Here is a 144,179-nt window from a genome sequence, read left to right on the forward strand (position 1 = left end):
CGTGGAATATTATGATGGCAGGTGTCATGGAGCATTGTTACGACAGAGGTAACGGAGCATTGTGATGAGAAAGGCATTGAGCATTGATCTGAAATGTTTCATGGATTACTGTGATGAGAGTGGGCATGGCGGTTTGTCATGACAAGGGCACGGTACACTGTGATACATGGGTCATGGAGGATTGTAACGACAAGGTCATGGAGCATTGTGATGAGAATGGCATCGAGCATTGTGATGACAAGTGTCATGGAGCTTTGTGATGACAAGGACATGGAGCAATGTGATGAGAGGGTTCATGGAGCATTGTGATGACAATAACATGGAGCATTGTGATGCCAAGGGTCATGGAGCTTTGTGATGACAAAGGTCATGGAGCATTTTGATGACAAGTGTGTGGTGCATTGTGATGAGAAGGGCAGGGAGCATTTTGATGACAGGGTCATGCAGCAATTTGATGAAAAGTGTAATGGAACATTTTGATGCCAGGGGTTATAGAACATTGTGATGCCAGGGGTCATGGAGCTTTGGGATGACAAGTGTCATGGAGCTTTGTGATGACAAGGACATGGAGCAATGTGATGAGAGGGTTCATGGAGCATTGTGATGACAATAACATGGAGCATTGTGATGCCAAGGGTCATGGAGCTTTGTGATGACAAAGGTCATGGAGCATTTTGATGACATGTGTGTGGTGCATTGTGATGAGAAGGGCAGGGAGCATTTTGATGACAGGGTCATGCAGCAATTTGATGAAAAGTGTAATGGAACATTTTGATGCCAGGGGTTATAGAACATTGTGATGCCAGGGGTCATGGAGCTTTGGGATGACAAGGGTCATGGAGCATTTTGATGACAGGGGTTATGGAACATTGTGATGTCAGGGGTCATGGAACATTGTGCTGATAAGGGGATGGAGCATTGTGATGACAGGGGTAATGGAACATTGTGATAACAGGGGTGAGGGAGGATTGTGATGACTAGTGATGGAACATTGTGATATCTCATGTGAGAGAGTATTTGGATGAGAAGTGCATGGAGCATTGTGATTACAAGGTTTATGGAGCATAGCGATGACAAGGTTGTGGATCATTGTGGTGAAAAGCGCATGGCACAATTTGATGACAAGGGTCATGGAGCATTGTTCTGACAAAGGCATGGAGCATTGTGATGACAGGGGTCACGGAGCATTGTGATGAAAAGTTCATGGAGCATTGTGGTTACAAAGGTCACAGAGCCTTGTGATGACGTGGGCATGGATTGTTGTGATGACAAACGTTATGAAGCATTGTGATGACTGTAGTCACGGAGCATTGTGAAGACAGGGGTCATGGAGCATTGTGATGACAATGGCATGGAGCATTGTGATGCCAAGTGTCATGGAGGATTCTGATGACAAAGGTAATGGAGCATTGTGGTGACAATGGTTTGGAGCATTGTGATGACAAGGATCAGGGAGCATTGTGCTGACAAGTGCATGGAGCATTGTGATGACAAGGGCATGGATCATTGTGATGACAAGGGTCATGGAGCATTGGGCTAAAAATGTGCATGGAGTATTGTGATGACAGGGGTCATGGAGCATTGTGATGACAAGGGAATGGGGCATGTTGATGACAAGGTCTTGGAGCATTGTGATGAGATGACCATGGAGACTTGTGATGACAAGTCTAATGGAGCATTCTTATGAAAAGGGGCATGGAGCATTGTGATTACGGGGGTCTTGAAGCATTGTGATGACAAGGGCATGGAGCATTGTGAGGCGAAGGCCATGGAACATTGTGATGACATGCGTCATGGAGCTTTGTGATGACAAGGGCATGGAGCATTGTGATTACATGGGTCTTGGAGCATTGTGCTGACAAGGGTCCTGGAGCCTTGTGATGACAAGGCCGTGGAACATTGTGATGGCAGGGGTCATGGAGCTTGTTATGACAGAGGTAATGGAGCATTGTGATGAGAAGTGCATTGAGCATTGGTCTGAAATATTTCATGGATTATTGTGATGAGGGTGGGCATGGCGCATTGTGATGACAAGGGCACGGTACACTGTGATACATGGGTCATGGAGGATTGTAATGACAAGGGCATGGAGCATTGTGATGAGAAGGGCATCGAGCATTGTGATGACAAGTGCCATGGAGCTTTGTGATGACAAGGGCATGGAGCAATGTGATGAGAGGTTTCATGGAGCATTGTGATGACAATGACATGGAGCATTGTGATGCCAAGGGTCATGGAGCTTTGTGATGACAAAGGTCATGCAGTATTGTGAAGATAGGTGTCAGGGAGCATTGTGATGACATATGTAATGGCCCATTGTGATGACAATGTCATGGAGCATTGTGATGCCAAGTGTCATGGAGGATTCTGATGACAAAGGTAATGGAGCATTGTGAATGACAATGGCTTGGAGCATTGTGATGACAAGGGTCAGGGAGCGTTGTTCTGACAAGTGCATGGAGCACTGTGATGACAAGGGTCATGGAGCTTTCTGATGACAAGCTTGTGGAATATTTTGATGACAATGGCATGGAGCATTGGGATGAAAACGGCATGGGGATTTGTGATGAAAAAGGCGTGTAGCCTTTTGGTGACAGGTTTCAAGGAGCATGCTGACGACAAGTGTCAGGGAGCATTGTGATGACAAGTGTATTGAGAATTGTGATGACAAAGGTCATGGAACATTGTGATGAAAAGGGCATGGAGTATTATGATGACAGGCATCATGGAGCGTTGTGAGGACAAGTGTTATGGAACATTGTGATCACAAGGGTTTTGAGCATTGTGATGACAGAGGTCATGGATCATTTTGATTTCAAGGAGCATGGAGCATTGTGATGACAAGGGCATGAAGCAATGTGATCCCAAGGTTCATGGGAAATTGTGATGACAACAGTAATGGAGTATTGTGATGACAAGCCCCTAGCACATTGTAATGACAAGGCCATTTAGCATTTTGCTGACAAAGGAATGGAGCATTGTGATGACAGGTGTCATGGAGCACTGTGGTGACAAGCGTCACAGAGCCTTGTGAAAACAAGTGTCATGGAACATTGGGATGACAAGGGCATGGATCATTTTGATGACAATGGTCATGGAGCATTGGGCTGAAAATGTTCATGGAGTATTGTGATGACAGGGGTCATGGAGCATTGTGATTACAGGGGTCTTGGAGCATTGTGATGACAAGAGTCCCGGATCATTGTGTTGTCAGGTGTCATGGAGTGTTGTGATGACATTGGTCATGGAGCATTGTGATGATATTGGTCATGGAGCATTGTGATGAGAAGGTCATAGAGTATTGGGCTGAAAATGTTCATGGAGTATTGTGATGACAGGGGTCATGGAGCATTGTGATGACAAGGGAATGGAGCATGGTGATGACAAGGTCTTGGAGCATTGTGAGGAGATGACCATGGAGACTTGTGATGACAAATCTAATGGAGCATTCTGATGAAAAAGGGAATGGAACATTGTGATTACTGGAGTCTTCGAGCATTGTGATGACAAGGGCATGGAGCATTGTGAGGAGAAGACCATGGAACATTCTGATGACATGCGTCATGGAGCTTTGTGATGACAAGGGCATGGAGCATTGTGATTACATGGATCTTGGAGCATTGTGATGACAAGGGTCATGGAGCCTTGTGATGACAAGGCCGTGGAATATTATGATGGCAGGTGTCATGGAGCATTGTTACGACAGAGGTAACGGAGCATTGTGATGAGAAGGGCATTGAGCATTGATCTGAAATGTTTCATGGATTACTGTGATGAGAGTGGGCATGGCGGTTTGTCATGACAAGGGCACGGTACACTGTGATACATGGGTCATGGAGGATTGTAATGACAAGGTCATGGAGCATTGTGATGAGAATGGCATCGAGCATTGTGATGACAAGTGTCATGGAGCTTTGTGATGACAAGGACATGGAGCAATGTGATGAGAGGGTTCATGGAGCATTGTGATGACAATGACATGGAGCATTGTGATGCCAAGGGTCATGGAGCTTTGTGATGACAAAGGTCATGGAGCATTTTGATGACAAGTGTGTGGTGCATTGTGATGAGAAGGGCAGGGAGCATTTTGATGACAGGGTCATGCAGCAATTTGATGAAAAGTGTAATGGAACATTTTGATGCCAGGGGTTATAGAACATTGTGATGCCAGGGGTCATGGAGCTTTGGGATGAAAAGGGTCATGGAGCATTTTGATGACAGGGGTTATGGAACATTGTGATGTCAGGGGTCATGGAACATTGTGCTGATAAGGGGATGTAGCATTGTGATGACAGGGGTCATGGAACATTGTGATAACAGGGGTGAGGGAGGATTGTGATGACTAGTGATGGAACATTGTGATATCTCATGTGAGAGAGTATTTGGATGAGAAGTGCATGGAGCATTGTGATTACAGGGTTTATGGAGCATAGCGATGACATGGTTGTGGATCATTGTGGTGAAAAGCGCATGGCACAATTTGATGACAAGGGTCATGGAGCATTGTTCTGACAAAGGCATGGAGCATTGTGATGACAATGGTCACGGAGCATTGTGATGAAAAGTTCATGGAGCATTGTGGTTACAAAGGTCACAGAGCCTTGTGATGACGCGGGCATGGATTGTTGTGATGACAAACGTTATGAAGCATTGTGATGACTGTAGTCACGGAGCATTGTGATGACAGGGGTCATGGAGCATAGTGATGACAATGGCATGGAGCATTGTGATGCCAAGTGTCATGGAGGATTCTGATGACAAAGGTAATGGAGCATTGTGGTGACAATGGTTTGGAGCATTGTGATGACAAGGATCAGGGAGCATTGTGCTGACAAGTGCATGGAGCATTGTGATGACAAGGGCATGGATCATTGTGATGACAAGGGTCATGGAGCATTGGGCTGAAAATGTGCATGGAGTATTGTGATGACAGGGTTCATGGAGCATTGTGATGACAAGGGAATGGAGCATGTTGATGACAAGGTCTTGGAGCATTGTGATGAGATGACCATGGAGACTTGTGATGACAAGTCTAATGGAGCATTCTTATGAAAAGGGGCATGGAGCATTGTGATTATGGGGGTCTTGAAGCATTGTGATGACAAGGGCATGGAGCCTTGTGAGGCGAAAGCCATGGAACATTCTGATGACATGCGTCATGGAGCTTTGTGATGACAAGGGCATGGAGCATTGTGATTACATGGGTCTTGGAGCATTGTGCTGACAAGGGTCCTGGAGCCTTGTGATGACAAGGCCGTGGAACATTGTGATGGCAGGGGTCATGGAGCTTGTTATGACAGAGGTAATGGAGCATTGTGATGAGAAGTGCATTGAGCATTGGTCTGAAATATTTCATGGATTATTTTGATGAGAGTGGGCATGGCGCATTGTGATGACAAGGGCACGGTACACTGTGATACATGGGTCATGGAGGATTGTAATGACAAGGGCATGGAGCATTGTGATGAGAAGGGCATCGAGCATTGTGATGACAAGTGCCATGGAGCTTTGTGATGACAAGGGCCTGGAGCAATGTGATGAGAGGGTTCATGGAGCATTGTGATGACAATGACATGGAGCATTGTGATGCCAAGGGTCATGGAGCTTTGTGATGACAAAGGTCATGCATTATTTTGAAGATAGGTGTCAGGGAGCATTGTGATGACATATGTAATGGCCCATTGTGATGACAATGTCATGGAGCATTGTGATGCCAAGTGTCATGGAGGATTCTGATGACAAAGGTAATGGAGCATTGTGAATGACAATGGCTTGGAGCATTGTGATGACAAGGGTCAGGGAGCATTGTTCTGACAAGTGCATGGAGCATTGTGATGACAAGTGTCATGGAGCTTTCTGATGACAAGCTTGTGGAATATTTTGATGACAATGGCATGGAGCATTGGGATGAAAACGGCATGGGGCTTTGTGATGAAAAAGTCGTGTAGCCTTTTGGTGACAGGTTTCAAGGAGCATGCTGACGACAAGTGTCAGGGAGTATTGTGATGACAAGTGTATTGAGAATTGTGATGACAAAGGTCATGGAACATTGTGATGAAAAGGGCATGGAGTATTGTGATGACAGGCATCATGGAGCGTTGTGAGGACAAGTGTTATGGAACATTGTGATCACAAGGGTTTGGAGCATTGTGATGACAGAGGTCATGGATCATTTTGATTTCAAGGAGCATGGAGCATTGTGATGACAAGGGCATGAAGCAATGTGATCCCAAAGTTCATGGAGGATTGTGATGACAATGGAAATGGAGTATTGTGATGACAAGTGCATAGAGCATTGTAATGACAATGTCATGTAGCATTTTGCTGACAAAGGAATGGAGCATTGTGATGACAGGTGTCATGGAGCACTGTGATGACAAGCGTCATGGAGCATTGTGAATACATGGGTCATGGAACATTGGAATAACATGGGCATGGATCATTGTGATGACAAGGGTCATGGAGCATTGGGCTGAAAATGTTCATGGAATATTGTGATGACAGGGGTCATGGAGCATTGAGATTACAGGGGTCTTGGAGCATTGTGATGACAAGAGTCCCAGATCATTGTGTTGTCAGGTTTCATGGAGTGTTGTGATGACAGTGGTCATGGAGAATTGTGATGATATTGGTCATGGAGCATTGTGATGAGAAGGTCATAGAGTATTGGGCTGAAAATGTTCATGGAGTATTGTGATGACAGGGATCATGGAGCATTGTGATGACAAGGGAATGGAGCATGGTGATGACAAGGTCTTGGAGCATTGTGAGGAGATGACCATGGAGACTTGTGATGACAAATCTAATGGAGCATTCTGATGAAAAAGGGAATGGAACATTGTGATTACTGGAGTCTTCGAGCATTGTGATGACAAGGGCATGGAGCATTGTGAGGAGAAGACCATGGAACATTCTGATGCCATGCGTCATGGAGCTTTGTGATGACAAGGGCATGGAGCATTGTGATTACATGGATCTTGGAGCATTGTGATGACAAGGGTCATGGAGCCTTGTGATGACAAGGCCGTGGAATATTATGATGGCAGGTGTCATGGAGCATTGTTACGACAGAGGTAACGGAGCATTGTGATGAGAAAGGCATTGAGCATTGATCTGAAATATTTCATAGATTACTGTGATGAGAGTGGGCATGGCGGTTTGTCATGACAAGGGCACGGTACACTGTGATACATGGGTCATGGAGGATTGTAATGACAAGGTCATGGAGCATTGTGATGAGAATGGCATCGAGCATTGTGATGACAAGTGTCATGGAGCTTTGTGATGACAAGGACATGGAGCAATGTGATGAGAGGGTTCATGGAGCATTGTGATGACAATAACATGGAGCATTGTGATGCCAAGGGTCATGGAGCTTTGTGATGACAAAGGTCATGGAGCATTTTGATGACAAGTGTGTGGTGCATTGTGATGAGAAGGGCAGGGAGCATTTTGATGACAGGGTCATGCAGCAATTTGATGAAAAGTGTAATGGAACATTTTGATGCCAGGGGTTATAGAACATTGTGATGCCAGGGGTCATGGAGCTTTGGGATGAAAAGGGTCATGGAGCATTTTGATGACAGGGGTTATGGAACATTGTGATGTCAGGGGTCATGGAACATTGTGCTGATAAGGGGATGTAGCATTGTGATGACAGGGGTCATGGAACATTGTGATAACAGGGGTGAGGGAGGATTGTGATGACTAGTGATGGAACATTGTGATATCTCATGTGAGAGAGTATTTGGATGAGAAGTGCATGGAGCATTGTGATTACAAGGTTTATGGAGCATAGCATGACAAGGTTGTGGATCATTGTGGTGAAAAGCGCATGGCACAATTTGATGACAAGGGTCATGGAGCATTGTTCTGACAAAGGCATGGAGCATTGTGATGACAGGGGTCACGGAGCATTGTGATGAAAAGTTCATGGAGCATTGTGGTTACAAAGGTCACAGAGCCTTGTGATGACGTGGGCATGGATTGTTGTGATGACAAACGTTATGAAGCATTGTGATGACTGTAGTCACGGAGCATTGTGATGACAGGGGTCATGGAGCATTGTGATGACAATGGCATGGAGCATTGTGATGCCAAGTGTCATGGAGGATTCTGATGACAAAGGTAATGGAGCATTGTGGTGACAATGGTTTGGAGCATTGTGATGACAAAGATCAGGGAGCATTGTGCTGACAAGTGCATGGAGCATTGTGATGACAAGGGCATGGATCATTGTGATGACAAGGGTCATGGAGCATTGGGCTAAAAATGTGCATGGAGTATTGTGATGACAGCGGTAATGGGGCATTGTGATGACAAGGGAATGGAGCATGTTGATGACAAGGTCTTGGAGCATTGTGATGAGATGACCATGGAGACTTGTGATGACAAGTCTAATGGAGCATTCTTATGAAAAGGGGCATGGAGCATTGTGATTACGGGGGTCTTGAAGCATTGTGATGACAAGGGCATGGAGCATTGTGAGGCGAAGGCCATGGAACATTGTGATGACATGCGTCATGGAGCTTTGTGATGACAAGGGCATGGAGCATTGTGATTACATGGGTCTTGGAGCATTGTGCTCACAAGGGTCCTGGAGCCTTGTGATGACAAGGCCGTGGAACATTGTGATGGCATGGGTCATGGAGCTTGTTATGACAGAGGTAATGGAGCATTGTGATGAGAAGTGCATTGAGCATTGGTCTGAAATATTTCATGGATTATTTTGATGAGAGTGGGCATGGCGCATTGTGATGACAAGGGCACGGTACACTGTGATACATGGGTCATGGAGGATTGTAATGACAAGGGCATGGAGCATTGTGATGAGAAGGGCATCGAGCATTGTGATGACAAGTGCCATGGAGCTTTGTGATGACAAGGGCCTGGAGCAATGTGATGAGAGGGTTCATGGAGCATTGTGATGACAATGACATGGAGCATTGTGATGCCAAGGGTCATGGAGCTTTGTGATGACAAAGGTCATGGAGCATTTTGATGACAAGTGTGTGGTGCATTGTGATGAGAAGGGCAGGGAGCATTTTGATGACAGGGTCATGCAGCAATTTGATGAAAAGTGTAATGGAACATTTTGATGCCAGGGGTTATAGAACATTGTGATGCCAGGGGTCATGGAGCTTTGGGATGAAAAGGGTCATGGAGCATTTTGATGACAGGGTTTATGGAACATTGTGATGTCAGGGGTCATGGAACATTGTGCTGATAAGGGGATGTAGCATTGTGATGACAGGGGTCATGGAACATTGTGATAACAGGGGTGAGGGAGGATTGTGATGACTAGTGATGGAACATTGTGATATCTCATGTGAGAGAGTATTTGGATGAGAAGTGCATGGAGCATTGTGATTACAGGGTTTATGGAGCATAGCGATGACAAGGTTGTGGATCATTGTGGTGAAAAGCGCATGGCACAATTTGATGACAAGGGTCATGGAGCATTGTTCTGACAAAGGCATGGAGCATTGTGATGACAAGGGTCACGGAGCATTGTGATGAAAAGTTCATGGAGCATTGTGGTTACAAAGGTCACAGAACCTTGTGATGATGCGGGCATGGATTGTTGTGATGACAAACGTTATGAAGCATTGTGATGACTGTAGTCACGGAGCATTGTGATGACAGGGGTCATGGAGCATAGTGATGACAATGGCATGGAGCATTGTGATGCCAAGTGTCATGGAGGATTCTGATGACAAAGGTAATGGAGCATTGTGGTGACAATGGTTTGGAGCATTGTGATGACAAGGATCAGGGAGCATTGTGCTGACAAGTGCATGGAGCATTGTGATGACAAGGGCATGGATCATTGTGATGACAAGGGTCATGGAGCATTGGGCTGAAAATGTGCATGGAGTATTGTGATGACAGGGTTCATGGAGCATTGTGAGGACAAGGGAATGGAGCATGTTGATGACAATGTCTTGGAGCATTGTGATGAGATGACCATGGAGACTTGTGATGACAAGTCTAATGGAGCATTCTTATGAAAAGGGGCATGGAGCATTGTGATTATGGGGGTCTTGAAGCATTGTGATGACAAGGGCATGGAGCCTTCTGAGGCGAAAGCCATGGAACATTCTGATGACATGCGTCATGGAGCTTTGTGATGACAAGGGCATGGAGCATTGTGATTACATGGGTCTTGGAGCATTGTGCTGACAAGGGTCCTGGAGCCTTGTGATGACAAGGCCGTGGAACATTGTGATGGCAGGGGTCATGGAGCTTGTTATGACAGAGGTAATGGAGCATTGTGATGAGAAGTGCATTGAGCATTGGTCTGAAATATTTCATGGATTATTTTGATGAGAGTGGGCATGGCGCATTGTGATGACAAGGGCACGGTACACTGTGATACATGGGTCATGGAGGATTGTAATGACAAGGGCATGGAGCATTGTGATGAGAAGGGCATCGAGCATTGTGATGACAAGTGCCATGGAGCTTTGTGATGACAAGGGCCTGGAGCAATGTGATGAGAGGGTTCATGGAGCATTGTGATGACAATGACATGGAGCATTGTGATGCCAAGGGTCATGGAGCTTTGTGATGACAAAGGTCATGCATTATTTTGAAGATAGGTGTCAGGGAGCATTGTGATGACATATGTAATGGCCCATTGTGATGACAATGTCATGGAGCATTGTGATGCCAAGTGTCATGGAGGATTCTGATGAAAAAGGTAATGGAGCATTGTGAATGACAATGGCTTGGAGCATTGTGATGACAAGGGTCAGGGAGCATTGTTCTGACAAGTGCATGGAGCATTGTGATGACAAGTGTCATGGAGCTTTCTGATGACAAGCTTGTGGAATATTTTGATGACAATGGCATGGAGCATTGGGATGAAAACGGCATGGGGCTTTGTGATGAAAAAGTCGTGTAGCCTTTTGGTGACAGGTTTCAAGGAGCATGCTGACGACAAGTGTCAGGGAGTATTGTGATGACAAGTGTATTGAGAATTGTGATGACAAAGGTCATAGAACATTGTGATGAAAAGGGCATGGAGTATTGTGATGACAGGCATCATGGAGCGTTGTGAGGACAAGTGTTATGGAACATTGTGATCACAAGGGTTTGGAGCATTGTGATGACAGAGGTCATGGATCATTTTGATTTCAAGGAGCATGGAGCATTGTGATGACAAGGGCATGAAGCAATGTGATCCCAAAGTTCATGGAGGATTGTGATGACAATGGAAATGGAGTATTGTGATGACAAGTGCATAGAGCATTGTAATGACAATGTCATGTAGCATTTTGCTGACAAAGGAATGGAGCATTGTGATGACAGGTGTCATGGAGCACTGTGATGACAAGCGTCATGGAGCATTGTGAATACATGGGTCATGGAACATTGGAATAACATGGGCATGGATCATTGTGATGACAAGGGTCATGGAGCATTGGGCTGAAAATGTTCATGGAGTATTGTGATGACAGGGGTCATGGAGCATTGAGATTACAGGGGTCTTGGAGCATTGTGATGACAAGAGTCCCAGATCATTGTGTTGTCAGGTGTCATGGAGTGTTGTGATGACAGTGGTCATGGAGAATTGTGATGATATTGGTCATGGAGCATTGTGATGAGAAGGTCATAGAGTATTGGGCTGAAAATGTTCATGGAGTATTGTGATGACAGGGATCATGGAGCATTGTGATGACAAGGGAATGGAGCATGGTGATGACAAGGTCTTGGAGCATTGTGAGGAGATGACCATGGAGACATGTGATGACAAATCTAATGGAGCATTCTGATGAAAAAGGGAATGGAACATTGTGATTACTGGAGTCTTCGAGCATTGTGATGACAAGGGCATGGAGCATTGTGAGGAGAAGACCATGGAACATTCTGATGACATGCGTCATGGAGCTTTGTGATGACAAGGGCATGGAGCATTGTGATTACATGGATCTTGCAGCATTGTGATGACAAGGGTCAAGGAGCCTTGTGATGACAAGGCCGTGGAATATTATGATGGCAGGTGTCATGGAGCATTGTTACGACAGAGGTAACGGAGCATTGTGATGAGAAAGGCATTGAGCATTGATCTGAAATGTTTCATAGATTACTGTGATGAGAGTGGGCATGGCGGTTTGTCATGACAAGGGCACGGTACACTGTGATACATGGGTCATGGAGGATTGTAATGACAAGGTCATGGAGCATTGTGATGAGAATGGCATCGAGCATTGTGATGACAAGTGTCATGGAGCTTTGTGATGACAAGGACATGGAGCAATGTGATGAGAGGGTTCTTGGAGCATTGTGATGACAATAACATGGAGCATTGTGATGCCAAGGGTCATGGAGCTTTGTGATGACAAAGGTCATGGAGCATTTTGATGACAAGTGTTTGGTGCATTGTGATGAGAAGGGCAGGGAGCATTTTGATGACAGGGTCATGCAGCAATTTGATGAAAAGTGTAATGGAACATTTTGATGCCAGGGGTTATAGAACATTGTGATGCCAGGGGTCATGGAGCTTTGGGATGAAAAGGGTCATGGAGCATTTTGATGACAGGGGTTATGGAACATTGTGATGTCAGGGGTCATGGAACATTGTGCTGATAAGGGGATGTAGCATTGTGATGACAGGGGTCATGGAACATTGTGATAACAGGGGTGAGGGAGGATTGTGATGACTAGTGATGGAACATTGTGATATCTCATGTGAGAGAGTATTTGGATGAGAAGTGCATGGAGCATTGTGATTACAAGGTTTATGGAGCATAGCATGACAAGGTTGTGGATCATTGTGGTGAAAAGCGCATGGCACAATTTGATGACAAGGGTCATGGAGCATTGTTCTGACAAAGGCATGGAGCATTGTGATGACAGGGGTCACGGAGCATTGTGATGAAAAGTTCATGGAGCATTGTGGTTACAAAGGTCACAGAGCCTTGTGATGACGTGGGCATGGATTGTTGTGATGACAAACGTTATGAAGCATTGTGATGACTGTAGTCACGGAGCATTGTGATGACAGGGGTCATGGAGCATTGTGATGACAATGGCATGGAGCATTGTGATGCCAAGTGTCATGGAGGATTCTGATGACAAAGGTAATGGAGCATTGTGGTGACAATGGTTTGGAGCATTGTGATGACAAAGATCAGGGAGCATTGTGCTGACAAGTGCATGGAGCATTGTGATGACAAGGGCATGGATCATTGTGATGACAAGGGTCATGGAGCATTGGGCTAAAAATGTGCATGGAGTATTGTGATGACAGCGGTAATGGGGCATTGTGATGACAAGGGAATGGAGCATGTTGATGACAAGGTCTTGGAGCATTGTGATGAGATGACCATGGAGACTTGTGATGACAAGTCTAATGGAGCATTCTTATGAAAAGGGGCATGGAGCATTGTGATTACGGGGGTCTTGAAGCATTGTGATGACAAGGGCATGGAGCATTGTGAGGCGAAGTCCATGGAACATTGTGATGACATGCGTCATGGAGCTTTGTGATGACAAGGGCATGGAGCATTGTGATTACATGGGTCTTGGAGCATTGTGCTGACAAGGGTCCTGGAGCCTTGTGATGACAAGGCCGTGGAACATTGTGATGGCATGGGTCATGGAGCTTGTTATGACAGAGGTAATGGAGCACTGTGATGAGAAGTGCATTGAGCATTGGTCTGAAATATTTCATGGATTATTTTGATGAGAGTGGGCATGGCGCATTGTGATGACAAGGGCACGGTACACTGTGATACATGGGTCATGGAGGATTGTAATGACAAGGGCATGGAGCATTGTGATGAGAAGGGCATCGAGCATTGTGATGACAAGTGCCATGGAGCTTTGTGATGACAAGGGCCTGGAGCAATGTGATGAGAGGGTTCATGGAGCATTGTGATGACAATGACATGGAGCATTGTGATGCCAAGGGTCATGGAGCTTTGTGATGACAAAGGTCATGCAGTATTGTGAAGATAGGTGTCAGGGAGCATTGTGATGACATATGTAATGGCCCATTGTGATGACAATGTCATGGAGCATTGTGATGCCAAGTGTCATGGAGGATTCTGATGACAAAGGTAATGGAGCATTGTGAATGACAATGGCTTGGAGCATTGTGATGACAAGGGTCAGGGAGCATTGTTCTGACAAGTGCATGGAGCATTGTGATGACAAGGGTCATGGAGCTTTCTGATGACAAGCTTGTGGAATATTTTGATGACAATGGCATGGAGCATTGGGATGAAAACGGCATGGGGCTTTGTGATGAAAAAGTCGTGTAGCCTTTTGGTGACAGGTTTCAAGGAGCATGCTGACGACAAGTGTCAGGGAGTATTGTGATGACAAGTGTATTGAGAATTGTGATGACAAAGGTCATGGAACTTTGTGATGAAAAGGGCATGGAGTATTGTGATGACAGGCATCATGGAGCGTTGTGAGGACAAGTGTTATGGAACATTGTGATCACAAGGGTTTGGAGCATTGTGATGACAGAGGTCATGGATCATTTTGATTTCAAGGAGCATGGAGCATTGTGATGACAAGGGCATGAAGCAATGTGATCCCAAAGTTCATGGAGGATTGTGATGACAATGGAAATGGAGTATTGTGATGACAAGTGCATAGAGCATTGTAATGACAATGTCATGTAGCATTTTGCTGACAAAGGCATGGAGCATTGTGATGACAGGTGTCATGGAGCACTGTGATGACAAGCGTCATGGAGCATTGTGAATACATGGGTCATGGAACATTGGGATAACATGGGCATGGATCATTGTGATGACAAGGGTCATGGAGCATTGGGCTGAAAATGTTCATGGAGTATTGTGATGACAGGGGTCATGGAGCATTGTGATTACAGTGGTCTTGGAGCATTTTGATGACAAGAGTCCCAGATCATTGTGTTGTCAGGTGTCATGGAGTGTTGTGATGACAGTGGTCATGGAGCATTGTGATGATATTGGTCATGGAGCATTGTGATGAGAAGGTCATAGAGTATTGGGCTGAAAATGTTCATGGAGTATTGTGATGACAGGGATCATGGAGCATTGTGATGACAAGGGAATGGAGCATGGTGATGACAAGGTCTTGGAGCATTGTGAGGAGATGACCATGGAGACATGTGATGACAAATCTAATGGAGCATTCTGATGAAAAAGGGAATGGAACATTGTGATTACTGGAGTCTTCGAGCATTGTGATGACAAGGGCATGGAGCATTGTGAGGAGAAGACCATGGAACATTCTGATGACATGCGTCATGGAGCTTTGTGATGACAAGGGCATGGAGCATTGTGATTACATGGATCTTGCAGCATTGTGATGACAAGGGTCATGGAGCCTTGTGATGACAAGGCCGTGGAATATTATGATGGCAGGTGTCATGGAGCATTGTTACGACAGAGGTAACGGAGCATTGTGATGAGAAAGGCATTGAGCATTGATCTGAAATGTTTCATAGATTACTGTGATGAGAGTGGGCATGGCGGTTTGTCATGACAAGGGCACGGTACACTGTGATACATGGGTCATGGAGGATTGTAATGACAAGGTCATGGAGCATTGTGATGAGAATGGCATCGAGCATTGTGATGACAAGTGTCATGGAGCTTTGTGATGACAAGGACATGGAGCAATGTGATGAGAGGGTTCTTGGAGCATTGTGATGACAATAACATGGAGCATTGTGATGCCAAGGGTCATGGAGCTTTGTGATGACAAAGGTCATGGAGCATTTTGATGACAAGTGTTTGGTGCATTGTGATGAGAAGGGCAGGGAGCATTTTGATGACAGGGTCATGCAGCAATTTGATGAAAAGTGTAATGGAACATTTTGATGCCAGGGGTTATAGAACATTGTGATGCCAGGGGTCATGGAGCTTTGGGATGAAAAGGGTCATGGAGCATTTTGATGACAGGGGTTATGGAACATTGTGATGTCAGGGGTCATGGAACATTGTGCTGATAAGGGGATGTAGCATTGTGATGACAGGGGTCATGGAACATTGTGATAACAGGGGTGAGGGAGGATTGTGATGACTAGTGATGGAACATTGTGATATCTCATGTGAGAGAGTATTTGGATGAGAAGTGCATGGAGCATTGTGATTACAAGGTTTATGGAGCATAGCATGACAAGGTTGTGGATCATTGTGGTGAAAAGCGCATGGCACAATTTGATGACAAGGGTCATGGAGCATTGTTCTGTCAAAGGCATGGAGCATTGTGATGACAGGGGTCACGGAGCATTGTGATGAAAAGTTCATGGAGCATTGTGGTTACAAAGGTCACAGAGCCTTGTGATGACGTGGGCATGGATTGTTGTGATGACAAACGTTATGAAGCATTGTGATGACTGTAGTCACGGAGCATTGTGATGACAGGGGTCATGGAGCATTGTGATGACAATGGCATGGAGCATTGTGATGCCAAGTGTCATGGAGGATTCTGATGACAAAGGTAATGGAGCATTGTGGTGACAATGGTTTGGAGCATTGTGATGACAAAGATCAGGGAGCATTGTGCTGACAAGTGCATGGAGCATTGTGATGACAAGGGCATGGATCATTGTGATGACAAGGGTCATGGAGCATTGGGCTAAAAATGTGCATGGAGTATTGTGATGACAGCGGTAATGGGGCATTGTGATGACAAGGGAATGGAGCATGTTGATGACAAGGTCTTGGAGCATTGTGATGAGATGACCATGGAGACTTGTGATGACAAGTCTAATGGAGCATTCTTATGAAAAGGGGCATGGAGCATTGTGATTACGGGGGTCTTGAAGCATTGTGATGACAAGGGCATGGAGCATTGTGAGGCAAAGTCCATGGAACATTGTGATGACATGCGTCATGGAGCTTTGTGATGACAAGGGCATGGAGCATTGTGATTACATGGGTCTTGGAGCATTGTGCTGACAAGGGTCCTGGAGCCTTGTGATGACAAGGCCGTGGAACATTGTGATGGCATGGGTCATGGAGCTTGTTATGACAGAGGTAATGGAGCACTGTGATGAGAAGTGCATTGAGCATTGGTCTGAAATATTTCATGGATTATTTTGATGAGAGTGGGCATGGCGCATTGTGATGACAAGGGCACGGTACACTGTGATACATGGGTCATGGAGGATTGTAATGACAAGGGCATGGAGCATTGTGATGAGAAGGGCATCGAGCATTGTGATGACAAGTGCCATGGAGCTTTGTGATGACAAGGGCCTGGAGCAATGTGATGAGAGGGTTCATGGAGCATTGTGATGACAATGACATGGAGCATTGTGATGCCAAGGGTCATGGAGCTTTGTGATGACAAAGGTCATGCAGTATTGTGAAGATAGGTGTCAGGGAGCATTGTGATGACATATGTAATGGCCCATTGTGATGACAATGTCATGGAGCATTGTGATGCCAAGTGTCATGGAGGATTCTGATGACAAAGGTAATGGAGCATTGTGAATGACAATGGCTTGGAGCATTGTGATGACAAGGGTCAGGGAGCATTGTTCTGACAAGTGCATGGAGCATTGTGATGACAAGGGTCATGGAGCTTTCTGATGACAAGCTTGTGGAATATTTTGATGACAATGGCATGGAGCATTGGGATGAAAACGGCATGGGGCTTTGTGATGAAAAAATCGTGTAGCCTTTTGGTGACAGGTTTCAAGGAGCATGCTGACGACAAGTGTCAGGGAGTATTGTGATGACAAGTGTATTGAGAATTGTGATGACAAAGGTCATGGAACATTGTGATGAAAAGGGCATGGAGTATTGTGATGACAGGCATCATGGAGCGTTGTGAGGACAAGTGTTATGGAACATTGTGATCACAAGGGTTTGGAGCATTGTGATGACAGAGGTCATGGATCATTTTGATTTCAAGGAGCATGGAGCATTGTGATGACAAGGGCATGAAGCAATGTGATCCCAAAGTTCATGGAGGATTGTGATGACAATGGAAATGGAGTATTGTGATGACAAGTGCATAGAGCATTGTAATGACAATGTCATGTAGCATTTTGCTGACAAAGGAATGGAGCATTGTGATGACAGGTGTCATGGAGCACTGTGATGACAAGCGTCATGGAGCATTGTGAATACATGGGTCATGGAACATTGGGATAACATGGGCATGGATCATTGTGATGACAAGGGTCATGGAGCATTGGGCTGAAAATGTTCATGGAGTATTGTGATGACAGGGGTCATGGAGCATTGTGATTACAGGGGTCTTGGAGCATTGTGATGACAAGAGTCCCAGATCATTGTGTTGTCAGGTGTCATGGAGTGTTGTGATGACAGTGGTCATGGAGCATTGTGATGATATTGGTCATGGAGCATTGTGATGAGAAGGTCATAGAGTATTGGGCTGAAAATGTTCATGGAGTATTGTGATGACAGGGGTCATGGAGCATTGTGATGACAAGGGAATGGAGCATGGTGATGACAAGGTCTTGGAGCATTGTGAGGAGATGACCATGGAGACTTGTGATGACAAATCTAATGGAGCATTCTGATGAAAAAGGGAATGGAACATTGTGATTACTGGAGTCTTCGAGCATTGTGATGACAAGGGCATGGAGCATTGTGAGGAGAAGACCATGGAACATTCTGATGACATGCGTCATGGAGCTTTGTGATGACAAGGGCATGGAGCATTGTGATTACATGGATCTTGGAGCATTGTGATGACAAGGGTCATGGAGCCTTGTGATGACAAGGCCGTGGAATATTATGATGGCAGGTGTCATGGAGCATTGTTACGACAGAGGTAACGGAGCATTGTGATGAGAAAGGCATTGAGCATTGATCTGAAATGTTTCATGGATTACTGTGATGAGAGTGGGCATGGCGGTTTGTCATGACAAGGGCACGGTACACTGTGATACATGGGTCATGGAGGATTGTAATGACAAGGTCATGGAGCATTGTGATGAGAATGGCATCGAGCATTGTGATGACAAGTGTCATGGAGCTTTGTGATGACAAGGACATGGAGCAATGTGATGAGAGGGTTCATGGAGCATTGTGATGACAATAACATGGAGCATTGTGATGCCAAGGGTCATGGAGCTTTGTGATGACAAAGGTCATGGAGCATTTTGATGACAAGTGTGTGGTGCATTGTGATGAGAAGGGCAGGGAGCATTTTGATGACAGGGTCATGCAGCAATTTGATGAAAAGTGTAATGGAACATTTTGATGCCAGGGGTTATAGAACATTGTGATGCCAGGGGTCATGGAGCTTTGGGATGACAAGGGTCATGGAGCATTTTGATGACAGGGGTTATGGAACATTGTGATGTCAGGGGTCATGGAACATTGTGCTGATAAGGGGATGGAGCATTGTGATGACAGGGGTAATGGAACATTGTGATAACAGGGGTGAGGGAGGATTGTGATGACTAGTGATGGAACATTGTGATATCTCATGTGAGAGAGTATTTGGATGAGAAGTGCATGGAGCATTGTGATTACAAGGTTTATGGAGCATAGCGATGACAAGGTTGTGGATCATTGTGGTGAAAAGCACATGGCACAATTTGATGACAAGGGTCATGGAGCATTGTTCTGACAAAGGCATGGAGCATTGTGATGACAGGGGTCACGGAGCATTGTGATGAAAAGTTCATGGAGCATTGTGGTTACAAAGGTCACAGAGCCTTGTGATGACGTGGGCATGGATTGTTGTGATGACAAACGTTATGAAGCATTGTGATGACTGTAGTCACGGAGCATTGTGATGACAGGGGTCATGGAGCATTGTGATGACAATGGCATGGAGCATTGTGATGCCAAGTGTCATGGAGGATTCTGATGACAAAGGTAATGGAGCATTGTGGTGACAATGGTTTGGAGCATTGTGATGACAAGGATCAGGGAGCATTGTGCTGACAAGTGCATGGAGCATTGTGATGACAAGGGCATGGATCATTGTGATGACAAGGGTCATGGAGCATTGGGCTAAAAATGTGCATGGAGTATTGTGATGACAGCGGTAATGGGGCATTGTGATGACAAGGGAATGGAGCATGTTGATGACAAGGTCTTGGAGCATTGTGATGAGATGACCATGGAGACTTGTGATGACAAGTCTAATGGAGCATTCTTATGAAAAGGGGCATGGAGCATTGTGATTACGGGGGTCTTGAAGCATTGTGATGACAAGGGCATGGAGCATTGTGAGGCGAAGGCCATGGAACATTGTGATGACATGCGTCATGGAGCTTTGTGATGACAAGGGCATGGAGCATTGTGATTACATGGGTCTTGGAGCATTGTGCTGACAAGGGTCCTGGAGCCTTGTGATGACAAGGCCGTGGAACATTGTGATGGCATGGGTCATGGAGCTTGTTATGACAGAGGTAATGGAGCATTGTGATGAGAAGTGCATTGAGCATTGGTCTGAAATATTTCATGGATTATTTTGATGAGAGTGGGCATGGCGCATTGTGATGACAAGGGCACGGTACACTGTGATACATGGGTCATGGAGGATTGTAATGACAAGGGCATGGAGCATTGTGATGAGAAGGGCATCGAGCATTGTGATGACAAGTGCCATGGAGCTTTGTGATGACAAGGGCCTGGAGCAATGTGATGAGAGGGTTCATGGAGCATTGTGATGACAATGACATGGAGCATTGTGATGCCAAGGGTCATGGAGCTTTGTGATGACAAAGGTCATGCAGTATTGTGAAGATAGGTGTCAGGGAGCATTGTGATGACATATGTAATGGCCCATTGTGATGACAATGTCATGGAGCATTGTGATGCCAAGTGTCATGGAGGATTCTGATGACAAAGGTAATGGAGCATTGTGAATGACAATGGCTTGGAGCATTGTGATGACAAGGGTCAGGGAGCATTGTTCTGACAAGTGCATGGAGCATTGTGATGACAAGGGTCATGGAGCTTTCTGATGACAAGCTTGTGGAATATTTTGATGACAATGGCATGGAGCATTGGGATGAAAACGGCATGGGGCTTTGTGATGAAAAAGTCGTGTAGCCTTTTGGTGACAGGTTTCAAGGAGCATGCTGACGACAAGTGTCAGGGAGTATTGTGATGACAAGTGTATTGAGAATTGTGATGACAAAGGTCATGGAACATTGTGATGAAAAGGGCATGGAGTATTGTGATGACAGGCATCATGGAGCGTTGTGAGGACAAGTGTTATGGAACATTGTGATCACAAGGGTTTGGAGCATTGTGATGACAGAGGTCATGGATCATTTTGATTTCAAGGAGCATGGAGCATTGTGATGACAAGGGCATGAAGCAATGTGATCCCAAAGTTCATGGAGGATTGTGATGACAATGGAAATGGAGTATTGTGATGACAAGTGCATAGAGCATTGTAATGACAATGTCATGTAGCATTTTGCTGACAAAGGCATGGAGCATTGTGATGACAGGTGTCATGGAGCACTGTGATGACAAGCGTCATGGAGCATTGTGAATACATGGGTCATGGAACATTGGGATAACATGGGCATGGATCATTGTGATGACAAGGGTCATGGAGCATTGGGCTGAAAATGTTCATGGAGTATTGTGATGACAGGGGTCATGGAGCATTGTGATTACAGTGGTCTTGGAGCATTTTGATGACAAGAGTCCCAGATCATTGTGTTGTCAGGTGTCATGGAGTGTTGTGATGACAGTGGTCATGGAGCATTGTGATGATATTGGTCATGGAGCATTGTGATGAGAAGGTCATAGAGTATTGGGCTGAAAATGTTCATGGAGTATTGTGATGACAGGGGTCATGGAGCATTGTGATGACAAGGGAATGGAGCATGGTGATGACAAGGTCTTGGAGCATTGTGAGGAGATGACCATGGAGACTTGTGATGACAAATCTAATGGAGCATTCTGATGATAAAGGGAATGGAACATTGTGATTACTGGAGTCTTCGAGCATTGTGATGACAAGGGCATGGAGCATTGTGAGGAGAAGACCATGGAACATTCTGATGACATGCGTCATGGAGCTTTGTGATGACAAGGGCATGGAGCATTGTGATTACATGGATCTTGGAGCATTGTGATGACAAGGGTCATGGAGCCTTGTGATGACAAGGCCGTGGAATATTATGATGGCAGGTGTCATGGAGCATTGTTACGACAGAGGTAACGGAGCATTGTGATGAGAAAGGCATTGAGCATTGATCTGAAATGTTTCATGGATTACTGTGATGAGAGTGGGCATGGCGGTTTGTCATGACAAGGGCACGGTACACTGTGATACATGGGTCATGGAGGATTGTAATGACAAGGTCATGGAGCATTGTGATGAGAATGGCATCGAGCATTGTGATGACAAGTGTCATGGAGCTTTGTGATGACAAGGACATGGAGCAATGTGATGAGAGGGTTCATGGAGCATTGTGATGACAATAACATGGAGCATTGTGATGCCAAGGGTCATGGAGCTTTGTGATGACAAAGGTCATGGAGCATTTTGATGACAAGTGTGTGGTGCATTGTGATGAGAAGGGCAGGGAGCATTTTGATGACAGGGTCATGCAGCAATTTGATGAAAAGTGTAATGGAACATTTTGATGCCAGGGGTTATAGAACATTGTGATGCCAGGGGTCATGGAGCTTTGGGATGACAAGGGTCATGGAGCATTTTGATGACAGGGGTTATGGAACATTGTGATGTCAGGGGTCATGGAACATTGTGCTGATAAGGGGATGGAGCATTGTGATGACAGGGGTAATGGAACATTGTGATAACAGGGGTGAGGGAGGATTGTGATGACTAGTGATGGAACATTGTGATATCTCATGTGAGAGAGTATTTGGATGAGAAGTGCATGGAGCATTGTGATTACAAGGTTTATGGAGCATAGCGATGACAAGGTTGTGGATCATTGTGGTGAAAAGCGCATGGCACAATTTGATGACAAGGGTCATGGAGCATTGTTCTGACAAAGGCATGGAGCATTGTGATGACAGGGGTCACGGAGCATTGTGATGAAAAGTTCATGGAGCATTGTGGTTACAAAGGTCACAGAGCCTTGTGATGACGTGGGCATGGATTGTTGTGATGACAAACGTTATGAAGCATTGTGATGACTGTAGTCACGGAGCATTGTGATGACAGGGGTCATGGAGCATTGTGATGACAATGGCATGGAGCATTGTGATGCCAAGTGTCATGGAGGATTCTGATGACAAAGGTAATGGAGCATTGTGGTGACAATGGTTTGGAGCATTGTGATGACAAGGATCAGGGAGAATTGTGCTGACAAGTGCATGGAGCATTGTGATGACAAGGGCATGGATCATTGTGATGACAAGGGTCATGGAGCATTGGGCTAAAAATGTGCATGGAGTATTGTGATGACAGGGGTCATGGAGCATTGTGATGACAAGGGAATGGAGCACGTTGATGACAAGGTCTTGGAGCATTGTGATGAGATGACCATGGAGACTTGTGATGTCAAGTCTAATGGAGCATTCTTATGAAAAGGGGCATGGAGCATTGTGATTACGGGGGTCTTGAAGCATTGTGATGACAAGGGCATGGAGCATTTTGAGGCGAAGGCCATGGAACATTGTGATGACATGCGTCATGGAGCTTTGTGATGACAAGGGCATGGAGCATTGTGATTACATGGGTCTTGGAGCATTGTGCTGACAAGGGTCCTGGAGCCTTGTGATGACAAGGCCGTGGAACATTGTGATGGCATGGGTCATGGAGCTTGTTATGACAGAGGTAATGGAGCATTGTGATGAGAAGTGCATTGAGCATTGGTCTGAAATATTTCATGGATTATTTTGATGAGAGTGGGCATGGCGCATTGTGATGACAAGGGCACGGTACACTGTGATACATGGGTCATGGAGGATTGTAATGACAAGGGCATGGAGCATTGTGATGAGAAGGGCATCGAGCATTGTGATGACAAGTGCCATGGAGCTTTGTGATGACAAGGGCATGGAGCAATGTGATGAGAGGGTTCATGGAGCATTGTGATGACAATGACATGGAGCATTGTGATGCCAAGGGTCATGGAGCTTTGTGATGACAAAGGTCATGCAGTATTGTGAAGATAGGTGTCAGGGAGCATTGTGATGACATATGTAATGGCCCATTGTGATGACAATGTCATGGAGCATTGTGATGCCAAGTGTCATGGAGGATTCTGATGACAAAGGTAATGGAGCATTGTGAATGACAATGGCTTGGAGCATTGTGATGACAAGGGTCAGGGAGCATTGTTCTGACAAGTGCATGGAGCATTGTGATGACAAGGGTCATGGAGCTTTCTGATGACAAGCTTGTGGAATATTTTGATGACAATGGCATGGAGCATTGGGATGAAAACGGCATGGGGCTTTGTGATGAAAAAGTCGTGTAGCCTTTTGGTGACAGGTTTCAAGGAGCATGCTGACGACAAGTGTCAGGGAGCATTGTGATGACAAGTGTATTGAGAATTGTGATGACAAAGGTCATGGAACATTGTGATGATAAGGGCATGGAGTATTGTGATGACAGGCATCATGGAGCGTTGTGAGGACAAGTGTTATGGAACATTGTGATCACAAGGGTTTGGAGCATTGTGATGACAGAGGTCATGGATCATTTTGATTTCAAGGAGCATGGAGCATTGTGATGACAAGGGCATGAAGCAATGTGATCCCAAAGTTCATGGAGGATTGTGATGACAAGTGCATAGAGCATTGTAATGACAAGGTCATGTAGCATTTTGCTGACAAAGGCATGGAGCATTGTGATGACAGGTGTCATGGAGCACTGTGATGACAAGCGTCATGGAGCATTGTGAATACATGGGTCATGGAACATTGGGATAACATGGGCATGGATCATTGTGATGACAAGGGTCATGGAGCATTGGGCTGAAAATGTTCATGGAGTATTGTGATGACAGGGGTCATGGAGCATTGTGATTACAGGGGTCTTGGAGCATTGTGATGACAAGAGTCCCAGATCATTGTGTTGTCAGGTGTCATGGAGTGTTGTGATGACAGTGGTCATGGAGCATTGTGATGATATTGGTCATGGAGCATTGTGATGAGAAGGTCATAGAGTATTGGGCTGAAAATGTTCATGGAGTATTGTGATGACAGGGGTCATGGAGCATTGTGATGACAAGGGAATGGAGCATGGTGATGACAAGGTCTTGGAGCATTGTGAGGAGATGACCATGGAGACTTGTGATGACAAATCTAATGGAGCATTCTGATGAAAAAGGGAATGGAACATTGTGATTACTGGAGTCTTCGAGCATTGTGATGACAAGGGCATGGAGCATTGTGAGGAGAAGACCATGGAACATTCTGATGACATGCGTCATGGAGCTTTGTGATGACAAGGGCATGGAGCATTGTGATTACATGGATCTTGGAGCATTGTGATGACAAGGGTCATGGAGCCTTGTGATGACAAGGCCGTGGAATATTATGATGGCAGGTGTCATGGAGCATTGTTACGACAGAGGTAACGGAGCATTGTGATGAGAAAGGCATTGAGCATTGATCTGAAATGTTTCATGGATTACTGTGATGAGAGTGGGCATGGCGGTTTGTCATGACAAGGGCACGGTACACTGTGATACATGGGTCATGGAGGATTGTAATGACAATGTCATGGAGCATTGTGACGAGAATGGCATCGAGCATTGTGATGACAAGTGTCATGGAGCTTTGTGATGACAAGGACATGGAGCAATGTGATGAGAGGGTTCATGGAGCATTGTGATGACAATGACATGGAGCATTGTGATGCCAAGGGTCATGGAGCTTTGTGATGACAAAGGTCATGGAGCATTTTGATGACAAGTGTGTGGTGCATTGTGATGAGAAGGGCAGGGAGCATTTTGATGACAGGGTCATGCAGCAATTTGATGAAAAGTGTAATGGAACATTTTGATGCCAGGGGTTATAGAACATTGTGATGCCAGGGGTCATGGAGCTTTGGGATGAAAAGGGTCATGGAGCATTTTGATGACAGGGGTTATGGAACATTGTGATGTCAGGGGTCATGGAACATTGTGCTGATAAGGGGATGTAGCATTGTGATGACAGGGGTCATGGAACATTGTGATAACAGGGGTGAGGGAGGATTGTGATGACTAGTGATGGAACATTGTGATATCTCATGTGAGAGAGTATTTGGATGAGAAGTGCATGGAGCATTGTGATTACAAGGTTTATGGAGCATAGCGATGACAAGGTTGTGGATCATTGTGGTGAAAAGCGCATGGCACAATTTGATGACAAGGGTCATGGAGCATTGTTCTGACAAAGGCATGGAGCATTGTGATGACAGGGGTCACGGAGCATTGTGATGAAAAGTTCATGGAGCATTGTGGTTACAAAGGTCACAGAGCCTTGTGATGACGTGGGCATGGATTGTTGTGATGACAAACGTTATGAAGCATTGTGATGACTGTAGTCACGGAGCATTGTGATGACAGGGGTCATGGAGCATAGTGATGACAATGGCATGGAGCATTGTGATGCCAAGTGTCATGGAGGATTCTGATGACAAAGGTAATGGAGCATTGTGGTGACAATGGTTTGGAGCATTGTGATGACAAGGATCAGGGAGCATTGTGCTGACAAGTGCATGGAGCATTGTGATGACAAGGGCATGGATCATTGTGATGACAAGGGTCATGGAGCATTGGGCTAAAAATGTGCATGGAGTATTGTGATGACAGGGTTCATGGAGCATTGTGATGACAAGGGAATGGAGCATGTTGATGACAAGGTCTTGGAGCATTGTGATGAGATGACCATGGAGACTTGTGATGACAAGTCTAATGGAGCATTCTTATGAAAAGGGGCATGGAGCATTGTGATTATGGGGGTCTTGAAGCATTGTGATGACAAGGGCATGGAGCCTTGTGAGGCGAAAGCCATGGAACATTCTGATGACATGCGTCATGGAGCTTTGTGATGACAAGGGCATGGAGCATTGTGATTACATGGGTCTTGGAGCATTGTGCTGACAAGGGTCCTGGAGCCTTTTGATGACAAGGCCGTGGAACATTGTGATGGCAGGGGTCATGGAGCTTGTTATGACAGAGGTAATGGAGCATTGTGATGAGAAGTGCATTGAGCATTGGTCTGAAATATTTCATGGATTATTTTGATGAGAGTGGGCATGGCGCATTGTGATGACAAGGGCACGGTACACTGTGATACATGGGTCATGGAGGATTGTAATGACAAGGGCATGGAGCATTGTGATGAGAAGGGCATCGAGCATTGTGATGACAAGTGCCATGGAGCTTTGTGATGACAAGGGCCTGGAGCAATGTGATGAGAGGGTTCATGGAGCATTGTGATGACAATGACATGGAGCATTGTGATGCCAAGGGTCATGGAGCTTTGTGATGACAAAGGTCATGCAGTATTGTGAAGATAGGTGTCAGGGAGCATTGTGATGACATATGTAATGGCCCATTGTGATGACAATGTCATGGAGCATTGTGATGCCAAGTGTCATGGAGGATTCTGATGACAAAGGTAATGGAGCATTGTGAATGACAATGGCTTGGAGCATTGTGATGACAAGGGTCAGGGAGCATTGTTCTGACAAGTGCATGGAGCATTGTGATGACAAGGGTCATGGAGCATTCTGATGACAAGCTTGTGGCATATTTTGATGACAATGGCATGGAGCATTGGGATGAAAACGGCATGGGGCTTTGTGATGAAAAAGTCGTGTAGCCTTTTGGTGACAGGTTTCAAGGAGCATGCTGACGACAAGTGTCAGGGAGTATTGTGATGACAAGTGTATTGAGAATTGTGATGACAAAGGTCATGGAACATTGTGATGAAAAGGGCATGGAGTATTGTGATGACAGGCATCATGGAGCGTTGTGAGGACAAGTGTTATGGAACATTGTGATCACAAGGGTTTGGAGCATTGTGATGACAGAGGTCATGGATCATTTTGATTTCAAGGAGCATGGAGCATTGTGATGACAAGGGCATGAAGCAATGTGATCCCAAAGTTCATGGAGGATTGTGATGACAATGGAAATGGAGTATTGTGATGACAAGTGCATAGAGCATTGTAATGACAATGTCATGTAGCATTTTGCTGACAAAGGAATGGAGCATTGTGATGACAGGTGTCATGGAGCACTGTGATGACAAGCGTCATGGAGCATTGTGAATACATGGTCATGGAACATTGGAATAACATGGGCATGGATCATTGTGATGACAAGGGTCATGGAGCATTGGGCTGAAAATGTTCATGGAGTATTGTGATGACAGGGGTCATGGAGCATTGAGATTACAGGGGTCTTGGAGCATTGTGATGACAAGAGTCCCAGATCATTGTGTTGTCAGGTGTCATGGAGTGTTGTGATGACAGTGGTCATGGAGAATTGTGATGATATTGGTCATGGAGCATTGTGATGAGAAGGTCATAGAGTATTGGGCTGAAAATGTTCATGGAGTATTGTGATGACAGGGATCATGGAGCATTGTGATGACAAGGGAATGGAGCATGGTGATGACAAGGTCTTGGAGCTTTGTGAGGAGATGACCATGGAGACTTGTGATGACAAATCTAATGGAGCATTCTGATGAAAAAGGGAATGGAACATTGTGATTACTGGAGTCTTCGAGCATTGTGATGACAAGGGCATGGAGCATTGTGAGGAGAAGACCATGGAACATTCTGATGACATGCGTCATGGAGCTTTGTGATGACAAGGGCATGGAGCATTGTGATTACATGGATCTTGGAGCATTGTGATGACAAGGGTCATGGAGCCTTGTGATGACAAGGCCGTGGAATATTATGATGCCAGGTGTCATGGAGCATTGTTACGACAGAGGTAACGGAGCATTGTGATGAGAAAGGCATTGAGCATTGATCTGAAATGTTTCATGGATTACTGTGATGAGAGTGGGCATGGCGGTTTGTCATGACAAGGGCACGGTACACTGTGATACATGGGTCATGGAGGATTGTAATGACAAGGTCATGGAGCATTGTGATGAGAATGGCATCGAGCATTGTGATGACAAGTGTCATGGAGCTTTGTGATGACAAGGACATGGAGCAATGTGATGAGAGGGTTCATGGAGCATTGTGATGAGAATAACATGGAGCATTGTGATGCCAAGGGTCATGGAGCTTTGTGATGACAAAGGTCATGGAGCATTTTGATGACAAGTGTGTGGTGCATTGTGATGAGAAGGGCAGGGAGCATTTTGATGACAGGGTCATGCAGCAATTTGATGAAAAGTGTAATGGAACATTTTGATGCCAGGGGTTATAGAACATTGTGATGCCAGGGGTCATGGAGCTTTGGGATGAAAAGGGTCATGGAGCATTTTGATGACAGGGGTTATGGAACATTGTGATGTCAGGGGTCATGGAACATTGTGCTGATAAGGGGATGTAGCATTGTGATGACAGGGGTCATGGAACATTGTGATAACAGGGGTGAGGGAGGATTGTGATGACTAGTGATGGAACATTGTGATATCTCATGTGAGAGAGTATTTGGATGAGAAGTGCATGGAGCATTGTGATTACAAGGTTTATGGAGCATAGCATGACAAGGTTGTGGATCATTGTGGTGAAAAGCGCATGGCACAATTTGATGACAAGGGTCATGGAGCATTGTTCTGACAAAGGCATGGAGCATTGTGATGACAGGGGTCACGGAGCATTGTGATGAAAAGTTCATGGAGCATTGTGGTTACAAAGGTCACAGAGCCTTGTGATGACGTGGGCATGGATTGTTGTGATGACAAACGTTATGAAGCATTGTGATGACTGTAGTCACGGAGCATTGTGATGACAGGGGTCATGGAGCATTGTGATGACAATGGCATGGAGCATTGTGATGCCAAGTGTCATGGAGGATTCTGATGACAAAGGTAATGGAGCATTGTGGTGACAATGGTTTGGAGCATTGTGATGACAAAGATCAGGGAGCATTGTGCTGACAAGTGCATGGAGCATTGTGATGACAAGGGCATGGATCATTGTGATGACAAGGGTCATGGAGCATTGGGCTAAAAATGTGCATGGAGTATTGTGATGACAGCGGTAATGGGGCATTGTGATGACAAGGGAATGGAGCATGTTGATGACAAGGTCTTGGAGCATTGTGATGAGATGACCATGGAGACTTGTGATGACAAGTCTAATGGAGCATTCTTATGAAAAGGGGCATGGAGCATTGTGATTACGGGGGTCTTGAAGCATTGTGATGACAAGGGCATGGAGCATTGTGAGGCGAAGGCCATGGAACATTGTGATGACATGCGTCATGGAGCTTTGTGATGACAAGGGCATGGAGCATTGTGATTACATGGGTCTTGGAGCATTGTGCTGACAAGGGTCCTGGAGCCTTGTGATGACAAGGCCGTGGAACATTGTGATGGCATGGGTCATGGAGCTTGTTATGACAGAGGTAATGGAGCATTGTGATGAGAAGTGCATTGAGCATTGGTCTGAAATATTTCATGGATTATTTTGATGAGAGTGGGCATGGCGCATTGTGATGACAAGGGCACGGTACACTGTGATACATGGGTCATGGATGATTGTAATGACAAGGGCATGGAGCATTGTGATGAGAAGGGCATCGAGCATTGTGATGACAAGTGCCATGGAGCTTTGTGATGACAAGGGCCTGGAGCAATGTGATGAGAGGGTTCATGGAGCATTGTGATGACAATGACATGGAGCATTGTGATGCCAAGGGTCATGGAGCTTTGTGATGACAAAGGTCATGCAGTATTGTGAAGATAGGTGTCAGGGAGCATTGTGATGACATATGTAATGGCCCATTGTGATGACAATGTCATGGAGCATTGTGATGCCAAGTGTCATGGAGGATTCTGATGACAAAGGTAATGGAGCATTGTGAATGACAATGGCTTGGAGCATTGTGATGACAAGGGTCAGGGAGCATTGTTCTGACAAGTGCATGGAGCATTGTGATGACAAGGGTCATGGAGCTTTCTGATGACAAGCTTGTGGAATATTTTGATGACAATGGCATGGAGCATTGGGATGAAAACGGCATGGGGCTTTGTGATGAAAATGTCGTGTAGCCTTTTGGTGACAGGTTTCAAGGAGCATGCTGACGACAAGTGTCAGGGAGTATTGTGATGACAAGTGTATTGAGAATTGTGATGACAAAGGTCATGGAACATTGTGATGAAAAGGGCATGGAGTATTGTGATGACAGGCATCATGGAGCGTTGTGAGGACAAGTGTTATGGAACATTGTGATCACAAGGGTTTGGAGCATTGTGATGACAGAGGTCATGGATCATTTTGATTTCAAGGAGCATGGAGCATTGTGATGACAAGGGCATGAAGCAATGTGATCCCAAAGTTCATGGAGGATTGTGATGACAATGGAAATGGAGTATTGTGATGACAAGTGCATAGAGCATTGTAATGACAATGTCATGTAGCATTTTGCTGACAAAGGAATGGATCATTGTGATGACAGGTGTCATGGAGCACTGTGATGACAAGCGTCATGGAGCATTGTGAATACATGGGTCATGGAACATTGGGATAACATGGGCATGGATCATTGTGATGACAAGGGTCATGGAGCATTGGGCTGAAAATGTTCATGGAGTATTGTGATGACAGGGGTCATGGAGCATTGTGATTACAGGGGTCTTGGAGCATTGTGATGACAAGAGTCCCAGATCATTGTGTTGTCAGGTGTCATGGAGTGTTGTGATGACAGTGGTCATGGAGCATTGTGATGATATTGGTCATGGAGCATTGTGATGAGAAGGTCATAGAGTATTGGGCTGAAAATGTTCATGGAGTATTGTGATGACAGGGGTCATGGAGCATTGTGATGACAAGGGAATGGAGCATCGTGATGACAAGGTCTTGGAGCATTGTGAGGAGATGACCATGGAGACTTGTGATGACAAATCTAATGGAGCATTCTGATGAAAAAGGGAATGGAACATTGTGATTACTGGAGTCTTCGAGCATTGTGATGACAAGGGCATGGAGCATTGTGAGGAGAAGACCATGGAACATTCTGATGACATGCGTCATGGAGCTTTGTGATGACAAGGGCATGGAGCATTGTGATTACATGGATCTTGGAGCATTGTGATGACAAGGGTCATGGAGCCTTGTGATGACAAGGCCGTGGAATATTATGATGGCAGGTGTCATGGAGCATTGTTACGACAGAGGTAACGGAGCATTGTGATGAGAAAGGCATTGAGCATTGATCTGAAATGTTTCATGGATTACTGTGATGAGAGTGGGCATGGCGGTTTGTCATGACAAGGGCACGGTACACTGTGATACATGGGTCATGGAGGATTGTAATGACAAGGTCATGGAGCATTGTGATGAGAATGGCATCGAGCATTGTGTTGACAAGTGTCATGGAGCTTTGTGATGACAAGGACATGGAGCAATGTGATGAGAGGGTTCATGGAGCATTGTGATGACAATAAAATGGAGCATTGTGATGCCAAGGGTCATGGAGCTTTGTGATGACAAAGGTCATGGAGCATTTTGATGACAAGTGTGTGGTGCATTGTGATGAGAAGGGCAGGGAGCATTTTGATGACAGGGTCATGCAGCAATTTGATGAAAAGTGTAATGGAACATTTTGATGCCAGGGGTTATAGAACATTGTGATGCCAGGGGTCATGGAGCTTTGGGATGACAAGGGTCATGGAGCATTTTGATGACAGGGGTTATGGAACATTGTGATGTCAGGGGTCATGGAACATTGTGCTGATAAGGGGATGGAGCATTGTGATGACAGGCGTAATGGAACATTGTGATAACAGGGGTGAGGGAGGATTGTGATGACTAGTGATGGAACATTGTGATATCTCATGTGAGAGAGTATTTGGATGAGAAGTGCATGGAGCATTGTGATTACAAGGTTTATGGAGCATAGCGATGACAAGGTTGTGGATCATTGTGGTGAAAAGCGCATGGCACAATTTGATGACAAGGGTCATGTAGCATTGTTCTGACAAAGGCATGGAGCATTGTGATGACAGGGGTCACGGAGCATTGTGATGAAAAGTTCATGGAGCATTGTGGTTACAAAGGTCACAGAGCCTTGTGATGACGTGGGCATGGATTGTTGTGATGACAAACGTTATGAAGCATTGTGATGACTGTAGTCACGGAGCATTGTGATGACAGGGGTCATGGAGCATTGTGATGACAATGGCATGGAGCATTGTGATGCCAAGTGTCATGGAGGATTCTGATGACAAAGGTAATGGAGCATTGTGGTGACAATGGTTTGGAGCATTGTGATGACAAGGATCAGGGAGCATTGTGCTGACAAGTGCATGGAGCATTGTGATGACAAGGGCATGGATCATTGTGATGACAAGGGTCATGGAGCATTGGGCTAAAAATGTGCATGGAGTATTGTGATGACAGCGGTAATGGGGCATTGTGATGACAAGGGAATGGAGCATGTTGATGACAAGGTCTTGGAGCATTGTGATGAGATGACCATGGAGACTTGTGATGACAAGTCTAATGGAGCATTCTTATGAAAAGGGGCATGGAGCATTGTGATTACGGGGGTCTTGAAGCATTGTGATGACAAGGGCATGGAGCATTGTGAGGCGAAGGCCATGGAACATTGTGATGACATGCGTCATGGAGCTTTGTGATGACAAGGGCATGGAGCATTGTGATTACATGGGTCTTGGAGCATTGTGCTGACAAGGGTCCTGGAGCCTTGTGATGAGAAGGCCGTGGAACATTGTGATGGCATGGGTCATGGAGCTTGTTATGACAGAGGTAATGGAGCATTGTGATCAGAAGTGCATTGAGCATTGGTCTGAAATATTTCATGGATTATTTTGATGAGAGTGGGCATGGCGCATTGTGATGACAAGGGCACGGTACACTGTGATACATGGGTCATGGAGGATTGTAATGACAAGGGCATGGAGCATTGTGATGAGAAGGGCATCGAGCATTGTGATGACAAGTGCCATGGAGCTTTGTGATGACAAGGGCCTGGAGCAATGTGATGAGAGGGTTCATGGAGCATTGTGATGACAATGACATGGAGCATTGTGATGCCAAGGGTCATGGAGCTTTGTGATGACAAAGGTCATGCAGTATTGTGAAGATAGGTGTCAGGGAGCATTGTGATGACATATGTAATGGCCCATTGTGATGACAATGTCATGGAGCATTGTGATGCCAAGTGTCATGGAGGATTCTGATGACAAAGGTAATGGAGCATTGTGAATGACAATGGCTTGGAGCATTGTGATGACAAGGGTCAGGGAGCATTGTTCTGACAAGTGCATGGAGCATTGTGATGACAAGGGTCATGGAGCTTTCTGATGACAAGCTTGTGGAATATTTTGATGACAATGGCATGGAGCATTGGGATGAAAACGGCATGGGGCTTTGTGATGAAAATGTCGTGTAGCCTTTTGGTGACAGGTTTCAAGGAGCATGCTGACGACAAGTGTCAGGGAGTATTGTGATGACAAGTGTATTGAGAATTGTGATGACAAAGGTCATGGAACATTGTGATGAAAAGGGCATGGAGTATTGTGATGACAGGCATCATGGAGCGTTGTGAGGACAAGTGTTATGGAACATTGTGATCACAAGGGTTTGGAGCATTGTGATGACAGAGGTCATGGATCATTTTGATTTCAAGGAGCATGGAGCATTGTGATGACAAGGGCATGAAGCAATGTGATCCCAAAGTTCATGGAGGATTGTGATGACAATGGAAATGGAGTATTGTGATGACAAGTGCATAGAGCATTGTAATGACAATGTCATGTAGCATTTTGCTGACAAAGGCATGGAGCATTGTGATGACAGGTGTCATGGAGCACTGTGATGACAAGCGTCATGGAGCATTGTGAATACATGGGTCATGGAACATTGGGATAACATGGGCATGGATCATTGTGATGACAAGGGTCATGGAGCATTGGGTTGAAAATGTTCATGGAGTATTGTGATGACAGGGGTCATGGAGCATTGTGATTACAGTGGTCTTGGAGCATTGTGATGACAAGAGTCCCAGATCATTGTGTTGTCAGGTGTCATGGAGTGTTGTGATGACAGTGGTCATGGAGCATTGTGATGATATTGGTCATGGAGCATTGTGATGAGAAGGTCATAGAGTATTGGGCTGAAAATGTTCATGGAGTATTGTGATGACAGGGGTCATGGAGCATTGTGATGACAAGGGAATGGAGCATGGTGATGACAAGGTCTTGGAGCATTGTGAGGAGATGACCATGGAGACTTGTGATGACAAATCTAATGGAGCATTCTGATGAAAAAGGGAATGGAACATTGTGATTACTGGAGTCTTCGAGCATTGTGATGACAAGGGCATGGAGCATTGTGAGGAGAAGACCATGGAACATTCTGATGACATGCGTCATGGAGCTTTGTGATGACAAGGGCATGGAGCATTGTGATTACATGGATCTTGGAGCATTGTGATGACAAGGGTCATGGAGCCTTGTGATGACAAGGCCGTGGAATATTATGATGGCAGGTGTCATGGAGCATTGTTACGACAGAGGTAACGGAGCATTGTGATGAGAAAGGCATTGAGCATTGATCTGAAATGTTTCATGGATTACTGTGATGAGAGTGGGCATGGCGGTTTGTCATGACAAGGGCACGGTACACTGTGATACATGGGTCATGGAGGATTGTAATGACAAGGTCATGGAGCATTGTGATGAGAATGGCATTGAGCATTGTGATGACAAGTGTCATGGAGCTTTGTGATGACAAGGACATGGAGCAATGTGATGAGAGGGTTCATGGAGCATTGTGATGAGAATAAAATGGAGCATTGTGATGCCAAGGGTCATGGAGCTTTGTGATGACAAAGGTCATGGAGCATTTTGATGACAAGTGTGTGGTGCATTGTGATGAGAAGGGCAGGGAGCATTTTGATGACAGGGTCATGCAGCAATTTGATGAAAAGTGTAATGGAACATTTTGATGCCAGGGGTTATAGAACATTGTGATGCCAGGGGTCATGGAGCTTTGGGATGACAAGGGTCATGGAGCATTTTGATGACAGGGGTTATGGAACATTGTGATGTCAGGGGTCATGGAACATTGTGCTGATAAGGGGATGGAGCATTGTGATGACAGGGGTAATGGAACATTGTGATAACAGGGGTGAGGGAGGATTGTGATGACTAGTGATGGAACATTGTGATATCTCATGTGAGAGAGTATTTGGATGAGAAGTGCATGGAGCATTGTGATTACAAGGTTTATGGAGCATAGCGATGACAAGGTTGTGGATCATTGTGGTGAAAAGCGCATGGCACAATTTGATGACAAGGGTCATGGAGCATTGTTCTGACAAAGGCATGGAGCATTGTGATGACAGGGGTCACGGAGCATTGTGATGAAAAGTTCATGGAGCATTGTGGTTACAAAGGTCACAGAGCCTTGTGATGACGTGGGCATGGATTGTTGTGATGACAAACGTTATGAAGCATTGTGATGACTGTAGTCACGGAGCATTGTGATGACAGGGGTCATGGAGCATTGTGATGACAATGGCATGGAGCATTGTGATGCCAAGTGTCATGGAGGATTCTGATGACAAAGGTAATGGAGCATTGTGGTGACAATGGTTTGGAGCATTGTGATGACAAGGATCAGGGAGCATTGTGCTGACAAGTGCATGGAGCATTGTGATGACAAGGGCATGGATCATTGTGATGACAAGGGTCATGGAGCATTGGGCTAAAAATGTGCATGGAGTATTGTGATGACAGGGGTAATGGGGCATTGTGATGACAAGGGAATGGAGCATGTTGATGACAAGGTCTTGGAGCATTGTGATGAGATGACCATGGAGACTTGTGATGACAAGTCTAATGGAGCATTCTTATGAAAAGGGGCATGGAGCATTGTGATTACGGGGGTCTTGAAGCATTGTGATGACAAGGGCATGGAGCATTGTGAGGCGAAGGCCATGGAACATTGTGATGACATGCGTCATGGAGCTTTGTGATGACAAGGGCATGGAGCATTGTGATTACATGGGTCTTGGAGCATTGTGCTGACAAGGGTCCTGGAGCCTTGTGATGACAAGGCCGTGGAACATTGTGATGGCATGGGTCATGGAGCTTGTTATGACAGAGGTAATGGAGCATTGTGATGAGAAGTGCATTGAGCATTGGTCTGAAATATTTCATGGATTATTGTGATGAGAGTGGGCATGGCGCATTGTGATGACAAGGGCACGGTACACTGTGATACATGGGTCATGGAGGATTGTAATGACAAGGGCATGGAGCATTGTGATGAGAAGGGCGTCGAGCATTGTGATGACAAGTGCCATGGAGCTTTGTGATGACAAGGGCATGGAGCAATGTGATGAGAGGGTTCATGGAGCATTGTGATGACAATGACATGGAGCATTGTGATGCCAAGGGTCATGGAGCTTTGTGATGAAAAAGGTCATGGAGCATTTTGATGACAAGGGTGTGGTGCATTGTGATGAGAATGGCAGGGAGCATTGTGATGACCAGGTAATGCAGTATTGTAAAGAGAGGTGTCAGGGAACATTGTGATGACATATGTAATGGCCCATTGTGATGACAATGGCATGGAGCATTGTGATGCAAACTTCCATTGAGGATTCTGATCACAAAGGTAATGGAGCATTGTGATGACAATGGCTTGGAGCATTGTGATGACAAGTGTCAGGGAGCATTGTGCTGACAAGTGCATGGAGAATTGTGATGACAAGGGTCATGGAGCATTCTGATGACAAGCTTGTGGAGTATTTTGATGACAATGGCATGGAGCATTGGGATGAAAAGGGCATGGGGCTTTGTGATGAAAAAGGCATGGAGCCTTTTCGTGACAGGGTTCAAGGAGCATTCTGACGACAAGTGTCAGGGAGCATTGTGATGACAAGTGTATTGAGAATTGTTATGACAAAGGTCCTGGAGCATTGTGATGAAAAGGGCATGGATTATTGTGATGACAGGCATCATGGAGCGTTGTGAGGACAAGTGTTATGGAACATTGTGATCACAAGTTTTTGGAGCATTGTGATGACAGAGGTCATGGATCATTTTGATTTCAAGGAGCATGGAGCATTGTGATGACAAGGGCATGAAGCAATGTGATCCCAAAGTTCCTGGAGGATTGTGATGACAATGGAAATGGAGTATTGTGATGACAAGTGCATAGAGCATTGTAATGACAAGGTCATGTAGCATTTTGCCGACAAAGGCATGGAGCATTGTGATGACAGGTGTCATGGAGCACTGTGATGACAAGCGTCATGGAGCATTGTGAATACATGGGTCATGGAACATTGGGATAACATGGGCATGGATCATTGTGATGACAAGGGTCATGGAGCATTGGGCTGAAAATGTTCATGGAGTATTGTGATGACAGGGGTCATGGAGCATTGTGATTACAGGGGTCTTGGAGCATTGTGATGACAAGAGTCCCGGATCATTGTGTTGTCAGGTGTCATGGAGTGTTGTGATTACAGTGGTCATGGAGCATTGTGATGATATTGGTCATGGAGCATTGTGATGAGAAGGTCATAGAGAATTGGGCTGAAAATGTTCATGGAGTATTGTGATGACAGGGGTCATGGAGCATTGTGATGACAAGGGAATGGAGCATGGTGATGACAAGGTCTTGGAGCATTGTGAGGAGATGACCATGGAGACTTGTGATGACAAATCTAATGGAGCATTCTGATGAAAAAGGGAATGGAACATTGTGATTACTGGAGTCTTCGAGCATTGTGATGACAAGGGCAAGGAGCATTGTGAGGAGAAGACCATGGAACATTCTGATGGCATGCGTCATGGAGCTTTGTGATGACAAGGGCATGGAGCATTGTGATTACATGGATCTTGGAGCATTGTGATGACAAGGGTCATGGAGCCTTGTGATGACAAGGCCATGGAATATTATGATGGCAGGTGTCATGGAGCATTGTTACGACAGAGGTAACGGAGCATTGTGATGAGAAGGGCATTGAGCATTGATCTGAAATGTTTCATGGATTACTGTGATGAGAGTGGGCATGGCGGTTTGTGATGACAAGGGCACGGTACACTGTGATACATGGGTCATGGAGGATTGTAATGACAAGGTCATGGAGCATTGTGATGAGAATGGCATCGAGCATTGTGATGACAAGTGTCATGGAGCTTTATGATTACAAGGACATGGAGCAGTGTGATGAGAGGGTTCATGGAGCATTGTGATGACAATGACATGGAGCATTGTGATGCCAAGGGTCATGGAGCTTTGTGATGACAAAGGTCATGGAGCATTTTGATGACAAGTGTGTGGTGCATTGTGATGAGAAGGGCAGGGAACATTCTGATGACAGGGTCATGCAGCAATTTGATGAAAAGTGTAATGGAACATTTTGATGCCAGGGGTTATAGAACATTGTGATGCCACGGGTCATGGAGCTTTGGGATGAAAAGGGTCATGGAGCATTTTGATGACAGGGGTTATGGAACATTGTGATGTCAGGGGTCATGGAACATTGTGCTGATAAGGGGATGTAGCATTGTGATGACAGGGGTCATGGAACATTGTGATAACAGGGGTCAGGGAGGATTGTTATGACTAGTGATGGAACATTGTGATATCTCATGTGAGAGAGTATTTGGATGAGAAGTGCATGGAGCATTGTGATTACAAGGTTTATGGAGCATAGCGATGACTAGGTTGTGGATCATTGTGGTGAAAAGCGCATGGCACAATTTGATGACAAGGGACATGGAGCATTGTTCTGACAAAGGCATGGAGCATTGTGATGACAAGTGTCACGGAGCATTGTGATGAAAAGTTCATGGAGCATTGTGGTTACAAAGGTCACAGAGCCTTGTGATGACGCGGGCATGGATTGTTGTGATGACAAACGTTATGAAGCATTGTGATGAATGTAGTCACTGAGCATTGTGATGACAGGGGTCATGGAGCATTGTGATGACAATGGCATGGAGCATTGTGATGCCAAGTGTCATGGAGGATTCTGATGACAAAGGTAATGGAGCATTGTGGTGACAATGGTTTGGAGCATTGTGATGACAAGGATCAGGGAGCATTGTGCTGACAAGTGCATGGAGCATTGTGATGACAAGGGCATGGATCATTGTGATGACAAGGGTCATGGAGCATTGGGCTAAAAATGTGCATGGATTATTGTGATGACAGGGGTCATGGAGCATTTTGATGACAAGGGAATGGAGCATGTTGATGACAAGGTCTTGGAGCATTGTGATGAGATGAACATGGAGACTTGTGATGACAAGTCTAATGGAGCATTCTTATGAAAAGGGGCATGGAGCATTGTGATTACGTGGGTCTTGAAGCATTGTGATGACAAGGGCATGGAGCATTGTGAGGCGAAGGCCATGGAACATTGTGATGACATGCGTCATGGAGCTTTGTGATGACAAGGTCATGGAGCATTGTGAGGAGAAGACCATGGAACATTCTGATGACATGCGTCATGGAGCTTTGTGATGACAAGGGCATGGAGCATTGTGATTACATGGATCTTGGAGCATTGTGATGACAAGGGTCATGGAGCCTTGTGATGACAAGGCCGTGGAATATTATGATGGCAGGTGTCATGGAGCATTGTTACGACAGTGGTAACGGAGCATTGTGATGAGAAGGGCATTGAGCATTGATCTGAAATGTTTCATGGATTACTGTGATGAGAGTGGGCATGGCGGTGTGTGATGACAAGGGCACGGTACACTGTGATACATGGGTCATGGAGGATTGTAATGACAAGGGCATGGAGCATTGTGATGAGAAGGGCATCGAGCATTGTGATGACAAGTGCCATGGAGCTTTGTGATGACAAGGGCATGGAGCAATGTGATGAGAGGGTTCATGGAGCATTGTGATGACAATGACATGGAGCATTGTGATGCCAAGGGTCATGGAGCTTTGTGATGAAAAAGGTCATGGAGCATTTTGATGACAAGTGTGTGGTGCATTGTGATGAGAACGGCAGGGAGCATTGTGATGACCAGGTAATGCAGTATTGTAAAGAGAGGTGTCAGGGAGCATTGTGATGACATATGTAATGGCCCATTGTGATGACAATGGCATGGAGCATTGTGATGCAAACTTCCATTGAGGATTCTGATCACAAAGGTAATGGAGCATTGTGTTGACAATGGCTTGGAGCATTGTGATGACAAGTGTCAGGGAGCATTGTGATGACAAGTGTATTGAGAATTGTGATGACAAAGGTCATGGAGCATTGTGATGAAAAGGGCATGGATTATTGTGATGACAGGCATCATGGAGTGTTGTGAGGACAAGTGTTATGGAACATTGTGATCACAAGGGTTTGGAGCATTGTGATGACAGAGGTCATGGATCATTTTGATTTCAAGGAGCATGGAGCATTGTGATGACAAGGGCATGAAGCAATGTGATCCCAAAGTTCATGGAGGATTGTGATGACAATGGAAATGGAGTATTGTGATGACAAGTGCATAGAGCATTGTAATGACAATGTCATGTAGCATTTTGCTGACAAAGGCATGGAGCATTGTGATGACAGGTGTCATGGAGCACTGTGATGACAAGCGTCATGGAGCATTGTGAATACATGGGTCATGGAACATTGGGATAACATGGGCATGGATCATTGTGATGACAAGGGTCATGGAGCATTGGGCTGAAAATATTCATGGAGTATTGTGATGACATGGGTCATGGAGCATTGTGATTACAGGGGTCTTGGAGCATTGTGATGACAAGAGTCCCGGATCATTGTGTTGTCAGGTGTCATGGAGTGTTGTGATGACAGTGGTCATGGAGCATTGTGATGATATTGGTCATGGAGCATTGTGATGAGAAGGTCATAGAGAATTGGGCTGAAAATGTTCATGGAGTATTGTGATGACAGGGGTCATGGAGCATTGTGATGACAAGGGAATGGAGCATGGTGATGACAAGGTCTTGGAGCATTGTGAGGAGATGACCATGGAGACTTGTGATGACAAATCTAATGGAGCATTCTGATGAAAAAGGGAATGGAACATTGTTATTACTGGAGTCTTCGAGCATTGTGATGACAAGGGCATGGAGCATTGTGAGGAGAAGACCATGGAACATTCTGATGACATGCGTCATGGAGCTTTGTGATGACAAGGGCATGCAGCATTGTGATTACATGGATCTTGGAGCATTGTGATGACAAGGGTCATGGAGCCTTATGATGACAAGGCCGTGGAATATTATGATGGCAGGTGTCATGGAGCATTGTTACGACAGAGGTAACGGAGCATTGTGATGAGAAGGGCATTGAGCATTGATCTGAAATGTTTCATGGATTACTGTTATGAGAGTGGGCATGGCGGTTTGTCATGACAAGGGCACGGTACACTGTGATACATGGGTCATGGAGGATTGTAATGACAAGGTCATGGAGCATTGTGATGAGAATGGCATCGAGCATTGTGATGACAAGTGTCATGGAGCTTTGTGATGACAAGGACATGGAGCAATGTGATGAGAGGGTTCATGGAGCATTGTGATGACAATGACATGGAGCATTGTGATGCCAAGGGTCATGGAGCTTTGTGATGAAAAAGGTCATGGAGCATTTTGATGACAAGTGTGTGGTGCATTGTGATGAGAAGGGCAGGGAGCATTTTGATGACAGGGTCATGCAGCAATTTGATGAAAAGTGTAATGGAACATTTTGATGCCAGGGGTTATAGAACATTGTGATGCCAGGGGTCATGGAGCTATGGGATGAAAAGGGTCATGGAGCATTTTGATGACAGGTGTTATGGAACATTGTGATGTCAGGGGTCATGGAACATTGTGCTGATAAGGGGATGTAGCATTGTGATGACAGGGGTCATGGAACATTGTGATAACAGGGGTGAGGGAGGATTGTGATGACTAGTGATGGAACATTGTGATATCTCATGTGAGAGAGTATTTGGATGAGAAGGGCATGGAGCATTGTGATTACAAGGTTTATGGAGCATAGCGATGACAAGGTTGTGGATCATTGTGGTGAAAAGCGCATGGCACAATTTGATGACAAGGGTCATGGAGCTGTTCTGATAAAGGCATGGAGCATTGTGATGACAAGGGTCACGGAGCATTGTGATGAAAAGTTCATGGAGCATTGTGGTTACAAAGGTCACAGAGCCTTGTGATGACGTGGGCATGGATTGTTGTGATGACAAATGTTATGAAGCATTGTGATGACTGTAGTCACGGAGCATTGTGATGACAGGGGTCATGGAGCATTGTGATGACAATGGCATGGAGCATTGTGATGCCAAGTGTCATGGAGGATTCTGATGACAAAGGAAATGGAGCATTGTGGTGACAATGGTTTGGAGCATTGTGATGACAAGGATCAGGGAGCATTGTGGTGACAAGTGCATGGAGCTTTGTGATGACAATGGCATGGATCATTTTGATGACAAGGGTCATGGAGCATTGGGCTGAAAATGTGCATGGAGTATTGTGATGACAGGGGTCATGGAGCATTGTGATGACAAGGGAATGGAGCATGGTGATGACAAGGTCTTGGAGCATTGTGATGAGATGACCATGGAGACTTGTGATGACAAGTCTAATGGAGCATTCTTATGAAAAGGGGCATGGAGCATTGTGATTACGGGGGTCTTGAAGCATTGTGATGACAAGGGCATGGAGCATTGTGAGGCGAAGGCCATGGAATATTGTGATGACATGCGTCATGGAAGTTTGTGATGAAAAGGGCATGGAGCATTGTGAGGCGAAGGCCATGGAACATTGTGATGACATGCGTCATGGAGCTTTGTGATGACAAAGGCATGGAGCATTGTGATTACATGGGTCTTGGAGCATTGTGCTGACAAGGGTCCTGGAGCCTTGTGATGACAAGGCCGTGGAACATTGTGATGGCAGGGGTCATGGAGCTTGTTATGACAGAGGTAATGGAGCATTGTGATGAGAAGTGCATTGAGCATTGGTCTGAAATATTTCATGGATTATTGTGATGAGAGTGGGCGTGGCGCATTGTGATGACAAGGGCACGGTACACTGTGATACATGGGTCATGGAGGATTGTAATGACAAGGGCATGGAGCATTGTGATGAGAAGGGCATCGAGCATTGTGATGACAAGTGCCATGGAGCTTTGTGATGACAAGGGCATGGAGCAATGTGATGAGGGGGTTCATGGGGCATTGTGATGACAATGACATGGAGCATTGTGATGCCAAGGGTCATGGAATTTTGTGATGACAAAGGTCATGGAGCATTTTGATGACAAGTGTGTGGTGCATTGTGATGAGAATAGCAGGGAGCATTGTGATGACCAGGTAATGCAGTATTGTAAAGAGAGGTGTCAGGGAGCATTGTGATGACATATGTAATGGCCCATTGTGATGACAATGGCATGGAGCATTGTGATGCAAACTTCCATTGAGGATTCTGATCACAAAGGTAATGGAGCATTGTTCTGATAAAGGCATGGAGCATTGTGATGACAAGGGTCACGGAGCATTGTGATGAAAAGTTCATGGAGCATTGTGGTTACAAAGGTCACAGAGCCTTGTGATGACGTGGGCATGGATTGTTGTGATGACAAACTTTATGAAGCATTGTGATGACTGTAGTCATGGAGCATTGTGATGACAGGGGTCATGGAGCATTGTGATGACAATGGCATGGAGCATTGTTATGCCAAGTGTCATGGATGATTCTGATGACATAGGTAATGGAGCATTGTGGTGACAATGGTTTGGAGCATTGTGATGACAAGGATCAGGGAGCATTGTGCTGACATGTGCATGGAGCTTTGTGATGACAAGGGTCATGGAGCATTGGGCTGAAAATGTCCATGGAGTATTGTGATGACAGGGGTCATGGAGCATTGTGATGACAAGGGAATGGAGCATGTTGATGACAAGGTCTTGGAGCATTTTGATGAGATGACCATGGAGACTTGTGATGACAAGTCTAATGGAGCATTCTTATGAAAAGGGGCATGGAGCATTGTGATTACGGGGGTCTTGAAGCATTGTGATCACAAGGGCATGGAGCATTGTGAGGCGAAGGCCAAGGAACATTCTGATGACATGCGTCATGGAGCTTTGTGATGACAAGGGCGTGGAGCATTGTGATTACATGGGTCTTGGAACATTGTGCTGACAAGGGTGCTGGAGCCTTGTGATGACAAGGCCGTGGAACATTGTGATGGCAGGGGTCATGTAGCTTGTTATGACAGAGGTAATGGAGCATTGTGATGAGAAGTGCATTGAACATTGGTCTGAAATATTTCATGGATAATTGTGATGAGAGTGGGCATGGTGCATCGTGATGACAAGGGCACGGTACACTGTGATACATGGGTCATGGAGGATTGTAATGACAAGGGCATGGAGCATTGTGATGAGAAGGGCATCGAGCATTGTGATGACAAGTGTCATGGAGCTTTGTGATGACAAGGGCATGGAGCAATGTAATGAGAGGGTTCATGGAGCATTGTGATGACAATGACATGAAGCATTGTGATGCCAAGGGTCATGGAGCTTTGTGATGACGAAGGTCATGGAGCATTTTGATGACAAGTGTGTGGTGCATTGTGATGAGAACGGCAGGGAGCATTGTGATGACCAGGTAATGCAGTATTGTAAAGAGAGGTGTCAGGGAGCATTGTGATGACATATGTAATGGCCCATTGTGATGATAATGGCATGGAGCATTGTGATGCAAACTTCCATTGAGGATTCTGATCACAATGGTAATGGAGCATTGTGATGACAATGGCTTGGAGCTTTGTGATGACAAGGGTCAAGGAGCATTGTGCTGACAAGTGTCATGGAGCATTCTGATGACAAGCTTGTGGAGTATTTAATGACAATGTCATGGTGCATTGGGATGAAAAGGGCATGGGGCTTTGTGATGAAAAAGGCATGGAGCCTTTTCGTGACAGGGTTCAAGGAGCATTCTGACGACAAGTGTCAGGGAGCATTGTGATGACAAGTGTATTGAGAATTGTGATGACAAAGTTCATGGAGCATTGTGATGAAAAGGGCATGGATTATTGTGATGACAGGCATCATGGAGCGTTGTGAGGACAAGTGTTATGGAACATTGTGATCACAAGGGTTTGGAGCATTGTGATGACAGAGGTCATGGATCATTTTGATTTCAAGGAGCATGGAGCATTGTGATGACAAGGGCATGAAGCAATGTGATCCCAAATTTCATGGAGGATTGTGATGACAATGGAAATGGAGTATTGTGATGACAAGTGCATAGAGCATTGTAATGACAAGGTCATGTAGCATTTTGCTGACAAAGGAATGGAGCATTGTGATGACAGGTGTCATGGAGCACTGTGATGACAAGCGTCATGGAGCATTGTGAATACATGGGTCATGGAACATTGGGATAACATGGGCATGGATCATTGTGATGACAAGGGTCATGGGGCATTGGTCTGAAAATGTTCATGGAGTATTGTGATGACAGGGGTCATGGAGCATTGTGATTACAGGGGTCTTGGAGCATTGTGATGACAAGAGTCCCGGATCATTGTGTTGTCAGGTGTCATGGAGTGTTGTGATGACAGTGGTCATGGAGCATTGTGATGATATTGGTCATGGAGCATTGTGATGAGAAGGTCATAGAGAATTGGGCTGAAAATGTTCATGGAGTATTATGATGACAGGGGTCATGGAGCATTGTGATGACAAGGGAATGGAGCATGGTGATGACAAGGTCTTGGAGCATTGTGAGGAGATGACCATGGAGACTTGTGATGACAAATCTAATGGAGCATTCTGATGAAAAAGGGAATGGAACATTGTGATTACTGGAGTCTTCGAGCATTGTGATGACAAGGGCAAGGAGCATTGTGAGGAGATGACCATGGAACATTCTGATGGCATGCGTCATGGAGCTTTGTGATGACAAGGGCATGGAGCATTGTGATTACATGGATCTTGGAGCATTGTGATGACAAGGGTCATGGAGCCTTGTGATGACAAGGCCGTGGAATATTATGATGGCAGGTGTCATGGAGCATTGTTATGACAGAGGTAACGGAGCATCGTGATGAGAAGGGCATTGAGCATTGATCTGAAATGTTTCATGGATTACTGTGATGAGAGTGGGCATGGTGGTTTGTCATGACAAGGGCACGGTACACTGTGATACATGGGTCATGGAGGATTGTAATGACAAGGTCATGGAGCATTGTGATGAGAATGGCATCGAGCATTGTGATGACAAGTGTCATGGAGCTTTGTGATGACAAGGACATGGAGCAATGTGATGAGAGGGTTCATGGAGCATTGTGATGACAATGACATGGAGCATTGTGAGGAGAAGACCATGTAACATTCTGATGACATGCGTCATTTAGCATTGTGATGACAAGGGCATGGAGCATTGTGATTACATGGATCTTGGAGCATTGTGATGACAAGGGTCACGGAGCATTGTGATGAAAAGTTCATGGAGCATTGTGGTTACAAACGTCACAGAGCCTTCTGATGAGGCTGGAATGGACCGTTGTGATGACAAATGTTATGAAGCATTTTGATGACTGGAGTCAAGGAGCATTGTGATGTAAGGGTTCATGGAGCATTGTGATGAAAAGGGCATTGAGCATTGTGAAGACAGGGGCATGGAGCACTGGTCTGACAAGTTTCATAGATTATTGTGATGAGAGTGGGCATGGTGCATTGTGATGACAAGGGCATGGAGAATTGTGATGACAAGGGCATGGAGTATTGTGAAGAGAGGTGTCAGGGAGCATTGTGATGACATATGTCCTGTTCCATTGTGATGACAATGGCAGGGAGCATTGTGATGCCAAATGTAATGGAGGATTGTGATGACAAATATAATGGAGCATTGTGATGACTAGGGCTTGGAGCATTATGATGACAATGGCCATTGAGAATTTTCATGACAATGTCGTGAAGCATTGTGATGACAAGGTCCTGGAGCATTGTGATGAGAAAACCATGGAGCCTTGTGATGACAAGTCTCATGGAGCATACTGATGAAAAGGAGCATGGAGCATTCTGATTACAGTGGTCTTGGAACATTGTGATAACAAGGGCATGGAGCATTGTGATGACAAGCGCATGGAGCATTGGTCTAATAAGTTTCATGGATTATTGTGATGACAGTTGGAATGGCGCATTGTGATGACAAGGGCATGCAGCATTTTGATGACCAGGTCATGCAGTATTGTGAAGAGAGGTGTCAGGAAGCATTGTGATGACATATGTAATGGCCCATTGTGATGACAATGGCATGGAGCATTGTGATTCCAAGTGTCATGGAGGATTCTGATGACAAAGGTAATGGAGCATTGTGATGACAATGGCTTGGAGCATTGTGATGACAAAGGTCAGGGAGCATTGTGCTGACAAGTGCATGGAGAATTGTGATGACAAGGGTCAGGGAGCATTCTGATGACAAACTTGTGGAGTATTTTGATGACAATGGCATGGAGCATTGGGATGAAAACGGCATTAGATTTTGTGATGAAAAAGGCATGGAGACTTTTTGTGACAGGGTTCAAGGAGCATTCTGACGACAAGTGTCAGGGAGCATTGTGATAACAAGTGTATTGAGAATTGTGATGACAAAGGTCATGGAGCATTGTGATGAAAAGGGCATGGAGTATTGTGATGACAGGCATCATGGAGCGTTGTGAGGACAAGTGTTATGGAACATTGTGATCACAAGGGTTTGGAGCATTGTGATGACAGAGGTCATGGATCATTTTGATTTCAAGGAGCATGGAACATTGTGATGACAAGGACATGAAGCAATGTGATCCCAAGGTTAATGGAGGATTATGATGACAATGGTAATGGAGTATTGTGATGATAAGCACATAGAGCATTGTAATGACAAGGTCATGTAGCATTTTGCTGACAAAGGAATGGAGCATTGTGATGACAGGTGACATGGAGCACTGTGATGACAAGCGTCACGGAGCATTGTGAATACATGGGTCATGGAACATTGGGATGACAAGGGCATGGATCATTGTGATGACAAGGGTCATGGAGCATTGGGCTGAAAATGTTCATGGATTATTGTGATGACATGAGTCATGGAGCATTGTGATGACAAGGGAATGGAGCATGGTGATGACAAGTCTTGGAGCATTGTGATGAGATGACCATGGAGACTTGTGATGACAAGTCTAATGGAGCATTGTTATGAAAAGGGGCATGGAGCATTGTGATTACGGGGGTCTTGAAGCATTGTGATGACAAGGGCATGGAGCATTGTGAGGCGAAGGCCATGGAATATTCTGATGACATGCATTATGGAGTTTTGTGATGACAAGGGCATGGAGCATTGTGATTAAATGGGTCTTGGATCATTGTGATGACAAGGGTCCTGGAGCCTTGTCATGACAAGGCCGTGGAACATTGTGATGGCAGTGGTCATGGACCTTATTATGACAGAGGTAATGGAGCATTGTGATGAGAAGTGCACTGAGCATTGGTCTGAAATGTTTCATGGATTATTGTGATGAGAGTGGGCATGGCGCATTGTGATGACAAAGGCAAGGTACAGTGTGTTACATGGGTCATGGAGGATTGTAATGACAAGGGCATGGAGCATTGTGATGAGAAGGGCATCGAGCATTGTGATGACAAGTGCCACGGAGCTTTGTGATGACAAGGGCATGGAGCAATGTGATGAGAGGGTTCATGGAGCATTGTGATGACAATGACATGGAGCATTGTGATGCCAAGGGTCACGGAGCTTTGTGATGACAAAGGTCATGGAGCATTTTGTTGACAAGGGTGTGGTGCATTGTGATGAGAACGGCAGGGAGCATTTTGATGACAGGGTCATGCAGCAATTTGATGAAAAGTGTAATGGAACATTTTGATGCCAGGGGTTATAGAACATTGTGATGCCAGGGGTCATGGAGCTTTGGGATGAAAAGGGTCATGGAGCATTTTGATGACAGGGGTTATGGAACATTGTGATGTCAGGGGTCATGGAACATTGTGCTGATAAGGGGATGTAGCATTGTGATGACAGGGGTCATTGAACATTGTGATAACAGGGGTGAGGGAGGATTGTGATGACTAGTGATGGAACATTGTGATATCTCATGTGAGAGAGCATTTGGATGAGAAGTGCATGGAGCATTGGGATTACAAGGTTTATGGAGCACAGTGATGACAAGGTTGTGGATCATTGTGATGAAAAGCGCATGGCATATTGTGATGACAAGGGTCATGGAGCATTGTTCTGACAAAGGCATGGAGCATTGTGATGACAAGGGTCACGGAGCATTGTGATGAAAAGTTCATGGAGCATTGTGGTTACAATGGTCACAGAGCCTTGTGATGACACGGACATGGACCGCTGTGATGACAAACGTTATGAAGCATTGTGATGACTGGAGTCACGGAGCATTGTAATGACAGCGGTCATGGAGCTTTGTGATGACAAGGGCATGGAGCATTGTGATGACAGTGGCATGGAGCATTGGTCTGACCAGTTTCATAGATTATTGTGATGACAGTGGGCATGGAGCATTTTGATTGCATGGGTATTGGAGCATTGTGATGACAAGTGTCCCGGATCATTGTATTGTCAGGTGTCAAGGAGTGTTGTGATGACAGTGGTCATGGAGCATTTTGATGATATTGGTCATGGAGCATTGTGATGACAAGGGTATGGAGCATGGGGATGAATAGGTCTTGGAGCATTGTGATGACAGGTGTCATGGAGCACTGTGAAGACAAGCATCACGGAGCATTGTGAATACATGGGTCATGGAACATTGGGATAACATGGGCATGGATCATTGTGATGACAAGGGTCATGGAACATAGGGCTGAAAATGTTCATGGAGTATTGTAATGACAGGGGTCATGGAGCACTGTGATTACAGGGGTCTTGGAGCTTTGTGATGACAAGAGTCTCAGATCATTGTGTTGTCAGGTTTCATGGAGTGTTGTGATGACAGTGGTCATGGAGAATTGTGATGATATTGGTCATAGAGCATTGTGATGAGAAGGTCATGGAGCATTGGGCTGAAAATATTCATGGAGCATTGTGTAGACTTGGGTCATGGAGCATTGTGATGACAAGGGAATGGAGCATGGTGATGACAAGGTCCTGGAGCATTGTGATGAGATGACCATGGATACTTGTGATGACAAGTCTTATGGAGCATTCTGATGAAAACGGTCATGGAGCACCGTGATTACAGGGGTCTTGGAGCATTGTGATGACTAGGGGATGGAGCATTTTGATCAGAAGGCCATGGAGCATTCTGATGACATGCGTCATGGAGTTTTGTGATGACAAGGGCATGGATCATTGTGATTACCAGGATCTTGGAGCATTGTGAGGAAAAGGGCATGGATCATTGTGATGAAAAAGGCTTGGAGCCTTGTCATGACAGGGTTCAAGAAGCATACTGACGACAAGTGTCAGGGAGCATTGTGATGACAAGTGTATTGAGCATTGTGATGACAAAGATCATGGAGCATTGTGATGAGAAGACCATGGATAATTGTGATGATGAGCGTCATGGGGTGTTGTGATGATACGTGTTATGCAACATTGTGATCACAAGAGTTTGGAGCATTATGATGACAGAGGGCATGGAGAATATTGATTTCATTGTGATGATAATAGCCTGAAGTATTACCATGATGGTCATGGTGCATTGTGATGACAGGGTTCATGGAGCATTGTGATGAAAAGGGACATGGAGCATTGTGATGACAAGGGTCTTGGAGCATTGTGCTGACAAGGGCATGGAGCATTGTGATGAGAAAGCCATGGAACATTCTGATGACATGCGTCATGGAGCTCTGTGATGACAAGTGCATGGAGCATTGTGATTTCAGGTGTTTTGAGCATTGTGATGAGAAGTGTCATAGAACCTTGTGACGAGTAGGCCGTGGAACATTGTGATGGCAGGGTTCATTGTGCATTGTTATGACAGAAGTAATGGAGCATTTTAATGAGAAAGGCATGGAACATTGGTCGGAAATGTTTAATGGACTTTTGTGATGAGAGTGGGCATGGAGCATTGTGAGGACAAGGGCACGGAACACTGTGATACATGGGTCATTCAGGATTGTATTGACAAGGGCATGGTGCATTGTGATGAGAAGTGTATCGAGCATTGTGTTGACAAGTGTCATGGAGGTTGGTGATGACAAGGGCATGGAGCAATGTAACGAGAGTGTTCATGGAGCACTGTGATGACAATGACATGGAGCATTGTGATGGCAAAGGTCATGGAGCTATGTGATGACAAGTCATGGAGCATTTTGATGACAAGGGCATGGTGCATTGTGATGAGAAGGGCAGGGAACATTTTGATGACCGGGTCATGCAGCAATTTGATAAAAAGTGTAATGGAACATTTTGATGGCAGGGGTTATAGAACATTGTGATGTCAGTTGTCTTGGAGCATTGGGATGAAATGGGTCATGGAGCATTTTGATGACAAGGGTTATGGAACATTGTGATGTCAAGGGTCATGGAACATTGTGCTGATAAGGGGATGTAGCATTGTGATGACAGGGTCATGGAACATTGTGATTACCGGGGTGAGGGAGTATTGAAATGACTAGTGATGGAACATTGTGATATCTCTGGTGAGAGAGCATTTTGATGAGAAGTGCATGTACCATTGTGATTACAAGGTTTATGGAGCATTGCAATGACAAGGTTGTGGACCGTTGTGATGAAATATACGTGGCACATTGTGATGACAATGGTCATGGAGCATTGTTCTGACAAAGACATGGAGGATTGTGATGACAATGGTCACAGAGAATTGTGTTGAAAGTTCATGGAGCATTGTGGTTACAAAGGTCAAAGAACCTTTTGAGGATGCGGGCATGGACCGTTGTGATGACAAACGTTATGAAGCATTGAGATAACTGGAGTCACAGAACATTGTGATGACAGGGTTCATGGAGCATTGTGATGACAAGGGAATGGAGCATTTTGATGACAGGGGCATGGAGCATTGGTCTGACAATTTTCATAGATTATTGTGATGACAGTGGGCATGGTGAATTGGGATGACAAGGGCATGGAGCACTGTGATGAGAAGGTCATGGGGTATTGTGAAGACAGGTGTCAGGGAGCACTGTGATGACATATGTCATGGTCCATTGCGATGACAATGGCATGGAATATTGTGATGCCAAATGTAATGGAGGATTGTGATGACAAATATAATGGAGCATTGTGATGATTAGGGCTTGGAGCATTATGATGACAAGGGCTATTGAAAAGTTTCATGACAAGGTCGTGAAGCATTGTGATGACATGGTCCTGGAGCATTGTGATGACAAAACCATGGAGCCTTGTGATGACAAGTCTCATGGAGCATACTGATGAAAAGAGGAATGGAGCATTGTGATTACAGGGGTCTTGGAACATTGTGATGACAAGGGCATGGAGTATTGTGAGGAGAAGACCAAGGAGCATTCTGATGGCATTCGTCATTGAGCTTTGTGATGACAAGGGCATGGAGAATTGTCATTACAGGGGTCTTGGAGCATTGTGATGAAAAGGGCATGGATCATTGTGATGAAAAAGGCATGGAGCCTTCTCATGAGAGTGTTCAAGGAGCATACTGACGACAAGTGTCAGGGAGCATTGTGATGTCAAGTGTATTGAGCATTGTGATGACAATGATCATGGAGTATTGTGATGAGAAGACCATGGATAATGTGATGATGAGCGTCATAGTGTGTTGTGATGATAAGTGGTATGGAACATTGTGATCACAAGGATTTGGAGCATTATGATGACAGAGATCATGGAGAATACTGATTTCATTGTGATGACAATAGCCTGAAGCATTATGATGATGGGCATGGTGAATTGTGATGACTGGGTTCATGGAGCATTGAGATGAAAAGAGTCATGGAGCATTGTGTTTACAGGGGTCTTAGAGCATTGCGATGACAAGGGCATGGAGCACTGTGATGAGAAGGCCATGGAACATTCTGATGACATGCGTCATCGATCTTTGTGATGACAAGGGCATGAAGCATTGTGATGAGAAGACCATGGATAATTGTGATGATGAGCGTCATGAGGTGTTGTGATGAGAAGAGTTGTGGAACATTGTGATCACAAGGGTTTGGAGCATTATGATGACAGAGGTCATGGAGAATATTGATTTCATTGTGATGACAATAGGCTGAAACATTATGTTGATGTGCATGGTGCATTGTGATGACAGAGTTCAAGGAGCATTGAGATGAAAAGGGTCATGGAGCATTGTGTTTACAGTGGTCTTGGAGCATTTTGATGACAAGCGCATGGAGCATTGTGATGAGAAGGCCATGGAACATTCTGATGACATGCGTCATCGATCTTTGTGATGACAAGGGCATGGAGCATTGTGATGAGAAGGCCATAGATATTTCTGATGACATGCGTCATGGAGTTTTTTGATGACAAGGGCATGGAGCATTGGGATTACAGAGGTCTTGGAGCATTGTGATGACAAGAGTACCGGATCATTGTGTTGTCAGGTCTCATGGAGTGTTGTGATGACAGTGGTCATGGAGCATTGTGATGATATTTCTCATGGAGCATTGTGATGAGAAGGTCATGGAGCATTGGGCTGAAAATATTCATGGAGTATTGTGACGACAGTGGTCATTGAGCATTGTGATGACAAGCGAAAGGAGAATGGTGATGACAAGGTCCTGGAGCATTGTGATGAGATGACCATGGAGACTTGTGATGACAAGTTTAATGGAGCATTCTGATGAAAAGGGGCATGGAGCATTGTGATTACGAGGGTCTTGGAGCATGGTGATGACAAGGGCATGGAGCATTGTGAGGAGAAGGCCAGGGAATATTCTGATGACATGCGTCTTGGAGCTTTGTGATGACAAGCGCATGGAGCATTGTGATTACATGGGTCTGGGAGCATTGTGATGACAAGTGTCATGGAGCCTTGTGATGACAAGGCCGTGGAATATTGTGATGGCAATGGTCATGGAAGATGGATATGACAGAGGTAATGGAGCATTGTGATGAGAAGGGCATTGAGCACTGGTCTGAAATGTTTCATGGATTATTGTGATGAGAGTGGGCATGGAGCATTGTGATGACAAGGGAACGGTACACTGTGATACATGGGTCATGGAGGATTGTAATGACAAGGGCATGGAGCATTGTGATGAGAAGGGCATCGAGCATTGTGATGACAAGTGTGATGGAGCATTGAAATGACAAGGGCATGGAGCAATATGATGAGAGGGTTCATGGAGCATTGTGATGACAATGACATGGAGCATTGTGATGCCAATGGTCATGGAGCTTAGTGATGACAATGGTTATGGAGCATTTTGATGACAAGGGTGTGGTGCACTGTGATGAGAAGGGCAGGGAGCATTTTGATGACAGGGTCATGCTGCAATTGGATGAAAAGTGTAATGGAACATTTTGATGCCAGGGTTTATAGAACATTGTGATGCCAGGGGTCATGGAGCTTTGGGATGAAATGGGTCATGGAGCATTTTGCTGACAGGGCTTATGGAATATTGTGATGTCTGGGGTCATGGAACATTGTGCTCATAAGGGGATGTAGCATTGTGATGACAGGGGTCATGGAACATTTTGATAACAGGGGTGAGGGAGGATTGTGATGACTAGTAATGGAACATTGTGATTTCTCATGTGAGAGTGCATTTGGATGAGAAGTGCATGGAGCATTGTGATTACAATGTTTATGGAGCATAGCGATGACAAGTTTGTGGATCATTGTGATGAAAAATGCATGGCACATTGTGATGACAAGGGACATGGAGCATTGTTCTGACAAAGGCATGGAGCATTGTGATGACAAGGGTCACGGAGCATTGTGATGAAAAGTTCATGGAGCATTGTGGTTACAAATGTCACAGAGCCTTGTGATGATGTGGGCATGGACCGTTGTAATGAGAAACGTTATGAAGCATTGTGATGACTGGAGTCACGGAGCATTCTGATGACAGGGGTAATGGAGCATTGTGATGACAAGTGCATGGAGCATTGTGATGACAGGGGCATGGAGCATTGATCTGACAAGTTTCATAGATTATTGTGATGACAGTGGACATGGTACATTGTGATGACAAGGGCATGCAGCATTGTGATGACAAGGGCATGGAGTATTGTGAAGACAGATGTCAGGGGGCATTGTGATGACATATGTCATGGTCCATTGCGATGACAAGGGCATGCAGCATTGTGATGCCAAATGTAAGGGAGTATTGTGATGACAAATATCATGGAGCATTGTGATGACTAGGGCTTGTATCATTATGATGACAAGGGACATTGAGAATTTTCATGCCATGTCGTGAAGCATTGTGATGAAAAGGTCCTGGAACATTGTGATGAGAAAATCATGGAGCCTTGTGATGACAAGTCTCATGGAGCATACTGATGAAAAGGGGCATGGTGCATTCTGATTACAGGGGTTTGGAACATTGTGATAACTAGGGCATGGAGCATTGTGATGACAAGTGCATGGAGAATTGGTGTAATAATTTTCATGGATTATTGTGATGACAGTTGGAATGGCGCATTGTGATGACAAGTGCATGGAGCATTGTGATGCCAAGTGTCATGGAGGATTCTGATGACAAAGGTAATGGAGCATTGTGATGAAAATGGCTTGGAGCATTGTGATGACAAGGGTCAGGCAGCATTGTGCTGACAAGTGTATTGAGAATTGTGATGACAAAGGTCATGGAGCATTGTGATGAAAAGGGCATGGAGTATTGTGATGGCAGGCGTCATGGAGCGTTGTGAGGAAAAGTGTTATGGAACATTGTGATCACAAGTGTTTGGAGCATTGTGATGACAGAGGTAATGGATCATTTTGATATCAAGGAACATGGAGCATTTTGATGACAAGGGCATGAAGCAATGTGATCCTAAGGTTCATGGAGGATTGTGATGACAATGGTAATGGAGTATTTTGATGACAAGGGCACAGAGCATTGTAATGACAAGGTCATGTAGCATTTTGCTGAAAATGGCATGGAGCATTGTGATGACAGGTGTCATGGAGCACTGTGATGACAAGCATCACGGAGCATTGTGAATACAGGGGTCATGGAATATTGGGATGACAAGGGCATGGATCATTGTGATGACAAGGGTCATGGAGCATTGGGATGAAAATGTTCATGGAGTATTGTGATGACGGGGGTCATGGAGCATGGTGATTACAGGGGTCTTGGAGCATTGTGATGACAAGAGTCCCGGATCATTGTGTTGTCAGGTGTCATGGATTGTTGTGATGACAGTGGTCATGGAGCATTGTGATGATATTTGCCATGGAGCATTGTGATGAAAAGGTCGTGGTGCATTGGGCTGAAATGTTCATGGATTATTGTGATGACAGGGGTCATGGAGCATTGTGATGATAAGGGGATGTAGCATTGTGATGACAGTGTCATGGAACATTGTGTTTACATGGATGAGGATGTACTGGGAGGACTAGTGATGGAACATTGTGATATCTCTGGTGAGAGAGCATTTTGATGAGAAGTGCATGGACCATTGTGATTACAAGGTTTATGGAGCATTGCAATGACAAGGTTTGGAACGTTGTTATGAAATGCGCGTGGCACATTGTGATGACAATGGTCCGGGAGCATTGTTCTGACAAAGACATGGAGCATTGTGATGACAAGGTTCTCAGAGAATTGTGATGAAATGTTCATGGAGCACTGTGGTTACAAAGGTCACAGAGACTTGTGATGACGCGGGCATGGACCATCGTGATGACAAACGTTATGAATCATTGTGATGACTGGAGTCACGGAGCACTGTGATGACAGGGGTCATGGAGCATTGTGATGTCAAGGGCATAGAGCATTATGATTACAGTGTTCTTGGAGCACTGTGATGAGAAGGGTCATGGAGCCTTGTGATGACAAGGCCATGGAACATCGTGATGGCAGGGGTCATGTCATGGAGCATTGTTATGAGAGGGGTAATGGAGCATTGTGATGACAGGGGTAATGGAGCATTGTGGTGGCAAGGGCTTGGAGCATTGTGATGAGAAGGCCATGGAGCATTCTGATGAGAGTGGCATGGAGCATTGGTCTGACAAGTTTCATAGATTATTGTGATGAGAGTGGAAATGGTGCATTGTGATGACAAGGGCATGGAGCATTGTGATGATAAGGTTATGGAGTATTGTGAAGACAGGTGTCAGGGAGCATTGTGATGACATATGTCATGGTCCATGGCGATGACAATGGCATGGAGCTTTGTGATACCAAATGTAATTGAGGATTGTGATGACAAATATAATGGAGCATTGCGATGATTAGGGTTTGGAGCATTATGATGACAAGGGCCATTGAAAATTTTGATGACAAGGTCGTGAAGCATTGTGATGACAAGGTCCTGGAGCATTGTGATGACAAAAACATGGAGCCTTGTGATGACAAGTCTCATGGAGCATACTGATTAAAAGGGGAAAGGAGCATTGTGATTACAGGGGTCTTGGAACACTGTGAAGACAAGGGCATGGAGCATTGTGAGGAGAAGATCAAGGAGCATTCTGATGGCATGCGTCATTGAGCTTTGTGATGACAATGGCATGGACCATTGTGATTACATGGGACTTGGAGCATTGTGATGAAAAGGGCGTGGATCATTGTAATGAAAAAGGCATGGAGCCTTCTCATGACAGGGCTCAAGGAGCATACAGACAACAAGTGTCAGGGAGCATGTTGATGACAAGTGTATTGAGCATTGTAATGACGAAGGTCATGGAGCATTGTGATGAGAAGACCATGGATAATTGTGATGACGAGCATCCTGGGGCATTGTGATGACAAGTGTTATGGAATATTCTGATCACAAGGGTTTGGAGCATTTTTATGACAGAGGTCATGGAACATTTTGATTTCGTTGTGATGACAATAGCATGAAGCATTATGATGATGAGCATGGTGCATTGTGATGACAGGGTTCATGGATCATTGAGATGAAAAGGGGCATAGAGCATTGTGATTACAGTGTTCTTGGAACATTGTGATGAGAAGGGTCATGGAGCCTTGTGATGACAAGGCCATGGAACATCGTGATGGCAGGGGTCATGGAACAATGTTATGACAGGTGTAATGGAGCTTTGTGATGGCAAGGGCTAGGAGCATTGTGATGAGAAGGCCATGGAGCATTCTGATGACACGTGTCATGGAGCTATGTGAAGACAAGGGCATGGAGCAATGTGATGACAGCGTTCATGGAGCATTGTGATGACAATGACATGGAGCATTGTGATGCCAAGTGTCATGGATCTTTGTGATGACAAATTCATGGAGCATTTTTATGGCAAGGGCGTTGTGCATTGTGATGAGAAGGGCAGGGAGCATTCTGATGACAGGGTCATGGAGCAATTTGATGAAAAGTGTCATGGAACATTGTGATGACAGGGGTGAGGGAGTATTGTGACAAATAGTGATGTAGCATTGTGATATCAGTGGTGAGAGAGCATTTTGATGAGAAGTGCATGGAGCATTGTGATGACAAATTTTATGGAGCATTGTGATGACAATGTTGTGGAGCACTGTGATGACAAGCGCATGGTGCATTGTGATGACATGTGTCATGGAGCATTGTGCTGACAAGCGCATGGAGCATTGTGATGACAAGGGTCATGGAGCATTGTGCTGAGAAAGGCATAGAGCATTGTGATGACAAGTGTCAAAGAGCATTGTGATGAAAAGTTCATGGAGCACTGGGGTTAAAAAGGTCACAGAGACTGTTGATGACGAGGGCATGGACCATTGTGATGACAAAGGTCATGAAGCACTGTGATGACTGGAGTCACGGAGCATTGTGATGACAGGGGTCATGGAGCATTGTGATAACAAGGGCATGGAGCATTGTGATGACAAGGGCATGGAACATTGGTCTAATAACTTTCATGGAGTATTGCGATGAGAGTTGGAATGGCACACTGTGATGACAAGGGCATGGAGCATTTTGATGACCAGGTCATGCCGTATTGTGAAGACAGGTGTCATGGAGCATTATGATCACATATGTAATGGCCCATTGTGATGAGGATGGCATGGAGCATTGTGATGCCAAGTGTCAGGGAGGATTCTGATGACAAAGATAATGGAGCATTGTGATGACAATGGCTTGGAGCATTGTGATGACAAGGGTCAGGGAACATTTTGCTGACAAGTGCATGGAGAATTTTGATGGCAAGGGTCATGGAGCATTCTGATGACAAGCTTGTGGAGTATTTTGATGACAATGTCATGGAGCATTGTGATGAAAATGGCATGGGGCATTGTGATGAAAAAGGCATGGAGCCTTTTCGTGACAGGGTTCAAGAGCAATCTGATGACAAGTGTCAGGGAGCATTGTGATGACAAGTGTATTGAGAATTGTGGTGACAAGGTCATGGAGCATTGTGATGAAAAGGGCATGGAGTATTGTGATGACAGGCATCATGGAGCGTTGTGATGACAAGTGTTATGGAACATTGTGATCACAAGGGTTTGGAGCATTGTGATGACAGAGGTCATGGATCATTTTGATTTCAAGGAGCATGGAGCATTGTGATGACAAGGGCATGAAGCAATGTGATCCCAAAGTTCATGGAGGATTGTGATGACAATGGAAATGGAGTATTGTGATGACAAGTGCATAGAGCATTGTAATGACAGGGTCATGTAGCATTTTGCTGACAAAGGCATGGAGCATTGTGATGACATGTGTCATGGAGCACTGTGATGACAAGCGTCAAGGAGCATTGTGAATACAGGGGTCATGGAGCATTGGGATGACAAGGGCATGGATCATTGTGATGACAAGGGTCATGGAGCACTGGGCTGAAAATGTTCATGGAGAGTGTGATGACAGGTGTCATGTAGCATTGTGACGACAAGGGAATGCAGCATTGTGCTGACAAGAGTCCTGGATCATTGTGTTGTCAGGTGTCATGGAGTGTTGTGATGACAGTGGTCATGGAGCATTGTGATGATATTGGAAATGGAGGTTTGTGATGAGAAGGACGTGGAGCATTGGGCTGAAAATGCTCATGGATTATTGTGATGACAGGCGTCATGGAGCATTGTGATGACAAGGGGATGGATCATGGTGATGTCAAGGTCCTGGAACATTGTGATGAGAAGACCATGGAGACTTGTGATGGCAAGTCTCATGGAGCATTCTGATGAAAAGGGGCATGGAGCATTGTGATTACAGGGGTCTTGGAGCATTGTTATGACTAGGGCATAGAGCATTGTGATGAGAAGGCCATGGAGCATTCTGATGACATGCGTCATGGAGTTTTGTGATGACAAGGGCATGGAGCATTGTGATTACAGGGAACTTGGAGCATTGTGATGAAATGGTCATGGATCATTGTGATGAAAAATGCATGGAAACTTGTCATGACAGGGTTCAAGGAGCATACTAACGACAAGTGTCAGGGAGCATTGTGATGACAAGTGTATTGAGCATTGTGATGACAAAGATCATGGAGCATTGTGATGAGAAGACCATGGATAATTGTGATGATGAGCGTCATGGGGTGTTGTGATGATACGTGTTATGCAACATTGTGATCACAAGGGTTTGGAGCATTATGATGACAGAGGTCATGCAGAATATTGATTTCTTTGTGATGACAATAGCCTGAAGCATTATGATGATGGGCATGGTGCATTTGGATGACAGGGTTCATGGAGAATTGAGATGAAAAGGGGCATGGAGCATTGTGATTACAAGGGTCTTGGAGCATTGTGATGACAGATTTCATGGAGCATTGAGATGAAATGGGGCATGGAGCATTGTGATGACAAGGTTCTTGGAGCATTGTGATGACAAGGGCATGGAGCATTGTGATGAGAAGGCCATGGAACATTCTGATGACATGCGTCATGGAACTTTGTGATGACAAGGGCATGGAGCATTGTGATATCAGGGGTCTTGAGCATTGTGATGAGAATTATCATGGAACCTTGTGATGACTGGGCCGTGCATCATTGTGATGGCAGGTGTCATGGTACATTGTTATGACAGGGGTAATGGAGCATTGTGATGAGAAGGGTATGGAACTTTGGTCTGAAATGTTTCATGGATTATTGTGATGAGAGTGGGCATGGAGCATTGTGATGACAAGGGCACGGAACACTGTAATACGTGGGTCATGCAGAACTGTAATGACAAGGGCATGGAGCATTGTGATGAGAAGGGCATCGAGCATTGTGATGACAAGTGTCATGGAGCTGTGTGATGACAAGGGCATGGAGCAATGTGATGAGAGGGTTCATGGAGCATTGTGATGACAATGACATGGAGCATTGTGATGCCAAGGGTCTTGGAGCTTTGTGATGACAAGTCATGGAGCATTTTGATGAGAAGGCAGGGAGCATATTGATGACCAGGTCATGCAGCAATTTGATAAAAAGTGTAATGGAACATTTTGATGGCAGGGGTTATAGAACATTGTGATGTCAGGGGTCTTGGAGCTTTGGGATGGAAAGGGTCATGGAGCATTTTGATGACAGGGCTTATGGAACATTGTGATGGCAGGGGTCATGGAACATTGTGATGATAAGGGGATGTAGCATTGTGATGACAGTGTCATGGAACATTGTGATTACAAGGATGAGGGTGTATTGTGATGACTAGTGATGGAACATTGTGATATCTCTGGTGAGAGAGCATTTTGATGAGAAGTGCATGGACCATTGTGATTACAAAGTTTTTGGAGCATTGCAATGACAAGGTTTGGAACGTTTTGATGAAATGCGTGTGGCACATTGTGATGACAATGGTCATGGAGCATTGTTCTGACAAAGACATGGAGCATTGTGATGACAAGTTTCTCAGAGAATTGTGATAATAAGTTCATGGAGCATTGTGGTTACAAAGGTCACAGAGCCTTGTGATGACGCGGGCATGGACCATTGTGATGACAAATGTTATGAAGCATTGTGATGACTGGAGTCACGGAGCATTGTGATGACAGGGGTCATGGAGCATTGTGATGACAAGGGCATGGAGCATTGTGATGACAGAGGCATGGAGCATTGGTCTGACAAGTTTCATTGATTATTGTGATGAGAGTGGGCATGGTGCATTGTGATGATAAGGTCATGGAGTATTGTGAAGACAGGTGTCAGGGAGCATTGTGATGACATATGTCATGGTCCATGGCGATGACAATGGCATGAAGCTTTGTGATACCAAATATAATGGAGCATTGTGATGATTAGGGTTTGGAGCATTATGATGACAAGGGCCATTGAAAATTTTGATGACAAGGTCGTGAAGCATTGTGATGACAAGGTCCTGGAGCATTGTGATGAAAAAACCATGGAGCCTTGTGATGACAAGTCTCATGGAGCATACTGATTAAAAGGGGAATGGAGCATTGTGATTACAGGGGTCTTGGAACATTTTGAAGACAAGGGCAGGGAGCATTGTGAGGAGAAGACCAAGGAGCATTCTGATGGCATGCGTCATTGATATTTGTGATGACAATGGCATGGACCATTGTGATTACATGGGACTTGGAGCATTGTGATGAAAAGGCCATGGATCATTGTGATGAAAAAGGCATGGAGCCTTGTCATGACAGGGTTCATGGAGCATACAGACAACAAGTGTCAGGGAGCATGTTGATGACAAGTGTATTGAGCATTGTGATGACGAAGGTCATGGAGCATTGTGATGAGAAGACCATGGATAATTGTGATGACGATCATCTTGGGGCATTGTGATGACAAGTGTTATGGAATATTGTGATCACAAGGGTTTGGAGCATTGTTATGACAGAGGTCATGGAACATTTTGATTTCGTTGTTATGACAATAGCGTGAAGAATTATGATGATGGGCATGGTGCATTGTGATGACAGGGTTCATGGATCATTGAGATGAAAAGGGGCATAGAGCATTGTGATTAAAGTGTTACTGGAGCATTGTGATGAGAAGGGTCATAGAACCTTGTGATGACAAGGCCATGGAACATCGTGATGGCAGGGTTCATGGAGCATTGTTATGACAGGATTAATGGAGCATTGTGATGGCAAGGGCATGGAACATTGTAATGAGAAAGCCATGGAGCATTCTGATGACATGTGTCATGGAGCTATGTGAAGACAAAGGCATGGAGCAATGTGATGAGAGCGTTCATGGAGCATTGTGATGACAATGACATGGAGCATTGTGATGCCAAGGGTCATGGATCTTTGTGATGACAAAGGTCTTGGAGCATTTTGATGGCAAGGGCGTTGTGCATTGTGATGAGAAGGGCAGGGAGCATTCTGATGACAGGGTCATGGAGCAATTTGATGAAAAGTGTCATGGAACATTTTGATGACAGGTGTTATGGAACATTGTGATGTCAGGTGTCATCGAACATTGTGATGATAAGTGCATTTAGCATTGTGATGACAGGAGTCATGGAACATTGTGATGACAGGGGTGAGGGAGTATTGTGACAAATAGTGATGTAGCATTGTGATATCAGTGGTGATAGAGCATTTTGATGAGAAGTGCATGGAGCATTGTGATGACAAATTTTATGGAGCATTGTGATGACAATGTTGTGGAGCACTGTGATGACAGGCGCATGGTGCATTGTGATGACATGTGTCATGAAGTATTGTGCTGAAAAGCGCATGGAGCATTGTGATGACAAGGGTTAAGGAGCATTGTGCTGAGAAAGGCATAGAGCATTGTGATGACATTGGTCAAAGAGCATTGTGATGAAAAGTTCATGGAGCATTGTGGTTAAAAATGTCACAGAGACTGTTGATGACGAGGGCATGGACCATTGTGATGACAAAGGTCATGAAGCATTGTGATGACTGGAGTCACGGAGCATTGTGATGACAGGGGTCATGGAGCATTGTGATAACAAGAGCATGGAGCATTGTGATGACAAGGGCATGGAACATTGGTCTAATAACTTTCATGGAGTATTGCGATGAGAGTTGGAATGGCACACTGTGATGACAAGGGCATGGAGCATTGTGATGACCAGGTCATGTCGTATTGTGAAGAGAGGTGTCAGGGAGCATTGTGATCACATATGTAATGGCCCATTGTGATGAGGATGGCATGGAGAATTGTGATGCCAATGTCAGGAAGGATTCTGATGACAAAGGTAATGGAGCATTGTGATGACAATGGCTTGGAGCATTGTGATGACAAGGGTCAGGGAGCATTGTGCTGACAAGTGCATGGAGAATTGTGATGACAAGGGTCATGGAGCATTCTGATGACAATCTTGTGGAGTATTTTGATGACAATGGCATGGAGCATTGTGATGAAAATGGCATGGGGCATTGTGATGAAAAAGGCATGGACTCTTTTCATGACAGGGTTCAAGGAGCATCCTGATGACAAGTGTCAGGGAGCATTGTGATGACAAGTGTATTGAGAATTGTGGTGACAAAGGTCATGGAGCATTGTGATGAAAAGGGCATGGAGTATTGTGATGACAGGCATCATGGAGCGTTGTGATGACAAGTGTTATGGAACATTGTGATCACAAGGGTTTGGAGCATTGTGATGACAGAGGTCATGGATCATTTTGATTTCAAGGAGCATGGAGCATTGTGATGACAAGGGCATGAAGCAATATGATCCCAAAGTTCATGGAGGATTGTGATGACAATGGAAATGGAGTATTGTGATGACAAGTGCATAGAGCATTGTAATGACAAGGTCATGTAGCATTTTGCTGACAAAGGCATGGAGCATTGTGATGACATGTGTCATGGAGCACTGTGATGACAAGCGTCAAGGAGCATTGTGAATACAGGGGTCATGGAGCATTGGGATGACAAGGGCATGGATCATTGTGATGACAAGGGTCATGGAGCACTGGGCTGAAAATGTTAATGGAGAGTTGTGATGACAGGTGTCATGTTGCTTTGTGACGACAAGTTAATGGAGCATTGTGATGACAAGAGTCCTGCATCATTGTGTTGTCAGGTGTCATGGAGTGTTGTGATGACAGTGGTCATGGAGCATTGTGATGATATTGGCAATGGAGCATTGTGATGAGAAGGTCGTGGAGCATTGGGCTGAAAATGTTCATGGATTATTGTGATGACAGTGGTCATTGAGCATTGTGATGACAAGGGAATGGATCATGGTGATGTCAAGGTCCTGGAACATTGTGATGAGCAGACCATGGAGACTTGTGATGGCAAGTCTCATGGAGCATTCTGATGAAAAGGGGCATGGAGCATTGTGATTACAGGGGTCTTGGAGCATTGTTATGACTAGGGCATAGAGAATTGTGATGAGAAGGCCATGGAGCATTCTGATGACATGCATCATGGAGTTTTGTGATGACAAGGGCATGAAGCATTGTGATTACAGGGACCTTGGAGCATTGTGATGAAATGGTCATGGATCATTGTGATGAAAAATGCATGGAAACTTGTCATGACAGGGTTCAAGGAGCATACTGACGACAAGGGTCAGGGAGCATTGTGATGACAAGTGTATTGAGCATTGTGATGACAAAGATCATGGAGCATTGTGATGAGAAGACCATGGACAATTGTGATGATGAGCGTCATGGGGTGTTGTGATGATACGTGTTATGCAACATTGTGATCACAAGGGTTTGGAGCATTATGATGACAGAGGTCATGCAGAATATTGATTTCATTGTGATGACAATAGCCTGAAGCATTATGATGATGGGCATGGTGCATTGTGATGACAGGGTTCATGGCCTCTGAGATGAAAAGGGGCATGGAGCATTGTGATTACAAGGGTCTTGGAGCATTGTGATGACAGATTTCATGGAGCATTGAGATGAAATGGGGCATGGAGTATTGTGATGACAAGGGTCTTGGAGCATTTTGATGACAAGGGCATGGAGCATTGTGATGATAAGGCCATGGAACATTCTGATGACATGCGTCATGGAGCTTTGTGATGACAAGGGCATGGAGCATTGTGATATCAGGGGTCTTGAGCATTGTGATGAGAATTATCATGGAACCTTGTGATGACTAGGCCGTGGATCATTGTGATGGCAGGTGTCATGGTGCATTGTTATGACAGGGGTAATGGAGCATTGTGAAGAGAAGCGTATGGAACTTTGGTCTGAAATGTTTCATGGATTATTGTGATGAGAGTGGGCATGGAGCATTGTGAAGACAAGGGCACGGAACACTGTGATACATGGGTCATGCAGGAATGTAATGACAAGGGCATGGAGCATTGTGATACAACTGTCATGGAGCTTTGTGATGACAAGTGCATGGAGCAATGTGATGAGAGGGTTCATGGAGCATTGTGATGACAATGACACGGAGCATTGTGATGCCAAGGGTCTTGGAGCTTTGTGATGACAAGTCATGGAGCATTTTGATGAGAAGGGCATTGAGCATTTTGATGACCTGGTCATGTAGCAATTTGATAAAAAGTGTAATGGAACATTTTGATGGCAGAGGTTATAGAACATTGTGATGTCAGGGGTCTTGGAGCTTTGGGATGGAAAGGGTCATGGAGCATTTTGATGACAGGGCTTATGGAACATTGTGATGGCAAGGGTCATGGAACATTGTGATGATAAGTGGATGTAGCATTGTGATGACAGTGTCATGGAACAATGTGATTACAAGGATGAGGGTGTATTGTGATGACTAGTGATGGAACATTGTGATATCTCTGGTGAGAAAGCATTTTGATGAGAAGTGCATGGACCACTGTGATTACAAGGTTTATGGAGCATTGCAATGACAAGGTTTGGAACGTTGTGATGAAATGCACGTGGCACATTGTGATGACAATGGTCATGGAGCATTGTTCTGACAAAGACATGGAGCATTGTGATGACAATTTTCTCAGAGAATTGTGATGAAAAGTTCATGGAGCATTGTGGTTACAAAGGTCACAGAGCCTTGTGATGACGCGGGCATGGACCATTGTGATGACAAACGTTATGAAGCACTGTGATAAATGGAGTCACGGAGCATTGTGATGACAGGGGTCATGGAGCATTGTGATGACAAGGGCATGGAGCATTGTGATGACAGAGGCATGGAGCATTGGTCTGACAAGTTTCATAGATTATTGTGATGAGAGTGGGCATGGTGCATTGTGATGACAAGGGCATGGAGCATTGTGATGATAAGGTCATGGAGTATTGTGAAGACAGGTGTCAGGGAGCATTGTGATGACATATGTCATGGTCCATGGCGATGACAATGGCATGGAGATTTGTGATATCAAATGCAATGGAGGATTGTGATGACAAATATAATGGAGCATTGTGATGATTAGGATTTGGAGCATTATGATGACAAGGGCCATTGAAAATTTTGATGACAAGGTCGTGAAGCATTTTGATGACAAGGTCCTGGAGAATTGTGCTGACAAAACCATGGCCCTTGTGATGACAAGTCTCATGACGCATACTGATTTAAAGAGGAATGGAGCATTGTGATAACAGGGTTCTTCGAACATTGTGAAGACAAGGGCAGGGAGCATTGTGAGGAGAAGACAAAGGAGCATTCGGATGGCATGCATCATTGAGCTTTGTGATGACAATGGCATGGACCATTGTGATTACTTGGCACTTGGAGCATTGTGATGAAAAGGGCATGGATCATTGTGATGAAAAAGGCATGGAGCCTTGTCATGACAGGGTTCAAGGAGCATACAGACAACAAGTGTCAGGAATTATGTTGATGACAAGTGTATTGAGCATTGTGATGACGAAGGTCATGGAGCATTGTGATGAGAAGACCATGGATAATTGTGATGACGAGCATCCTGGGGCATTGTGATGACAAGTGTTATGGAATATTGTGATCACAAGGGTTTGGAGCATTGTTATGACAGAGGTCATGGAACATTTTGATTTCGTTGTTATGACAATAGCATGAAGCATTATGATGATGGGCATAGTGCATTGTGATGACAGGGTTCATGGATCATTGAGATGAAAAGGGGCATAGAGCATTGTGATTACAGTGTTCTTGGAGCATTGTGATGAGAAGGGTCATGGAGCCTTGTGATGACAAGGCCATGGAACATCGTGATGGCAGGGGTCATGGAGCATTGTTATGACAGTGGTAATGAAGCATTGTGATGGCAAGGGCTTGGAGCATTGTGATGAGAAGGCCATGGAGCATTCTGATGACATGTGTCATGGAGCTATGTGAAGACAAGGGCATGGAGCAATGTGATGAGAGCGTTCATGGAGCACTGTGATGACAATGACATGGAGCATTGTGATGCCAAGCGTCATGGATCTTTGTAATGACAAAGGTCATGGAGCATTTTGATGGCAAGGGCGTTGTGCATTGTGATGAGAAGGGCAGGGAGCATTCTGATGACAGGGTCATGGAGCAATTTGATGAAAAGTGTCATGGAACATTTTGATGACAGGTGTTATGGAACATTGTGATTTCAGGGATCATCGAACATTGTGATGATAAGTGCATGTAACAATGTGATGACAGGAGTCATGGAACATTGTGATGACAGGGGTGAGGGAGTATTGTGACAAATAGTGATGTAGCATTGTGATATCAGTGGTGATAGAGCATTTTGATGAGAAGTGCATGGAGCATTGTGATGACAAATTTTATGGAGCATTGTGATGACAATGTTGTGGAGCACTGTGATGACAAGCGCATGGTGCATTGTGATGACATGTGTCATGGAGTATTGTGCTGACAAGCGAATGGAGCATTGTGATGACAAGTGTCATGGAGCATTGTGCTGAGAAAGGCATAGAGCATTGTGATGACAATGGTCAAAGAGCATTGTGATGAAAAGTTCATGGAGCATTGTGGTTAAAAATGTCACAGAGACTGTTGATGACGAGGGCATGGACCATTGTGATGACAAAGGTCATGAAGCATTGTGATGACTGGAGTCACGGAGCATTGTGATGACAGGGGTCATGGAGCATTGTGATAACAAGAGCATGGAGCATTGTGATGACAAGGGCATGGAATATTGGTCTAATAACTTTCATGGAGTATTGCGATGAGAGTTGGAATGGCACACTGTGATGACAAGGGCATGGAGCATTGTGATGACCAGGTCATGCCGTATTGTGAAGAGAGGTGTCAGGGAGCATTGTGATCACATATGTAATGGCCCATTGTGATGAGGATGGCATGGAGCATTGTGATGCCAAGTGTCAGGAAGGATTCTGATGACAAAGGTAATGGAGCATTGTGATGACAATGGCTTGGAGCATTGTGATGACAAGGGTCAGGGAGCATTGTGCTGACAAGTGCATGGAGAATTGTGATGACAAGGGTCATGGAGCACTCTGATGACAATCTTGTGGAGTATTTTGATGACAATGGCATGGAGCATTGTGATGAAAATGGCATGGGGCATTGTGATGAAAAAGGCATGGAGCCTTTTCATGACAGGGTTCAAGGAGCATCCTGATGACAAGTGTCAGGGAGCATTGTGATGACAAGTGTATTGAGAATTGTGGTGACAAAGGTCATGGAGCATTGTGATGAAAAGGGCATGGAGTATTGTGATGACAGGCATCATGGAGCGTTGTGATGACAAGTGTTATGGAACATTGTGATCACAAGGGTTTGGAGCATTGTGATGACAGAGGTCATGGATCATTTGGATTTCAAGGAGCATGGAGCATTGTGATGACAAGGGCATGAAGCAATGTGATCCCAAAGTTCATGGAGGATTGTGATGACAATGGAAATGGAGTATTGTGATGACAAGTGCATAGAGCATTTTAATGACAAGGTCATGTAGCATTTTGCTGACAAAGGCATGGAGCATTGTGATGACATGTGTCATGGAGCACTGTGATGACAAGCGTCAAGGAGCATTGTGAATACAGGGGTCATGGAGCATTGGGATGACAAGGGCATGGATCATTGTGATGACAAGGGTCATGGAGCACTGGGCTGAAAATGTTCATGGAGAGTTGTGATGACAGGTGTCATGTAGCTTTGTGACGACAAGTTAATGGAGCATTGTGATGACAAGAGTCCTGGATCATTGTGTTGTCAGGTGTCATGGAGTGTTGTGATGACAGTGGTCATGGAGCATTGTGATGATATTGGCAATGGAGCATTGTGATGAGAAGGTCGTGGAGCATTGGGCTGAAAATGTTCATGGATTATTGTGATGACAGTGGTCATTGAGCATTGTGATGACAAGGGAATGGATCATGGTGATGTCAAGGTCCTGGAACATTGTGATGAGCAGACCATGGAGACTTGTGATGGCAAGTCTCATGGAGCATTCTGATGAAAAGGGGCATGGAGCATTGTGATTACAGGGGTCTTGGAGCATTGTTATGACTAGGGCATAGAGAATTGTGATGAGAAGGCCATGGAGCATTCTGATGACATGCATCATGGAGTTTTGTGATGACAAGGGCATGCAGCATTGTGATTACAGGGACCTTGGAGCATTGTGATGAAATGGTCATGGATCATTGTGATGAAAAATGCATGGAAACTTGTCATGACAGGGTTCAAGGAGCATACTGACGACAAGGGTCAGGGAGCATTGTGATGACAAGTGTATTGAGCATTGTGATGACAAAGATCATGGAGCATTGTGATGAGAAGACCATGGACAATTGTGATGATGAGCGTCATGGGGTGTTGTGATGATACGTGTTATGCAACATTGTGATCACAAGGGTTTGGAGCATTATGATGACAGAGGTCATGCAGAATATTGATTTCATTGTGATGACAATAGCCTGAAGCATTATGATGATGGTCATGGTGCCTTGTGATGACAGGGTTCATGGCCACTGAGATGAAAAGGGGCATGGAGCATTGTGATTACAAGGGTCTTGGAGCATTGTGATGACAGATTTCATGGAGCATTGAGATGAAATGGGGCATGGAGCATTGTGATGACAAGGGTCTTGGAGCATTGTGATGACAAGGGCATGGAGCATTGTGATGAGAAGGCCATGGAACATTCTGATGACATGCGTCATGGAGCTTTGTGATGACAAGGGCATGGAGCATTGTGATATCAGGGGTCTTGAGCATTGTGATGAGAATTATCATGGAACCTTGTGATGACTAGGCCGTGGATCATTGTGATGGCAGGTGTCATGGTGCATTGTTATGACAGGGGTAATGGAGCATTGTGAAGAGAAGCGTATGGAACTTTGGTCTGAAATGTTTCATGGATTATTGTGATGAGAGTGGGCATGGAGCATTGTGAAGACAAGGGCACGGAACACTGTGATACATGGGTCATGCAGGAATGTAATGACAAGGGCATGGAGCATTGTGATGACAAGTGTCATGGAGCTTTGTGATGACAAGTGCATGGAGCAATGTGATGAGAGGGTTCATGGAGCATTGTGATGACAATGACATGGAGCATTGTGATGCCAAGGGTCTTGGAGCTTTGTGATGACAAGTCATGGAGCATTTTGATGAGAAGGGCAGTGAGCATTTTGATGACCAGGTCATGTAGCAATTTGATAAAAAGTGTAATGGAACATTTTGATGGCAGGGGTTATAGAACATTGTGATGTTAGGGGTCTTGGAGCTTTGGGATGGAAAGGGTCATGGAGCATTTTGATGACAGGGCTTATGGAACATTGTGATGGCAAGGGTCATGGAACATTGTGATGATAAGTGGATGTAGCATTGTGATGACAGTGTCATGGAACAATGTGATTACAAGGATGAGGGTGTATTGTGATGACTAGTGATGGAACATTGTGACATCTCTGGTGAGAGAGCATTTTGATGAGAAGTGCATGGACCACTGTGATTACAAGGTTTATGGAGCATTGCAATGACAAGGTTTGGAACGTTGTGATGAAATGCACGTGGCACATTGTGATGACAATGGTCATGGAGCATTGTTCTGACAAATACAAGGAGCATTGTGATGACAATTTTCTCAGAGAATTGTGATGAAAAGTTCATGGAGCATTGTGGTTACAAAGGTCACAGAGCCTTGTGATGACGTGGGCATGGACCATTGTGATGACAAACGTTATGAAGCACTGTGATAACTGGAGTCACGGAGCATTGTGATGACAGGGGTCATGGAGCATTGTGATGACAAGGGCATGGAGCATTGTGATGACAGAGGCATGGAGCATTGGTCTGACAAGTTTCATAGATTATTGTGATGAGAGTGGGCATGGTGCATTGTGATGACAAGGGCATGGAGCATTGTGATGATAAGGTCATGGAGTATTGTGAAGACAGGTGTCAGGGAGCATTGTGATGACATATGTCATGGTCCATGGCGATGACAATGGCATGGAGATTTGTGATACCAAATGCAATGGAGGATTGTGATGACAAATATAATGGAGCATTGTGATGATTAGGATTTGGAGCATTATGATGACAAGGGCCATTGAAAATTTTGATGACAAGGTCGTGAAGCATTTTGATGACAAGGTCATGGAGAATTGTGCTGACAAAACCATGGCCCTTGTGATGACAAGTCTCATGACGCATACTGATTTAAAGAGGAATGGAGCATTGTGATAATAGGGGTCTTCGAACATTGTGAAGACAAGGGCAGGGAGCATTGTGAGGAGAAGACCAAGGAGCATTCTGATGGCATGCATCATTGAGCTTTGTGATGACAATGGCATGCACCATTGTGATTACATGGCACTTGGAGCATTGTGATGAAAAGGGCATGGATCATTGTGATGAAAAAGGCATGGAGCCTTGTCATGACAGGGTTCAAGGAGCATACAGACAACAAGTGTCAGGAATTATGTTGATGACAAGTGTATTGAGCATTGTGATGACGAAGGTCATGGAGCATTGTGATGAGAAGACCATGGATAATTGTGATGACGAGCATCCTGGGGCATTGTGATGACAAGTGTTATGGAATATTGTGATCACAAGGGTTTGGAGCATTGTTATGACAGAGGTCATGGAACATTTTGATTTAGTTATTATGACAATAGCATGAAGCATTATGATGATGGGCATAGTGCATTGTGATGACAGGGTTCATGGATCATTGAGATGAAAAGGGGCATAGAGCATTGTGATTACAGTGTTCTTGGAGCATTGTGATGAGAAGGGTCATGGAGCCTTGTGATGACAAGGCCATGGAACATCGTGATGGCAGGGGTCATGGAGCATTGTTATGACAGGGGTAATGAAGCATTGTGATGGCAAGGGCTTGGAGCATTGTGATGAGAAGGCCATGGAGCATTCTGATGACATGTGTCATGGAGCTATGTGAAGACAAGGGCATGGAGCAATGTGATGAGAGCGTTCATGGAGCACTGTGATGACAATGACATGGAGCATTGTGATGCCAAGCGTCATGGATCTTTGTGATGACAAAGGTCATGGAGCATTTTGATGGCAAGGGCGTTGTGCATTGTGATGAGAAGGGCAGGGAGCATTCTGATGACAGGGTCATGGAGCAATTTGATGAAAAGTGTCATGGAACATTTTGATGACAGGTGTTATGGAACATTGTGATTTCAGGGATCATCGAACATTGTGATGATAAGTGCATGTAACATTGTGATGACAGGAGTCATGGAACATTGTGATGACAGGGGTGAGGGAGTATTGTGACAAATAGAGATGTAGCATTGTGATATCAGTGGTGAGAGAGCATTTTGATGAGAAGTGCATGGAGCATTGTGATGACAATTTTTATGGAGCATTGTGATGACAAGGTTGTGGAGCACTGTGATGATGAGCGCATGGTGCACTGTGATGACATGTGTCATGGAGCATTGTGCTGACAAGCGCTTGGGGCATTGTGATTACAAGGGTCATGGAGCATTGTGCTGAGAAAGGCATAGAGCATTGTGATGACAAGGGTCAAAGAGCATTGTGATGAAAAGTTCATGGAGCATTGTGGTTAAAAAGGTCACAGAGACTGTTGATGACGAGGGCATGGACCATTGTGATGACAAAGGTCATGAAGCATTGTGATGACTGGAGTCACGGAGCATTGTGATGACAGGGGTCATGGAGCATTGTGATAACAAGGGCATGGAGCATTGTGATGACAAGGGCATGGAACATTGGTCTAATAACTTTCATGGAGTATTGCGATGAGAGTTGGAATGGCACACTGTGATGACAAGGGCATGGAGCATTGTGATGACCAGGTCATGCCGTATTGTGAAGACAGGTGTCAGGGAGCATTGTGATCACATATGTAATGGCCCATTGTGATGAGGATGGCATGGAGCATTGTGATGCCAAGTGTCAGGGAGGATTCTGATGACAAAGGTAATGGAGCATTGTGATGACAATGGCTTGGAGCATTGTGATGACAAGGGTCAGGGAGCATTGTGCTGACAAGTGCATGGAAAATTGTGATGACAAGGGTCATGGAGCATTCTGATGACAAGCTTGTGGAGTATTTTGATGACAATGGCATGGAGCATTGTGATGAAAATGGCATGGGGCATTGTGATGAAAAAGGCATGGAGCCTTTTCGTGACAGGTTTCAAGGAGCATTCTGATGACAAGTGTCAGAGAGCATTGTGATGACAAGTGTATTGAGAATTGTGGTGACAAAGGTCACGGAGCATTGTGATGAAAAGGGCATGGAGTATTTTGATGACAGGCATCATGGAGCGTTGTGATGACAAGTGTTATGGAACATTGTGATCACAAGGGTTTGGAGCATTGTGATGACAGAGGTCATGGATCATTTTGATTTCAAGGAGCATGGAGCATTGTGATGACAAGGGCATGAAGCAATGTGATCCCAAAGTTCATGGAGGATTGTGATGACAATGGAAATGGAGCATTGTGATGACTAGCGCATAGAGCATTGTAATGACAAGGTCATGTAGCATTTTGCTGACAAAGGCATGGAGCATTGTGATGACATGTGTCATGGAGCACTGTGATGACAAGCGTCAAGGAGCATTGTGAATACAGGGGTCATGGAGCATTGGGATGACAAGGGCATGGATCATTGTGATGACAAGGGTCATGGAGCACTGGGCTGAAAATGTTCATGGAGAGTTGTGATGACAGGTGTCATGTAGCTTTGTGACGACAAGTTAATGGAGCATTGTGATGACAAGAGTCCTGGATCATTGTGTTGTCAGGTGTCATGGAGTGTTGTGATGACAGTGGTCATGGAGCATTGTGATGATATTGGCAATGGAGCATTGTGATGAGAAGGTCGTGGAGCATTGGGCTGAAAATGTTCATGGATTATTGTGATGACAGTGGTCATTGAGCATTGTGATGACAAGGGAATGGATCATGGTGATGTCAAGGTCCTGGAACATTGTGATGAGCAGACCATGGAGACTTGTGATGGCAAGTCTCATGGAGCATTCTGATGAAAAGGGGCATGGAGCATTGTGATTACAGGGGTCTTGGAGCATTGTTATGACTAGGGCATAGAGAATTGTGATGAGAAGGCCATGGAGCATTCTGATGACATGCGTCATGGAGTTTTGTGATGACAAGGGCATGCAGCATTGTGATTACAGGGACCTTGGAGCATTGTGATGAAATGGTCATGGATCATTGTGATGAAAAATGCATGGAAACTTGTCATGACAGGGTTCAAGGAGCATACTGACGACAAGGGTCAGGGAGCATTGTGATGACAAGTGTATTGAGCATTGTGATGACAAAGATCATGGAGCATTGTGATGAGAAGACCATGGACAATTGTGATGATGAGCGTCATGGGGTGTTGTGATGATACGTGTTATGCAACATTTTGATCACAAGGGTTTGGAGCATTATGATGACAGAGGTCATGCAGAATATTGATTTCATTGTGATGACAATAGCCTGAAGCATTATGATGATGGTCATGGTGCCTTGTGATGACAGGGTTCATGGCCACTGAGATGAAAAGGGGCATGGAGCATTGTGATTACAAGGGTCTTGGAGCATTGTGATGACAGATTTCATGGAGCATTGAGATGAAATGGGGCATGGAGCATTGTGATGACAAGGGTCTTGGAGCATTGTGATGACAAGGGCATGGAGCATTGTGATGAGAAGGCCATGGAACATTCTGATGACATGCGTCATGGAGCTTTGTGATGACAAGGGCATGGAGCATTGTGATATCAGGGGTCTTGAGCATTGTGATGAGAATTATCATGGAACCTTGTGATGACTAGGCCGTGGATCATTGTGATGGCAGGTGTCATGGTGCATTGTTATGACAGGGGTAATGGAGCATTGTGAAGAGAAGCGTATGGAACTTTGGTCTGAAATGTTTCATGGATTATTGTGATGAGAGTGGGCATGGAGCATTGTGAAGACAAGGGCACGGAACACTGTGATACATGGGTCATGCAGGAATGTAATGACAAGGGCATGGAGCATTGTGATGACAAGTGTCATGGAGCTTTGTGATGACAAGTGCATGGAGCAATGTGATGAGAGGGTTCATGGAGCATTGTGATGACAATGACATGGAGCATTGTGATGCCAAGGGTCTTGGAGCTTTGTGATGACAAGTCATGGAGCATTTTGATGAGAAGGGCAGTGAGCATTTTGATGACCAGGTCATGTAGCAATTTGATAAAAAGTGTAATGGAACATTTTGATGGCAGGGGTTATAGAACATTGTGATGTTAGGGGTCTTGGAGCTTTGGGATGGAAAGGGTCATGGAGCATTTTGATGACAGGGCTTATGGAACATTGTGATGGCAAGGGTCATGGAACATTGTGATGATAAGTGGATGTAGCATTGTGATGACAGTGTCATGGAACAATGTGATTACAAGGATGAGGGTGTATTGTGATGACTAGTGATGGAACATTGTGACATCTCTGGTGAGAGAGCATTTTGATGAGAAGTGCATGGACCACTGTGATTACAAGGTTTATGGAGCATTGCAATGACAAGGTTTGGAACGTTGTGATGAAATGCACGTGGCACATTGTGATGACAATGGTCATGGAGCATTGTTCTGACAAATACAAGGAGCATTGTGATGACAATTTTCTCAGAGAATTGTGATGAAAAGTTCATGGAGCATTGTGGTTACAAAGGTCACAGAGCCTTGTGATGACGTGGGCATGGACCATTGTGATGACAAACGTTATGAAGCACTGTGATAACTGGAGTCACGGAGCATTGTGATGACAGGGGTCATGGAGCATTGTGATGACAAGGGCATGGAGCATTGTGATGAGAGAGGCATGGAGCATTGGTCTGACAAGTTTCATAGATTATTGTGATGAGAGTGGGCATGGTGCATTGTGATGACAAGGGCATGGAGCATTGTGATGATAAGGTCATGGAGTATTGTGAAGACAGGTGTCAGGGAGCATTGTGATGACATATGTCATGGTCCATGGCGATGACAATGGCATGGAGATTTGTGATACCAAATGCAATGGAGGATTGCGATGACAAATATAATGGAGCATTGTGATGATTAGGATTTGGAGCATTATGATGACAAGGGCCATTGAAAATTTTGATGACAAGGTCGTGAAGCATTTTGATGACAAGGTCATGGAGAATTGTGCTGACAAAACCATGGCCCTTGTGATGACAAGTCTCATGACGCATACTGATTTAAAGAGGAATGGAGCATTGTGATAATAGGGGTCTTCGAACATTGTGAAGAAAAGGGCAGGGAGCATTGTGAGGAGAAGACCAAGGAGCATTCTGATGGCATGCATCATTGAGCTTTGTGATGACAATGGCATGCACCATTGTGATTACATGGCACTTGGAGCATTGTGATGAAAAGGGCATGGATCATTGTGATGAAAAAGGCATGGAGCCTTGTCATGACAGGGTTCAAGGAGCATACAGACAACAAGTGTCAGGAATTATGTTGATGACAAGTGTATTGAGCATTGTGATGACGAAGGTCATGGAGCATTGTGATGAGAAGACCATGGATAATTGTGATGACGAGCATCCTGGGGCATTGTGATGACAAGTGTTATGGAATATTGTGATCACAAGGGTTTGGAGCATTGTTATGACAGAGGTCATGGAACATTTTGATTTCGTTGTTATGACAATAGCATGAAGCATTATGATGATGGGCATAGTGCATTGTGATGACAGTGTTCATGGATCATTGAGATGAAAAGGGGCATAGAGCATTGTGATTACAGTGTTCTTGGAGCATTGTGATGAGAAGGGTCATGGAGCCTTGTGATGACAAGGCCATGGAACATCGTGATGGCAGGGGTCATGGAGCATTGTTATGACAGGGGTAATGAAGCATTGTGATGGCAAGGGCTTGGAGCATTGTGATGAGAAGGCCATGGAGCATTCTGATGACATGTGTCATGGAGCTATGTGAAGACAAGGGCATGGAGCAATGTGATGAGAGCGTTCATGGAGCACTGTGATGACAATGACATGGAGCATTGTGATGCCAAGCGTCATGGATCTTTGTGATGACAAAGGTCATGGAGCATTTTGATGGCAAGGGCGTTGTGCATTGTGATGAGAAGGGCAGGGAGCATTGTGATGACAGGGTCATGGAGCAATTTGATGAAAAGTGTCATGGAACATTTTGATGACAGGTGTTATGGAACATTGTGATTTCAGGGATCATCGAACATTGTGATGATAAGTGCATGTAACATTGTGATGACAGGAGTCATGGAACATTGTGATGACAGGGGTGAGGGAGTATTGTGACAAATAGTGATGTAGCATTGTGATATCAGTGGTGAGAGAGCATTTTGATGAGAAGTGCATGGAGCATTGTGATGACAATTTTTATGGAGCATTGTGATGACAAGGTTGTGGAGCACTGTGATGATGAGCGCATGGTGCACTGTGATGACATGTGTCATGGAGCATTGTGCTGACAAGCGCATGGGGCATTGTGATTACAAGGGTCATGGAGCATTGTGCTGAGAAAGGCATAGAGCATTGTGATGACAAGGGTCAAAGAGCATTGTGATGAAAAGTTCATGGAGCATTGTGGTTAAAAAGGTCACAGAGACTGTTGATGACGAGGGCATGGACCATTGTGATGACAAAGGTCATGAAGCATTGTGATGACTGGAGTCACGGAGCATTGTGATGACAGAGGTCATGGAGCATTGTGATAACAAGGGCATGGAGCATTGTGATGACAAGGGCATGGAACATTGGTCTAATAACTTTCATGGAGTATTGCGATGAGAGTTGGAATGGCACACTGTGATGACAAGGGCATGGAGCATTGTGATGACCAGGTCATGCCGTATTGTGAAGACAGGTGTCAGGGAGCATTGTGATCACATATGTAATGGCCCATTGTGATGAGGATGGCATGGAGCATTGTGATGCCAAGTGTCAGTGAGGATTCTGATGACAAAGGTAATGGAGCATTGTGATGACAATGGCTTGGAGCATTGTGATGACAAGGGTCAGGGAGCATTGTGCTGACAAGTGCATGGAAAATTGTGATGACAAGGGTCATGGAGCATTCTGATGACAAGCTTGTGGAGTATTTTGATGACAATGGCATGGAGCATTGTGATGAAAATGGCATGGGGCATTGTGATGAAAAAGGCATGGAGCCTTTTCGTGACAGGTTTCAAGGAGCATTCTGATGACAAGTGTCAGAGAGCATTGTGATGACAAGTGTATTGAGAATTGTGGTGACAAAGGTCACTGAGCATTGTGATGAAAAGGGCATGGAGTATTGTGATGACAGGCATCATGGAGCGTTGTGAGGACAAGTGTTATGGAACATTGTGATCACAAGGGTTTGGAGCATTGTGATGACAGAGGTCATGGATCATTTTGATTTCAAGGAGCATGGAGCATTGTGATGACAAGGGCATGAAGCAATGTGATCCCAAAGTTCATGGAGGATTGTGATGACAATGGAAATGGAACATTGTGATGACTAGCGCATAGAGCATTGTAATGACAAGGTCATGTAGCATTTTGCTGACAAAGGCATGGAGCATTGTGATGACATGTGTCATGGAGCACTGTGATGACAAGCGTCAAGGAGCATTGTGAATACAGGGGTCATGGAGCATTGGGATGACAAGGACATGGATCATTGTGATGACAAGGGTCATGGAGCACTGGGCTGAAAATGTTCATGGAGAGTTGTGATGACAGGTGTCATGTAGCATTGTGACGACAAGGGAATGGAGCACTGTGATGACAAGAGTCCTGGATCATTGTGTTGTCTGGTGTCATGGAGTGTTGTGATGACTGTGGTCATGGAGCATTGTGATGATATTGGCAATGGAGCATTGTGATGAGAAGGTCGTGGAGCATTGGGCTGAAAATGTTCATGGATTATTGTTATGACAAGAGTCATGGAGCTTTGTGATGACAAGGGAATGGATCATGGTGATGTCAAGGTCCTGGAACACTGTGATGAGATGACCATGGATACTTGTGATGGCAAGTCTCATGGAGCATTCTGATGAAAAGGGGCATGGAGCATTGTGATTACAGGGGTCTTGGAGCATTGTTATGACTAGGGCAGAGAGCATTGTGATGAGAAAGCCATGGAGCATTCTCATGACATGCGTCATGGAGTTTTGTGATGACAAGGTCATGGAGCATTGTGATTACAGGGACCTTGGAGCATTGTGATGAAATGGTCATGGATCATTGTGATGAAAAATGCATGGAAAATTGTCATGACAGGGTTCAAGGAGCATACTGACCACAAGGGTCAGGGAGCATTGTGATGACAAGTGTATTGAGCATTGTGATGACAAAGATCATGGAGCATTGTGATGAGAAGACCATGGATAATTGTGATGATGAGCGTCATGGGGTGTTGTGATGATACGTGTTATGCAACATTGTGATCACAAGGGTTTGGTGCATTATGATGACACAGGTCATGCAGAATACTTATTTCATTGTGATGACAATAGCCTGAAGCATTATGATGATGGGCATGGTGCATTGTGATGACAGGGTTCATGGAGCATTGAGATGAAAAGGGGCATGGAGCATTGTGATTACAAGGGTCTTGGAGCTTTGTGATGACAGATTTCATGGAGCATTGAGATGAAATGGGGCATGGAGCATTGTGATGGCAAGGGTCTTGGAGCATAGTGAAAAAGGGCATGGAGCATTGTGATGAGAAGGCCATGGAACATTCTGATGACATGCGTCATGGAGCTTTGTGATGACAAGGGCATGGAGCATTGTGATATCAGGAGTCTTGAGCATTGTGATGAGAATTATCATGGAACCTTGTGATGACTAGGCCGTGGATTATTGTGATGGCAGGTGTCATGGTGCATTGTGATGGCAGGTGTCATGGTGCATTGTTATGACAGAGGTAATGGAGCATTGTGATGAGAAGGGTATAGAAATTTGGTCTGAAATGTTTCATGGATTATTGTGATGAGAGTGGGCATGGAGCATTGTGATGACAAGGGCACGGAACACTGTGATACATGTGTCATGCAGGACTGTAAAGACAAGGGCATGGAGCATTGTGATGAGAAAGACATCGAGCATTGTGATGACAAGTGTCACGGAGCAGTGTGATGACAAGGGCATGGAGCAATGTGATGAGAGGGTTCATGGAGCATTGTAATGACAATGACATGGAGCATTGTGATGCCAAGGGTCTTGGAGCTTTGTGATGACAAGTCATGGAGCATTTTGATGAGAAGGGCAGGGAACATTTTGATGACCGGGTCATGCAGCAATTTGATAAAAAGTGTAATGGAATATTTTGATGGCAGGGGTTATAGAACATTGTGATGTCAGGGGTCTTGGAGCTTTGGGATGGAAAGGGTCATGGAGCATTTTGATGACAGGGCTTATGGAACATTGTGATGGCAGGGGTCATGGAACATTGTGATGATAAGGGGATGTAGCATTGTGATGACAGTGTCATGGAACATTGTGATTACAACGACGAGGGTGTATTGTTATGACTAGTGATGGAACATTGTGATATCACTGGTGAGAGAGCATTTTGATGAGAAGTGCATGGACCATTGTGATTACAAGGTTTATGGAGCATTGCAATGACAAGGTTTGGAACGTTGTGATGAAATGCGCGTGGCACATTGTGATGACAATGGTCATGGAGCATTGTTCTGACAAAGACATGGAGCAATGTGGTGACAATTTTCTCAGAGAATTGTGATGAAAAGTTCATGGAGCACTGTGGTTACAAAGGTCACAGAGCCTTGTGATGACGCGGGCATGGACCATTGTGATGACAAACGTTATGAAGCATTGTGATGACTGGAGTCACGGAGCATTGTGATGACAGTGGTCATGGAGCATTGTGATGACAAGGGCATGGAGCATTGTGATGACAGTGGCATGAAGCATTGGTCTGACAAGTTTCATAGATTATTGTGATGAGAGTGGGCATGGTGCATTGTGATGACAAGGGCATGGAGAATTGTGATGATAAGGTCATGGAGTATTGTGAAGACCGGTGTCAGGGAGCATTGTGATGACATATGTCATGGTCTATGGCGATGACAATGGCATGGAGCTTTGTGATACCAAATGTGATGGAGGATTGTGATGACAAATATAATGGAGCACTGTGATGATTAGGGTTTGGAGCATTATGATGACAAGGGCCATTGAAAATTTTGATGACAAGGTCGTGAAGCATTGTGATGACAAGGTCCTGGAGCATTGTGATGACAAATCCATGGAGCCTTGTGATGACAAGTCTCATGGAGCATACTGATTAAAAGGGGAAAGGAGCATTGTGATTACAGGGGTCTTGGAACATTGTGAAGACAAGGGCATGGAGCATTGTGAGGAGAAGACCATGGAGCATTCTGATGGCATGCGTCATTGAGCTTTGTGATGAAAATTGCATGGACCATTGTGATTACATGGGACTTGGAGCATTTTGATGAAAAGGACATGTATCATTGTGATGAAAAAGGCATGGAGCCTTGTCATGACAGGGTTCAAGGAGCATACAGACAACAAGTGTCAGGGAGCATGTTGATGACAAGTGTATTGAGCATTGTGATGAAGAAGGTCATGGAGCATTGTGATGAGAAGTCCATGGATAATTGTGATGACGAGCATACTGGGGCATTGTGATGACAAGTGTTATGGAATATTGTGATCACAAGGGTTTGGAGCATTGTTATGACAGAGGTCATGGAACATTTTGATTTCGTTGTTATGACAATAGCATGAAGCATTATGATGATGGGCATAGTGCATTGTGATGACAGGGTTCATGGATCATTGAGATGAAAAGGGGCATAGAGCATTGTGATTACAGTGTTCTTGGAGCATTGTGATGAGAAGGTTCATGGAGTCTTGTGATGAAAAGGGCATGGAACATCGTGATGGCAGGGGTCATGGAGCATTGTTATGACAGGGGTAATGGAGCATTGTGATGGCAAGGGCTTGGAGCATTGTGATGAGAAGGCCATGGAGCATTCTGATGACATGTGTCATGGAGCTATGTGAAGACAAGGGCATGGAGCAATGTGATGAGAGCGTTCATGGAGCACTGTGATGACAATGACATGGAGCATTGTGATGCCAAGGGTCATGGAGCACTGGGCTGAAAATGTTCATGGAGAGTTGTGATGACAGGTGTTATGTAGCATTGTGATGACAAGGGAATGGAGCACTGTGATGACAAGAGTCCTGGATCATTTTGTTGTCAGTTGTCATGAAGTGATGTGATGACAGTGGTCATGGAGCATTGTGATGAGAAGGTCGTGGAGCATTGGGCTGAAAATGTTCATGGATTATTGTGATGACAGGTGTCATGGAGCATTGTGATGACAAGGGAATGGATCATGATGATGTCAAGGTCCTGGAACATTGTAATGAGAAGACCATGGAGACTTGTGATGGCAAGTCTCATGGAGCATTCTGATGAAAAGGGGCATGGAGCATTGTGATTACAGGGGTCTTGGAGCATTGTTATGACTAGGGCATAGAGCACTGTGATGAGAAATCCATGGAGCATTCTGATGACATGCGTCATGGAGTTTTGTGATGACAAGGGCATGGAGCATTGTGATTACAGGGACCTTGGAGCATTGTGATGAAATGGTCATGGATCATTGTGATGAAAAATGCATGGAAACTTGTCATGACAGGGTTCAAGGAGCATACTGACGACAAGGGTCAGGGAGCATTGTGATGCCAAGTGTATTGAGCATTGTGATGACAAAGATCATGGAGCATTGTGATGAGAAGACCATGGATATTTGTGATGATGAGCGTCATGGGGTGTTGTGATGATACGTGTTATGCAGCATTGTGATCACAAGGGTTTGGAGCATTATGATGACAGAGGTCATGCAGAATATTGATTTCATTGTGATAACAATAGCCTGAAGCATTATGATGATGGGCATGGTTCATTGTGATGACAGGGTTCATGGAGCATTGAGATGAAAAGAGGCATGGAGCATTGTGATTACAAGAGTCTAGGAGCATTGTGATGACAGATTTCATGGAGCATTGAGATGAAATGGGGCATGGAGCATTGTGATGACAAGGGTCTTGGAGCATTGTTATGACAAGGGCATTGAACATTGTGATGAGAAGGCCATAGAACATTCTGATGACATGCGTCATGGAGCTTTGTGATGACAAGGGCATGGAGCATTGTTATATCAGGGGTCTTGAGCATTGTGATGAGAATTATCATGGAACCTTGTGATGACTAGGCCGTTGATCATTGTGATGGCAGGTGTCATGGTGCATTGTTATGACAGGGGTAATGGAGCATTGTGATGAGAAGGGTATAGAAATTTGGTCTGAAAGGTTTCATGGATTATTGTGATGAGCGTGGGCATGGAGCATTGTGATGACAAGGGCACGGAACACTGTGATACATGTGTCATGCAGGACTGTAATGACAAGGGCATGGAGCATTGTGATGAGAAGAGCATCGAGCATTGTGATGACAAGTGTCACGGAGCTGTGTGATGACAAGGGCATGGAGCAATGTGATGAGAGGGTTCATGGAGCATTGTGATGACAATGACATGGAGCATTGTGATGCCAAGGGTCTTGGAGCTTTGTGATGACAAGTCATGGAGCATTTTGATGAGAAGGGCAGGGAGCATTTTGATGACCGGGTCATGCAGCAATTTGATAAAAAGTGTAATGGAACATTTTGATGGCAGGGGTTATAGAACATTATGATGTCAGGGGTCTTGGAGCTTTTGGATGGAAAGGGTCATGGAGCATTTTGATGACAGGGCTTATGGAACATTGTGCTGGCAGGGGTCATGGAACATTGTGATGATAAGGGGATGTAGCATTGTGATGTCAGGGTCATGGAACATTGTGATTACAAGGATGAGGGTGTATTGTGATGACTAGTGATGGAACATTGTGACATCTCTGGTGAGAGAGCATTTTGATGAGAAGTGCATGGACCATTGTGATTACAAGGTTTATGGAGCATTGCAATGACAAGGTTTGGAACGTTGTGATGAAATGTGCGTGGCACATTGTGATGACAATAGTCATGGAGCATTGTTCAGACAAAGACATGGAGCATTGTGATAACAAGTTTCTCAGAGAATTGTGATGAAAAGTTCATGGAGCATTGTGGTTACAAAGGTCACAGAGCCTTGTGATGACGCGGGCATGGACCATTGTGATGACAAACGTTATGAAGCATTGTGATGACTGGAGTCACGGAGCATTGTGATGACAGGGGTCATGGAGCATTGTGATGACAAGGGCATGGAGCATTGTGATGACAGTGGCATGGAGCATTGGTCTGACAAGTTTCATAGATTATTGTGATGAGAGAGGGCATGGTGCATTGTGATGACAAGGGCATGGAGCATTGTGATGATAAGGTCATGGAGTATTGTGAAGACAGGTATCAGGGAGCATTGTGATGACTTATGTCATGGTCCATGGCGATGACAATGGCATGGAGCTTTGTGATACCAAATGTAATGGAGGATTGTGATGACAAATATAATGGAGCATTGTGATGATTAAGGTTTGGAGCAGTATGATGACAAGGGCCATTGAAAATTTTGATGACAAGGTCGTGAAGCATTGTGATGACAAGGTCCTGGAGCATTGTGATGACAAAACCATGGAGCCTTGAGATGACAAGTCTCATGGAGCATACTGATTAAAAGGGGAATGGAGCACTGTGATTACAGTGGTCTTGGAACATTGTGAAGACAAGGGCATGGAGCATTGTGAGGAGAAGACCAAGTAGCATTCTGATGGCATGCGTCATTGAGCTTTGTGATGACAATGGCATGGACAACTGTCATTACATGGGACTTGGAGCACTGTGATGAAAAGGGCATGGATCACTGTGATGAAAATGTCATGGAGCCTTGTCATGACAGGGTTCAAGGAGCATACAGACAACAAGTGTCAGGGAGCATGTTGATGACATGTGTATTGAGCATTGTGATGACGAAGGTCATGGAGCATTGTGATGAGAAGACCATGGATAATTGTGATGACGAGCCTCATGGGGCATTGTGATGACAAGTTTTATGGAATATTGTGATCACATGGGTTTGGAGCATTGTTATGACAGAGGGCATGGAACAATTTGATTTCGTTGTTATGACAATAGCATGAAGCATTATGATGATGGGCATGGTGCATTTTGATGACAGGGTTCATAGATCATGAGAGGAAAAGGGGCATAGAGCATTGTGATTACAGTGTTACTGGAGCATTGTGATGAGAAGGGTCATAGAGCCTTGTGATGACAAGGCCATGGAACATCGTGATGGCAGGGGTCATGCTGCATTGTTATGACAGGGGTAATGGAGCATTGTGATGGCAAGGGCATGGAGCATTGTGATGAGAAGGCCATGGAGCATTCTGATGAAATGTGTCATGGAGCTATGTGAAGACAAGGGCATGGAGCAATGTGATGAGAGCATTCATGGAGCATTGTGATGACAATGACATGGAGCATTGTGATGCCAAGGGTCATGGATCTTTGTGATGACAAAGGTCATGGAGCATTTTGATGGCAAGGGCGTTGTGCATTGTGATGAGAAGGGCAGGGAGCATTCTGATGACAGGGTCATGGAGCAATTTGATGAAAAGTGTCATGGAACATTTTGATGACAGGTGTTATGGAACATTGTGATTTCAGGGGTCATCGAACATTGTGATGATAAGTGCATGTAGCATTGTGATGACAGGAGTCATGGAACATTGTGATGACAGGGGTGAGGGAGTATTGTGACAAATAGTGATGTAGCATTGTGATATCAGTGGTGAGAGAGCATTTTGATGAGAAGTGCATGGAGCATTGTGATGACAAATTTTATGGAGCATTGTGATGACAATGTTGTGGAGCACTGTGATGACAAGCGCATGGTGCATTGTGATGACATGTGTCATGGAGCATTGGGCTGACAAGCGCATGGAGCATTGTGGTGACAAGCGTCATGGAGCACTGTGCTGAGTAAGGCATAGAGCATTGTGATGACAAGGGTCAAAGAGCATTGTGATGAAAAGTTCATGGAGCATTGTGGTTAAAAACATCACAGAAACTGTTGATGACAAGGGCATGGACCATTGTGATGACAAAGGTCATGAAGCATTGTGATGACTGGAGTCACGGAGCATTGTGATGACAGGGGTCATGGAGCATTGTGATAACAAGGGCATGGAGGATTGTGATGACAAGGGCATGGAACATTGGACTAATAACTTTCATGGAGTATTGCGATGACAGTTGGAATAGCACACTGTGATGACAAGGGCATGGAGCATTGTGATGACCAGGTCATGCCGTATTGTGAAGACAGGTGTCAGGGAGCATTGTGATCACATATGTAATGGCCCATTGTGATGAGGATGGCATGGAGCATTGTGATGCCAAGTGTCAGGGAGGATTCTGATGACAAAGGTAATGGAGCATTTTGATGACAATGGCTTGGAGCATTGTGATGACAAGGGTCAGGGAGCATTGTGCTGACAAGTGCATGGAGAACTGTGATGACAAGGGTAATGGAGCATTCTGATGACAAGCTTGTGGAGTATTTTGATGACAATGACATGGAGCATTGTGATGAAAATGGCATGGGGCATTGTGATGAAAAAGGCATGGAGCCTTTTCGTGACAGGGTTCAAGGAGCATTCTGATGACAAGTGTCAGGGAACATTGTGATGACAAGTGTATTGAGAATTGTGGTGACAAAGGTCATGGAGCATTGTGATGAAAAGGGCATGGAGTATTGTGATGACAGGCATCATGGAGCGTTGTGATGACAAGTGTTATGGAAAATTGTGATCACAAGGGTTTGGAGCATTGTGATGACAGAGGTCATGGATCATTTTGATTTCAAGGAGCATGGAGCATTGTGATGACAAGGGCATAAAGCAATATGATCCCAAAGTTCATGGAGGATTGTGATGGCAATGGAAATGGAGTATTGTGATGACAAGTGCATAGAGCATTGTAATGACAAGGTCATGTAGAATTTTGCTGACAAAGGCATGGAGCATTGTGATGACATGTGTCATGGAGCACTGTGATGACAAGCGTCAAGGAGCATTGTGAATACAGGGGTCATGGAGCATTGGGAAGACAAGGGCATGGATCATTGTGATGACAAGGGTCATGGAGCACTGGGCTGAAAATGTTCATGGAGAGTTGTGATGACAGGTGTCATGTAGCATTGTGACGACAAGGGAATGGAGCATTGTGATGACAAGAGTCCTGGATCATTGTGTTGTCAGGTGTCATGGAGTGTTGTGATGACAGTGGTCATGGAGCATGGTGATGATATTGGCAATGGAGCATTGTGATGAGAAGGTCGTGGAGCATTGGGCTGAAAATGTTCATGGATTATTGTGATGACAGGGGTCATGGAGCATTGTGATGACAAGGGAATGGATCATGGTGATGTCAAGGTCCTGGAACATTGTGATGAGAAGACCATGGAGACATGTGATGGCAAGTCTCATGGAGCATTCTGATGAAAAGGGACATGGAGCATTGTGATTACAGGGGTCTTGGAGCATTGTTATGACTAGGGCATAGAGCATTGTGATGAGAAGGCCATGGAGCATTCTGATGACATGCGTCATTGAGTTTTGTGATGAAAAGGGCATGGAGCATTGTGATTACAGGGACCTTGGAGCATTGTAATGAAATGGTCATGGATCATTGTGATGAAAAATGCATGGAAACTTCTCATGACATGGTTCAAGGAGCATACTGATGACAAGGGTCAGGGAGAATTGTGATGACAAGTCTATTGAGCATTGTGATGACAAGTGTCATGGAGCTTTGTGATGACAAGGGCATGGAGCAATGTGATGAGAGGGTACATGGAGCATTGTGATGACAATGACATGGAGCATTGTGATGCCAAGCGTCTTGGAACTTTGTGATGACAAGTCAGGGAGCATTTTGATGAGAAGGGCAGGGAATATTTTGATGACCGGGTCATGCAGCAATTTGATAAATAGTGTAATGGAACATTTAGATGGCAGGGGTTATAGAACATTATGATGGCAGGGGTCTTGGAGCTTTGGGATGGAAAGGGTCATGGAGCATTTTGATGACAGGGGTTATGGAACATTGTGATGTCAGGGGTCATGGAACATTGTGATGATAAGTGGATGTAGCATTGTGATGACAGGGTCATGGATCATTGTGATTCCAGGGGTGAGGGAGTATTGTGATGACTAGTGATGGAACATTGTGATATCTCTGGTGAGAGAGCATTTTGATGAGAAGTGCATGGACCATTGTGATTACAAGTTTTATGGAGCATTGCAATGACAAGGTTGTGGACAGTTGTGATGAAATGCATGTGGCATACTGTGATGACAATGGTCATGGAGCATTGTTCTGACAAAGACATGGAGCATTGTGATGACAAGGGTCACAGAGAATTGTGATGAAAAGTTCATGGAGCATTGTGGTTACAAAGGTCACAGAGCCTTGTGATGACGCGGGCATGGACCATTGTGATGACAATCTTTATGAAGCATTGTGATGACTGGAGTCACGGAGCATTGTGATGACAGGGGCCATGGAGCACTGTGATGACAAGGGCATGGTGCATTGTGATGACAGGGGCATGGTGCATTGGTCTGACAAGTTTCATAGATTATTGTGATGAGAGTGGGCATGGTGCATTGTGATGACAAGGGCATGGAGCATTGTGATGATAAGGTCATGGAGTATTGTGAAGACAGGTGTCAGGGAGCATTGTGATGACATATGTCATGGTCCATTGCGATAACAATGGCATGGAGCATTGTGATGCCAAATGTAATGGAGGATTGTGATGACAAATATAATGGAGCATTGTGATGATTATGGCTTGGAGCATTATGATGACAAGGGCCATTGAAAATTTTCATGACAAGGTCATGAAGCATTGTGATGACAGGTCCTGGAGCATTGTGATGACAAAACCATGGAGCCATTTGATGACAAGTCTCATGGAGCATACTGAAGAAAAGGGGCATGGAGCATTGTGATTACAGGGGTCTTGGAACATTGTGATGACAAGAGCATGGAGCATGGTGAGGAGAAGACCAAGGAGCATTCTGATGGCATGCGTCATTGAGCTTTGTGATGACAAGGGCATGGAGCATTGTGATTACATTGGTCTTGGAGCACTGTGATGAAAAGTGCATGGATCATTGTGATGAAAAAGTCATGGAGCCTTGTCATGACAGAGTTCAAGGAGCATACAGACAACAAGTGTCAGGGAGCATTTTGATGACAAATGTATTGAGCATTGTGATGACGAAGGTCATGGAGCATTGTGATGAGAAGACCATGGATAATTGTGATGAAGAGCGTCATGTGGCTTTGTGATGACAAGTGTTCTGGAATATTGTGATCACAAGGGTTTGGAGCATTTTTATGACAGAGGTCATGGAGCATTTTTATTTCTTTGTGATGACAATAGCATGAAGCATTATGATGATGGGCATGGTGCATTGTGATGACAGGGTTCCTGGATCATTGAGATGAAAAGGGGCATAGAGCTTTGTGATTACAGTGTTCTTGGAGCATTGTGATGAGAAGGGTCATGGAGCATTGTGATGACAAGGCCATGGAACATCGTGATGGCAGGGGTTATGGAGCATTGTTATGACAGGGGTAATGGAGCATTGTGATGGCAAGGGCATGGAGCATTGTGATGAGAAGGCCATGGAGCATTCTGATGACATGTGTCATGGAGCTATGTGAAGAAAACGGCATGGAGCAATGTGATGAGATCGTTCATGGAGCATTGTGATGACAAGGGCATGGAGCATTGTGATGAGAAGGCCATGGAACATTATGATGACATGCGTCATGGAGCTTTGTGATGACAAGGGCATGGAGCATTGTGATATCAGGGGTCTTGAGCATTGTGATGAGAATTATCATGGAACCTTGTGATGACTAGGCCGTGGATCATTGTGATAGCAGGTGTCATGGTGCATTGTTATGACAGGGGTAATGGAGCATTGTGATGAGAAGGGTATGGAACTTTGGTCTGAAATGTTTCATGGATTATTGTGATGAGAGTGGGCATGGAGCATTGTGATGACAAGGGCACGGAACACTGTGATACATGTGTCATGCAGGACTGTAATGACAAGGGCATGGAGCATTGTGATGAGAAGAGCATCGAGCATTGTGATGACAAGTGTCATGGTGCTGTGTGATGAGAGGGTTCATGGAGCATTGTGATGACAATGACATGGAGCATTGTGATGCCAAGGGTCTTGGAGCTTTGTGATGACAAGTCATGGAGCATTTTGATGAGAAGGGCAGGGAGCATTTTGATGACCGGGTCATGCAGCAATTTGATAAAAAGTGCAATGGAACATTTTGATGGCAGGGGTTATAGAACATTATGATGTCAGGGGTCTTGGAGCTTTGGGATGGAAAGGGTCATGGAGCATTTTGATGACAGGGCTTATGGAACATTGTGCTGGCAGGGGTCATGGAACATTGTGATGATAAGGGGATGTAGCATTGTGATGACAGGGTCATGGAACATTGTGATTACAAGGATGAGGGTGTATTGTGATGACTAGTGATGGAACATTGTGACATCTCTGGTGAGAGAGCATTTTGATGAGAAGTGCATGGACCATTGTGATTACAAGGTTTATGGAGCATTGCAATGACAAGGTTTGGAACATTGTGATGAAATGTGCGTGGCACATTGTGATGACAATGGTCATGGAGCATTGTTCTGACAAAGACATGGAGGATTGTGATGACAAGTTTCTCAGAGAATTGTGATGAAAAGTTCATGGAGCATTGTGGTTACAAAGGTCACAGAGCCTTGTGATGACGTGGGCATGGACCATTGTGATGACAAACGTTATGAAGCATTGTGATGACTGGAGGCACGGAGCATTGTGATGACAGGGGTCATGGAGCATTGTGATAACAAGGGCATGGAGCATTGTGATGACAGTGGCATGGAGCATTGGTCTGACAAGTTTCATAGATTATTGTGATGAGAGTGGGCATGGTGCATTGTGATGACAAGGGCATGGAGCATTGTGATGATAAGGTCATGGAGTATTGTGAAGACAGGTGTCAGGGAGCATTGTGATGACTTATGTCATGGTCCATGGCGATGACAATGGCATGGAGCTTTGTGATACCAAATGTAATGGAGGATTGTGATGACAAATATAATGGAGCATTGTGATGATTAAGGTTTGGAGCATTATGATGACAAGGGCCATTGAAAATTTTGATGACAATGTCGTGAAGCATTGTGATGACAAGGTCCTGGAGCATTGTGATGACAAAACCATGGAGCCTTGAGATGACAAGTCTCATGGAGCATACTGATTAAAAGGGGAATGGAGCATTGTGATTACAGGGGTCTTGGAACATTGTGAAGACAAGTGCATGGAGCATTGTGAGGAGAAGACCAAGTAGCATTCTGATGGCATGTGTCATTGAGCTTTGTGATGACAATGGCATGGACCACTCTTATTACATGGAACTTGGAGCACTGTGATGAAAAGGGCATGGATCACTGTGATGAAAATGTCATGGAGCCTTGTCATGACAGGGTTCAAGGAGCATACAGACAACAAGTGTCAGGGAGCATGTTGATGACATGTGTATTGAGCATTGTGATGACGAAGGTCATGGAGCATTGTGATGAGAAGACCATGGATAATTGTGATGACGAGCCTCATGGGGCATTGTGATGACAAGTTTTATGGAATATGGTGATCACAAGGGTTTGGAGCATTGTTATGACAGAGGTCATGGAACATTTTGATTTCGTTGTGATGACAATAGCATGAAGCATTATGATGATGGGCATGGTGCATTTTGATGACAGGGTTCATGGATCATTGAGAGGAAAAGGGGCATAGAGCATTGTGATTACAGTGTTACTGGAGCATTGTGATGAGAAGGGTCATAGAGCATTTGAGGACAAGGCCATGGAACATCGTGATGGCAGGGGTCATGGAGCATTGTTATGACAGGGGTAATGGAGCATTGTGATGGCAAGGGAATGGAGCATTGTGATGAGAAGGCCATGGAGCATTCTGATGACATGTGTCATGGAGCTATGTGAAGACAAGGGCATGGAGCAATGTGATGAGAGCGTTCATGGAGCATTGTGATGACAATGACATGGAGCATTGTGATGCCAAGGGTCATGGATCTTTGTGATGACAAAGGTCATGAAGCATTTTGATGGCAAGGGCGTTGTGCATTGTGATGAGAAGGGCAGGGAGCATTCTGATGACAGGGTCATGGAGCAATTTGATGGAAAGTGTCATGGAACATTTTGATGACAGGTGTTATGGAACATTGTGATTTCAGGGGTCATCGAACATTGTGATGATAAGTGCATGTAGCATTGTGATGACAGGAGTCATGGAACATTGTGATGACAGGGGTGAGGGAGTATTGTGACAAATAGTGATGTAGCATTGTGATATCAGTGGTGAGAGAGCATTTTGATGAGAAGTGCATGGACCATTGTAATTACAAGGTTTATGGAGCATTGCAATGACAAGGTTTGGAACGTTGTGATGAAATGTGCGTGGCACATTGTGATGACAATGGTCATGGAGCATTGTTCTGACAAAGACATGGAGCATTGTGATGACAAGTTTCTCAGAGAATTGTGATGAAAAGTTCATGGAGCATTGCGGTTACAAAGGTCACAGAGCCTTGTGATGACGCGGGCATGGACCATTGTGATGACAAACGTTATGAATCATTGTGATGACTGGAGTCACGGAGCATTGTGATGACAGGCGTCATTGAGCATTGTGATGACAAGGGCATGAAGCATTGTAATGACAGTGGCATGGAGCATTGGTCTGACAAGTTTCATAGATTATTGTGGTGAGAGTGGGCATGGTGCATTGTGATGACAAGGGCATGGAGCATTGTGATGATAAGGTCATGGAGTATTGTGAAGACAGGTGTCAGGGAGCATTGTGATGACTTATGTCATGGTCCATGGCGATGACAATGGCATGGAGCTTTGTGATACCAAATGTAATGGAGGATTGTGATGACAAATATAATGGAGCATTGTGATGATTAATGTTTGGAGCATTATGATGACAAGGGCCATTGAAAATTTTGATGACAATGTCGTGAAGCATTGTGATGACAAGGTCCTGGAGCATTGTGATGACAAAACCATGGAGCCTTGAGATGACAAGTCTCATGGATCATACTGATTAAAAGGGGAATGGAGCATTGTGATTACACGGGTCTTGGAACATTGTGAAGACAAGGGCATGGAGCATTGTGAGGAGAAGACCAAATAGCATTCTGATGGCATGCGTCATTGAGCTTTGTGATGACAATGGCATGGACCACTGTGATTACATGGGACTTGGAGCACTGTGATGAAAAGGGCATGGATCACTGTGATGAAAAAGGCATGCAGCCTTGTCATGACAGGGTTCAAGGAGCATACAGACAACAAGTGTCAGGGAGCATGTTGATGACATTTGTATTGAGCATTGTGATGACGAAGGTCATGGAGCATTGTGATGAGAAGACCATGGATAATTGTGATGACGAGCCTCATGGGGCATTGTGATGACAAGTGTTATGGAATATTGTGATCACATGGGTTTGGAGCATTGTTATGACAGAGGTCATGGAACAATTTGATTTCATTGTTATGACAATAGCATGAAGCATTATGATGATGGGCATGGTGCATTTTGATGACAGGGTTCATGGATCATGAGAGGAAAAGGGGCATAGAGCATTGTGATTACAGTGTTACTGGAGCATAGTGATGAGAAGGGTCATAGAGCCTTGTGATGACAAGGCCATGGAACATCGTGATGGCAGGGGTCATGGTGCATTGTTATGACAGGGGTAATGGAGCATTGTGATGGCAAGGGCATGGAGCATTGTGATGAGAAGGCCATGGAGCATTCTGATGACATGTGTCATGGAGCTATGTGAAGACAAGGGCATGGAGCAATGTGATGAGAGCGTTCATGGAGCATTGTGATGACAATGACATGGAGCATTGTGATGCCAAGGGTCATGGATCTTTGTGATGACAAAGGTCATGGAGCATTTTGATGGCAAGGGCGTTGTGCATTGTGATGAGAAGGGCAGGGAGCATTCTGATGACAGGGTCATGGAGCAATTTGATGAAAAGTGTCATGGAACAGTTTGATGACAGGTGTTATGGAACATTGTGATTTCAGGGGTCATCGAACATTGTGATGATAAGTGCATGTAGCATTGTGATGACAGGAGTCATGGAACATTGTGATGACAGGGGTGAGGGAGTATTGTGACAAATAGTGATGTAGCATTGTGATATCAGTGGTGAGAGAGCATTTTGATGAGAAGTGCATGGAGCATTGTGATGAAAAATTTTATGGAGCATTGTGATGACAATGTTGTGGAGAACTGTGATGACAAGCGCATGGTGCATTGTGATGACATGTGTCATGGAGCATTGGGCTGACAAGCGCATGGAGCTTTGTGGTGACAAGCGTCATGGAGCACTGTGCTGAGTAAGGCATAGAGCATTGTGATGACAAGGGTCAAAGAGCATTGTGATGAAAAGTTCATGGAGCATTGTGGTTAAAAACGTCACAGAGACTATTGATGACAAGGGCATGGACCACTGTGATGACAAAGGTCATGAAGCATTGTGATGACTGGAGTCACGGAGCATTGTGATGACAGGGGTCATGGAGCATTGTGATAACAAGTGCATGGAGCATTGTGATGACAAGGGCATGGAACATTGGACTAATAATTTTCATGGAGTATTGCAATGACAGTTGGAATAGCACACTGTGATGACAAGGGCATGGAGCATTGTGATGACCAGGTCTTGCCGTATTGTGAAGACAGGTGTCAGGGAGCATTGTGATCACATATGTAATGGCCCATTGTGATGAGGATGGCATGGAGCATTGTGATGCCAAGTGTCAGGGAGGATTCTGATGACAAAGGTAATGGAGCATTTTGATGACAATGGCTTGGAGCATTGTGATGACAAGGGTCAGGGAGCATTGTGCTGACAAGTGCATGGAGAACTGTGATGACAAGGGTCATGGAGCATTCTGATGACAAGCTTGTGGAGTATTTTGATGACAATGGCATGGAGCATTGTGATGAAAATGGCATGGGGCATTGGGATGAAAAAGGCATGGAGACTTTTCGTGACAGGGTTCAAGGAGCATTCTGATGACAAGTGTCAGGGAGCATTGTGATGACAAGTGTATTGAGAATTGTGGTGACAAAGGTCATGGAGCATTGTGATGACAAGGGCATGAAGCAATATGATCCCAAAGTTCATGGAGGATTGTGATGGCAATGGAAATGGAGTATTGTGATGATAAGTGCATAGAGCATTGTAATGACAAGGTCATGTAGAATTTTGCTGACAAAGGCATGGAGCATTGTGATGACATGTGTCATGGAGCACTGTGATGACAAGCGTCAAGGAGCATTGTGAATACAGGGGTCATGGAGCATTGGGATGACAAGGGCATGGATCATTGTGATGACAAGGGTCATGGAGCACTGGGCTGAAAATGTTCATGGAGACTTGTGATGACAGGTGTCATGTAGCATTGTGACGACAAGGGAATGGAGCATTGTGATGACAAGGTCATGGAGTATTGTGAAGACAGGTGTCAGGGAGCATTGTGATGACATATGTCATGGTCCATTGCGATAACAATGGCATGGAGCATTGTGATGCCAAATGTAATGGAGGATTGTGATGACAAATATAATGGAGCATTGTGATGATTATGGCTTGGAGCATTATGATGTCAAGGGCCTTTGAAAATTTTCATGACAAGGTCATGAAGCATTGTGATGACAAGGTCCTGGAGCATTGTGATGACAAAACCATGGAGCCTTTTGATGACAAGTCACATGGAGCATACTGAAGAAAAGGGGCATTGAGCATTGTGATTACAGGGGTCTTGGAACATTGTGATGAAAAGGGCATGGAGCATGGTGAGGAGAAGACCAAGGAGCATTCTGATGGCATGCGTCATTGAGCTTTGTGATGACAAGGGCATGGAGCTTTGTGATTACATTTGTCTTGGAGCACTGTGATGAAAAGTGCATGGATCTTTGTGATGAAAAAGTCATGGAGCCTTGTCATGACAGAGTTCAAGGAGCATACAGACAACAAGTGTCAGGGAGCATTTTGATGACAAATGTATTGAGCATTGTGATGACGAAGGTCATGGAGCATTGTGATGAGAAGACCATGGATAATTGTGATGAAGAGCGTCATGGGGCTTTGTGATGACAAGTGTTCTGGAATATTGTGATCACAAGGGTTTGGAGCATTTTTATGACAGAGGTCATGGAGCATTTTTATTTCTTTGTGATGACAATAGCATGAAGCATTATGATGATGGGCATGGTGCATTGTGATGACAGGGTTCATGGATCATTGAGATGAAAAGGGGCATAGAGCTTTGTGATTACAGTGTTCTTGGAGCATTGTGATGAGAAGGGTCATGGAGCCTTGTGATGACAAGGCCATGGAACATCGTGATGGCAGGGGTTATGGAGCATTGTTATGACAGGGGTAATGGAGCATTGTGATGGCAAGGGCATGGAGCATTGTGATGAGAAGGCCATGGAGCATTCTGATGACATGTGTCATGGAGCTATGTGAAGAAAACGGCATGGAGCAATGTGATGAGAGTGTTCATGGAGCATTGTGATGACAATGACATGGAGCACTGTGATGCCAAGGGTCATGGATCTTTGTGATGACAAAGGTCATGGAGCATTTTGATGGCAAGGGCGTTGTTCATTGTGATGAGAAGGGCATGGAGCATTGTGATGACAGGGTCATGGAGCAATTTGATGAAAAGTGTCATGGAACATTATGATGACAGGTGTTATGAAACATTGTGATGTCAGGGGTCATCGAACATTGTGATGATAAGTGCATGTAGCATTGTGATGACAGGAGTCATGGAACATTGTGATGACAGGGGTGAGGGAGTACTGTGACAAATAGTGATGTAGCATTGTGATATCAGTGGTGAGAGAGCATTTTGATGAGAAGTGCATGGAGCATTGTGATGAAAAATTTTATGGAGCATTGTGATGACAATGTTGTGGAACACTGTGATGACAAGAGCATGGTGCATTGTGATGACATGTGTGATGGGGCATTGTGCTGACAAGCGCATGGAGCCTTGTGATGAAAAGGGTCATGGAGCATTGTGCTGAGAAAGGCATAGAGCATTGTGATGACAAGGGTCTTGGAGCATTGTGATGACAAGGGCATGGAGCATTGTGATGAGAAGGCCAAGGAACAATCTGATGACATGTGTCATGGAGCTTTGTGATGACAAGGGCATGGAGCATTTTGATATCAGGGGTCTTGAGAATTGTGATGAGAATTATCATGGAACCTTGTCATGACTAGGCCGTGGATCATTGTATTGGCACGTGTCATGGTGCATTGTTATGACAGGCGTAATGGAGCATTGTGATGAGAAGGGTATGGGACTTTGGTCTGAAATGTTTCATGGATTATTGTGATGAGAGTGGGCATGGAGCATTGTGATGACAAGGGCACGGAACACTGTGATACATGGGTCATGCAGGAATGTAATGACAAGGGCATGGAGCATTGTGATGACAATGACATGGAGCATTGTGATGACAAGGGTCTTGGAGCTTTGTGATGACAATTCATGGAGCATTTTGATGAGAAGGGCAGGGAGCATTTTGATGACCGGGTCATGCAGCAATTTGATAAAAAGTGTAATGGAACATTTTGATGGCAGGGGTTATAGAACATTGTGATGTCAGGGGTCTTGGAGCTTTGGGATGGAAAGGGTCATGGAGCATTTTGATGACAGGGCTTATGGAACATTGTGATGGAAGGGGTCATGGTACATTGTGATGATAAGGGGATGTAGCATTGTGATGACAGGGTCATGGAACATTGTGATTACAAGGATGAGGGTGTATTGTGATGACTAGTGATGGAACATTGTGATATCTCTGGTGAGAGAGCATTTTGATGAGAAGTGCATGGACCATTGTGATTACAAGGTTTATGGAGCATTGCAATGACAAGGTTTGGAACGTTGTGATGAAATGCGCGTGACACATTGTGATGACAATGGTCATGGAGCATTGTTCTTACAAAGACATGGAGCATTGTGATGACAAGTTTCTCAGAGATTGTGATGAAAAGTTCATGGAGCATTGTGGTTACAAAGGTCACAGTGCCTTGTGATGACGCGGGCATGGACCATTGTGATGACAAACGTTATGAAGCATTGTGATGACTGGAGTCACGGAGCATTGTGATGACAGGGGTTATGGAGCACTGTGATGACAAGGGCATGGAGCATTGTGATGACAGTGGCATGGAGCATTGTTCTGACAAGTTTCATAGATTATTGTGATGAGAGTGGGCATGGTGCATTGTGATGACAAGGGCATGGAGCATTGTGATGATAAGGTGATGGAGTATTGTGAAGACAGGTGTCAGGGAGCATTGTGATGACATATGTCATGGTCCATTGCCGTGACAATGGCATGGAGCATTGTGATGCCAAATGTAATGGAAGATTGTGATGACAAATATAATGGAGCATTGTGATGATTAGGGCTTGGAGCATTATGATGACAAGGGCCATTGAAAATTTTCATGACAAGGTCGTGTAGCATTGTGATGACAAGGTCCTGGAGCATTGTGTTGACAAAACCATGGAGCCTTGTGATGACAAGTCTCATGGAGCATACTGAAATAAAAGGGGAAAGGAGCATTGTGATTACAGGGGTCTTGGAACATTGTGAAGACAAGGGCATGGAGCATTGTGAGGAGAAGACCAAGGAGCATTCTGATGGCATGCGTCATTGAATTTGTGATGACAATGGCATGGACCATTGTGATTACATGGGACTTGGAGCATTGTGATGAAAAGGGCATGGATCATTGTGATGAAAAAGTCATGGAGCCTCGTCATGACAGGGTTCAAGGAGCATACAGACAACAAGTGTCAGGGAGCATGTTGATGACAAGTGTATTGATCATTGTGATGAAGAAGGTCATGGAGCATTGTGATGAGAAGACCATGGATAATTGTGATGACGAGCATCTTGGGGCATTGTGATGACAAGTGTTATGGAATATTGTGATCACAAGGGTTTGGAGCATTGTTATGACAGAGGTCATGGAACATTTTGATTTCGTTGTGATGACAATAGCATGAAGCATTATGATGATGGGCATGGTGCATTGTGGTCACAGGGTTCATGGATCATTGAGATGAAAAGGGGCATAGAGCATTGTGATTACAGTGTTCTTGGAGCATTGTGATGAGAAGGGTCATGGAGCCTTGTGATGAAAAGGCCATGGAACATCGTGATGGCAGGGGTCATGGAGCATTGTTATGACAGGTGTAATGGAGCATTGAGATGACAAGGGCTTGGAGCATTGTGATGAGAAGGCCATGGAGCATTCTGATGACATGTGTCATGGAGCTATGTGAAGACAAGGGCATGGAGCAATGTGATGAGAGCGTTCATGGAGCATGGTGATGACAATGACATGGAGCATTGTGGTTCCAAGGGTCATGGATCTTTGTGATGACAAAGGTCATGGAGCATTTTGATGGCAAGGGCGTTGTGCATTGTGATGAGAAGGGCAGGGAGCATTCTGATGACAGTGTCATGGAGCAATTTGATGAAAAGTGTCATGGAACATTTTGATGACAGGTGTTATGGAACATTGTGATTTCAGGGATCATCGAACATTGTGATGATAAGTGCATGTAGCATTGTGATGACAGGAGTCATGGAACATTGTGATGACAGGGGTGAGGGAGTATTGTGACAAATAGTGAGGTAGCATTGTGATATCAGTGGTGAGAGAGCATTTTGATGAGAAGTGCATGGAGCGTTGTGATGACAAATTTTATGGAGCATTGTGATGACAATGTTGTGGAGCACTGTGATGACAAGCGCATGGAGCATTGTGATGACAAGGGTCATGGAGCATTGTGCTGAGAAAGGCATAGAGCATTGTGATGACAAGGGTCAAAGAGCATTGTGATGAAAAGTTCATGGAGCATTGTGGTTAAAAAGGTCACAGAGACTGTTGATGACGAGGGCATGGACCATTGTGATTACAAAGGTCATGAAGCATTGTGATGACTGGAGACACGGAGCATTGTGATGACAGCGGTCATGGAGCATTGTGATAACAAGGGCATGGAGCATTGTGATGACAGTGGCATGGAGCATTGGTCTGACAAGTTTCATAGATTATTGTGATGAGAGTGGGCATGGTGCATTGTGATGACAAGGGCATGGAGCATTGTGATGATAAGGTCATGGAGTATTGTGAAGACAGGTGTCAGGGAGCATTGTGATGACTTATGTCATGGTCCATGGCGATGACAATGGCATGGAGCTTTGTGATACCAAATGTAATGGAGGATTGTGATGACAAATATAATGGAGCATTGTGATGATTAAGGTTTGGAGCATTATGATGACAAGGGCCATTGAAAATTTTGATGACAATGTCGTGAAGCATTGTGATGACAAGGTCCTGGAGCATTGTGATGACAAAACCATGGAGCCTTGAGATGACAAGTCTCATGGAGCATACTGATTAAAAGGGGAATTGAGCATTGTGATTACAGGGGTCTTGGAACATTGTGAAGACAAGTGCATGGAGCATTGTGAGGAGAAGACCAAGTAGCATTCTGATGGCATGTGTCATTGAGCTTTGTGATGACAATGGCATGGACCACTCTTATTACATGGGACTTGGAGCACTGTGATGAAAAGGGCATGGATCACTGTGATGAAAAAGTCATGGAGCCTTGTCATGACAGGGTTCAAGGAGCATACAGACAACAAGTGTCAGGGAGCATGTTGATGACATGTGTATTGAGCATTGTGATGACGAAGGTCATGGAGCATTGTGATGAGAAGACCATGGATAATTGTGATGACGAGCCTCATGGGGCATTGTGATGACAAGTTTTATGGAATATGGTGATCACAAGGGTTTGGAGCATTGTTAGACAGAGGTCATGGAACATTTTGATTTCGTTGTGATGACAATAGCATGAAGCATTATGATGATGGGCATGGTGCATTTTGATGACAGGGTTCATGGATCATTGAGAGGAAAAGGGGCATAGAGCATTGTGATTACAGTGTTACTGGAGCATTGTGATGAGAAGGGTCACAGAGCATTTGAGGACAAGGCCATGGAACATCGTGATGGCAGGGGTCATGGAGCATTGTTATGACAGGTGTAATGGAGCATTGTGATGGCAAGGGAATGGAGCATTGTGATGAGAAGGCCATGGAGCATTCTGATGACATGTGTCATGGAGCTATGTGAAGACAAGGGCATGGAGCAATGTGATGAGAGCGTTCATGGAGCATTGTGATGACAATGACATGGAGCATTGTGATGCCAAGGGTCATGGATCTTTGTGATGACAAAGGTCATGAAGCATTTTGATGGCAAGGGCGTTGTGCATTGTGATGAGAAGGGCAGGGAGCATTCTGATGACAGGGTCATGGAGCAATTTGATGAAAAGTGTCATGGAACATTTTGATGACAGGTGTTATGGAACATTGTGATTTCAGGGGTCATCGAACATTGTGATGATAAGTGCATGTAGCATTGTGATGACAGGAGTCATGGAACATTGTGATGACAGGGGTGAGGGAGTATTGTGACAAATAGTGATGTAGCATTGTGATATCAGTGGTGAGAGAGCATTTTGATGAGAAGTGCATGGACCATTGTAATTACAAGGTTTATGGAGCATTGCAATGACAAGGTTTGGAACGTTGTGATGAAATGTGCGTGGCACATTGTGATGACAATGGTCATGGAGCATTGTTCTGACAAAGACATGGAGCATTGTGATGACAAGTTTCTCAGAGAATTGTGATGAAAAGTTCATGGAGCATTGCGGTTACAAAGGTCACAGAGCCTTGTGATGACGCGGGCATGGACCATTGTGATGACAAACGTTATGAATCATTGTGATGACTGGAGTCACGGAGCATTGTGATGACAGGCGTCATTGAGCATTGTGATGACAAGGGCATGAAGCATTGTAATGACAGTGGCATGGAGCATTGGTCTGACAAGTTTCATAGATTATTGTGGTGAGAGTGGGCATGGTGCATTGTGATGACAAGGGCATGGAGCATTGTGATGATAAGGTCATGGAGTATTGTGAAGACAGGTGTCAGGGAGCATTGTGATGACTTATGTCATGGTCCATGGCGATGACAATGGCATGGAGCTTTGTGATACCAAATGTAATGGAGGATTGTGATGACAAATATAATGGAGCATTGTGATGATTAATGTTTGGAGCATTATGATGACAAGGGCCATTGAAAATTTTGATGACAATGTCGTGAAGCATTGTGATGACAAGGTCCTGGAGCATTGTGATGACAAAACCATGGAGCCTTGAGATGACAAGTCTCATGGATCATACTGATTAAAAGGGGAATGGAGCATTGTGATTACACGGGTCTTGGAACATTGTGAAGACAAGGGCATGGAGCATTGTGAGGAGAAGACCAAGTAGCATTCTGATGGCATGCGTCATTGAGCTTTGTGATGACAATGGCATGGACCACTGTGATTACATGGGACTTGGAGCACTGTGATGAAAAGGGCATGGATCACTGTGATGAAAAAGGCATGCAGCCTTGTCATGACAGGGTTCAAGGAGCATACAGACAACAAGTGTCAGGGAGCATGTTGATGACATTTGTATTGAGCATTGTGATGACGAAGGTCATGGAGCATTGTGATGAGAAGACCATGGATAATTGTGATGACGAGCCTCATGGGGCATTGTGATGACAAGTGTTATGGAATATTGTGATCACATGGGTTTGGAGCATTGTTATGACAGAGGTCATGGAACAATTTGATTTCATTGTTATGACAATAGCATGAAGCATTATGATGATGGGCATGGTGCATTTTGATGACAGGGTTCATGGATCATGAGAGGAAAAGGGGCATAGAGCATTGTGATTACAGTGTTACTGGAGCATAGTGATGAGAAGGGTCATAGAGCCTTGTGATGACAAGGCCATGGAACATCGTGATGGCAGGGGTCATGGTGCATTGTTATGACAGGGGTAATGGAGCATTGTGATGGCAAGGGCATGGAGCATTGTGATGAGAAGGCCATGGAGCATTCTGATGACATGTGTCATGGAGCTATGTGAAGACAAGGGCATGGAGCAATGTGATGAGAGCGTTCATGGAGCATTGTGATGACAATGACATGGAGCATTGTGATGCCAAGGGTCATGGATCTTTGTGATGACAAAGGTCATGGAGCATTTTGATGGCAAGGGCGTTGTGCATTGTTATGAGAAGGGCAGGGAGCATTCTGATGACAGGGTCATGGAGCAATTTGATGAAAAGTGTCATGGAACATTTTGATGACAGGTGTTATGGAACATTGTGATTTCAGGGGTCATCGAACATTGTGATGATAAGTGCATGTAGCATTGTGATGACAGGAGTCATGGAACATTGTGATGACAGGGGTGAGGGAGTATTGTGACAAATAGTGATGTAGCATTGTGATATCAGTGGTGAGAGAGCATTTTGATGAGAAGTGCATGGAGCATTGTGATGAAAAATTTTATGGAGCATTGTGATGACAATGTTGTGGAGAACTGTGATGACAAGCGCATGGTGCATTGTGATGACATGTGTCATGGAGCATTGGGCTGACAAGCGCATGGAGCTTTGTGGTGACAAGCGTCATGGAGCACTGTGCTGAGTAAGGCATAGAGCATTGTGATGACAAGGGTCAAAGAGCATTGTGATGAAAAGTTCATGGAGCATTGTGGTTAAAAACGTCACAGAGACTATTGATGACAAGGGCATGGACCACTGTGATGACAAAGGTCATGAAGCATTGTGATGACTGGAGTCACGGAGCATTGTGATGACAGGGGTCATGGAGCATTGTGATAACAAGTGCATGGAGCATTGTGATGACAAGGGCATGGAACATTGGACTAATAATTTTCATGGAGTATTGCAATGACAGTTGGAATAGCACACTGTGATGACAAGGGCATGGAGCATTGTGATGACCAGGTCTTGCCGTATTGTGAAGACAGGTGTCAGGGAGCATTGTGATCACATATGTAATGGCCCATTGTGATGAGGATGGCATGGAGCATTGTGATGCCAAGTGTCAGGGAGGATTCTGATGACAAAGGTAATGGAGCATTTTGATGACAATGGCTTGGAGCATTGTGATGACAAGGGTCAGGGAGCATTGTGCTGACAAGTGCATGGAGAACTGTGATGACAAGGGTCATGGAGCATTCTGATGACAAGCTTGTGGAGTATTTTGATGACAATGGCATGGAGCATTGTGATGAAAATGGCATGGGGCATTGGGATGAAAAAGGCATGGAGACTTTTCGTGACAGGGTTCAAGGAGCATTCTGATGACAAGTGTCAGGGAGCATTGTGATGACAAGTGTATTGAGAATTGTGGTGACAAAGGTCATGGAGCATTGTGATGACAAGGGCATGAAGCAATATGATCGCAAAGTTCATGGAGGATTGTGATGGCAATGGAAATGGAGTATTGTGATGATAAGTGCATAGAGCATTGTAATGACAAGGTCATGTAGAATTTTGCTGACAAAGGCATGGAGCATTGTGATGACATGTGTCATGGAGCACTGCGATGACAAGCGTCAAGGAGCATTGTGAATACAGGGGTCATGGAGCATTGGGATGACAAGGGCATGGATCATTGTGATGACAAGGGTCATGGAGCACTGGGCTGAAAATGTTCATGGAGAGTTGTGATGACAGGTGTCATGTAGCATTGTGACGACAAGGGAATGGAGCATTGTGATGACAAGGTCATGGAGTATTGTGATGACAGGTGTCAGGGAGCATTGTGATTACATATGTCATGGTCCATTGCGATAACAATGGCATGGAGCATTGTGATGCCAAATGTAATGGAGGATTGTGATGACAAATATAATGGAGCATTGTGATGATTATGGCTTGGAGCATTATGATGTCAAGGGCCTTTGAAAATTTTCATGACAAGGTCATGAAGCATTGTGATGACAAGGTCCTGGAGCATTGTGATGACAAAACCATGGAGCCTTTTGATGACAAGTCACATGGAGCATACTGAAGAAAAGGGGCATTGAGCATTGTGATTACAGGGGTCTTGGAACATTGTGATGAAAAGGGCATGGAGCATGGTGAGGAGAAGACCAAGGAGCATTCTGATGGCATGCGTCATTGAGCTTTGTGATGACAAGGGCATGGAGCTTTGTGATTACATTTGTCTTGGAGCACTGTGATGAAAAGTGCATGGATCTTTGTGATGAAAAAGTCATGGAGCCTTGTCATGACAGAGTTCAAGGAGCATACAGACAACAAGTGTCAGGGAGCATTTTGATGACAAATGTATTGAGCATTGTGATGACGAAGGTCATGGAGCATTGTGATGAGAAGACCATGGATAATTGTGATGAAGAGCGTCATGGGGCTTTGTGATGACAAGTGTTCTGGAATATTGTGATCACAAGGGTTTGGAGCATTTTTATGACAGAGGTCATGGAGCATTTTTATTTCGTTGTGATGACAATAGCATGAAGCATTATGATGATGGGCATGGTGCATTTTGATGACAGGGTTCATGGATCATTGAGATGAAAAGGGGCATAGAGCTTTGTGATTACAGTGTTCTTGGAGCATTGTGATGAGAAGGGTCATGGAGCCTTGTGATGACAAGGCCATGGAACATCGTGATGGCAGGGGTTATGGAGCATTGTTATGACAGGGGTAATGGAGCATTGTGATGGCAAGGGCATGGAGAATTGTGATGAGAAGGCCATGGAGCATTCTGATGACATGTGTCATGGAGCTATGTGAAGAAAACGGCATGGAGCAATGTGATGAGAGTGTTCATGGAGCATTGTGATGACAATGACATGGAGCACTGTGATGCCAAGGGTCATGGATCTTTGTGATGACAAAGGTCATGGAGCATTTTGATGGCAAGGGCGTTGTTCATTGTGATGAGAAGGGCATGGAGCATTGTGATGACAGGGTCATGGAGCAATTTGATGAAAAGTGTCATGGAACATTATGATGACAGGTGTTATGAAACATTGTGATGTCAGGGGTCATCGAACATTGTGATGATAAGTGCATGTAGCATTGTGATGACAGGAGTCATGGAACATTGTGATGACAGGGGTGAGGGAGTACTGTGACAAATAGTGATGTAGCATTGTGATATCAGTGGTGAGAGAGCATTTTGATGAGAAGTGCATGGAGCATTGTGATGAAAAATTTTATGGAGCATTGTGATGACAATGTTGTGGAACACTGTGATGACAAGAGCATGGTGCATTGTGATGACATGTGTGATGGGGCATTGTGCTGACAAGCGCATGGAGCCTTGTGATGAAAAGGGTCATGGAGCATTGTGCTGAGAAAGGCATAGAGCATTGTGATGACAAGGGTCTTGGAGCATTGTGATGACAAGGGCATGGAGCATTGTGATGAGAAGGCCAAGGAACAATCTGATGACATGTGTCATGGAGCTTTGTGATGACAAGGGCATGGAGCATTTTGATATCAGGGGTCTTGAGCATTGTGATGAGAATTATCATGGAACCTTGTGATGACTAGGCCGTGGATCATTGTAATGGCACGTGTCATGGTGCATTGTTATGACAGGCGTAATGGAGCATTGTGATGAGAAGGGTATGGGACTTTGGTCTGAAATGTTTCATGGATTATTGTGATGAGAGTGGGCATGGAGCATTGTGATGACAAGGGCACGGAACACTGTGATACATGGGTCATGCAGGAATGTAATGACAAGGGCATGGAGCATTGTGATGACAATGACATGGAGCATTGTGATGACAAGGGTCTTGGAGCTTTGTGATGACAAGTCATGGAGCATTTTGATGAGAAGGGCAGGGAGCATTTTGATGACCGGGTCATGCAGCAATTTGATAAAAAGTGTAATGGAACATTTTGATGGCAGGGGTTATAGAACATTGTGATGTCAGGGGTCTTGGAGCTTTGGGATGGAAAGGGTCATGGAGCATTTTGATGACAGGGCTTATGGAACATTGTGATGGAAGGGGTCATGGTACATTGTGATGATAAGGGGATGTAGCATTGTGATGACAGGGTCATGGAACATTGTGATTACAAGGATGAGGGTGTATTGTGATGACTAGTGATGGAACATTGTGATATCTCTGGTGAGAGAGCATTTTGATGAGAAGTGCATGGACCATTGTGATTACAAGGTTTATGGAGCATTGCAATGACAAGGTTTGGAACGTTGTGATGAAATGCGCGTGACACATTGTGATGACAATGGTCATGGAGCATTGTTCTTACAAAGACATGGAGCATTGTGATGACAAGTTTCTCAGAGATTGTGATGAAAAGTTCATGGAGCATTGTGGTTACAAAGGTCACAGTGCCTTGTGATGACGCGGGCATGGACCATTGTGATGACAAACGTTATGAAGCATTGTGATGACTGGAGTCACGGAGCATTGTGATGACAGGGGTTATGGAGCACTGTGATGACAAGGGCATGGAGCATTGTGATGACAGTGGCATGGAGCATTGTTCTGACAAGTTTCATAGATTATTGTGATGAGAGTGGGCATGGTGCATTGTGATGACAAGGGCATGGAGCATTGTGATGATAAGGTGATGGAGTATTGTGAAGACAGGTGTCAGGGAGCATTGTGATGACATATGTGATGGTCCATTGCCGTGACAATGGCATGGAGCATTGTGATGCCAAATGTAATGGAAGATTGTGATGACAAATATAATGGAGCATTGTGATGATTAGGGCTTGGAGCATTATGATGACAAGGGCCATTGAAAATTTTCATGACAAGGTCGTGTAGCATTGTGATGACAAGGTCCTGGAGCATTGTGTTGACAAAACCATGGAGCCTTGTGATGACAAGTCTCATGGAGCATACTGAAATAAAAGGGGAAAGGAGCATTGTGATTACAGGGGTCTTGGAACATTGTGAAGACAAGGGCATGGAGCATTGTGAGGAGAAGACCAAGGAGCATTCTGATGGCATGCGTCATTGAATTTGTGATGACAATGGCATGGACCATTGTGATTACATGGGACTTGGAGCATTGTGATGAAAAGGGCATGGATCATTGTGATGAAAAAGTCATGGAGCCTCGTCATGACAGGGTTCAAGGAGCATACAGACAACAAGTGTCAGGGAGCATGTTGATGACAAGTGTATTGATCATTGTGATGAAGAAGGTCATGGAGCATTGTGATGAGAAGACCATGGATAATTGTGATGACGAGCATCTTGGGGCATTGTGATGACAAGTGTTATGGAATATTGTGATCACAAGGGTTTGGAGCATTGTTATGACAGAGGTCATGGAACATTTTGATTTCGTTGTGATGACAATAGCATGAAGCATTATGATGATGGGCATGGTGCATTGTGGTCACAGGGTTCATGGATCATTGAGATGAAAAGGGGCATAGAGCATTGTGATTACAGTGTTCTTGGAGCATTGTGATGAGAAGGGTCATGGAGCCTTGTGATGAAAAGGCCATGGAACATCGTGATGGCAGGGGTCATGGAGCATTGTTATGACAGGTGTAATGGAGCATTGAGATGACAAGGGCTTGGAGCATTGTGATGAGAAGGCCATGGAGCATTCTGATGACATGTGTCATGGAGCTATGTGAAGACAAGGGCATGGAGCAATGTGATGAGAGCGTTCATGGAGCATGGTGATGACAATGACATGGAGCATTGTGGTTCCAAGGGTCATGGATCTTTGTGATGACAAAGGTCATGGAGCATTTTGATGGCAAGGGCGTTGTGCATTGTGATGAGAAGGGCAGGGAACATTCTGATGACAGTGTCATGGAGCAATTTGATGAAAAGTGTCATGGAACATTTTGATGACAGGTGTTATGGAACATTGTGATTTCAGGGATCATCGAACATTGTGATGATAAGTGCATGTAGCATTGTGATGACAGGAGTCATGGAACATTGTGATGACAGGGGTGAGGGAGTATTGTGACAAATAGTGAGGTAGCATTGTGATATCAGTGGTGAGAGAGCATTTTGATGAGAAGTGCATGGAGCGTTGTGATGACAAATTTTATGGAGCATTGTGATGACAATGTTGTGGAGCACTGTGATGACAAGCGCATGGAGCATTGTGATGACAAGGGTCATGGAGCATTGTGCTGAGAAAGGCATAGAGCATTGTGATGACAAGGGTCAAAGAGCATTGTGATGAAAAGTTCATGGAGCATTGTGGTTAAAAAGGTCACAGAGACTGTTGATGACGAGGGCATGGACCATTGTGATTACAAAGGTCATGAAGCATTGTGATGACTGGAGACACGGAGCATTGTGATGACAGGGGTCATGGAGCATTGTGATAACAAGGGCATGGAGCATTGTGATGACAGTGGCATGGAGCATTGGTCTGACAAGTTTCATACATTATTGTGATGAGAGTGGGCATGGTGCATTGTGATGACAAGGGCATGGAGCATTGTGATGATAAGGTCATGGAGTATTGTGAAGACAGGTGTCAGGGAGCATTGTGATGACTTATGTCATGGTCCATGGCGATGACAATGGCATGGAGCTTTGTGATACCAAATGTAATGGAGGATTGTGATGACAAATATAATGGAGCATTGTGATGATTAAGGTTTGGAGCATTATGATGACAAGGGCCATTGAAAATTTTGATGACAATGTCGTGAAGCATTGTGATGACAAGGTCCTGGAGCATTGTGATGACAAAACCATGGAGCCTTGAGATGACAAGTCTCATGGAGCATACTGATTAAAAGGGGAATGGAGCATTGTGATTACAGGGGTCTTGGAACATTGTGAAGACAAGTGCATGGAGCATTGTGAGGAGAAGACCAAGTAGCATTCTGATGGCATGTGTCATTGAGCTTTGTGATGACAATGGCATGGACCACTCTTATTACATGGGACTTGGAGCACTGTGATGAAAAGGGCATGGATCACTGTGATGAAAAAGTCATGGAGCCTTGTCATGACAGGGTTCAAGGAGCATACAGACAACAAGTGTCAGGGAGCATGTTGATGACATGTGTATTGAGCATTGTGATGACGAAGGTCATGGAGCATTGTGATGAGAAGACCATGGATAATTGTGATGACGAGCCTCATGGGGCATTGTGATGACAAGTTTTATGGAATATGGTGATCACAAGGGTTTGGAGCATTGTTAGACAGAGGTCATGGAACATTTTGATTTCGTTGTGATGACAATAGCATGAAGCATTATGATGATGGGCATGGTGCATTTTGATGACAGGGTTCATGGATCATTGAGAGGAAAAGGGGCATAGAGCATTGTGATTACAGTGTTACTGGAGCATTGTGATGAGAAGGGTCATAGAGCATTTGAGGACAAGGCCATGGAACATCGTGATGGCAGGGGTCATGGAGCATTGTTATGACAGGGGTAATGGAGCATTGTGATGGCAAGGGAATGGAGCATTGTGATGAGAAGGCCATGGAGCATTCTGATGACATGTGTCATGGAGCTATGTGAAGACAAGGGCATGGAGCAATGTGATGAGAGCGTTCATGGAGCATTGTGATGACAATGACATGGAGCATTGTGATGCCAAGGGTCATGGATCTTTGTGATGACAAAGGTCATGAAGCATTTTGATGGCAAGGGCGTTGTGCATTGTGATGAGAAGGGCAGGGAGCATTCTGATGACAGGGTCATGGAGCAATTTGATGAAAAGTGTCATGGAACATTTTGATGACAGGTGTTATGGAACATTGTGATTTCAGGGGTCATCGAACATTGTGATGATAAGTGCATGTAGCATTGTGATGACAGGAGTCATGGAACATTGTGATGACAGGGGTGAGGGAGTATTGTGACAAATAGTGATGTAGCATTGTGATATCAGTGGTGAGAGAGCATTTTGATGAGAAGTGCATGGACCATTGTAATTACAAGGTTTATGGAGCATTGCAATGACAAGGTTTGGAACGTTGTGATGAAATGTGCGTGGCACATTGTGATGACAATGGTCATGGAGCATTGTTCTGACAAAGACATGGAGCATTGTGATGACAAGTTTCTCAGAGAATTGTGATGAAAAGTTCATGGAGCATTGTGGTTACAAAGGTCACAGAGCCTTGTGATGACGCGGGCATGGACCATTGTGATGACAAACGTTATGAATCATTGTGATGACTGGAGTCACGGAGCATTGTGATGACAGGCGTCATTGAGCATTGTGATGACAAGGGCATGAAGCATTGTAATGACAGTGGCATGGAGCATTGGTCTGACAAGTTTCATAGATTATTGTGGTGAGAGTGGGCATGGTGCATTGTGATGACAAGGGCATGGAGCATTGTGATGATAAGGTCATGGAGTATTGTGAAGACAGGTGTCAGGGAGCATTGTGATGACTTATGTCATGGTCCATGGCGATGACAATGGCATGGAGCTTTGTGATACCAAATGTAATTGAGGATTGTGATGACAAATATAATGGAGCATTGTGATGATTAATGTTTGGAGCATTATGATGACAAGGGCCATTGAAAATTTTGATGACAATGTCGTGAAGCATTGTGATGACAAGGTCCTGGAGCATTGTGATGACAAAACCATGGAGCCTTGAGATGACAAGTCTCATGGATCATACTGATTAAAAGGGGAATGGAGCATTGTGATTACACGGGTCTTGGAACATTGTGAAGACAAGGGCATGGAGCATTGTGAGGAGAAGACCAAGTAGCATTCTGATGGCATGCGTCATTGAGCTTTGTGATGACAATGGCATGGACCACTGTGATTACATGGGACTTGGAGCACTGTGATGAAAAGGGCATGGATCACTGTGATGAAAAAGGCATGCAGCCTTGTCATGACAGGGTTCAAGGAGCATACAGACAACAAGTGTCAGGGAGCATGTTGATGACATTTGTATTGAGCATTGTGATGACGAAGGTCATGGAGCATTGTGATGAGAAGACCATGGATAATTGTGATGACGAGCCTCATGGGGCATTGTGATGACAAGTGTTATGGAATATTGTGATCACATGGGTTTGGAGCATTGTTATGACAGAGGTCATGGAACAATTTGATTTCATTGTTATGACAATAGCATGAAGCATTATGATGATGGGCATGGTGCATTTTGATGACAGGGTTCATGGATCATGAGAGGAAAAGGGGCATAGAGCATTGTGATTACAGTGTTACTGGAGCATAGTGATGAGAAGGGTCATAGAGCCTTGTGATGACAAGGCCATGGAACATCGTGATGGCAGGGGTCATGGTGCATTGTTATGACAGGGGTAATGGAGCATTGTGATGGCAAGGGCATGGAGCATTGTGATGAGAAGGCCATGGAGCATTCTGATGACATGTGTCATGGAGCTATGTGAAGACAAGGGCATGGAGCAATGTGATGAGAGCGTTCATGGAGCATTGTGATGACAATGACATGGAGCATTGTGATGCCAAGGGTCATGGATCTTTGTGATGACAAAGGTCATGGAGCATTTTGATGGCAAGGGCGTTGTGCATTGTGATGAGAAGGGCAGGGAGCATTCTGATGACAGGGTCATGGAGCAATTTGATGAAAAGTGTCATGGAACATTTTGATGACAGGTGTTATGGAACATTGTGATTTCAGGGGTCATCGAACATTGTGATGATAAGTGCATGTAGCATTGTGATGACAGGAGTCATGGAACATTGTGATGACAGGGGTGAGGGAGTATTGTGACAAATAGTGATGTAGCATTGTGATATCAGTGGTGAGAGAGCATTTTGATGAGAAGTGCATGGAGCATTGTGATGAAAAATTTTATGGAGCATTGTGATGACAATGTTGTGGAGAACTGTGATGACAAGCGCATGGTGCATTGTGATGACATGTGTCATGGAGCATTGGGCTGACAAGCGCATGGAGCTTTGTGGTGACAAGCGTCATGGAGCACTGTGCTGAGTAAGGCATAGAGCATTGTGATGACAAGGGTCAAAGAGCATTGTGATGAAAAGTTCATGGAGCATTGTGGTTAAAAACGTCACAGAGACTATTGATGACAAGGGCATGGACCACTGTGATGACAAAGGTCATGAAGCATTGTGATGACTGGAGTCACGGAGCATTGTGATGACAGGGGTCATGGAGCATTGTGATAACAAGTGCATGGAGCATTGTGATGACAAGGGCATGGAACATTGGACTAATAATTTTCATGGAGTATTGCAATGACAGTTGGAATAGCACACTGTGATGACAAGGGCATGGAGCATTGTGATGACCAGGTCTTGCCGTATTGTGAAGACAGGTGTCAGGGAGCATTGTGATCACATATGTAATGGCCCATTGTGACGAGGATGGCATGGAGCATTGTGATGCCAAGTGTCAGGGAGGATTCTGATGACAAAGGTAATGGAGCATTTTGATGACAATGGCTTGGAGCATTGTGATGACAAGGGTCAGGGAGCATTGTGCTGACAAGTGCATGGAGAACTGTGATGACAAGGGTCATGGAGCATTCTGATGACAAGCTTGTGGAGTATTTTGATGACAATGGCATGGAGCATTGTGATGAAAATGGCATGGGGCATTGGGATGAAAAAGGCATGGAGACTTTTCGTGACAGGGTTCAAGGAGCATTCTGATGACAAGTGTCAGGGAGCATTGTGATGACAAGTGTATTGAGAATTGTGGTGACAAAGGTCATGGAGCATTGTGATGACAAGGGCATGAAGCAATATGATCGCAAAGTTCATGGAGGATTGTGATGGCAATGGAAATGGAGTATTGTGATGATAAGTGCATAGAGCATTGTAATGACAAGGTCATGTAGAATTTTGCTGACAAAGGCATGGAGCATTGTGATGACATGTGTCATGGAGCACTGTGATGACAAGCGTCAAGGAGCATTGTGAATACAGGGGTCATGGAGCATTGGGATGACAAGGGCATGGATCATTGTGATGACAAGGGTCATGGAGCACTGGGCTGAAAATGTTCATGGAGAGTTGTGATGACAGGTGTCATGTAGCATTGTGACGACAAGGGAATGGAGCATTGTGATGACAAGGTCATGGAGTATTGTGAAGACAGGTGTCAGGGAGCATTGTGATGACATATGTCATGGTCCATTGCGATAACAATGGCATGGAGCATTGTGATGCCAAATGTAATGGAGGATTGTGATGACAAATATAATGGAGCATTGTGATGATTATGGCTTGGAGCATTATGATGTCAAGGGCCTTTGAAAATTTTCATGACAAGGTCATGAAGCATTGTGATGACAAGCTCCTGCAGCATTGTGATGACAAAACCATGGAGCCTTTTGATGACAAGTCACATGGAGCATACTGAAGAAAAGGGGCATTGAGCATTGTGATTACAGGGGTCTTGGAACATTGTGATGAAAAGGGCATGGAGCATGGTGAGGAGAAGACCAAGGAGCATTCTGATGGCATGCGTCATTGAGCTTTGTGATGACAAGGGCATGGAGCTTTGTGATTACATTTGTCTTGGAGCACTGTGATGAAAAGTGCATGGATCTTTGTGATGAAAAAGTCATGGAGCCTTGTCATGACAGAGTTCAAGGAGCATACAGACAACAAGTGTCAGGGAGCATTTTGATGACAAATGTATTGAGCATTGTGATGACGAAGGTCATGGAGCATTGTGATGAGAAGACCATGGATAATTGTGATGAAGAGCGTCATGGGGCTTTGTGATGACAAGTGTTCTGGAATATTGTGATCACAAGGGTTTGGAGCATTTTTATGACAGAGGTCATGGAGCATTTTTATTTCTTTGTGATGACAATAGCATGAAGCATTATGATGATGGGCATGGTGCATTGTGATGACAGGGTTCATGGATCATTGAGATGAAAAGGGGCATAGAGCTTTGTGATTACAGTGTTCTTGGAGCATTGTGATGAGAAGGGTCATGGAGCCTTGTGATGACAAGGCCATGGAACATCGTGATGGCAGGGGTTATGGAGCATTGTTATGACAGGGGTAATGGAGCATTGTGATGGCAAGGGCATGGAGAATTGTGATGAGAAGGCCATGGAGCATTCTGATGACATGTGTCATGGAGCTATGTGAAGAAAACGGCATGGAGCAATGTGATGAGAGTGTTCATGGAGCATTGTGATGACAATGACATGGAGCACTGTGATGCCAAGGGTCATGGATCTTTGTGATGACAAAGGTCATGGAGCATTTTGATGGCAAGGGCGTTGTTCATTGTGATGAGAAGGGCATGGAGCATTGTGATGACAGGGTCATGGAGCAATTTGATGAAAAGTGTCATGGAACATTATGATGACAGGTGTTATGAAACACTGTGATGTCAGGGGTCATCGAACATTGTGATGATAAGTGCATGTAGCATTGTGATGACAGGAGTCATGGAACATTGTGATGACAGGGGTGAGGGAGTACTGTGACAAATAGTGATGTAGCATTGTGATATCAGTGGTGAGAGAGCATTTTGATGAGAAGTGCATGGAGCATTGTGATGAAAAATTTTATGGAGCATTGTGATGACAATGTTGTGGAACACTGTGATGACAAGAGCATGGTGCATTGTGATGACATGTGTGATGGGGCATTGTGCTGACAAGCGCATGGAGCCTTGTGATGAAAAGGGTCATGGAGCATTGTGCTGAGAAAGGCATAGAGCATTGTGATGACAAGGGTCTTGGAGCATTGTGATGACAAGGGCATGGAGCATTGTGATGAGAAGGCCAAGGAACAATCTGATGACATGTGTCATGGAGCTTTGTGATGACAAGGGCATGGAGCATTTTGATATCAGGGGTCTTGAGCATTGTGATGAGAATTATCATGGAACCTTGTGATGACTAGGCCGTGGATCATTGTAATGGCACGTGTCATGGTGCATTGTTATGACAGGCGTAATGGAGCATTGTGATGAGAAGGGTATGGGACTTTGGTCTGAAATGTTTCATGGATTATTGTGATGAGAGTGGGCATGGAGCATTGTGATGACAAGGGCACGGAACACTGTGATACATGGGTCATGCAGGAATGTAATGACAAGGGCATGGAGCATTGTGATGACAATGACATGGAGCATTGTGATGACAAGGGTCTTGGAGCTTTGTGATGACAAGTCATGGAGCATTTTGATGAGAAGGGCAGGGAGCATTTTGATGACCGGGTCATGCAGCAATTTGATAAAAAGTGTAATGGAACATTTTGATGGCAGGGGTTATAGAACATTGTGATGTCAGGGGTCTTGGAGCTTTGGGATGGAAAGGGTCATGGAGCATTTTGATGACAGGGCTTATGGAACATTGTGATGGAAGGGGTCATGGTACATTGTGATGATAAGGGGATGTAGCATTGTGATGACAGGGTCATGGAACATTGTGATTACAAGGATGAGGGTGTATTGTGATGACTAGTGATGGAACATTGTGATATCTCTGGTGAGAGAGCATTTTGATGAGAAGTGCATGGACCATTGTGATTACAAGGTTTATGGAGCATTGCAATGACAAGGTTTGGAACGTTGTGATGAAATGCGCGTGACACATTGTGATGACAATGGTCATGGAGCATTGTTCTTACAAAGACATGGAGCATTGTGATGACAAGTTTCTCAGAGATTGTGATGAAAAGTTCATGGAGCATTGTGGTTACAAAGGTCACAGTGCCTTGTGATGACGCGGGCATGGACCATTGTGATGACAAACGTTATGAAGCATTGTGATGACTGGAGTCACGGAGCATTGTGATGACAGGGGTTATGGAGCACTGTGATGACAAGGGCATGGAGCATTGTGATGACAGTGGCATGGAGCATTGTTCTGACAAGTTTCATAGATTATTGTGATGAGAGTGGGCATGGTGCATTGTGATGACAAGGGCATGGAGCATTGTGATGATAAGGTGATGGAGTATTGTGAAGACAGGTGTCAGGGAGCATTGTGATGACATATGTGATGGTCCATTGCCGTGACAATGGCATGGAGCATTGTGATGCCAAATGTAATGGAAGATTGTGATGACAAATATAATGGAGCATTGTGATGATTAGGGCTTGGAGCATTATGATGACAAGGGCCATTGAAAATTTTCATGACAAGGTCGTGTAGCATTGTGATGACAAGGTCCTGGAGCATTGTGTTGACAAAACCATGGAGCCTTGTGATGACAAGTCTCATGGAGCAAACTGAAATAAAAGGGGAAAGGAGCATTGTGATTACAGGGGTCTTGGAACATTGTGAAGACAAGGGCATGGAGCATTGTGAGGAGAAGACCAAGGAGCATTCTGATGGCATGCGTCATTGAATTTGTGATGACAATGGCATGGACCATTGTGATTACATGGGACTTGGAGCATTGTGATGAAAAGGGCATGGATCATTGTGATGAAAAAGTCATGGAGCCTCGTCATGACAGGGTTCAAGGAGCATACAGACAACAAGTGTCAGGGAGCATGTTGATGACAAGTGTATTGATCATTGTGATGAAGAAGGTCATGGAGCATTGTGATGAGAAGACCATGGATAATTGTGATGACGAGCATCTTGGGGCATTGTGATGACAAGTGTTATGGAATATTGTGATCACAAGGGTTTGGAGCATTGTTATGACAGAGGTCATGGAACATTTTGATTTCGTTGTGATGACAATAGCATGAAGCATTATGATGATGGGCATGGTGCATTGTGGTCACAGGGTTCATGGATCATTGAGATGAAAAGGGGCATAGAGCATTGTGATTACAGTGTTCTTGGAGCATTGTGATGAGAAGGGTCATGGAGCCTTGTGATGAAAAGGCCATGGAACATCGTGATGGCAGGGGTCATGGAGCATTGTTATGACAGGTGTAATGGAGCATTGAGATGACAAGGGCTTGGAGCATTGTGATGAGAAGGCCATGGAGCATTCTGATGACATGTGTCATGGAGCTATGTGAAGACAAGGGCATGGAGCAATGTGATGAGAGCGTTCATGGAGCATGGTGATGACAATGACATGGAGCATTGTGGTTCCAAGGGTCATGGATCTTTGTGATGACAAAGGTCATGGAGCATTTTGATGGCAAGGGCGTTGTGCATTGTGATGAGAAGGGCAGGGAGCATTCTGATGACAGTGTCATGGAGCAATTTGATGAAAAGTGTCATGGAACATTTTGATGACAGGTGTTATGGAACATTGTGATTTCAGGGATCATCGAACATTGTGATGATAAGTGCATGTAGCATTGTGATGACAGGAGTCATGGAACATTGTGATGACAGGGGTGAGGGAGTATTGTGACAAATAGTGAGGTAGCATTGTGATATCAGTGGTGAGAGAGCATTTTGATGAGAAGTGCATGGAGCGTTGTGATGACAAATTTTATGGAGCATTGTGATGACAATGTTGTGGAGCACTGTGATGACAAGCGCATGGAGCATTGTGATGACAAGGGTCATGGAGCATTGTGCTGAGAAAGGCATAGAGCATTGTGATGACAAGGGTCAAAGAGCATTGTGATGAAAAGTTCATGGAGCATTGTGGTTAAAAAGGTCACAGAGACTGTTGATGACGAGGGCATGGACCATTGTGATTACAAAGGTCATGAAGCATTGTGATGACTGGAGACACGGAGCATTGTGATGACAGGGGTCATGGAGCATTGTGATAACAAGGGCATGGAGCATTGTGATGACAGTGGCATGGAGCATTGGTCTGACAAGTTTCATAGATTATTGTGATGAGAGTGGGCATGGTGCATTGTGATGACAAGGGCATGGAGCATTGTGATGATAAGGTCATGGAGTATTGTGAAGACAGGTGTCAGGGAGCATTGTGATGACTTATGTCATGGTCCATGGCGATGACAATGGCATGGAGCTTTGTGATACCAAATGTAATGGAGGATTGTGATGACAAATATAATGGAGCATTGTGATGATTAAGGTTTGGAGCATTATGATGACAAGGGCCATTGAAAATTTTGATGACAATGTCGTGAAGCATTGTGATGACAAGGTCCTGGAGCATTGTGATGACAAAACCATGGAGCCTTGAGATGACAAGTCTCATGGAGCATACTGATTAAAAGGGGAATGGAGCATTGTGATTACACGGGTCTTGGAACATTGTGAAGACAAGTGCATGGAGCATTGTGAGGAGAAGACCAAGTAGCATTCTGATGGCATGTGTCATTGAGCTTTGTGATGACAATGGCATGGACCACTCTTATTACATGGGACTTGGAGCACTGTGATGAAAAGGGCATGGAACACTGTGATGAAAAAGTCATGGAGCCTTGTCATGACAGGGTTCAAGGAGCATACAGACAACAAGTGTCAGGGAGCATGTTGATGACATGTGTATTGAGCATTGTGATGACGAAGGTCATGGAGCATTGTGATAAGAAGACCATGGATAATTGTGATGACGAGCCTCATGGGGCATTGTGATGACAAGTTTTATGGAATATGGTGATCACAAGGGTTTGGAGCATTGTTAGACAGAGGTCATGGAACATTTTGATTTCGTTGTGATGACAATAGCATGAAGCATTATGATGATGGGCATGGTGCATTTTGATGACAGGGTTCATGGATCATTGAGAGGAAAAGGGGCATAGAGCATTGTGATTACAGTGTTACTGGAGCATTGTGATGAGAAGGGTCATAGAGCATTTGAGGACAAGGCCATGGAACATCGTGATGGCAGGGGTCATGGAGCATTGTTATGACAGGGGTAATGGAGCATTGTGATGGCAAGGGAATGGAGCATTGTGATGAGAAGGCCATGGAGCATTCTGATGACATGTGTCATGGAGCTATGTGAAGACAAGGGCATGGAGCAATGTGATGAGAGCGTTCATGGAGCATTGTGATGACAATGACATGGAGCATTGTGATGCCAAGGGTCATGGATCTTTGTGATGACAAAGGTCATGAAGCATTTTGATGGCAAGGGCGTTGTGCATTGTGATGAGAAGGGCAGGGAGCATTCTGATGACAGGGTCATGGAGCAATTTGATGAAAAGTGTCATGGAACATTTTGATGACAGGTGTTATGGAACATTGTGATTTCAGGGGTCATCGAACATTGTGATGATAAGTGCATGTAGCATTGTGATGACAGGAGTCATGGAACATTGTGATGACAGGGGTGAGGGAGTATTGTGACAAATAGTGATGTAGCATTGTGATATCAGTGGTGAGAGAGCATTTTGATGAGAAGTGCATGGACCATTGTAATTACAAGGTTTATGGAGCATTGCAATGACAAGGTTTGGAACGTTGTGATGAAATGTGCGTGGCACTTTGTGATGACAATGGTCATGGAGCATTGTTCTGACAAAGACATGGAGCATTGTGATGACAAGTTTCTCAGAGAATTGTGATGAAAAGTTCATGGAGCATTGCGGTTACAAAGGTCACAGAGCCTTGTGATGACGCGGGCATGGACCATTGTGATGACAAACGTTATGAATCATTGTGATGACTGGAGTCACGGAGCATTGTGATGACAGGCGTCATTGAGCATTGTGATGACAAGGGCATGAAGCATTGTAATGACAGTGGCATGGAGCATTGGTCTGACAAGTTTCATAGATTATTGTGGTGAGAGTGGGCATGGTGCATTGTGATGACAAGGGCATGGAGCATTGTGATGATAAGGTCATGGAGTATTGTGAAGACAGGTGTCAGGGAGCATTGTGATGACTTATGTCATGGTCCATGGCGATGACAATGGCATGGAGCTTTGTGATACCAAATGTAATGGAGGATTGTGATGACAAATATAATGGAGCATTGTGATGATTAATGTTTGGAGCATTATGATGACAAGGGCCATTGAAAATTTTGATGACAATGTCGTGAAGCATTGTGATGACAAGGTCCTGGAGCATTGTGATGACAAAACCATGGAGCCTTGAGATGACAAGTCTCATGGATCATACTGATTAAAAGGGGAATGGAGCATTGTGATTACACGGGTCTTGGAACATTGTGAAGACAAGGGCATGGAGCATTGTGAGGAGAAGACCAAGTAGCATTCTGATGGCATGCGTCATTGAGCTTTGTGATGACAATGGCATGGACCACTGTGATTACATGGGACTTGGAGCACTGTGATGAAAAGGGCATGGATCACTGTGATGAAAAAGGCATGCAGCCTTGTCATGACAGGGTTCAAGGAGCATACAGACAACAAGTGTCAGGGAGCATGTTGATGACATTTGTATTGAGCATTGTGATGACGAAGGTCATGGAGCATTGTGATGAGAAGACCATGGATAATTGTGATGACGAGCCTCATGGGGCATTGTGATGACAAGTGTTATGGAATATTGTGATCACATGGGTTTGGAGCATTGTTATGACAGAGGTCATGGAACAATTTGATTTCATTGTTATGACAATAGCATGAAGCATTATGATGATGGGCATGGTGCATTTTGATGACAGGGTTCATGGATCATGAGAGGAAAAGGGGCATAGAGCATTGTGATTACAGTGTTACTGGAGCATAGTGATGAGAAGGGTCATAGAGCCTTGTGATGACAAGGCCATGGAACATCGTGATGGCAGGGGTCATGGTGCATTGTTATGACAGGGGTAATGGAGCATTGTGATGGCAAGGGCATGGAGCATTGTGATGAGAAGGCCATGGAGCATTCTGATGACATGTGTCATGGAGCTATGTGAAGACAAGGGCATGGAGCAATGTGATGAGAGCGTTCATGGAGCATTGTGATGACAATGACATGGAGCATTGTGATGCCAAGGGTCATGGATCTTTGTGATGACAAAGGTCATGGAGCATTTTGATGGCAAGGGCGTTGTGCATTGTGATGAGAAGGGCAGGGAGCATTCTGATGACAGGGTCATGGAGCAATTTGATGAAAAGTGTCATGGAACATTTTGATGACAGGTGTTATGGAACATTGTGATTTCAGGGGTCATCGAACATTGTGATGATAAGTGCATGTAGCATTGTGATGACAGGAGTCATGGAACATTGTGATGACAGGGGTGAGGGAGTATTGTGACAAATAGTGATGTAGCATTGTGATATCAGTGGTGAGAGAGCATTTTGATGAGAAGTGCATGGAGCATTGTGATGAAAAATTTTATGGAGCATTGTGATGACAATGTTGTGGAGAACTGTGATGACAAGCGCATGGTGCATTGTGATGACATGTGTCATGGAGCATTGGGCTGACAAGCGCATGGAGCTTTGTGGTGACAAGCGTCATGGAGCACTGTGCTGAGTAAGGCATAGAGCATTGTGATGACAAGGGTCAAAGAGCATTGTGATGAAAAGTTCATGGAGCATTGTGGTTAAAAACGTCACAGAGACTATTGATGACAAGGGCATGGACCACTGTTTTGACAAAGGTCATGAAGCATTGTGATGACTGGAGTCACGGAGCATTGTGATGACAGGGGTCATGGAGCATTGTGATAACAAGTGCATGGAGCACTGTGATGACAAGGGCATGGAACATTGGACTAATAATTTTCATGGAGTATTGCAATGACAGTTGGAATAGCACACTGTGATGACAAGGGCATGGAGCATTGTGATGACCAGGTCTTGCCGTATTGTGAAGACAGGTGTCAGGGAGCATTGTGATCACATATGTAATGGCCCATTGTGATGAGGATGGCATGGAGCATTGTGATGCCAAGTGTCAGGGAGGATTCTGATGACAAAGGTAATGGAGCATTTTGATGACAATGGCTTGGAGCATTGTGATGACAAGGGTCAGGGAGCATTGTGCTGACAAGTGCATGGAGAACTGTGATGACAAGGGTCATGGAGCATTCTGATGACAAGCTTGTGGAGTATTTTGATGACAATGGCATGGAGCATTGTGATGAAAATGGCATGGGGCATTGGGATGAAAAAGGCATGGAGACTTTTCGTGACAGGGTTCAAGGAGCATTCTGATGACAAGTGTCAGGGAGCATTGTGATGACAAGTGTATTGAGAATTGTGGTGACAAAGGTCATGGAGCATTGTGATGACAAGGGCATGAAGCAATATGATCGCAAAGTTCATGGAGGATTGTGATGGCAATGGAAATGGAGTATTGTGATGATAAGTGCATAGAGCATTGTAATGACAAGGTCATGTAGAATTTTGCTGACAAAGGCATGGAGCATTGTGATGACATGTGTCATGGAGCACTGTGATGACAAGCGTCAAGGAGCATTGTGAATACAGGGGTCATGGAGCATTGGGATGACAAGGGCATGGATCATTGTGATGACAAGGGTCATGGAGCACTGGGCTGAAAATGTTCATGGAGAGTTGTGATGACAGGTGTCATGTAGCATTGTGACGACAAGGGAATGGAGCATTGTGATGACAAGGTCATGGAGTATTGTGAAGACAGGTGTCAGGGAGCATTGTGATGACATATGTCATGGTCCATTGCGATAACAATGGCATGGAGCATTGTGATGCCAAATGTAATGGAGGATTGTGATGACAAATATAATGGAGCATTGTGATGATTATGGCTTGGAGCATTATGATGTCAAGGGCCTTTGAAAATTTTCATGACAAGGTCATGAAGCATTGTGATGACAAGGTCCTGCAGCATTGTGATGACAAAACCATGGAGCCTTTTGATGACAAGTCACATGGAGCATACTGAAGAAAAGGGGCATTGAGCATTGTGATTACAGGGGTCTTGGAACATTGTGATGAAAAGGGCATGGAGCATGGTGAGGAGAAGACCAAGGAGCATTCTGATGGCATGCGTCATTGAGCTTTGTGATGACAAGGGCATGGAGCTTTGTGATTACATTTGTCTTGGAGCACTGTGATGAAAAGTGCATGGATCTTTGTGATGAAAAAGTCATGGAGCCTTGTCATGACAGAGTTCAAGGAGCATACAGACAACAAGTGTCAGGGAGCATTTTGATGACAAATGTATTGAGCATTGTGATGACGAAGGTCATGGAGCATTGTGATGAGAAGACCATGGATAATTGTGATGAAGAGCGTCATGGGGCTTTGTGATGACAAGTGTTCTGGAATATTGTGATCACAAGGGTTTGGAGCATTTTTATGACAGAGGTCATGGAGCATTTTTATTTCTTTGTGATGACAATAGCATGAAGCATTATGATGATGGGCATGGTGCATTGTGATGACAGGGTTCATGGATCATTGAGATGAAAAGGGGCATAGAGCTTTGTGATTACAGTGTTCTTGGAGCATTGTGATGAGAAGGGTCATGGAGCCTTGTGATGACAAGGCCATGGAACATCGTGATGGCAGGGGTTATGGAGCATTGTTATGACAGGGGTAATGGAGCATTGTGATGGCAAGGGCATGGAGAATTGTGATGAGAAGGCCATGGAGCATTCTGATGACATGTGTCATGGAGCTATGTGAAGAAAACGGCATGGAGCAATGTGATGAGAGTGTTCATGGAGCATTGTGATGACAATGACATGGAGCACTGTGATGCCAAGGGTCATGGATCTTTGTGATGACAAAGGTCATGGAGCATTTTGATGGCAAGGGCGTTGTTCATTGTGATGAGAAGGGCATGGAGCATTGTGATGACAGGGTCATGGAGCAATTTGATGAAAAGTGTCATGGAACATTATGATGACAGGTGTTATGAAACATTGTGATGTCAGGGGTCATCGAACATTGTGATGATAAGTGCATGTAGCATTGTGATGACAGGAGTCATGGAACATTGTGATGACAGGGGTGAGGGAGTACTGTGACAAATAGTGATGTAGCATTGTGATATCAGTGGTGAGAGAGCATTTTGATGAGAAGTGCATGGAGCATTGTGATGAAAAATTTTATGGAGCATTGTGATGACAATGTTGTGGAACACTGTGATGACAAGAGCATGGTGCATTGTGATGACATGTGTGATGGGGCATTGTGCTGACAAGCGCATGGAGCCTTGTGATGAAAAGGGTCATGGAGCATTGTGCTGAGAAAGGCATAGAGCATTGTGATGACAAGGGTCTTGGAGCATTGTGATGACAAGGGCATGGAGCATTGTGATGAGAAGGCCAAGGAACAATCTGATGACATGTGTCATGGAGCTTTGTGATGACAAGGGCATGGAGCATTTTGATATCAGGGGTCTTGAGCATTGTGATGAGAATTATCATGGAACCTTGTGATGACTAGGCCGTGGATCATTGTAATGGCACGTGTCATGGTGCATTGTTATGACAGGCGTAATGGAGCATTGTGATGAGAAGGGTATGGGACTTTGGTCTGAAATGTTTCATGGATTATTGTGATGAGAGTGGGCATGGAGCATTGTGATGACAAGGGCACGGAACACTGTGATACATGGGTCATGCAGGAATGTAATGACAAGGGCATGGAGCATTGTGATGACAATGACATGGAGCATTGTGATGACAAGGGTCTTGGAGCTTTGTGATGACAAGTCATGGAGCATTTTGATGAGAAGGGCAGGGAGCATTTTGATGACCGGGTCATGCAGCAATTTGATAAAAAGTGTAATGGAACATTTTGATGGCAGGGGTTATAGAACATTGTGATGTCAGGGGTCTTGGAGCTTTGGGATGGAAAGGGTCATGGATCATTTTGATGACAGGGCTTATGGAACATTGTGATGGAAGGGGTCATGGTACATTGTGATGATAAGGGGATGTAGCATTGTGATGACAGGGTCATGGAACATTGTGATTACAAGGATGAGGGTGTATTGTGATGACTAGTGATGGAACATTGTGATATCTCTGGTGAGAGAGCATTTTGATGAGAAGTGCATGGACCATTGTGATTACAAGGTTTATGGAGCATTGCAATGACAAGGTTTGGAACGTTGTGATGAAATGCGCGTGACACATTGTGATGACAATGGTCATGGAGCATTGTTCTTACAAAGACATGGAGCATTGTGATGACAAGTTTCTCAGAGATTGTGATGAAAAGTTCATGGAGCATTGTGGTTACAAAGGTCACAGTGCCTTGTGATGACGCGGGCATGGACCATTGTGATGACAAACGTTATGAAGCATTGTGATGACTGGAGTCACGGAGCATTGTGATGACAGGGGTTATGGAGCACTGTGATGACAAGGGCATGGAGCATTGTGATGACAGTGGCATGGAGCATTGTTCTGACAAGTTTCATAGATTATTGTGATGAGAGTGGGCATGGTGCATTGTGATGACAAGGGCATGGAGCATTGTGATGATAAGGTGATGGAGTATTGTGAAGACAGGTGTCAGGGAGCATTGTGATGACATATGTCATGGTCCATTGCCGTGACAATGGCATGGAGCATTGTGATGCCAAATGTAATGGAAGATTGTGATTACAAATATAATGGAGCATTGTGATGATTAGGGCTTGGAGCATTATGATGACAAGGGCCATTGAAAATTTTCATGACAAGGTCGTGTAGCATTGTGATGACAAGGTCCTGGAGCATTGTGTTGACAAAACCATGGAGCCTTGTGATGACAAGTCTCATGGAGCATACTGAAATAAAAGGGGAAAGGAGCATTGTGATTACAGGGGTCTTGGAACATTGTGAAGACAAGGGCATGGAGCATTGTGAGGAGAAGACCAAGGAGCATTCTGATGGCATGCGTCATTGAATTTGTGATGACAATGGCATGGACCATTGTGATTACATGGGACTTGGAGCATTGTGATGAAAAGGGCATGGATCATTGTGATGAAAAAGTCATGGAGCCTCGTCATGACAGGGTTCAAGGAGCATACAGACAACAAGTGTCAGGGAGCATGTTGATGACAAGTGTATTGATCATTGTGATGAAGAAGGTCATGGAGCATTGTGATGAGAAGACCATGGATAATTGTGATGACGAGCATCTTGGGGCATTGTGATGACAAGTGTTATGGAATACTGTGATCACAAGGGTTTGGAGCATTGTTATGACAGAGGTCATGGAACATTTTGATTTCGTTGTGATGACAATAGCATGAAGCATTATGATGATGGGCATGGTGCATTGTGGTCACAGGGTTCATGGATCATTGAGATGAAAAGGGGCATAGAGCATTGTGATTACAGTGTTCTTGGAGCATTGTGATGAGAAGGGTCATGGAGCCTTGTGATGAAAAGGCCATGGAACATCGTGATGGCAGGGGTCATGGAGCATTGTTATGACAGGTGTAATGGAGCATTGAGATGACAAGGGCTTGGAGCATTGTGATGAGAAGGCCATGGAGCATTCTGATGACATGTGTCATGGAGCTATGTGAAGACAAGGGCATGGAGCAATGTGATGAGAGCGTTCATGGAGCATGGTGATGACAATGACATGGAGCATTGTGGTTCCAAGGGTCATGGATCTTTGTGATGACAAAGGTCATGGAGCATTTTGATGGCAAGGGCGTTGTGCATTGTGATGAGAAGGGCAGGGAGCATTCTGATGACAGGGTCATGGAGCAATTTGATGGAAAGTGTCATGGAACATTTTGATGACAGGTGTTATGGAACATTGTGATTTCAGGGGTCATCGAACATTGTGATGATAAGTGCATGTAGCATTGTGATGACAGGAGTCATGGAACATTGTGATGACAGGGGTGAGGGAGTATTGTGACAAATAGTGAGGTAGCATTGTGATATCAGTGGTGAGAGAGCATTTTGATGAGAAGTGCATGGAGCGTTGTGATGACAAATTTTATGGAGCATTGTGATGACAATGTTGTGGAGCACTGTGATGACAAGCGCATGGAGCATTGTGATGACAAGGGTCATGGAGCATTGTGCTGAGAAAGGCATAGAGCATTGTGATGACAAGGGTCAAAGAGCATTGTGATGAAAAGTTCATGGAGCATTGTGGTTAAAAAGGTCACAGACACTGTTGATGACGAGGGCATGGACCATTGTGATTACAAAGGTCATGAAGCATTGTGATGACTGGAGACACGGAGCATTGTGATGACAGGGGTCATGGAGCATTGTGATAACAAGGGCATGGAGCATTGTGATGACAAGGGCATGGAACATTGGTCTAATAACTTTCATGGAGTATAGCGATGAGAGTTGGAATGGCACACTGTGATGACAAGGGCATGGAGCATTGTGATGACCAGGTCATGCAGTATTGTGAAGACAGGTGTCAGGGAGCATTGTGATCACATATATAATGGCCCATTGTGATGAGGATGGCATGGAGCATTGTGATGCCAAGTGTCAGGGAGGATTCTGATGACAAAGGTAATGGAGCATTGTGATGACAATGGCTTGGAGCATTGTGATGACAAGGGGCACGGAGCATTGTGCTGACAAGTGCATGGAGAATTGTGATGACAAGGGTCATGGAGCATTCTGATGACAAGCTTGAGGAGTATTTTGATGAGAATGGCATGGAGCATTGTGATGAAAATGGCATGGGGCATTGTGATGAAAAACGCATGGAGCCTTTTCGTGACAGGTTTCAAGGAGCATTCTGAGGACAAGTGTCAGGGAGCATTGTGATGACAAGTGTATTGAGAATTGTGGTGACAAAGGTCATGGAGCTTTGTAATGAAAAGGGCATGGAGGATTGTGATGACAGGCATAATGTAGCGTTGTGATGACAAGTGTTATGGTGCATTGTGATCACAAGGGTTTGGAGCATTGTGATGACAGAGGTTTGTATCATTTTGACTTCAAGGAGCATGGAGCATTGTGATGACAAGGGCATGAAGCAATGTGATCCCAAGGTTCATGGAATATTGTGATGACAATGGAAATGGAGTATTGTGATGACAAGCCCATAGAGGACTGTAATGACAAGGTCTTGTAGCATTTTGCTGACAAAGGCATGGAGCATTGTGATGACATGTGTCATGGAGCATTGTGATGACAAGCTTCACGGAGCATAGTAAACACAAGGGTGATGGAGCATTGGGATGACAAGGGCATGGATCATTTTGATGACAAGGGTCATGGAGCATTGAGATGAAAATGTTCATGGAGTGTTGTGATGACAGGGTTCATGGAGCATTGTGATGAATACGGAATGGAGCATTGTGATGAGAAGAGTCCCGGATCATTGTGTTGTCAGGTGTCATGGAGTGTTGTGATGACAGTGGTCATCGAGCATTGTGATGATATTGGCCATGGAGCATTGTGATGAGAACGTCGTGGAGCATTGGGCTGAAAATGTTCATGGATTATTGTGATGACAGGGGTCATGGAGCATTGTGATGACAAGGGAATGGAGCATGGTGATGACAAGGTCCTGGAGCATTGTGATGAGATGACCATGGAGACATGTGATGACAAGTCTCATGGAGCATTCTGATGAAAAGGGGCATAGAGCTTTGTGATTACAGGGGTCTTGGAGCATTGTGATGACAAGGGCATGGAGCATTTTGATGAGAAGGCCATGGAGCATTCTGATGACATGCGTCATGGAGTTTTGTGATGACAAGGGCATGGAGCTTTGTGATTACAGGGATCCTGGGGGATTGCGATGAAAAGGTCATGGATCATTGTGATGAAAAAGGCATGGAGCCTTGTCATGACAGGGTTCAAGGAGCATACTGATGACAAGGGTCAGGGAGCATTGTGATGACAAGTGTATTGAGCATTGTGATGACAAATATCATGGAGCATTGTGATGAGAAGACCATGGATAATTGAGATGATGAGCGTCATGGGGTGTTGTGATGATAAGTGTTATGCAATATTGTGATCACAAGGGTTTGGAGCATTATGATCACAGAGGTCATGGAGAATATTGATTTAATTGTGATGACAATAGCATGAAGCATTATGATGATGGGCATGGTTCATTGTGATGACAGGGTTCATGAAGCATTGAGATGAAAAGGGGCATGGAGCATTGTGATTACAGGGGTCTTGGAGCATTGTGATGACAAGGGTATGTAGCATTGTGATGAGAAGGCCATGGAACATTCTGATGACATGCGTCATGGAGCTTTGTGATGACAAGGGAATGTAGCATTGTGATTTCAGGGGTCTTCAGCATTGTGATGAGAAGTGTCATGGAACCTTGTGATAACTAGGCCGTGGAACATTGTGATGGCAGGGATCATGGTGCATTGTTATGACAGGGTTAATGGAGCATTGTGATGAGAAGGGTATGGAATGTCGGTCTGAAATGTTTCATGGATTATTGTGATGAGAGTGGGCATGGAGCATTGTGATGACAAGGACTCGGAACACTGTGATACATGGGTCATGCAGAACTGTAATGACAAGGGCATGGAGCATTGTGATTAGAAGGGCATCGAGCATTGTGATGACAAATGTCATGGAGCTTTGTGATGATAATTGTTATGCAACAGTGTGATCACAAGGGTTTGGAGCATTAGGAACACAGAGGTCATGGAGAATATTGATTTAATTGTGATAATAATAGCCTGAAGCTTTATGATGATGGGCATGGTTCATTGTGATGACAGGGTTCATGAAGCACTGAGATGAAATGGGGCATGGAGCATTGTGATTACAGGGGTCTTGGAGCATTGTGATGATAAAGGTATAGAGCATTGTGATGAGAAGGCCATGGAACATTATGATGACATGCGTCATGGAGCTTTGTGATGACAAGGGCATGGAGCATTGTGATATCAGGGGTCTTGAGCATTGTGATGAGAGTTATCATGGAACCTTGTGATGACTAGGCCGTGGATCATTGTGATAGCAGGTGTCATGGTGCATTGTTATGACAGGGGTAATGGAGCATTGTGATGAGAAGGGTATGGAACTTTGGTCTGAAATGTTTCATGGATTATTGTGATGAGAGTGGGCATGGAGCATTGTGATGACAAGGGCACGGAACACTGTGATACATGTGTCATGCAGGACTGTAATGACAAGGGCATGGAGCATTGTGATGAGAAGGGCATCGAGCATTGTGATGACAAGTGTCATGGAGCTGTGTGATGAGAGGGTTCATGGAGCATTGTGATGACAATGACATGGAGCATTGTGATGCCAAGGGTCTTGGAGCTTTGTGATGACAAGTCATGGAGCATTTTGATGAGAAGGGCAGGGAGCATTTTGATAACCGGGTCATGCAGCAATTTGATACAAAGTGCAATGGAACATTTTGATGGCAGGGGTTATAGAACATTATGATGTCAGGGGTCTTGGAGCTTTGGGATGGAAAGGGTCATGGAGCATTTTGATGACAGGGCTTATGGAACATTGTGCTGGCAGGGGTCATGGAACATTGTGATGATAAGGGGATGTAGCATTGTGATGACAGGGTCATGGAACATTGTGATTACAAGGATGAGGGTGTATTGTGATGACTAGTGATGGAACATTGTGACATCTCTGGTGAGAGAGCATTTTGATGAGAAGTGCATGGACCATTGTGATTACAAGGTTTATGGAGCATTGCAATGACAAGGTTTGGAACGTTGTGATGAAATGTGCGTGGCACATTGTGATGACAATGGTCATGGAGCATTGTTCTGACAAAGACATGGAGGATTGTGATGACAAGTTTCTCAGAGAATTGTGATGAAAAGTTCATGGAGCATTGTGGTTACAAAGGTCACAGAGCCTTGTGATGACGTGGGCATGGACCATTGTGATGACAAACGTTATGAAGCATTGTGATGACTGGAGTCACGGAGCATTGTGATGACAGGGGTCATGGAGCATTGTGATGACAAGGGCATGGAGCATTGTGATGACAGTGGCATGGAGCATTGGTCTGACAAGTTTCATAGATTATTGTGATGAGAGTGGGCATGGTGCATTGTGATGACAAGGGCATGGAGCATTGTGATGATAAGGTCATGGAGTATTGTGAAGACAGGTGTCAGGGAGCATTGTGATGACTTATGTCATGGTCCATGGCGATGACAATGGCATGGAGCTTTGTGATACCAAATGTAATGGAGGATTGTGATGACAAATATAATGGAGCATTGTGATGATTAAGGTTTGGAGCATTATGATGACAAGAGCCATTGAAAATTTTGATGACAATGTCGTGAAGCATTGTGATGACAATGTCCTGGAGCATTGTGATGACAAAACCATGGAGCCTTGAGATGACAAGTCTCATGGAGCATACTGATTAAAAGGGGAATGGAGCATTGTGATTACAGGGGTCTTGGAACATTGTGAAGACAAGTGCATGGAGCATTGTGAGGAGAAGACCAAGTAGCATTCTGATGGCATGTGTCATTGAGCTTTGTGATGACAATGGCATGGACCACTCTTATTACATGGGACTTGGAGCACTGTGATGAAAAGGGCATGGATCACTGTGATGAAAAAGTCATGGAGCCTTGTCATGACAGGGTTCAAGGAGCATACAGACAACAAGTGTCAGGGAGCATGTTGATGACATGTGTATTGAGCATTGTGATGACGAAGGTCATGGAGCATTGTGATGAGAAGACCATGGATAATTGTGATGACGAGGCTCATGGGGCATTGTGATGACAAGTTTTATGGAATATGGTGATCACAAGGGTTTGGAGCATTGTTATGACAGAGGTCATGGAACATTTTGATTTCGTTGTTAAGACAATAGCATGAAGCATTATGATGATGGGCATGGTGCATTTTGATGACAGGGTTCATGGATCATTGAGAGGAAAAGGGGCATAGAGCATTGTGATTACAGTGTTACTGGAGCATTGTGATGAGAAGGGTCATAGAGCCTTTGAGGACAAGGCCATGGAACATCGTGATGGCAGGGGTCATGGAGCATTGTTATGACAGGGGTAATGGAGCATTGTGATGGCAAGGGAATGGAGCATTGTGATGAGAAGGCCATGGAGCATTCTGATGACATGTGTCATGGAGCTATGTGAAGACAAGGGCATGGAGCAATGTGATGAGAGCGTTCATGGAGCATTGTGATGACAATGACATGGAGCATTGTGATGCCAAGGGTCGTGGATCTTTGTGATGACAAAGGTCATGAAGCATTTTGATGGCAAGGGCGTTGTGCATTGTGATGAGAAGGGCAGGGAGCATTCTGATGACAGGGTCATGGAGCAATTTGATGGAAAGTGTCATGGAACATTTTGATGACAGGTGTTATGGAACATTGTGATTTCAGGGGTCATCGAACATTGTGATGATAAGTGCATGTAGCATTGTGATGACAGGAGTCATGGAACATTGTGATGACAGGGGTGAGGGAGTATTGTGACAAATAGTGATGTAGCATTGTGATATCAGTGGTGAGAGAGCATTTTGATGAGAAGTGCATGGACCATTGTGATTACAAGGTTTATGGAGCATTGCAATGACAAGGTTTGGAACGTTGTGATGAAATGTGCGTGGCACATTGTGATGACAATGGTCATGGAGCATTGTTCTGACAAAGACATGGAGCATTGTGATGACAAGTTTCTCAGAGAATTGTGATGAAAAGTTCATGGAGCATTGCGGTTACAAAGGTCACAGAGCCTTGTGATGACGCGGGCATGGACCATTGTGATGACAAACGTTATGAATCATTGTGATGACTGGAGTCACGGAGCATTGTGATGACAGGCGTCATTGAGCATTGTGATGACAAGGGCATGAAGCATTGTAATGACAGTGGCATGGAGCATTGGTCTGACAAGTTTCATAGATTACTGTGGTGAGAGTGGGCATGGTGCATTGTGATGACAAGGGCATGGAGCATTGTGATGATAAGGTCATGGAGTATTGTGAAGACAGGTGTCAGGGAGCATTGTGATGACTTATGTCATGGTCCATGGCGATGACAATGGCATGGAGCTTTGTGATACCAAATGTAATGGAGGATTGTGATGACAAATATAATGGAGCATTGTGATGATTAATGTTTGGAGCATTATGATGACAAGGGCCATTGAAAATTTTGATGACAATGTCGTGAAGCACTGTGATGACAAGGTCCTGGAGCATTGTGATGACAAAACCATGGAGCCTTGAGATGACAAGTCTCATGGATCATACTGATTAAAAGGGGAATGGAGCATTGTGATTACACGGGTCTTGGAACATTGTGAAGACAAGGGCATGGAGCATTGTGAGGAGAAGACCAAGTAGCATTCTGATGGCATGTGTCATTGAGCTTTGTGATGACAATGGCATGGACCACTGTGATTACATGGGACTTGGAGCACTGTGATGAAAAGGGCATGGATCACTGTGATGAAAAAGGCATGCAGCCTTGTCATGACAGGGTTCAAGGAGCATACAGACAACAAGTGTCAGGGAGCATGTTGATGACATTTGTATTGAGCATTGTGATGACGAAGGTCATGGAGCATTGTGATGAGAAGACCATGGATAATTGTGATGACGAGCCTCATGGGGCATTGTGATGACAAGTGTTATGGAATATTGTGATCACATGGGTTTGGAGCATTGTTATGACAGAGGTCATGGAACAATTTGATTTCATTGTTATGACAATAGCATGAAGCATTATGATGATGGGCATGGTGCATTTTGATGACAGGGTTCATGGATCATGAGAGGAAAAGGGGCATAGAGCATTGTGATTACAGTGTTACTGGAGCATAGTGATGAGAAGGGTCATAGAGCCTTGTGATGACAAGGCCATGGAACATCGTGATGGCAGGGGTCATGGTGCATTGTTATGACAGGGGTAATGGAGCATTGTGATGGCAAGGGCATGGAGCATTGTGATGAGAAGGCCATGGAGCATTCTGATGACATGTGTCATGGAGCTATGTGAAGACAAGGGCATGGAGCAATGTGATGAGAGCGTTCATGGAGCATTGTGATGACAATGACATGGAGCATTGTGATGCCAAGGGTCATGGATCTTTGTGATGACAAAGGTCATGGAGCATTTTGATGGCAAGGGCGTTGTGCATTGTGATGAGAAGGGCAGGGAGCATTCTGATGACAGGGTCATGGAGCAATTTGATGAAAAGTGTCATGGAACATTTTGATGACAGGTGTTATGGAACATTGTGATTTCAGGGGTCATCGAACATTGTGATGATAAGTGCATGTAGCATTGTGATGACAGGAGTCATGGAACATTGTGATGACAGGGGTGAGGGAGTATTGTGACAAATAGTGATGTAGCATTGTGATATCAGTGGTGAGAGAGCATTTTGATGAGAAGTGCATGGAGCATTGTGATGAAAAATTTTATGGAGCATTGTGATGACAATGTTGTGGAGAACTGTGATGACAAGCGCATGGTGCATTGTGATGACATGTGTCATGGAGCATTGGGCTGACAAGCGCATGGAGCTTTGTGGTGACAAGCGTCATGGAGCACTGTGCTGAGTAAGGCATAGAGCATTGTGATGACAAGGGTCAAAGAGCATTGTGATGAAAAGTTCATGGAGCATTGTGGTTAAAAACGTCACAGAGACTATTGATGACAAGGGCATGGACCACTGTGATGACAAAGGTCATGAAGCATTGTGATGACTGGAGTCACGGAGCATTGTGATGACAGGGGTCATGGAGCATTGTGATAACAAGTGCATGGAGCATTGTGATGACAAGGGCATGGAACATTGGACTAATAATTTTCATGGAATATTGCAATGACAGTTGGAATAGCACACTGTGATGACAAGGGCATGGAGCATTGTGATGACCAGGTCATGCCGTATTGTGAAGACAGGTGTCAGGGAGCATTGTGATCACATATGTAATGGCCCATTGTGATGAGGATGGCATGGAGCATTGTGATGCCAAGTGTCAGGGAGGATTCTGATGACAAAGGTAATGGACCATTTTGATGACAATGGCTTGGAGCATTGTGATGACAAGGGTCAGGGTGCATTGTGCTGACAAGTGCATGGAGAACTGTGATGACAAGGGTCATGGAGCATTCTGATGACAAGCTTGTGGAGTATTTTGATGACAATGGCATGGAGCATTGTGATGAAAATGGCATGGGGCATTGGGATGAAAAAGGCATGGAGACTTTTCGTGACAGGGTTCAAGGAGCATTCTGATGACAAGTGTCAGGGAGCATTGTGATGACAAGTGTATTGAGAATTGTGGTGACAAAGGTCATGGAGCATTGTGATGACAAGGGCATGAAGCAATATGATCGCAAAGTTCATGGAGGATTGTGATGGCAATGGAAATGGAGTATTGTGATGATAAGTGCATAGAGCATTGTAATGACAAGGTCATGTAGAATTTTGCTGACAAAGGCATGGAGCATTGTGATGACATGTGTCATGGAGCACTGTGATGACAAGCGTCAAGGAGCATTGTGAATACAGGGGTCATGGAGCATTGGGATGACAAGGGCATGGATCATTGTGATGACAAGGGTCATGGAGCACTAGGCTGAAAATGTTCATGGAGAGTTGTGATGACAGGTGTCATGTAGCATTGTGACGACAAGGGAATGGAGCATTGTGATGACAAGGTCATGGAGCATTGTGAAGACAGGTGTCAGGGAGCATTGTGATGACATATGTCATGGTCCATTGCGATAACAATGGCATGGAGCATTGTGATGCCAAATGTAATGGAGGATTGTGATGACAAATATAATGGAGCATTGTGATGATTATGGCTTGGAGCATTATGATGTCAAGGGCCATTGAAAATTTTGATGACAATGTCGTGAAGCATTGTGATGACAAGGTCCTGGAGCATTGTGATGACAAAACCATGGAGCCTTGAGATGACAAGTCTCATGGATCATACTGATTAAAAGGGGAATGGAGCATTGTGATTACACGGGTCTTGGAACATTGTGAAGACAAGTGCATGGAGCATTGTGAGGAGAAGACCAAGTAGCATTCTGATGGCATGCGTCACTGAGCTTTGTGATGACAATGGCATGGACCACTGTGATTACATGGGACTTGGAGCACTGTGATGAAAAGGGCATGGATCACTGTGATGAAAAAGGCATGCAGCCTTGTCATGACAGGGTTCAAGGAGCATACAGACAACAAGTGTCAGGGAGCATGTTGATGACATTTGTATTGAGCATTGTGATGACGAAGGTCATGGAGCATTGTGATGAGAAGACCATGGATAATTGTGATGACGAGCCTCATGGGGCATTGTGATGACAAGTGTTATGGAATATTGTGATCACATGGGTTTGGAGCATTGTTATGACAGAGGTCATGGAACAATTTGATTTCATTGTTATGACAATAGCATGAAGCATTATGATGATGGGCATGGTGCATTTTGATGACAGGGTTCATGGATCATGAGAGGAAAAGGGGCATAGAGCATTGTGATTACAGTGTTACTGGAGCATAGTGATGAGAAGGGTCATAGAGCCTTGTGATGACAAGGCCATGGAACATCGTGATGGCAGGGGTCATGGTGCATTGTTATGACAGGGGTAATGGAGCATTGTGATGGCAAGGGCATGGAGCATTGTGATGAGAAGGCCATGGAGCATTCTGATGACATGTGTCATGGAGCTATGTGAAGACAAGGGCATGGAGCAATGTGATGAGAGCGTTCATGGAGCATTGTGATGACAATGACATGGAGCATTGTGATGCCAAGGGTCATGGATCTTTGTGATGACAAAGGTCATGGAGCATTTTGATGGCAAGGGCGTTGTGCATTGTGATGAGAAGGGCAGGGAGCATTCTGATGACAGGGTCATGGAGCAATTTGATGAAAAGTGTCATGGAACATTTTGATGACAGGTGTTATGGAACATTGTGATTTCAGGGGTCATCGAAAATTGTGATGATAAGTGCATGTAGCATTGTGATGACAGGAGTCATGGAACATTGTGATGACAGGGGTGAGGGAGTATTGTGACAAATAGTGATGTAGCATTGTGATATCAGTGGTGAGAGAGCATTTTGATGAGAAGTGCATGGAGCATTGTGATGAAAAATTTTATGGAGCATTGTGATGACAATGTTGTGGAGAACTGTGATGACAAGCGCATGGTGCATTGTGATGACATGTGTCATGGAGCATTGGGCTGACAAGCGCATGGAGCTTTGTGGTGACAAGCGTCATGGAGCACTGTGCTGAGTAAGGCATAGAGCATTGTGATGACAAGGGTCAAAGAGCATTGTGATGAAAAGTTCATGGAGCATTGTGGTTAAAAACGTCACAGAGACTATTGATGACAAGGGCATGGACCACTGTGATGACAAAGGTCATGAAGCATTGTGATGACTGGAGTCACGGAGCATTGTGATGACAGGGGTCATGGAGCATTGTGATAACAAGTGCATGGAGCATTGTGATGACAAGGGCATGGAACATTGGACTAATAATTTTCATGGAGTATTGCAATGACAGTTGGAATAGCACACTGTGATGACAAGGGCATGGAGCATTGTGATGACCAGGTCATGCCGTATTGTGAAGACAGGTGTCAGGGAGCATTGTGATCACATATGTAATGGCCCATTGTGATGAGGATGGCATGGAGCATTGTGATGCCAAGTGTCAGGGAGGATTCTGATGACAAAGGTAATGGACCATTTTGATGACAATGGCTTGGAGCATTGTGATGACAAGGGTCAGGGTGCATTGTGCTGACAAGTGTATGGAGAACTGTGATGACAAGGGTCATGGAGCATTCTGATGACAAGCTTGTGGAGTATTTTGATGACAATGACATGGAGCATTGTGATGAAAATGGCATGGGGCATTGGGATGAAAAAGGCATGGAGACTTTTCGTGACAGGGTTCAAGGAGCATTCTGATGACAAGTGTCAGGGAGCATTGTGATGACAAGTGTATTGAGAATTGTGGTGACAAAGGTCATGGAGCATTGTGATGACAAGGGCATGAAGCAATATGATCGCAAAGTTCATGGAGGATTGTGATGGCAATGGAAATGGAGTATTGTGATGATAAGTGCATAGAGCATTGTAATGACAAGGTCATGTAGAATTTTGCTGACAAAGGCATGGAGCATTGTGATGACATGTGTCATGGAGCACTGTGATGACAAGCGTCAAGGAGCATTGTGAATACAGGGGTCATGGAGCATTGGGATGACAAGGGCATGGATCATTGTGATGACAAGGGTCATGGAGCACTGGGCTGAAAATGTTCATGGAGAGTTGTGATGACAGGTGTCATGTAGCATTGTGACGACAAGGGAATGGAGCATTGTGATGACAAGGTCATGGAGTATTGTGAAGACAGGTGTCAGGGAGCATTGTGATGACATATGTCATGGTCCATTGCGATAACAATGGCATGGAGCATTGTGATGCCAAATGTAATGGAGGATTGTGATGACAAATATAATGGAGCATTGTGATGATTATGGCTTGGAGCATTATGATGTCAAGGGCCTTTGAAAATTTTCATGACAAGGTCATGAAGCATTGTGATGACAAGGTCCTGCAGCATTGTGATGACAAAACCATGGAGCCTTTTGATGACAAGTCACATGGAGCATACTGAAGAAAAGGGGCATTGAGCATTGTGATTACAGGGGTCTTGGAACATTGTGATGAAAAGGGCATGGAGCATGGTGAGGAGAAGACCAAGGAGCATTCTGATGGCATGCGTCATTGAGCTTTGTGATGACAAGGGCATGGAGCTTTGTGATTACATTTGTCTTGGAGCACTGTGATGAAAAGTGCATGGATCTTTGTGATGAAAAAGTCATGGAGCCTTGTCATGACAGAGTTCAAGGAGCATACAGACAACAAGTGTCAGGGAGCATTTTGATGACAAATGTATTGAGCATTGTGATGACGAAGGTCATGGAGCATTGTGATGAGAAGACCATGGATAATTGTGATGAAGAGCGTCATGGGGCTTTGTGATGACAAGTGTTCTGGAATATTGTGATCACAAGGGTTTGGAGCATTTTTATGACAGAGGTCATGGAGCATTTTTATTTCTTTGTGATGACAATAGCATGAAGCATTATGATGATGGGCATGGTGCATTGTGATGACAGGGTTCATGGATCATTGAGATGAAAAGGGGCATAGAGCTTTGTGATTACAGTGTTCTTGGAGCATTGTGATGAGAAGGGTCATGGAGCCTTGTGATGACAAGGCCATGGAACATCGTGATGGCAGGGGTTATGGAGCATTGTTATGACAGGGGTAATGGAGCATTGTGATGGCAAGGGCATGGAGAATTGTGATGAGAAGGCCATGGAGCATTCTGATGACATGTGTCATGGAGCTATGTGAAGAAAACGGCATGGAGCAATGTGATGAGAGTGTTCATGGAGCATTGTGATGACAATGACATGGAGCACTGTGATGCCAAGGGTCATGGATCTTTGTGATGACAAAGGTCATGGAGCATTTTGATGGCAAGGGCGTTGTTCATTGTGATGAGAAGGGCATGGAGCATTGTGATGACAGGGTCATGGAGCAATTTGATGAAAAGTGTCATGGAACATTATGATGACAGGTGTTATGAAACACTGTGATGTCAGGGGTCATCGAACATTGTGATGATAAGTGCATGTAGCATTGTGATGACAGGAGTCATGGAACATTGTGATGACAGGGGTGAGGGAGTACTGTGACAAATAGTGATGTAGCATTGTGATATCAGTGGTGAGAGAGCATTTTGATGAGAAGTGCATGGAGCATTGTGATGAAAAATTTTATGGAGCATTGTGATGACAATGTTGTGGAACACTGTGATGACAAGAGCATGGTGCATTGTGATGACATGTGTGATGGGGCATTGTGCTGACAAGCGCATGGAGCCTTGTGATGAAAAGGGTCATGGAGCATTGTGCTGAGAAAGGCATAGAGCATTGTGATGACAAGGGTCTTGGAGCATTGTGATGACAAGGGCATGGAGCATTGTGATGAGAAGGCCAAGGAACAATCTGATGACATGTGTCATGGAGCTTTGTGATGACAAGGGCATGGAGCATTTTGATATCAGGGGTCTTGAGCATTGTGATGAGAATTATCATGGAACCTTGTGATGACTAGGCCGTGGATCATTGTAATGGCACGTGTCATGGTGCATTGTTATGACAGGCGTAATGGAGCATTGTGATGAGAAGGGTATGGGACTTTGGTCTGAAATGTTTCATGGATTATTGTGATGAGAGTGGGCATGGAGCATTGTGATGACAAGGGCACGGAACACTGTGATACATGGGTCATGCAGGAATGTAATGACAAGGGCATGGAGCATTGTGATGACAATGACATGGAGCATTGTGATGACAAGGGTCTTGGAGCTTTGTGATGACAAGTCATGGAGCATTTTGATGAGAAGGGCAGGGAGCATTTTGATGACCGGGTCATGCAGCAATTTGATAAAAAGTGTAATGGAACATTTTGATGGCAGGGGTTATAGAACATTGTGATGTCAGGGGTCTTGGAGCTTTGGGATGGAAAGGGTCATGGAGCATTTTGATGACAGGGCTTATGGAACATTGTGATGGAAGGGGTCATGGTACATTGTGATGATAAGGGGATGTAGCATTGTGATGACAGGGTCATGGAACATTGTGATTACAAGGATGAGGGTGTATTGTGATGACTAGTGATGGAACATTGTGATATCTCTGGTGAGAGAGCATTTTGATGAGAAGTGCATGGACCATTGTGATTACAAGGTTTATGGAGCATTGCAATGACAAGGTTTGGAACGTTGTGATGAAATGCGCGTGACACATTGTGATGACAATGGTCATGGAGCATTGTTCTTACAAAGACATGGAGCATTGTGATGACAAGTTTCTCAGAGATTGTGATGAAAAGTTC

Source organism: Mesoplodon densirostris, unplaced genomic scaffold (assembly GCF_025265405.1).
Source record: "Mesoplodon densirostris isolate mMesDen1 unplaced genomic scaffold, mMesDen1 primary haplotype scaffold_44, whole genome shotgun sequence".
Taxonomy (NCBI): domain Eukaryota; kingdom Metazoa; phylum Chordata; class Mammalia; order Artiodactyla; family Ziphiidae; genus Mesoplodon; species Mesoplodon densirostris.